Genomic DNA, 144,179 nt, shown 5'->3' with positions numbered 1-144,179 from the left:
TCGCAAAGCTGTGCGTAGAGTTCTGCCACTCAACACGCAATGCCTCCATAATTCGGCAGAAAGTGGGGAACGGAGTGTCTTAGCACTAGGTTCCCTCTACCTACCCTTCTGGGTGCGGGATACAGCGTGAAGCTGCTTTAATTTAATTTGATTTAATTTGATTTTTGAATACACACGTGATAACAAAAACATTATAATAATATCTTTCATAATAACGTTTTAACGGTGTATTTGCGAATGGTACGACATCGACTCTAGTTTAGCTAATGTCAGTGACTTCTAAACTAACGTAAATGTTATTTATGTGAAAAATAACGGATTTTTATGAAATATTAGTTGTCTTTGAAGTGAGTCATTTTCTTTGTGTGTCCTTCATCGAATGTGACAGCTTGGATGAGTCAAGAAATAAATTGCTTAATATTTTTTTTATATTTATTGTTTAGTATTCGGGCATCCCCCTCGTTTTCTATTGAAATTCTAACTATACTTATCCATCCATCAGCCTTTTAAAGTCCACTGCTGGACATAGGCCTCCCCTAATGCTCGCCACTCCGTCCGATCCTGCGCCCTTTGAATCCAGCGGGTTCCCGCTGTCTTCTTGAGGTCGTCGGTCCACCTGGTTGGAGGGCCTGTAATCCTTTTGCCTTTTGTTATACTTATGGTTGTATGATATTTTATATGGAAATTCAATCTAATTAGAAGCAATTTATAAACATTAACACGCGGTTATGGCAAGTTTGTTTTCTACGCGTAACACGCACTTAACGAGTTTCTAATTGCGACTAAAATGGAGGTACGATTTTTCCCATACATGAAACTAATTTTGGTAGCATAATTCCATATTAGTTTATGTTATAAAAACAATGTTTATCACTTTTTTCAAGGTTCTTAAGATATTTTATTATAATTTTTTTTAGTGGCGACAAAAATTAAATGGTTAAGCTTGAACTGTAACCTACTTGGAGCCGTACAGTTACTTTAGTACATCCTTTTGTTTAATTCCATATTAATAAAAAGCAACCAATTTTTTATCACTATAAATAATTTCTTTTAAAAACTTAAAGTATATTAATTTTTCTTTTAGTATTTTATATTGTCATTAATCATCAAAATAAAAGGATACTTCCTTTTATTAACCTGTCTCTAGGTAATAAAATATCATTGAGGTCGCACCGCTCATTGGACACTGTTTTTAAACTGGCTTTTTCACTTTTATGGTCATCCATCAATTATGAATCGCACCTGGTTTTTTTACTTATATAACAATAAAAGCTTAAAATATAAATAAAATAGGTTTGAAGCCATCATGATGAAACTGTAAACGAGACGGTTGTACATAGGTTTAATTTCCAGTTGAGAGAATGAAATATTTTTATAAAAAAAATATTATACTTTCTTTTGTTTTTCGCTAGTAACAAAGAAAGCGTAGCGTTAAGTTCCGCGACTCACCACTCGATGCTTCGAGAAAGACGAGAAATAGAGGTATCTTAGTGGAAACTGAATGTCTCTACAATAGGTCCCCAAATTCTCTCTGCCTAGCTAATTTTAAGTAAAAAAATAAGGAGATTTACTAAAAAAATATGACAAAAGCTGCGAAAAATACGAAGTGATAACCAGTAGCCGTAAGCGGCACATATTTTAATAAAACGTCCTCTATACACATTTTACGGCTTGGACAATATTCTGTTGTACGATATTGAAAAGCTCATGTCGAGGGTTTCTCATATAAGGCTTTGATATCTTAGGGGAAGCCGCTTCACTGAAGCTAGGCTGTTCTTATATTCATAGTAACATATATAAGATATATAAAGTTTAATGAAAAACTATTTTTAATGTATGCCTTTGACATTGACATAAGTGAGAATTCAAATTAAATAATATGCAAGAGTAAACAAATTAAAATAATTAATATCTTGCGTCCCCTACTAGGATATCCTAGTAGGGGACGGGTATAGGGATATTAATTATTAGCACGAGGGGCCTTTACTACTTAAATGTGGAAGTGAAAATCATTGCCAATATTTCGTTATACTCAACATGGAATATTATGCCATTTCTTTCTTTTCACTAGCCGTCATTCCCTCGTTTATATTTAAATTATTTTCATTTCCCACTTAACAAGCATTGCCCCAAAAAAATCTCTCTGCTTATCCCGCTATACGGGATAAAGTGTAACGATAATTTTACATATATATAGAAACATAAATTAGGATAAGGCAAACTATAATAAGCAAGTTATATTTTATAATTATTTACTATATAGAAGAAATCAAACAAAACCTAACGCAATGCAGGAAATCGCCTTGTAAGTGGCAACGGCCTTATACACTGGAGATTACTTCACTTCGCTAGATTATAAATATAAAGTATTAAATATTTTTCTTTTCATCTTAAGTTTAAAAATTATGTAGAATTTTCAATCACAACTGAGGCCAGCCGTGGCACTGAGGCACGAAGTTCACCATGAATCGAACCCATAACGATGCGTTTAAATTAGTTAGCACCACTGGGCCACGGCGGTCTAAAGTAGTAAACATATTAGTGACTGTAAACGCGAGAAGTTATGGGTTCGATTCACAGTCGAGGAAATGAAATATTTAATATTTTAATTTCCTCGTTCTGTAAAGCGTGGCGTTGAGTTTCGCCACTCAACACGCGATATCTCCAGAATTCGGCAGAAAGTGAGGAATGGAGTGAATGGAGGTCTTAACATTAGGTGCCTGCCTGTGTGCGGGATACAGCGTGTTGCAGATTTATTTTTTTACCTAAAAATTCAAATAAGAATACATTTATAAAATTCTCAATAAGAACTATTAACAAAAAATATATTAAAATCGTGTGCAATATTCATTCGTAAGCAACTTCCTTATTGATTTTTTTTATGTTATTTTCAATATACACGCTAGAGTTAGCAAATATATACTATAATTGATTGTAAAAACATGGTTATTTCTCACGAATATTAGCACATTATTTCAGAACTAAAATATCTATTTAATATGTTAAGCTTTGGTTATATTCCGCAAAGGTATAATAAGGTAGGCAAAGGGAACCTAGTGTTAAGATATTCGTTTCCTACACATCATCCAATATTTTATACATTGTGATTGGAGATGCGAAACTCAACGCTGCGTATCTGGTTATAGAGGTCTTTAGGAAGTGAAAATAATTAATTTATCCGAGTGAGAATCTCGTAAATCGAACTCACAACTTTTACCTGTATTATGACTTTTTGTATTATTTAAACATCTAAGTACATCTAGATGACGACGATGACTATATCTATTTTGAATGGCGGAACCCAACGCCGTTAATTCTCGCGTTTGGTGATCCGACTCACAGCCGTCGCGTCGTTATGACGCAAGGGTACATGCTTACGACTTTAAACGCGACTGGTTGCGGGTTTGTATTCTATATATTAAGTATTTAATATTTTAATTTTTCGAGCTAAAGTGTAGCGTTAAGTTACGCTATTCAAGACGCAATGGCCTCAAAATTCGGCGAGAAGTGGGGAACGGAAGTGTCTTAACGGGAACCAATTTTCTTAACACTAGGTGGGGCTATTGAACGGAATACAGGCAAACATTTAGGTTATATTTTTGCCATATATATGTAAAAAAAATTATCTCGCAAGGAAACCATCTACGTATATATAAACTGATAAACTATATGGATTATATGTATATATGTACAATATGAGCTCAGCTCGTTTTATCTGCCGTGATAGCCATAGTTAAAGGATTAATTGGGTAATTACCGTAATTGGTAGTCTTGGCGCAGAGGCTCGAGTATTAGCAAGAAACCGTGTTGTAACCGTAGTAGTGTTGGGATTGAAGTCACTGGTTGTGAATTCAATCCCAACACGAGGAAATGAAATATTTCTTCAAATTTATATTTCCATATCTGCCCTTTGGTATCGAGACGAACGACGTTGAGTTTCGCCACTCAACACGCAAAGCCTTCAGAATTTGGTAGAAAATAAGGAACGCAGTTTCCTAACACTAGGTTCCCCTTGCGTACCCTGATATGTACGAAACCACAACGTCTCGCATTTACAATCACATGCCCATGCCCCTTCGCCACGCCTGGCCTCATAAAATTGAAAGCATTTTTTAAATAATCTATTTAACATCTCAGTAAATAAAATGTGATGGCGAGACATCAAATTTCAATCTACCCAAAGCACCTCTTACTTGAACTATTGCTATTGCCTATCACAATTTAACGTTTAATGTCAAGGATAAACGTGATAGGATGGAGTGACATTTGAGTTCAACCGTCACGAGACAAAAACCTTTGTGATTTGAGAGCCGTGACAATTATGTGAATGCAAATTTGGTAAATAATTCTTCTGTTTCTCTGATTCATGTATTCTGCATGGTACAGGTTTGGTAGAGGGTACCTAGTATTAAAACACTCCGCTCCCTATTTTTCCTCAAATTCTGGGTTGCGTATAGAGTGGCGGATCTCAACGCTGTGTTTTGCCTTGATACCAGAGCGATATAATGAAAATATTAAATATTTAATTTCCTCGAGTGGGGATCGAACCTACAACCAGTCACTGCCCCCGCTCGCTGCGCCATGACTGGCTTCCAGTACAGTATTTCGTTACTATATTTCTTATCTTCAATTTTAATATTCATGTTCACCATTATTGTACTACGAAGGTCATCTCAAACAAAGATAGCAAAAAATCTCCTCTTATTCCTATATCACCTGTCTACTTTACGCCCTAATAAACAAAGATAAGGAGAAAAAAACCACTAACTCAGACAAGTCAAGGACATTTCTTTATCGATCTGACATTCAATCGGCGAAAAAGACTTAATAAATATTTCAAGTACATCCAGTATGATCTAACTTTATGCTAGTTTTCCACAGAATACCTATTTATTTATGTATTTTTATATTTAATTCTAATAGTCATATATTTTAACAGTAATATTTAACTATGTATTTAATATCTCATGTGAAAGTCCCAAGTTCGATTAGCTTATGAGAATTTTTTTTCAAAGATGAAGTATCGTAACATCTCTTAAATATGAGGCTAAACGGCATTGGCACAAGCGTACGAGGAAGAGGAACGGAGGTGTCTCAATAAAAACGGAGTGTTTTAACACCAGGTTGCCGGGTTCCCTCTGCCTAACAATTTCTATATAATAGTCAAATACCACTATCACAAGCTTAAACTATGAATATAAATAGATATATGATGATACATTGAAGCTTCCCCTTTATAGCTTACATCTAAAACATCGAAAATGAAAAAGTAGTACATCTTGTACTTCGAACCTCTTTCGCGTAAAAGATTGGAAATGTCGTCTTTAGTGCAAAAGTAAAGATGAAGCGTTATAGTATAACAATTCTTTTTTACATAAAGTGGGGTAGGCCTATTACTTACGGCCTATTACTTTGGGGCAGTGCCGCTGACATAGATACCATTTTTGTGCTCCAAAAACGGGCTGTCCGAGCAGTCTATAAAATGTGTCCACGGGAGTCACTAAAGAATAAGTTCAAAGACTTTAACATCCTCACACTACACTCCCAATATATTTATGATAACTTAGTATATGTGCATAAAAATATTAATAAATTTAATAAAAACAGTGACCTCCATAAACATAATTTAAGAAATAAAAATAAGCTTGCTGTGCCCTTCTCTAGGCTCCATAAAGTGTCTCACTCATTCGTAGGTCAAAGTATACACTTTTATAACAAACTTCCAAACGACGTGGTTAATTTATCACTGAACAAATTTAAAAAAGTGGTAAAGCACAGGCTCTGCCAAAAAACATATTACTCTGTTAAAGGTTATGTTCGCGATAAAGATGTTTGGAAATGAGTTGCTCTATTTCTAAGTTAAAATTGTAAATTGTAATTTGTAACAAATGTTGGCATTTAAAAGAGTGGCCATGAGTTTCTTTGCCTGTATCTTCTCATGAGCTCAACCATTTGAACGGGCTTTTTTCAAGTCAAAATTGCACATTTTTTTTTTGGTTATTTTATTTTGCATTTTTTTTCTACTTTATGACATGTCCAAGTAAATGTTAAGCATTTTTATGGAATAAAGATATTTGACTTTGACTTTTGACTTTTAGGCAGTGGGAACCTGGGAACCTAGTGCTGAAGCACTCCGTTCCTCATTAAGACTCTTCCGTTCCCCACATCCACCGAATTCTTGCGTGTTCAATGGCGAAACACATTGCCATGCTTTTCCTTGTTACCAGAGCAAACATATAAAAGATATTAGAAATTTCATTCCCCCGAATGGTAATCGAATCCACAACCTTCGTCTTTACAGTAGCACCATATGATAAAGTAAACGTAAAAAGGTCGTAAAAAATATTTTTATACGATCGCTTTATCTTATGTCATAGGACCATTTCTATATAAGTACAGTTAACATGGAAAACATTTTACGCGGAAATATTTCTACCGTATAGGGAAAAGACGCGTCAACATATAACCAAACTTTGATAGATTGAAATGTATGCAAATATTAAAAAAATAATATTCCTTTTAGGGAACCACATGTTTTGAATGTTACGTAGGTATTGCAGAACTTACATACATCTATATCTATATATATCAAATCGAAAGGTCACTCAGTCATCACGAAATCTCGGAAACTACATGTGCTAGGAATCTCAAATTTTGCATAGGAGTTACTTATAGGACGTAAATGCTCGCTAAGACGGGAATTTGCAATATTCGACTTCTAAGGGGTTGTTTTTGGGGTTGAAAGTTATATGAAACTTCGTTACTACAAATGCTAGGAGTCTCAAAACTTGCTCGGACGTCACTTATAGGACTCGTAGAGACAGAAATTAATAATAACGTAGTTCACGCAGGCGAAGCCGCGGGCGGGCCGCGAGTACATTCATATACGAGTATGTTATGTAAATTGTACCTAAGAAGTTTTTAAGTATAACAACTTCGTCTTAGTTTCAGCGTAGAGAATTTGTTTAACAAACACCACTTATCGCATAAATTTGTAGCGAATTAAAATTTTACACAATTTTTTTTTCGCTTCACGCACATATCAGGGTAAGCAGAAAAAATCTGGGAACCTAGTGTTGAGACATTCCATTCCCGTTAAGACACTTTCACATATTCTGCCGAATTCTGGAGGTATTGGGTGTTGAGTGGCGGAACTCAACGCCGCGCTTTGCCTCGTGACCAGAGTTAGAAAATGGCAATATTAAATAATTAATTTCTTCGAGTGGGAATCGAATCCACGATCTGCACATTTAAAGTATTTACATTTATTTTTCAGGTTCAGGATGTCTCCGGCAGCGTCGTTTGGTGAACGATGGGCTCACGATAACCTAACCAGATCCACATCGGACGAAGAAATAGCAATTTTAAACATTTTTCACGCAACCAGCGATGGCAGTGAGATAGATGCAGCTAAAAGGGCAAGAAAGTACTACGTGGCTCGAGGTCCTGGAGGATTGACGGAATTGTGGCACAAGAGACACCCTGATGATGAAGATATTTTATCTAGCTGTCAAGATGTGTATGTATTATACTGTGTTATGTTGTTCTAATAATTATTATAGAAATAGTATTCGAATGCTTAATTAATATGTAAAATTAAATTAAATCGGCAGAGGGAACCTAGTGTTAAGGCACTACGTTCCCAACTTTCTGCCGATTTTGGGAAGCATTACGTGTTGAGTAGCGGTACTCAACGCCGCGTTTTGCCTCGTTACCAGAACGAAATAATTAAATTAAAATATTTAATGTGTGGGAATCGAACCCACAATCTATAACATTTACATTAACCACATTGTCCTTACATTAAACACATTGTCCTCTATCGATTGTTTTATTTAATTACAGATATATAGTACCTCTCAGAGCACGTTCAATGAGTGGGAAGCGGATGACAATGGTGAGACTCCCCGCACCCACTGCTCAGGAGCGGCCGCTCTCTTCAAAGGCCTTGCTGGCTCGCTGGCTCATGATCTTGGATATAAGGTCAGCATGTATTATAATATATTACTCTATAAGAAATAACTTAAATTGAATATGTATTGTATTGTAGACTGTAGTTCACGTTAATTGTTTATGTTTGTTTGTCAAAATGTTAGTTAAGGCAAAGAGAATGGAGTTTGGTAAAAAAAGTATTAATAAAATGTATAATATTTATTTATGTTTAATAATTATTACAAGGACCTTCGTAGTGCAGGGGCGCAAGCCTGTGACTGTAACGCGACGACTGTGAGTTCGATCCCCACTGGGAATGAATTATTATCTATTAATTAATATTTTCATTTCTTCGCTCTGGTATCAAAGTAGGGTACGGAGTGTCTCAATACTAGTTTCTCTCAGCCTACTTGTGATTGTCATTAGTACATCAACATACCAATGTATGTAAGTATCTATTTAGTTGTACCCAGTACGTAGTATCCCGTACAGGGGAGACAGAGGGAACCTGGAAACCTCGTGTTAAGGACGCCCCTTTATCCATTTTGCCACCGAATTCGAGGGGTATTGTGTGTTGAGCAGCGGAACTCAACACCGTGGTTTGCCCCCACACCAGAAGAAAACAGAAATATATAAATTTTCTCGAGTATGAATCGACACGACTCAATTAAGTGATTTTAACATTTAATTGATATTAACATATAAATACAATACACGTATGTATGTACCTATGAAATGTCTAAGAAAACAATGATAGCTAACTGAAATATATAATTACTAAATTGCTTTAACTAGTATTAAAATTTCAAAATTAACGTATAGCGTAAACCACTACACTATTCATGATGTCCTAGTAATTAAAATCCTGTTTACCAACCGCACAGCTAACGTGAACATTGCGCCTACATTGTGTTTTCATTGATTTCTCATTCATTAGAGTGAAGCCATGTATTATGTACATACAAATATAGATAGTATGGCAGTCGTTATGTGAGCTACTAGCAACTTATGATAGCCTGGTATCGTTTGTTATGATTATTACCTGCAACGATTATTAATTAATTAATTGAGTAATTAATTGAGTGAAATATTGATATTTAATAATTAATTGAGTGAAAAGTAATAATTAATTAATTGAGGCCAGTCTTTGTAAAAACAACGGGATAATATCCCGTGGTATAGCGGGATAGCCAGAGGGAACAGAGCCAAACTCTACGTTCTCCGCATACCTCTTCTCTCCGTACATGCCCTTCGGGAGGTCCCCTTGCTTTTCGTAACCTTTTTCCGGTATAATCCGATTCATGTGTTCTCGAAGGTCAATCGGGGTCTTCCCCTGTAATGTATACTATTGACGTTGTGTTTTTTATAGGTAATTGAAATATGTAATTACTAAATTGCTCTAATTAATATTGATATTTATAAATTAACCGGTTAGTTAACATGATTTTCTAATAATTAAAATCGTGTTTATTATAACTATTAACTATTTTTTTCACCTAACTTTTCCCAGTATTATTCATATTTAAAAAAATATTTAAAACTTCTAAAATGTTTTTAAAATGAACTAAATGTCTATAAACCAAATAATTTCTGCTATTCTTCTTCTTCTTCCTGGTATTAATCCCGACTATTACTAGGGTCTGCCTTCCTACTCAATCTACTCCACTTTGCACGGTCTTTTGCGTCCTCGGTGGTTAGGCCAATAATTAATTAATTAATTAATTAGCAATATCTGCTATTATTTGTAAGTAATCGATGGTGAGCGCATCTTAAAGCTTACATTACTTGGTATTTCCATCATAAGACTTTTTTCCAGTATTATTGATCTCCTGTAATGTACTATTAATATTTTGTATTTATTGACGTTATAACCTAATCTTAATAAATAAAAAATAAATCAGCTTCACGCTGTATCCCGCACACAGCAGGGTAATCTTCCCAGGTTCCCTAACCTAGTGTTAAAACACTCCGTTCCCCACTTTCCGCCGAATTTTGGAGGCATTGCGTGTTGAGTGGTGGAACTGAACGCCGGTCTTTGATCATAATTTGATTCTTATTTTTTTTTAATTTCAGACTTCGAGAGGACCCTACACCCGGCGATGAGATTGTTTTTATAGATGTCAGTGACTTACAACCGTCTTATCTCAAAAATCATTTCCGGGGCTCCTATTGGAAGGATTTCGTTTGGTGCATGAAGGTAATTTTTCGAAGTATTTAACGTAGGTACTGATATCCTAGTGTCAAAATATTCCTATCTATGTTTTCCACTCGAAACCAAGAAATAAGTCTAATGGAGGAATTTAACGCCGTTTGTCTATAACTAGCGGCCCGCCCGCGGCTTCGCCTGCGTGAACTACGTTATTATTAATTTCTCATCTCCATGGGTACCTACGTCCTATAAGTGACGTCCATGCAAAATTTGATACTCCTAGCATTTGTAGTAACGAAGTTTCATACAAACTTTCAACCCCAAAAACAACCCCTTACAAGTCGAATATTGCAAATTCCTGTCTTACCGAGCACGTACGTCCTATAAATAGCTCCTGCAAAATTTGAGATTCCTAGCACTTGTAGTTTCTGAGATTTCGTGATGAGTGAGTGACCTTTCAATTTTATATATATATATATAGATTTAAATATAATATAATATTAATCTCTAAAGTGAATCGAACCCATAAATTCGAACTCACAGTGTCCCACAGAGCACGATGGTCTCTAACTTTAATAGCAAAGTTTAAATTTCGTTAACTAAAGTTTCTGTAAGCTGTCGCCATTGCTAAAAGTTTTTCACAGGCGAGTTATATTCAATCTTCATCCAAAATTTGTATCGTAGATAATTATATTTGAAACTTTTAGTTGAAGCAACGTGAGATGAGAGTAATTCGGCGGAAAGGGAACGGAGTGTCTTAGCATTAGGTTCCCTTTGCCTACCAGAGTAAATAGTCTTTCCGCATACGTTGACATATTTAATTTATTTTTAAATAATGCAATTACGTCGTTGTTGCATCTAAAAAAAATAAATTCAATAACGGGCATCGTTAGGATCCTTTAGTATACGCTCTACTAGATATTATAATTTTAAATTTTACTTAAAAATATATTTAATGATAATTTAAGTAAATCTAAAAATATAATAAATAATTATTACAAACTTAGTATTTGAATATGAAAAGTTGTTTATTGTAATAAAATGAAATCCTTTAACTATATTAATTGCGTACATTTATATTTATGGAAATTTTTAATTTCCATTCCTTAAGAAAACAATAAAATATGTTTACTAATTTAACTCTCCATTTTATTTTCAGTCAGCCTACCCTATCAAATTTTCTGAAGTCCACATAATAAATACATATCGTTTAAAGACAATGTCTCTGGTGCTGTTACACCTTGGACTGTATCCATGGCGACGCAAGATCGTTCATTTGCATTCTGATGCTGAAGAAATTAACGCGATGAGCAGTGATTATTTTCCTCCTGAAGGTTTGCCTTACGAATATGGTGGTAAGGCTGGAGCTATGAAGGATCTTAATGGTAAGTATTTTATATAGGTAGTCTTTTAAGTAAACAAGTAAATTGACAATCAGGGTTACAAACGCGACGGTTGAGGGTTCGATTCCCACTCGGAGCAATGATTTATTTTCATTTCCTTGCTTATAGTAAGAAGAGAAACCGCGGCGTTGTGTTTCGCAGAGTTTCACAGCGGAAAAACAGAACAGTTGACTTCTCAGAAAAAAAAATACATGAGTTTTCTTACTTATCAGAATTATATCTACGAAGTTATTATACATTTCCAGATGAATGGACAAAAAAACTTCTGCTGAATTCAAAATGGCTGCAGCTCGAGGAACGGAAGTTCTACGAAACGGAATTAAAACCGGAAGTGAAACGAACACGTCACAAGAGCACAGTACGTCTTACCAGGAACTCCTCATACGACATGCTCACTCGGACCCACTCTTGTCGATCTCTTCATAGGCAGGATGACTTAGATGAAGGACCTCAAGGTGCATATAGAACTTTGAAAGTAACGGACAAATATTTTTATGTATAACCATATATGTAGGTATGATTCTAATTCCTTTAAAATATCTAATAATTAAGATTTTTTTATCTGTGTATTTTTTTTATTTTTGCTTCTTAACGTATTGTTAAAATAATAATGCCATTATATATTATTGTATTTTTTATATGTACTCGTATCTTGCATTATACGAACTAAAAATTTCGTTTACTTATGCATAAGTATGCATTTTATGTGCAAATCATGAATGATTAAAAAATAAAAGTTAATAAATTAAATATAACAAAATGATTATTTGAACCCTGGTGGCGCAGTGGCCCTAGCGTGAGACGGTAAACGCACTGGGTGGGTTCCATTCCCATTCGAGGAAATGAAATATTTAATACTTTTATTTCTCCGCTCTGGTAAAGACACAAAGCGCGGTGTCGAGCTCTGCCATTCAACATACAACGCCTCCAGAATTTGGCAAAAAGTGGCGAACAGAGTGTCTCAACACAAGTTCCCTCTGCGTACCCTGCGATGTGCGGGATACAGCGTGAAGCTAAAAAAAATATAACTCATAAACAATGTATTAAATCAATACTATCTATAAACAGTACCTGATTTTTTTGACAAATTATGTTTGTGACTCATATTGTGTATTTCTTAATTGTTAGTTACCGTTAATTCTAATTAATGATAAACAACACACAGTCGAAATTATTGGTGAAAGAGAGCTGAAGGAAAATATGGATTCCAGAGATTATGGGGTCGAGAATTTGGAATCAGAGCATAGAATATGGGATCCAGAGTTTTCTTTGAAATATTTAATAATTTTATTTTCTCGCTCTGGTAACGCGCGGTTGAGTTCTGCCACTCAATACACAATTCCTTCAGGTTCCCTATGCCTACTCTGCTTTGTGCGTGAAGATACAAAAAAAGATAATTTCCAGAGATTTCTACAGAAATAGTATGTAATATAGGCATCTATTTTGGTTGTATGTAATTTTTGTGCTAAACTAATATTGTATAAAAAACCACTAATTATATAAAACATAACATGATCTCCATACTTTGTTTCTTTTATAAGAAAGTTCCTGTAACATTTTTTTTTACATCTGAATAAATAAATAATACAATTTCTATAAGGAGTTTCATTTCAGTCATTTTTATATTTATTGAATTATTTATTTTATTTTTATTATAAGAAAATAACTTTTTTTTTTATAAGAATATCTACTTATAAAAGAATTTTATAATCAAGTGCTTTTAAGACAAAACTACTTGTTTTTAAGTAAGATATTAAACAATATTGTACCTATTATGGAAAGGTATCTAACTATGACTTAAATCGACATATATGAGGCCGTCACCAGGGTGTGACTGTAACGCGACGGTTGTGGGTTCGATCCCCACTCGAGGAAGTGAAATATTTATTTACGTTTATATTTCCATTTCTTCACTCTGGCGTCGAGGCAAAGTACGGCGTTGAGTTCTGCCAGTCAACACGCAATGCCTTCAGAATTCGGCAGAAAGTGGGGAACGGAATGTCTTAGCTCTAGTTTACCTCTGCCTACCCTGCTGTGTGCGGGATACAGCGTGAAGCTGATTCAAATCTATAAATTAAGGCCGACGTGGCGTGACAATTGCTCAGTGTTACTGTTACTGTGACAATTGTGGGCTTGATTCCCACTAGGGGGAATCTCTGGCTCGGTAACAAGACAAAATACGGCGTTCAGTTGCGCCAGTCAACACACACGTCTCAAAAGCTAAGCTAAAAATTATAAAAAAATATGCATAGCACTAAAATAGAATAGACCCTACAGCCTACCCTAAGCTTCTTCTTTTTACTATTCTATCAATGGATTAAACAAATACTCTGGAGAAAACAAACTCCATAGAGACGTTACGGTATGACGCCATGTTCGCTAACGCCATTAAGCTATATGCATACAAATGATAATAATAATAATAATGTGGAAAATAATAAATCTAATGATTTTGGTAATAATAATAAAAAAATTAAAAATTAAGTTAGGGCATAAGCGTGTTGCCGCAATCGTGATGGTTATGGGTACGATTCCCACTTGAGGGATTGAAATATTTAACATTTTCTATTTCTCCCTGTAGTAATGAGACAAAGCACGGCTTTTAATTCCTCCAGAATTTGGCTGAAAGTGGGGAACGGCAGTGTCTTTGAATCTCTTAACATCAGGTTCCCAGAGTCCATAGGGAACCTGAAGTCCATAGTCTATAGAGCTACACTGCTATTTTCAGGATATAACGTGAAGCTAAAAAAAAAGAAAAAAAATAAGCTATAAAGACTTTCCTTCTTAGTATCTTACCAACAAAAAATCTTCACATAATAAAAATAGAATAGAAAGATGGGCAGCTAATAAGGTCTCAGAAGACCGTACCGAAGACCTACAATCCTACCGGCCAAACGGCTTCCTTACATATTTCAAAAATATATCACGTAATTCATATTCTTCTAAAATGGTATTCAGACGCCAGGTCTTCTATATTTCTTATTTGCATAGAGACAATAGAGCCCACGGGATTTTGATCCAGACAATGCAAGGTTACTTAATAGGCCTAGTAAGAACTCTCAAGACTTTTAAATAATGTGATCTAATTTTTTTTATTATTCTTTTTTCAGTTTCACGCTTTATCCCGCTATTTATTGTTGTAGGTTAGGCGCAGGGAGCGTAGTGTTAAGCACTCCGCTCTCCACTTTCCGCTTAATTCTGTAGGTAATGCATGTTAATTAGCGGAATTCAACGCCGTGCTTTACATCAAGGTCTGAGCGATTAATTGAAAAGATGAAATATTTTTATTTTTATTTTATTATTTAATGGAATATATAATAATAATAATATTTTTTTGTAGGAAAGATGTATTATTATTTCAACACTTAAAACTTTTTTTCACAATTTAATATAAACATTAATTGAATGCGTATCAGGATTTGAATCCTTGACTTTTGGAATCTGTCTAATCGAGGAAGTCTAAATGTAGAAAACGAAGCTAGAATATTATATTATGTGAAATAAATAAAACGAAAAAAGCTTAGTAATTTAGAATGAAATGGAATTTTAAACATACTTCACCTTAAAGGCAGCAAAATAGGTCAGTGTTGTCAATAACTAAATTGTGTTATATTTTTAAATGTTTTTAGAATTTATATTAGAATTAATTTAATTTCATTGTAAGATTAATTATTTAATATAGTATATGTTGAGAGCAGTCATGGCGCAGGTGCTTAAGTATGTGAATGTAAACACGACTGGATGTGGGTTCGATTTCCAATTTGTTTGAGTTTGTTTGTGAGAGTTGGGGAAATCGTTATATATATTTTCATTTCATTAATTTATTTTCATTCTCTGCTCGAGTAGAAAAAGCGCGGCGGTGTTTTACCACTAGGTTCCCAAGTTTCCTCTGCCTACTCGGCAGGATTCAGTTGTGATATAATGCCGTCGTAGAGAGACCGTCATGGCACAGTGGAACAGCACCTGACAATAAAAGTTACTGTAGTGGATTCAAAGAAAAGACAAATTATCTATCTCTGTCATATATCATGAAATATCTGGAAAATTCGGCGTAATCTGGAGAACAGACTGTCTTAACATCAGGTTCCCTCCACTTACCCTATTACATGTAGGGAACCTCTTATACTTACGGTAAGCTATAATAAATTACAACGAAAGCAGAAGACAGTCATCATAATTTAGATTTGTAAAATTAAATTCTCTCCTACAAATGAAAATGCACAAAGCAATCCACCTAAATGGTTTTTATGCTTCGTTTAAGTCACTTTCCGCTCGACTGTGCCCATTGCATTGTGTGACGGTCATTTGTAACAAATTTCCGTTTGATGGCTATTATCAATAATATGTACCGTTGAATCAAGGGGAACGGAAAATTGTATGAATTATAATTTTATTTGACCTAAATATCTATGAAAGATTATTATAAGGATATATTAGGTATGTTATCAAAGCCCACATCTTAATATATTTGAATTGTATGTATTTTATCTGCATAAAGCCCAATGAAGTGAGCCCAATATGAGGGTGGGCAGAGTGTACCTGGGAATCTAGTTAAGACGTTAAGACGTACGTTCCTCATCAAGACATTACCATTTCCGACTATCCGCCGAATTCTTGAGGCATTATATGTTGTTATTTCAGGCATTATATGGAGTAGGAATCGAACCCACATAGCGTTAACAGTCGCCTACTTGTGCACTGCGACGCTACGGGGAATCCTCATTAAATCTCTATCTATCAAATTACTAGATCCAAAATTATAAAAAAAAAATAAAACTATCCAAAGTAAGATTTGACAACAACATAAACTACCGTCATGCATTTTTTATTATTATTTGGAAAGTGAATAAAAAAATGGCATCCAAAACAGTGCAAAATTTTGCAAATGCGGTCCAAGCACGGCTTCTATAGTTACAGGTGAAAGGAGGCATTCCGAGCATTTAGCTTCACACTTCACGACTTGCCCCAACTAAATTGCAGAGAGGTTTCGCAATTATTTTCTAATTTTAAATATTCATTTTCTCTTTTCATCATTATTTTTTGAGTTCATCGTGGCGTAGCGGCACTGGAGTACGACTGTGACGATTATGAGTTCAATTCCCAATCGGGGGATTGAAATATTATTATGTGTAGATACTGTTAGTATTTAAATATATTTGCTTATAGGCGCTGTATTTCGCATATAGCAGAAGATCTAGTGTCAATACACTCCGTTTTCCATTTTCCACTTAAAATGCAGGGTAAACACGATCACGAATTTAATTTTTCAGTAATAAAATAAACACGGACATTTTTTGTCGAGCTTCTCGCTATATATCGCACATATCAGGGTAGGCAGAGAGAATTTAACAAAATTAATAATATTGAGACACTTCCGTTGTCCATTTTCGGCAGAATACTGGAGGCATTGTGTGTTGAATGAGGGAACTTAACGCCGTGCTTTGCCTCATTACCAGAGGAAAGAAATGTAAATATTAAATATTTCATTTTCTCGAATAGAAATCGAACCTACAACCTGTCGCGTTTGAGTGCGCTACGTTTAGCCTAAAAATATATTTATAATATATTTATAAAGGAAATAAATATATATATAATCCAATTATTTAGCCCATATTATAAAATGTAACTTAAGATAATAAGTGAAACGGCGACTTACTACGTAAACCGCGAAGTACTTTCTATTCTTCTATCTGATTTTCTGGCCACAGACCGATCATACCTATTCTGCTGTCGCTATTAACTAAGCTTAACACAATTAATCTAAAAATAATTAAAATATATATAAACATATTTATTCAGCTTTGCTGTATCCCACAGCAGGGTAGATAGAGGGGACCTAGTGCTAAAACACTCTGTCCCTGAATTTTGGGTGTATTGCGTGTTGATGAATTCAACGCCGCGTGAGTGGTGAAACTCAACGCCGCGGTTTACCTTGACATCAGAGCGAAGAAATGAAAATATAAATTTAAATAAATATTTAATTTTGAGGGTAGACGTAGGATAGTAACAGGGAATCTAGTGTTGAAACACTCCGTCTCCACCAACCGACTTAGTTACTTAACACTAGGTTCCCTTTTGCTGGAAAAAGATAAAAGCAGAAAGAGAGTTACAAATAATATACAAATATCATTTTCACAATGAAACAATAAGAAATATCTCCACATGAAAATATTTATACATTTGCTTATGATGAAGTAAATGAAAAAAATATTTTCATCTCACAACATTTATATAATTGAGGAAGTTTAATAAAATTAAAAACGAGAGATATTTGTATGAACTTTCTAAATATTCATTCGTTGAAAAGTGTAGCGTTTTGTATGACATAATATTTAATTTTACGAATGTATTTTCTTGTCAGACTGTTTATTTTTGCTTATATTTACATTTATTATAAACTAGCGGCCCGCCCACGGCTTCACCTGCGTGAACTACGTTATTATTAATTTCTGTCTCCATGAGTCTCTATAAGTGACGTCCATGTGAAATTTGAGACTCCTAGCATTTGTAGTAACGAAGTTTCATACAAACTTTCAACCCCAAAAACAACCCCTTAGAAGTCGAATATTTCAAATTGCCGTCTTAGCGAGCACCTTCGTCCTAAAAATAACTCCAATGGATAATAATATATAATACTTAATGAGATTCAAACAGGAAATCAGCTTCACGCTCTATCCCGCGCACAGCAGCGTAGGCCGAGGGAACCTAGTGTTAAGTCACTCCGTTCCCCACTTACTCCCGAATTCTAGAGACATTGCGTGTTGAGTGACAGAACTCAACGCCGCGATTTGCCTTAACTCAAATAAGATATAAAATCGCAAAAACCTAACTAGAACTAATTTCAATCAAAACAATATTTCATAACAATACAAGGGCCCGGCACAGAAGCGCTCATCCTTGCGATTGCCTCAACCTCTCCATCAACTAAAAACAAGTAGAATATCCAATATAGTTCTTATTACAACGGAATAGAGAACATTTAGTCTTTTAGTTCACATAAATAAACAAAAGGCACAACGAACGCCACTAGTCCATATGAGCACGCAATCCGATTTGCACTAATAACTAATTGGTGGCCACGATTTTTTTATTTTTACGGACATTATTATTTATTATATTATGCTATTTTTATTGCGAAGTTATATTTATATAAGCTATTCTAGATAGCTATGTATACGATAATAATTCCTGGGTCAAAAATTGTATTTATTCAATTGATGTAAATCTATACTAATATAATAAAGCGGAAGAGTTTGTTTGTTTGTTTGTTTGTTTGAACGCTAAGATCTCTGGATCTACTGGATCGATTTACTTTGTTTTTGTTTTGTATGAAAGCTGCATTCTTCAGAAATGCTATAGGCTACATAACATTACATTACACATATATACTAATAAATTAAAATACTTTCTAATTTGACATGCAATTTATTCTGCCATGTTAATAACAACCGTCGTGGCTACGCAACCGCGTTCGTTACCGCGTCATTTTGATATTCATCCTTATGAAAATAAATATAATAGTCACTTTTAGCATTTCATCTAGATTGAAATTATATTTCTATAGAAATTATATTCTTATATTTCAAGCAGGCGTAGCCGCGTCCGGTTCCGCTAGTTATTAATATTTTGACAAAGGTATTTTTTTTTTATGTCAGCTTTTGTTTTTTTCTTTTCTTTTTGTTTTGTTGTTTAGATAAAGAAAAAGAGAAATCGAAATAATAAGCTTATTTCTAGTGAAGAAACTGCTTAGCATTTCACAAGGGCAGGCTTCAAAAGAGAAAAGAGGCCAAATCTCGCGTCAAACTCGCCTACTATATCCGAGATCCTCTTTCTACCTTTTTTTCTTAAGCTTTAATTTTTTTCATCAAAGCTTCAATTTTTTAAACATTACGTGTTGAGATCCGATGCTCTGCTCTGTTTTCCCACTAGAGTGAGAAAAGTAAGATAATAAACCGCTACTGAGAATTGAACCCATAACCGTCTCTTTACATTGTACGAGGATGTTTAATAAAATAACTACTTTGAAGTATACATAGAAGAAGAACAAGAAGTTAGTTATTTAACTTTCTTTTTTGTCATCTTTTTTTTTCATTGGTTGCTCTTTTATGGTCACTTGTTTAAAATTTCAGATAATTAATTTCTACTATTCTAAGAAGTTGGATTTAGCACGATGTACAAACATACATACATTTGTTTATACAAGATGCTATGTTTGATAATAATATTATAATTAAGTATATTTTCATTTTGTCCATATTTGGAAAAAAGTTATCCAATATAAACATATAGTATTTTTCTGTGCAACGATATTAGCAGAATACGCTCTTTCAATAAATTAACATTTCTTTCCATTCATTCCGTTACAATTCCGTTACCAACCTTCTGTCGAATTTTCGAGGCATTGAGTGTTGAGTGACTGAACTCAACGAGAATCTCTGCCTCGTTGCCACAGCGAGGAAGCGAAAATGTTTAATATTTCATTTCCCTAGTGGGGATCGAACGAATGCTGAGGATGTCTGATGCGTTTCCAGTAGCAGTGATTGTAAACGCTACAGGTCGTGGGTTCGATCCCCACCCGAGGGTATGAATTATTATTTCTTAATATTTTCATTCCTTCGCTCTGGTGTCGAAGAAAAGCGCGGCATTGAGTTTCACCTCCAGAATTCGGTGGGAAATGAGTAACGGAGTGTTTTAACACTAGGTTCCCTCTGCCTACCCTGCTGTATACAGGATACAGCAAGAAGCTAATTTTGATAATATTAAATCATTATAATTATAAATCATTATATAGTAGCTAAATTAATTATGTTTATCCGTACGTTGCGTCTTTTTCCGTTGTCTGGAAGAAATCGTATCCAACGATCGCCTTTTGTTTCTGTTTGTTAATTTTATAATCCTGTATCCTTTTTGTTTTGCAATTTAGTGTTTTCTATCCTGTTTTAATAAAAAAACAGCCAAGCTTCAAATTTTGGTTTAATAAACTTTTGAGTTTTTAAAGTTTGGACTTGGACATGGAGTTAAAGCGTGTAGAATTATAGACTTGGCTCTACTTATTTTTTGACTTTTTTTCATCTATCTTTTTATCATAATTTTACATGGAAATATTAAAATGGGTATTATTTTGTTAAGGCATATTACACATAATAAATAATTTGAGTAGCGAAAGTCAAAGGCGAGGTTAGTCTCGTTCCATAAGAGAGGAAATAAAAATATTAAATATTTCATATCTTCGAGTGAGAATCAAACCCCTAACCTGTCATGTTACAGTCTCATGCTTGCCCCTGCGCTATGACTCGGCTTAAAGTTATATTCTTTAATCATTATTATTGTATGCTTAGCATTTTGTTATTATATATGATTTTTAGTTCTAGGTTCTTGTTTTAAGTCTTTCGGTTTTTTAACTTAGATTTTTAATCCATAACTATATTATAAAACGAAAGTAATTCTGTCTGTGTGTCTGTCTGACTGTGTCTGTCTTTTACGCAATCAGGCCCAAACCGCTAATTTAATTGTGATAAAATACTCATATAGAGAAACTTGAGGGTCTCGGGATGAACACAGGATACTTTTTTTTCTCATATTTGTAATATTCTCGATATATACCAATATATTAAAATACTTATTAATTTGACATGCAATTTATTCCCCCATGTTAATAACAACTGTCGTTGCTAAGCAACGATTTGCAAAGTTTGTTGTTAGAAAACGTCACCCAAAATGAGCTTGCTTTACGCATCTTCCTATTGAAGACTGAAAATAATTTCATATATATATTTAATAAATATTCGTATAGTTCAAGCGGACGTAGCCGCGTTCGGGTCCACTAGTATATATATATATATATATATATATATATATATATATATATATATATATATATATATATATATATATATATATATATATTTATTTATTATTAAAGGTTTTTCTTTAATATAGGTGTGATTATTAAATAAATTAAATCGTGTTTTAAAACATTACAGTAGTAGGTGAATTGTAACAGCTTAAAAAAAAACACCGCTCGTGCGCTTACTTGCGACTTGCACATCATGCACACGCAATGCTTACGAAATTTTAAATACCGTTTCCAAACGAAAACGAATAATTTATTAGAGATTTTTTCTTCATTTTAGTTAACTTCACGCTATATCCCGCAAATATCACAGGATATGAATAGAGAGGCTAGTATAAAGATACGAGAAAATATGCTAGAATAGACGTTAATTGTTTTAAATTATATTTTAAATCAAGAACATGGAAATTGTCTTGTTAATTTGTTCAAATGTGCCTGCAACGGTGCAGGAGCGTAAATATGTGACAGTAAATCCGGTTTTAGGTTCGATAACTACTCGGGTGATTAATATTTATTATTTTCATTTCTTCGCTATGCTAACGAAGCATAGAATTCAACGGAATAGAATTCCTCCACCTCTACACGCAATGCCTCGAAAATTCGGTGGAAAATGAAGAACGGAAATATCTTAAGTCTAGGTGCCTAGGTTCCCTCTGCCTACCCTACTATGTCTGTCAAACCTATATTTTTAAGCATTATTACATATTTTTCAAATATTATTGAATATCGCTTAAATATTAAATTGTCGTCCTACAATGAAAACAGTTTATAATCGTCGGTGGTATGATCCGATGACTCACAGTCATTAGGAGTTTCTAACTTAAGTATTATGGACCCGTTTCTGCCAATCTCATAGCACTTGCAAAAATAATACTTATTTATAAGCGCATAAATATGATTTTGCTATGCACGCTTCACTATGAAGATAACTTAGTTTTGATACACGAGAAAATAATCTTTATTTTTTTAGTAATATGGAATATTATAGCGTGACGATCTTAGCAGGGGTTGTAAACGTTAGTGATATGCGATTTGAAAGTTACGCAGTTTTGGTCGGGCTGCGGTTACGGCGGTGTTAAAATTTTCACATTTTAAAAAATCATTTGTTGTTGAGAAATAGTATTTATAATGTCATTTTAGTATTCATAAAAACGAAATTATAGAATGATGGCCACGGGAAATCGTCATCACGATAATGTCGTCTCTGGAAAAAATGTCGTATTTATTTTAAATATATAAGAAAGTTAAGTTTAAGAGACCGTTATTGCACAGCGGCACAAGGGTGTGACTGTAACGCGACGGTTGTTTGGTTCGATCCCCACTCGAAGAAATAAATTATTCTTTATTAATATTTTCATTTCTTCGCTCTGGCACTAAGGCAAAAAACCTGACGTTGAAGTCCGCCACTCAAAACGCAATGCCTTCAGAACTTGGACCTCAGGGACGTCTTAAAACGATAATGTTATTAGATTACGAAAGGAATTTGGATGAAATAATAAATTTTGGTGCAAAAGCGAAAGAAGCCACCAGCGGATCGCTTGCAAACAAAAAGACTGTAAAAAACTGAAATATTTGATACAAAAAAAGTTTTTTTTGGTAAATTATTTAACTAATTCACTAACTAACTATAAAAAACAAAATAGATGCTATCAAATCAGTTATAATAAATACATAGTATAAATAGAACACCTTTCGCCTCGCTTTAGTACCGTTACTAATATTAACTGCAACTCTAACTATAGAGCGATCACGTTTACTTCCAACAACAGTTATCGATTACATTTTACTTGCTTCTGACTTTTTTATTTCCCATTTTTTCCCATTTTTTATTTAGCCTATTTATGGTATATTGAAGCAATGATTATTCTATCAGTTATTAGGAATATTACTATCATTTATTATTTGGCAAAATGTGAGATATGTCCTTAATATATTTCAAACTAGTGGACACGAACGCGGCTACGCCCGCTTGAACTATACGATTATTTATTAAATATATTTATGAAATTGTTTTCAATTTTCAATAGAGAGATGCGTTAAGCAAGCTCATTGTGACGTTTTCTAACAACAAACTTTGCAAATCGTTGCTTAGCAACGACGGTTGTTATTAACATGGCGGAATAAATTGCATGTCAAATTAATAAGTATGTTAATATATTGGTATATATCGAAAATAATACAAATATGAGAAATAAAAGTATCCTATGTTCATCCCGAGACCCTCAAGTACCTCTATATGAGTATTTTATCACAATTAAATTAGCGGTTTGGCCCTCATTGCGTAAAAGACAGTCAGACAGACAGACAGAGTAACTTTCGAATTTATAATATAGTTATGGATTCTTTTGCGAAAAAAAACATTATATAGATATTTTTTTTTAATTTATTACTATCAAATATCCATACAAATATATTTTTACATTGATGAAGGCACTACAAAAAACCACGAAAGTTTGTTTCGAGTACCATAACTCGTCTAAATTATAGATTTGAATATTTTTTTAATAGTTAATTTAAGCTACCCTCAGTAATTTTACTTCGTATTTTAGTGTCCAGGTTATTTATTAAGTATGGAACCATGCCCGGGTAATTAAAAGATAATTTTGTACTATCAAAAAAAATATGATATTAATCGCTATTGTTTATTCTTCTGCAGCGATTTCAAAGGCGACCTAAAGTAATTATTGTTATTACAACAATTATATAAAAAATATGTTATTGTTCTGTCAGTTTTATAGAACATGAAATACTGAGGTCGACGTGTTAATTTAATGACTAAGTCTAAGAGCTGGTGCTCACTGGTGACTTTTAAGTATAAATTCTCTATTTTAAATTCTATCATTTGTTCTAATTAGATTTATTTATAGTTAAAATTGCTTTATTGTTATATATTCAAATGCGCCTTCATTAACTGTGATGATACGATGATAGTGATACATCACTCACGGTAATAAAATTTCCAAGTCCGCCCTAGCTCTAGTACGTTTAGATTACGACAGAAATTCAGACATTAATATATGTAAATACTATATAAGCATGTAAGATTTTTTTGTGGCTAGTGGTAGTGTTTATTTGTAAGTAAATGGAATTTGTGTCTAAGCTTTTCAGACATTAACTGGTGAAAATAAAATATAATAAAATTTCAACCATCCTAGTTTGTTCAATCAGCCTTTTTGTATCCATCGCTGAACGTAGGCTTCCTCCAGATTGCACCACATTTCCCAGTCCTCCACTTTCTGTAGGCAGTCGAAGCCAGAAACCTACTTTAGGTGACGACCTGAATACCTGAAACGGTAGACCGACAGGTCTATCGAGCTGAAAGAGCCCTACGCAACGCTGGCCGATCTGCAGTCTTCACTCAAGAACTTGTCTGTGTATACAAGAAACCATGCTGCTGTACCGTAGTAACTTAATGCCTTATTTTATCCATTTATAATTTTTTTATCATTGCAAAACTTAGAAATAATTTGTAGATCAGGTGACATTGTACTATCAGAATTATCAGTTCAGTTCGATAGTACAGTACCATTATAATACTATCAAATTGATCTGAAGTTTTGTCCCCCATCTTTAGACTCTATTAACCCAATAGTTTGGGCTCGTTAGATTCGTCTAGACATATTATGGTAAAACTCCTTGAGACGAAGTCTTGACGTTGAATGTAAATGAACCCTAAGATGTTTTTTTAAATTAAAACAAATAAAAAGAAAAATATTAATAAAATTATCAAATAAAATATTTTTTGTATCTGTTGTGTTTAAAACTATTGTAACATGCGTAAACCTCTACTGTTATTTACTTTACACAAAATATTAATGAAAAGGTAAAAGTCAACGATCTCAATAACTCCGTGTTCGACGCTTAAAACATAACAAAAACATTAATTATAATCTTCAATAAACATAAACAAATAGACTTGAACATTAATAACCAAGTAAATAAGCTTCTAAAAACATTTTATGCAACTAATATGATTTGCCATCGTGGCGCAGTGGCAATAGCGTGTGACTGAAATTGCTACAGTCGTGGTTTCGATTCCCACTTGGGGAAGGTTCGCTCTAGCAGCGTTAAGATCCGCCACTCAACACGCAAATCCTTGAGAATTCGACAGGAAGTGGGGAACACAGTGTTTTTACGTTATGTTCCCTCTGTCTATTCCTGTATTTGCGGGATAAAGCGTGAAGCTGAAAAAAAAAATATATGAACGATCATGGACTAGTGCATCTAACTGAAAGCATAATTGTCGTGGATGGGAGATCCCCACACAGGGGAAAAATTATTTAAAATTCGAGTGTATAGTGCAGAAAGAAGTGTCTTAACACTAAGCTTCCTCTCCCTATTTTGAAAAAAGAAAAAAAAAACAGTTATTGTTAAAACAAAATGGTATCCATAAATGATTAAAATGCTACAAAGATTGACTTCAAAAACTACCCACCTGTACATAAAGCTAATTAATTTACAGTAATTCACGAGAAAGTTATAAATTTTTGTGTAATTAAAACGAATTCTCATAATGAAACGAATTTTAATGAACGTCCGTCTAATATAATTTATGTTGGCGAATTTGTTAATTATCATAGCAAGTAGAAATTATGTCTGTTTTAAATGTTTGCAAACTTTTTATATGATCCATAAATAATGCTTTGAAAATCACTATTATTATTATTATTATTTATTAGCATCACCCATGTATGTATTGCGCACACAGAAGGGTAGGCAGAGGGAACCTAGTGTTAAAACACTCCGTTCCTCATTTTCCACCGAATTCTGGAGATAACACTGGACACTGGAGCGATTTAACGAAAAAAATAAATATTTTATTTCCTTGAGTGGGAATCGAACTCACAATCTGTCGCGCTTACAATCACACTCTGTGCCCCTGCGCCACTACTAGACTCTACTATTATGATGTATTTTATAGTCAAACCTCGAAGCTCCAGCGCTCGTTTGACTAGTCAGTCAATCTGACTGGGTCTGACTTAAGACCTTAGTTAAAGCCAAAAATCTGCATCAAATCTAAATTTGGGTTTAAATATATTTTGTGAGAAAAAGTGCAGTATTTTTTAGTGTTCACAAAAACCTACCTCAAAGGTAGATTTTCTCATATATGTTCAATGGACAGATATTAATCAGTTTCATTTTTTATATGTATAGATGTGTAAGCTTTAGATTAACAAGCCAATTTTAATAATTAATATGTAATTATTATATTATTTTCACTATCTCATTAATATTTGCTTATAATTATGTTATAGTTTAAAAATATACAAATTTATAATTAACTCTAGCTACTGTGGTTTCAGTTGGCTAAGCATTTAAAACACGAATTCTTTTTTGTAAAACAGTGCTTAACGTGTTATTTTTAATTACTTCTTACCCGACTACGCTGAAGCAAAAAGGAGGGTTATGATTTTGTAGGTTCTAAAATACTTATCATAATGTGAAAATTGTCCTCAATTATCTGCTGGTTATAGAGTGTGTCATATTGAAAGAAGTGGCATCCTTTAGAGGACAAAAACTTTAAACTAAAAAATTTACAATTATAATATTATATTTGGTGTCAAATGAAAGGTTGCAATTAGTAAATTTCAAAATATATATTTTTATTACCTTTCGCTTGCCAGTTTGCATGAATGCACCCGATAATTGGAATAATTTTTATAATCTTGCCTCGTATATATGAGCCAAATATATTTTTTTAATCAAAAATATATTTTAATAAATGAAATCTATTCAATATATGAATAATTGGAGAGGTAGACATGTTATACCTAATTATATTATAAAAAACGTTTCCAAATAATGACATAATCTAATATCCAGGAGGTACCTGGAGATACCTGCCCTAATTCTAACAGGAGGAAGTGAAAGTGGTACACGACCACGACTGTCTCTGAAAATCACAATTAATATGTCTTAAATTATTAAAAATGTATTATTTATATGTTATTTAGTTAATAATTTAAACATTTAATAGTTTGTAAATAAAAATTTCAGCGAGAATATTTTCTTGTTTTATCTATACTTTTTATATCGAGATTTAGTTATTAAAATTATATTTTTAATAACTAATACCTATTTTTTTGTATTTTAAATAGAATAAATTAATAATTTTGTGATTTAAAAATATTATATTATTATTATACTAAAAGATTATTTGTGGTATCCTGACGTAACCCGGGGATTCTTAGCACCCCCCTTCGCACCGTCACCATAGCCTACCGTGGCCAGGAATAGTGTGAATACCGGGAACTGGCCTCGTCTTGTGGTCATCGCTCATCAAGGGGAAGACCGGGATGGTTGGCGCTTGATGAGGGAGAACGTCCAGCAGTGGACGGCGATAGGCTGATGAAAGAAAAGAAAAAAAAAAAAAAGATTATTTGACACACAATTAAAAATCTAGATCCTCATATGTAATAGTGAAATACACAATTTCATATTTACGTCCAAAATCTTAATATATAAGCCCTACCTATCGTATTTAGAGCGCGTAAAGAAATAATATAAACTGGTCGCACGAAGTCTTCAACGCATTCGAGGCGGAGCAGCTGACGTCTTAGCTTTAAAACAGATAGAATAAAAAGATATTTATCTTTTATTATATTTTCTTTGTCTTTAAAAACATCGAAAACGTTGCGTTCAAGTGATAGTGTTACCGTCGTGGAGAGTTTGGCGAGTGATTTGATATTCCATTACAAAGGTGATTACTTTTTTTTTATTTTCCACTTTTACGTGTAGTGTTTTTTTTACGGATAACGGATTACCGGTAAGATATGTGTAATTGTGAGATTTAATATATTTTTTTCGTATTTTCTATACATATTAATAAGATTCGAGTATCTGTGATTTTAATATAGCCGTGTTTTTCAAGTGCGTAGTCATTTACACGATATTAAACACAAATTTATTTACACAATTTTAAATTTTTGTTTGTCAGTCTTTATATGTGTCCGGGTTAATCTTTGGAAAAACTGAATCGATTTTAATAAAACCTTCACTGAGAGATTGAGAGGGTTTTGGAATAACATATAGGCTAATTTTTATACCGAAATTTCTGGTGGATCAGGATTTACGCGAGAAAAGCCGCGTTTGCCACGTATATATAACAGTATAGATAATAATTATAATAAATAATCAACCAATATTCCCTAAATACACTTAAATAATATCATATAAACATCTATACAATCAAGCGGGCGAAGCCGCTAGCTTATCAATAAAAAAAAATTATAGCCTATAAAGGTGAAATTTAATTATTAAATATTTATATCATAAATAGACCGTACTATTTACGTGTAATGGATGCAAATCATATTTTTTTTTATTGACAGTATACGTGACAGAATAGTATGAATCACTCAGGCCGTTGGCCCGTCACGTCAGTGAAACTGCATGAGGCCAGTCGCTCGGCAATTATAATGAATGCACTACAGTTGTTACACTGATTATATTTTATTTTTTATGTTTTTTTTCCTATTGTTATTATTGTAATATTTTTTTTGCAAATGATTAAGTTGTTTTATAGTATAATGATATAATTATTAATATAACGTATTTAATTATATAATTAATATAAACAGTTTTGCTAGTAAATGTGTTATTTTTTTTATTATTTTTAATAAAATATTACGATACATACAAAGCAATATACAAAATATATAAAATAAAAAGATATATACAAAAAAATCTTGATAATTATGTACAAAAAAATTTAAGGAAAAAATAATCAGAGTAGGCTGAGGGAAGCTGGGGGCCTAGTGCTAAGACATACCGTTCCCCAATCGGAAACTTCCGTTCCCCATTTTCTACCGAGTTATTGGGGTCTTTTCGTCTAATAAGCAAATTCTATATTATTGACAATTCTTTAGTTGCTAACTTATTAAACTGGAACTCTATACAATTATCTACCAGAGTAGAGAAATAGCAATAATATTATTTCAATATTTAAGCATTTTTCCGAGTGGAGATATAAAAAATAATATAAATACAGAAATGTTACAATGGACATCAGAACGAAAACTAATGGTGCATATGGGATCAGATCCATTTATAATTTTAATAGCAAACATTAAGAACTAACATAGGACTTAATATTTAAATTTTCAAGTAGATACTCTTATTTCTAGAGAGTCACTAATCTATGCAAATCTTAAAAGAAATGGTAATTTTTCCATTGTATTGCTTTAGCATTCTGCAAAGCCTCTTTTATTCTTTAAGAATATTTCGATGGAGTTAGATGATTTTAATTATTATAATTTATATCGTTGGTTATCACATTATAAATAATAACAGTATTCGATAGAGAGAGAACGTAGAGTCTTAACACTGGGATCCCTCTGCCTATCCTGCTGTGTGCGGGATACAGCGTGAAGCTGATTATTATTTAAAATATAGTTCACTGACTCCAACATAAGATTATCTGATTGCCTCACGATATTACTGCTCTATAATTTTACTATTTTAATGCAGTCTGAATTAGTTACCGTTAAGAAATTATGTTATTTTTATGTTTTGTTATAATTCTCGTTTAAAATAAAATAAAATTAAACTTGTAGTAAGTAAAATACATACTATTTCAGAAATGTCCAAGTGTTCTAACCACTAAGCCATAAGTACAAAGGAACGTATGGCTTAATGGTCAGAACGCTTGAACGGTTTCCAAGAGATGCGGGTTCAAATTCCGCTACGTACAAATGCTTAATCGTTTCTAAAAAAAATATTATTATTTGCTAAATGTGAAATAACTCTTCAAAAACGTTAAAAAATGAGCACATTTTTTTAAATTAAAAGAATGATAATAATAAGACAAATATTGAAAACTTTTTTAATTTTTGAAATTTTTAATGATAGAATTAATAGCACCGCCATCTATACATTATTACGTAAGTCTCTATGTAAGTTTGTAGCCTCACCATCTTGATAGGTTTTAGTTATCATAGTACTAGATGGCGCTAACAACTACACAATAACCTAAATATTGGAAGAGTCAATATTTTGGCTGGGTTCTGGGAGGTTCTGGATTCGATTCCCACTGGAGGGAATGAATTTTTATGTAATATTTGTTTATTTATTTTAATTTTTCTCACTCTAATAATGAGGCAAAACGCGGCGTTAATACCCGCCACTCAACACGCAAAACCTCCAATTAGGCGGAAAGCGAACGGAAAGGTCTTAACACTAGTTTCTTAGATCCCCTTTTATCTACGCAACTGTGTGCGTACAACTAAAAAAATCATGACTTTTCTTTAATACGAAATTTCGATATCACGTTATACGTTTATTAGAGCGACTCTCGTGACAGAAATCATTTACTAAACTAAACAGTGAAAGCTGAAAGTTTCGCGCGTTCCGGTGCTTAACTGCGAATTTCGTTTTTTTTATGAAAGTTAAATTTAGGTTGCCATTTGATAAATTTGAATATGTATTTGGAGAATTAAAGTACGCTAAGCTAAGGTTTTCTTTTTATTCTTATTACCTGATACTAAGTCGATGATATTTTTTATAATAATGAAATTAGTTTATCAGTATATGTTTTAATCCCGTCGTGGTGCAGTGGGAAAGCGTCAGTGTGACGGTTGTGGGTTCTATTCAAACTCAGAGAAATTAGTACATTTTATTTATTTTTATTTTTCCGCTTTGATATCTCGGAAATTGGACGACAAGTGGGGAACAGAGTGTGTTAACACTGAATTGTCTAAACATATAGGTACATTTCTGGAAGTAGAATAAACAGACACGAAATTGTGAATATTTTTTACTTATCTCATACCAGAAAGTACGAAAATTATAGTTGAATAGATATTTTTTTCGTATCGCAAAAAATTGGACTTTTTAGAGTAAAGTTGGCCCACAATTGATTTTTTTCTTCCATTGCGTCACATTTTTGGCCTAAACAATCAAAAAAGACAAAAAAATACTCACGCTTGCATATAAACGTACAATAGGATATGCAAAGGAAACCTATTGTTATGACACACTCGCCGCCCAATTTCCGATATATCCCAATAAATGGCGTAACTCAACGCTGCACTTTATTTAAAAAAAAGCAATTCAATTTATATTTGTATGAGCATTGTTATAATGTTATTGTCTTATTTTATGCGACAGACGTCCATTCATTCAAGGTCTTCACTGGAGTTATGAAACATAGCTGTAAGTGTCATGACACACTGACGAAATTAGAATATTATGGTTTCTTAACGTTATTATAGCTGGCTGAGCTATGTCAGTATTAATTTTTATATTTGAAAACTTTTGGAAGGCAATTTTAAGTAAATAGTACGATTAATAATATATAAATAAAACATATTAATGTTTCACCAGATAAATATTAATTAACCATTCTAAGTTAATGCTTATAAATTTCAAAGGAAATAGCTAACACATGGAGAATCTAATAGAATTGTATTATCCTATTTTTATCAAAGAGACGGAATTAAAGTCAAAACTGAATATATAAAAATAAATAAATTAGGGCCGTCGTGGCGCAGCGGCACAAGGGTGTGACTGTAACGCGACGGTTGTGGGTTCGATCCCCACTCGAGGGACAAAATATTTTTATTTTTTTCTGATATCGAGACAAAGCGCGGCGTTGAGTTCTGCCACTCAACACGCAATGCCTCCAGAATTCGGCAGAATGTGGGAAACGGTGTGTCTCAACACTATGTTTCCTCTGCCTACCCTGCTGTGTGCGGGATACATCGTGAAGCTGATTTTATTTTATTTTATAAAAAATATAAAACTATTATAATATTTCATTAGTAACATTTTACATGGTCCACGTTAACTCGATAGTTTTTGGTTATATTATAGCAAAAAATAAAACAAACAAAAAAATCTGAAATCCTTTTTTTCTTCTTCTTATAATTCTCATAATCGCTTGAACAAATAACTCGTGGGAAAATCTTGAACATATTTTTGACAATCATTATTAGTACATCTTAATGTGATCTTTCATAAAAAATGTAACTAAATGTAAATTTTCATTTTTTTTGTTAATATAATGTAGTGAGGGGAATGAATTATTTTAATAATTGTTTTAATTATCGAAACTCAATGTTTCAGCTTGAAAGACGGAGTGTCTTAACACTTGGATGCCAAGGGATCCATTGAAGCAGAAACCTGCCCCACTAAATGCACGATTCAGTCAAAAATTAAATATTCTATTGAATTCTTATAACCAATTATATTTTTGGTTTTTTTAGAACCAGAACCCAAGATGACACTCGAACAGCCATCAGGAGAGATGTGGAAGAAAATTCGCGAGGAATTAAATGAAAACGCTGATACAAAAGAACAAGACCTCGCTCATATCAAGGAATGGCTGAAGAAAGAGCCCCATCTACCTGATGAATTTGGTAACATTTAATTCTTATAAATTCACATAGACATTATAAAATGTATTAAATTGCTTATACTTTTTAGTTTTCAGTTCGAACTTTCTTTATTGTGAAGTAAAGTCTAATTCAATGAAATTGAATTGAATGATCTGAAAATTAAAGTACACGAGTTTAATTTTTTATTCTGTTCTTTTTTTCAACTTCACTGTATTCATGTAGGATAGGTAGTGGGAGCCTATTCTGAAGGCATTGTGTGATGAGTGGTGGAACTTAACGCCGCGCTTTGGCTCGACACTACCACCGAATATTCTATTTTTTCACAAGCCACAACTCGTCGTGCTTACAGTGACACGCCTTTCATCATTTTCCTAAAAGAAATAAAAATTGTATATTTTTTTTCCAGACGATCAACGCATAATGACCTTTCTCAGAGGGTGCAAGTTTTCCCTTGAGAAGTGCAAGCGCAAGCTGGACATGTACTTCACCATGCGTTCGGCCGTACCAGAGTTCTTCAACGACCGAGATGTCAACCGCCCCGAACTACAGGAGATTATTAAAATTGTGTAAGATTTAACTTTGTAAAAAAAAATAGATTTAGGAGATGAGGCCAGTCGTGGCGCAGTGCAAGCGTATGACTGTAAGTGCGACGGTTGTGGGTTCGATTCCCATTTGGGGGAATGAATTACTAATATTTTCATTTCTTTGCTTTCGTAACAAGGCAAAGCGCGGCGTTAAGTTCCGCCACTCAATTATATGCGACCGCCTATTATATGCGAAATATAGCGTGAAATTGAAGGAAAAACAAATGAAATGACTATGGCAAATTAGTAGAAGTACCTAGCTAATTAAATATTAGAGTTAAACTATTTTCTTGTTCTAAGAAAAAGAGATTGAAGAGAATTGAGAATTAAATTGAGAATAAAATGTTCTAATATTAGTTTTATATCAATCTTTACATTTCTTCTTGTAAATAGAAAATATGTGCTATAGATTTTTTTATTTACACTTTCAGCCAAATGCCACCAATGCCAGGTCTCACCCCTGACGGTCGCCGAGTCATCCTTATGAAAGGTAACAACATTAAAATATCAGCATACTAATCTACTAGACTAGAAGAGAGTTCTAGTAATAAACTACTAGAAGAGAGTTCTAGTAATATAAAATATATAGAAATTTAAAAGAAAAGATAGAATTTCTTAACGTCAAATCTTACTAATATTATATATTTGAAACTTTGTAAAGATAAATTTTTGTTCTACTCTTAAGAAACGGAATTGCTGAACGGATTTAGATGTAACTTTACAATAATATAGCATATATACATTAGTATGAAACAGACTACAAATTACGAAAAGTTTTTGTATAATTTGGCCATAATCTATTTAAAAAAACAAAAAAAAAGGATTTATACTAAAAAAAAATCACTCGTCAATAATAATTAGAAACTACGTTTCATTTCTTATAGGTATTGATAAAGAAGTCCAAACTCCAAATGTTGCCAACGCTTTCAAGCTGGCTCTTATGCTTGGTGACGTTAGGTTGATGGAAGAGAAGGAAGGTGTAGCTGGAGATATTTACATCTTGGATGCTTCCGTTGCTACTCCGAACCATTTTGCCAAGTTCACACCAACTTTGGTCAAGAAGTTCTTAGTTTGTGTCCAGGTAATATAATTTTGCTTGTCCCAGCATAATATTAAGATAATATTTGAAGTAAGCGGGAATATTTTTTTAAGTTTCACACTGTATCCCATAACAATGTAGGAAAGGGTCTATGAGAACCTAGTGTTAAAACACTCCGTTCCTATTAAGGTACTTCCGTACACACTTTTCCCCGAATGCTAAACGTAATGCGTATCGAATGGCGGATATCAACGAGAGAAAATGACGTTCACGTTTATATTATAGCATTTATATTTAATGACTGAAAATTATAATTTTCAAAACTTATTTAATTTCTCCTTCTTTTACTATGAACAGGAGGCGTATCCAGTAAAATTGAAGCAGGTCCATGTCATCAATATATCACCACTGGTTGATAAGATCGTCAACTTTGTGAAGCCGTTCCTGAAGGAGAAGATAAGAGAAAGAGTAAGTGAAGTGATAAATAAAACTCGTAATATAATTTTCTGTTGCTATTTTCAAGTAATTACCAGAGCGAGGAATTGAAAATATTAAATCGAACCTACTACCGTTAAATTTACAGTCACCCTTTTGTACCTCTGCTCCACGAAATATATTAGTATTTCGTGACAACTAATACCTTTATTAGTTTACTATATTTCGTATTTAGTACATAGAAAGAAAAAATATACTGTCAAAACAATCCATTCCGTCCACATTCTAGATATTGCTTGTTGAACGACGGAGAAATGAAAATAATTCTTTCCCCCAGTGAGGCGGGATCGACCTCACGACTTTTCGTGTTTACAGTCAATTGCTGTGCCACTGCGCCAGGATGGCCGAAAACATATAAATGTTGCCCTGAGTCGAATTTCAATCCACAATTTGTATATGTAATATAAGATAGACTACTAAAAATATAACTCCTACCAGCATATAGAAACAGAGAAAGAGATCTTTGAGAATGAGATAAAAAAAAATAATTAATATGTTTTATTATCCTTTCAGATCTTCATTCACAGTGACGTTAAGGACCTATACAAGTACGTTCCACAGGAACTTCTACCTGAAGAATATGGTGGAAAAGCTGGACCTATCAATGATATCCATAGTATGTATTTGAAATTATTATACTCCCATTTTAATACTTGAAATGTTCATAAAAAATAATAAAAACACTGTTATATATATATATATATATATATATTTAAATATTATATTCAAAAAATCTACAATTTTCTCAGAGTTATAGATAGACGAGTCCGTTTAAAATAATCGTATGCACATTTTTTTATAATATTTAAATTATTTAATTTTTAATTTGATATATTTCCTCTTATTTTACAATTCTTATCTAAATATGTTTTTTTAAGTTCTCACATACATATATCAACTTAGCTTAACAATATAAATTATACAATAACTACAATAATATTACGCAATTATTATAAAATGAAAATTATTATAATTTTCAGATGCATGGGTCAAGAAACTAGATGAATATAAGGACTGGTTCACACAGCAAGAGAGCTTAAAGGCTGATGAGTCTTTAAGACCTGGAAAGCCTACCAACTACGATGAACTCTTCGGTATTGACGGTTCATTCCGTCAGTTAGTCATAGATTAGTAAAAAACTTAATTAATATTTAGTATTTTTTTGTTTAAATTAATATGTTTGTATATTATATTATCAATTGCAAGATTTATAGCTACAATTAAAGAAGAAATATTTTTGTATACTGTTTTTTTGTAAAATATTAGAAATCTACATTAAAATTAAAAGTAACTTCTCAGCAACTCCTCACTATCATCTTCATTTCATCCATTTTTGAATGTATTCAACCAAAGCAGTTTGCTTCTATTTGTGTAATGTTAATTGTATTTGTAATCCTTTATTTTTGAAATAAAACAATATAAAATAAATAAACTTGTTATTAATTTAATATCTATAAATATCAAATCTTGAACTAAAAATATGAAAATCGGTACCAAGTGCTAAGTAGTAAGTGACACTTCATTCTTTTCTGTATTTTCGTATTGTAGTATATTATAAACATTATCAGATAAGGTTTAGCTTTGCTATAGCTACAAACGCTATCGGGTTATAATTCAAATGTACATACACCGCTAGTACAAACTTAATTTACATCACTATGAATAGTTCGACGACCTTAATATTATATATGACGTACAAAAATTATGTATTTATACATAACTATATAATAATTATCTTTAGTCTACTAATTAACAATCTTTACGACTTCATTCTACAATATATACTTGTCAGGAAAAATGTAAAAAATATTTAGAAACTACTGCAATAAAATATTCTTTTGAACTAAAACTAAAACTCTACCAGTAGAAGCATGATCTCCTTATAATGTAATGATATTTGAGAATATTATTGATATGTAAGGAAAAGATATTAATGTTACTTGATGAAACTTTCGTATTTGGTTAGGTGGAGAGAAGAGATCGAAAGTAGAGTAAGTTCCAGGAGCTGCTTTGAGCTTCTGAAACTGAAACACCTTCCTCACTCACATACGGTAAATCTGTGGTATACGTGGGTGTAGCATGGTCTGTGCCCAGAATAGTCTTGTGCCCACATCAAGAGTTTTAATGATAAAAAATTACCCTGAAAAATAAAAAAAAAATCTATACTAATAAATCTGTTTAAAACTAAAGTCGAGTCCCCTCCTCCATCCCCCCTCCCTGGAAAATATCTCTACATACGCGGACGCCCACGATGGAATGTAAGGTTTTTTTTATTTAAATTAGTTTAAACGTTAAAGCTATTAAATAATATATATTTTAAGCAAATAAAAAAAAATAACAAATACAGAATATGTATTTATAAATGTATGAAAAATAAAATTTTATTTTAATTCATTTTAATAAAAAAGAAGAAATCGAACTACTTGTTAAGATATGGACATTTTCACTGCGTGGGAAGGTTTTGAATAATATAATTTCAGTATGAGTATAGGGGTGGGTATTATTTATTTTAACTGTACAACGCAATCTAGGCCTAAAAATGGCTGAAAATAAAGCGCAATCTGTCTTGCAGTATATGTCTAGCTTGCTATCCCTTTTTCACATATAGTGTGATGACAAAAAGGGATAGCTAAATCCTGAACTTCCTATACGCTTATGAAACCCTAGTGCCCTGTGTTTTGGCTTAAACGTGACTCCGGAAAGGTTCACAAGCATTTGCAATTATAGTTAACTTTTGATCTGCCTACATTTCCTAATTTTCTTACATAAATTTTAGTTCATTTTAATATTATTTTAGTTTTACGCAGGCCACAGCATAAAGCAGGGTAGGTAGAAGGAACTTGGGAACCTAGTGTTAAAACATTCCGTTTCCAATAAGACACTGCGTTTTGACTGTTGAGTGAGTGGTGGAATTCAGCAGCGCTTACTTCGTTACTAGGACACGAAAATGAAAATATTAAATATTTAAATTCCTTAAGCCGGAATCGAACGCACGATCTATCAAATTTCATAATTGCCTGCGTACAGTCGCACACTAATGCCAGAGTGCCATTACAGACCTCACTTTTTTACAATCATTTTAAGTCTTTGTTTCTTTTATATATGTTCTTTTTCTTTTATAAACTTTTTAAATAAAATAATTCATGTCAAATTATATTATTTTTATTTTTAACTCATTCACAGTACATTTGTAAGAAGCAAAATAATCAGAGCGAAGAAATGGTCCACTACAAAATGGTATTGCAAATCCATTACGTACAACTTTAAGTAGGTGACTGTGCGTACCGTCGATAATGAATCTTATTGTCGTTGTAAAATTAGGTAAATGCTTCTAAAGTTAGTTTTATATAATTTTTATTTATATTTTTAGTTTTATATAAACAAAGAGTGGGGAACAGAAGTTTCTCAATAGGAACTGAGTGTATTAATTCTAACACTCTTCCCACCCTGCTATGCAGGGATATGCGGGATACAGCGTGAAGTTTTGTAGTGAATTCTGAATGGCTATAGCGCTTTATGCGCCCACAGTATCTAGAATTCGACCGAAAAGTAGAGAAAGGAGTGTCTTGACTAAGTCCTCTCTGATAAGCATTGCATTTGAAGCGCATCTTAATAAATTTCATCATCATTTTAACATCTCAATATATGTAAATCATATCAAGTTTTAAAGTGTTATTTCACATTAGGATAGGAAAATACTAATTTAGAAGGATTTTACAATATAATAACGTATACATTTTGAACATAGCGGGATTTGAACCTGCGCTTCTTGGAAACCGTCCAAGAGGTGCGGGTACAAATTTTTATACGTTTTCAAAATAAGCAAACTTTCAACATTATTATTACAAAAATTACTAATTACATTTTGGCATTATATCATATTTTAAAAATCTGTAAATATATAAAAAAACACAAATTATAATAATTTATTACGTAACTAGTGTTCTTGATTTTCTAGAATGCAAATAGGAAAAGGAATTTTAAAAAATACAAGAGTATACGCGTTCAGTTATATTTAATGTTAATAATATAAGCTACTGCAAAAAATATACAAATTATATATTTTAAAATATAAAATATTTTTAAAACAATGAATGCTTTTTTATACAAAGAAAGGACAAGGCTAATATAAAATTATAGTTCCTAGATAACTTAGCCTTTTTAGAGTTACTTATACAAAATGTAAAATGGGGTCCCATTACTAAGACTATGCTGACAGTTCTCTTGACTTTTACAGTATATACTATTTTTTACAGCTTTTCTCTTCATATATTTATTTCCAGTTGTGTGTGATTAATTTAGAAAATACTCTCCGGCATTGTAAGTGTTTCCTCTGATGTTATAGGGCGTCGGTCGTGGCGGTGGTAATTTACCATGAGGTGACCCGGTCGTTTACTCTATTTAAATATAGTATTAAAATGTAGCTTTATATTTCAACTTACACATATTTATAATAAATAATATAATAAATATTTATAAAAAATACAATATCTAATACAAGAGGGAATGAACTATTGTTTATAAATATTTTCGTTTTCTCGTTGCGGCGTTGAGTTACGCCTCTCAACACAAAATATCTTATACGGCGGAAACTGACGAATGTCTTAACACCAGAGTTAAACTGAAAAAATAATAATAATATCTTCCTTAACTTTTGGATATTGTTTAAGTTAAGAAATTATTAAACTTAATCTCAATAATTAACGCTTCCCCTATGTTTATTATTTAATTATATCTTACAAAAAAAGATATTCACAAGCATAACATAAAACAATTAATTACATCAAACCAACAATTAATTTTATTTAGATCATTTTTTTTTAAACACAGAAAAAAAATCTTATGTAAAATTCAAAAAATTAAAAACTATGTAAATAGCAGGATGTGACGTTCCTGATGATATATAAAGGCTGTATTCAGTACCAATGTCGCAACCTTACGAAGGCTCTAATAGTACCGTGACTCCGAGCTCCAAGACCTAAGAGTTCAGTTCGCCTCTTGTCCGTCCGTGCGTATTGTCGTGCACCAAGTATTTAATTGTAAGTAATTTTCTTTAAATTTTCTATTGTTTTTCTTAGTTATAAATATATATTTTTAGTGATTTCTATTGTAAAATGTAGTATTGTATTTTATGTGTAGATATCGTGTTAAACCTTTTTCTTTATAATTTTGTAAATATGTAATTAAATAGAAAAGTACTATTCTAGAAAGAATATCATGAGAATTCTCAAGTGTATTAAATTTTAAGGCAATTTAAAGGATTTCATATCCATTTTGTATGTGCTGTCCATATTCAGCTATTCGAACTATTTTAGTGATTCCTTAGATTCCTAGAGTATTCCTTAGATGCTATAAATGAAAAATTATTATTTTTTAATATTTTCTGTTGAAAAATTAAAAATTTCCAACTATAAAGTTAAATTTCTAATTCCAAAAGGTTCAATTTACAGTATGTACGTATATAGGTTCTTATAATGTAGTTATTATATGTTAATTGTATGGCATTACGTCTATAGCTATGTTTCGTAAACAATAGACGCCATTTTTAGGCTTGAACTAAAAGGATAAAACATTTAAATTCATATCATGAACACTTACAAATTTCAACTCTATGCTCTACAAGTACGTGTACAGACTCAAGCGTTCATAAAATATTCCAATTGCTTTAAGTTACTCATTTTTATATAGAAGATAAATGCAAAATTGTATTTTAAATAAATATTAATTCAGTATTTTATAGTTTTTATGTAGATTTTTTATTAATACTTATTTTATTATGAATTACAACGAATAAATAGTTTAATGTTATTGTTTAAAATATTCATAAAATTTGCGTTTATTATATCTGTGAATGAAAACGGTATCTCAAGATCGATCTTAGACTTGAGAGTGGTTTATAAATACTGGCCTAAGTTGACAGAATAAGTTCACACTTTAATCCTTTACTAATTTAAAAAAATTAAACAAACCCGTCGTCGCTTTGCCAAAAAAGGTATTTCTGTTAAATATTAGAGGAAATGGCATAAAAGGAAGTGGCAAAATGATAAGAATATCCTACTAATTTTCTAAATGTAAATGTTTGTGAGGATGGATGTTAGTTTCACTTTAACGCAAAATCTACTGAATCTATTTAGATGAAACTTTAAAGTTATATAGTTTATATATCAAAATATTTAAAAAAACTTTCAGTAACCTTGCAGAGCCATTGACAAGTAAGGCTCTTGCTCTAGCTAAGTTAACGAATTAATATGAATGATCACACGGGGGTGATATAGTCAATATTATGGCTCAAACTCCTCATGTAAATTGCAGATAAAAAAAAATAACTTAAGCAGGCGAAGCCGCATTTGGATCGTCTACTCATAAAATCTAATCTCATAAAATACTCTTAAATAATCCATGTTACCCCACTTAAGCGTGACGTTGAGATCTACAACTCACCATGCAATGCCTCCAAAATTAGGCGGAAACTGGAAAACGGAAGTGCTTTAATCGAATCGAAGTATCTTGACACTAGGTTCTTAAGTTTCCAGCTACTTAGCTATATGTAGGATTTAAAACTAATATTAGGCAATTGGAAACCAAAAATGTGATGCTCTTGATAAATTTTGTTAAATTTGGTCAAATTCTTGGAAAAATCTTTAGACAATTTCCTAATACAAACGAAGCGACTAAAACAAAATATATATAACATTTTTCTACTAAAACTAAACTATTATATAAAAATCTCATTGAAGTGTGAACTAGGTAAGTAAAAGTACTAAAAAGGTATGATAACTGAACTAAATAGCGGAATGTCGTCCAGTTCTACTGCGTAGATTTGCGAAACGTCGATTGCAATACGCTACCTTCCGCTTAAGAAACTCCTTGCTGGTTTAATCAATAGTGGTCATTTGTTTTTCTTTTATTTCGTTTGTACTGAAAATATTTGGTAACACCAGTTAAGTAGCTTAATGGCTTGCTTAATGTGGTTTAAAAGTGAATTGAATAGGTCAATGTGAATTTTGTAAGTCGTTAATAAATAAATAATAGTTGAAAAGAAAAACTAAAAACACGTTTTAGTGAAAAACTTAACTAAAAAATAAGAAATTAAAAAATAAATTTTATTTTCTTAGTTATTTTTTTTACAAAAGCGTGTTTTTTGTTTTTTTTTTATCACATTTTTTTGTAAAAAACCAGTTTCACGCTGTATCCCGCAAACAGCAGGGTAGGCAGAGAGAACCTAGTTTTAAGACGAACGAGTGGTGATCGAACTCACACACGGCCTCACTACGGCCTCAGCAAGAAATAAAAGCTTGTTTATTATAAGCTAAGTTTATTATAAGGTAACCTAGGAACGTAGTGCACTTACTCCGTTCACCATTAAGACACTTCCGTTCCCCATTTTCCCCCAAATTCCTAAGGTATTGCATGTTGAATGTTAGAACTCAACGCCTCGCTTGGCCTCGTTACCAGAGCGAAGAAATAAAAATATAAAATTTTTCATTTCCCGAGTACGAATTCAACTTACATTCATTGCACTCACAATCACTGCCTTTATTACTATAATTATTAACATAAATTAATTTTTTATTTTAGTAAAACAATATGGCATCAGTGGCAACCCTAGTCCAGCCTACGGGCGAGATGTGGAAGAAGATACGCGTAGAGCTAAACGAGGACTTGAACACAAGAGATAGAGATCTGGCCGCTATAAAGGATTGGCTGAAGAAGCAACCACATTTGCCAAATGAATGGGGTTTGTTATTTCTGCTTACTATTCGATGGTATACATTGGTTGTGGATTCGATCCTCAATCGGGGGAGTGATTATTATTTATATTTTCTTAAGAGAGACTCTCAATAAACAGCGGAGAGTGAATTTTTATATATGATTTTGTAAATTATTTCTGTCTTTTTGGGATGCGTAAAGGTGCAAAAAAGTTTTAATTAATTAAATACCTTGAAGAATTATTAAAGTTAATAAGATTGTAATAACGAAAAGTTTTATTTTTTTTGTTTTATATAATGCATATTCATTTCTTCATTACATTTTAGTTTTATGATGAGGTTTCCGTAGTGTAATTTTGCCTAAAAAATCTAAATACTACTTTATATAATCTACTTGCTCGTATAATATGCATAATACTTGTGGTTTTTAACCGATTTCTGTAAGAAAAGGAGGTTATCAATTCGACTGTTTTTTTTTTTTTTATTAACAAACTGCTGGCAAAATTTTTACCTAAGCGTTATTCTAGCATACAAACAAAAAAGATAAATTATATTTAAATAAATATTTGATCTTAAGCAAAAACCGACAATTCAATGTCAAATCTATTAAACTTCTTGAATTTTAATATTTAAACAATAGTATTACGTATATACTACGGAAATTCCAAAAAATGGAAAAAGAAATACAATTGCAATTACTAGTTTGTAAACAATAATTTGGTTTTTCCAGACGACGGTCGCATAATGACATTCCTTCGAGGCTGCAGTTTTTCCTTGGAGAAATGCAAAAGGAAACTGGACATGTACTTCACTATGAGAGCTGCCTGCCCCGAATTCTTCACCAATAGAGACGTCACTAAGCCTGATCTCTCTGAGGTTATTGCCAAAGCGTAAGTAAATACCTTAGTGTGTGTTCGATTTTTGCAATATGTTGACAGAGACGTCGAAATCATCATAATTTGCTGAGGAAATCTATTATTTCATATAAAAACTGTTTGCAACGGATTGACTAGTGCAATAAATTAAATAAATAGTGATTCAGTAAAAAAATTTTGAAGCCTTGTAACTGTAAAGGCTGATTGTAGGTTCGATTCTCAGTCAAGGAAATGAAATATTTGACGGCTTACCACTTGCGGGATACAAAGTGAAGCTCCGAAATTAAATTTTCTTATTTTTTATTTTAATATGTAACGCATATATGTGAATGATTGTTTTTCTGTTTTTTTTTTCTAATATGTTTTTGACAGTAAAAAAACAATATGCTATTGTATTTAAAATTAATTTCATTGTAGACAAGGCGCTCCACTGCCAGGATTGACGTCAAACGGTCGTAGGGTCACAATATGTCGAGGTAATAACACATATAATTTTAGTAACATATTAAATAATAAATATATCTCAGTATTTTTTTAGTTTACGCTATATCCTGCACATAATGGGGTAGGCAGAGGGAACCTGGGAACCCATTTTCTGCCGTATTCTGGAGGCATTGAGTGTTGAGTGTCAAAAATGGAACACCGCGTTTGCCTTGTTACCATACCGAGAAATATTTCATGTCCTCGAATGGGAATCGAATCCACAACCTTTGGCGTTCACAGTTGCACGCTTGTGGGTTCGCCACGACTCGCCTCATCTCAGTCATTTTACATGAGTAGAAATAAGTTTTCTACTCATGTTTATTTATATTAAAAAAAAATCTTAAAATATGCTTTAAGAACTTATCACACGTTGATCATAGCTTGGAAATTGGTTTTATATGTTTATTAAAATCACAAAAAACACAATCATAAAGAACTTTACTGCCTCTACTTAGACTTACTTATATCTTATGTCATACAAAAAAAATATTTTTGTTATTTCGCAATAGCAATATTTTTTTAAGAGGCCAGCCGTGGCACAGAAGCATTAGGCGTGACTGTAATACGGCTGGTTATGGGTTTAATTCCCACTTGAGGAAATTAAGCATTTATTTTTTATGTATTTTCATTTTGTCGTTCTGGTGTCGAGGCAAAGCGCAGTATCGAAGACGAGAGACGAGATTCCTCCATAATTCGGCCGAAAATGGGTAATGGAGTGGCTTAAAACTAGGTTCCCTCCACCTTAAAACTAGGTTCCCGTCACCCTGCTATGTGCGGGATACAGAGTGAAGCTGATTTAAAAAAGACAAAAAATCTGATTCTACTTACTATAAAAACAGTAGATACACTAGTAAATATCAGTATCGCGTGCTTATTCACCGCGAATCATTACAAGAAAATGACTTAACGAGACTTAAATATATGCTTAATGGAATATAAGGTGTATAATTTTTTTTATTTCCAATGAAACCTAAGTTTTAAGTTAATTAAATCTTTTTAATAATTAGTGATTTTTTTATTACATTAAATATACATATATTTATTTAGTCTTATATTGTGTAGCTAGCATTTAACTAGACCTTAGAGATTACAAGCACGACAATGATGGGTTCGATCCCCAATCGGAGAAATGTTAATATTTTCATTTCTACCTGCTATCTCAGGCGGCGTTGACTTTCACTCGTCTATACGTTGTTTTTTTCTTATTTTTAAACTTACCGCACATAGCAGAGTAGGTACAGGGAACCTGGGAACCTACTGTTAAAACACTAAAATCAGAAGTTATCACTTCAAATATTAATCAATCATTCTTTACATCCCAGGACTCGACAAAGACATAGATGCTGACCGTCTGAACAACATTTTGAAGATAGCATTAATGATTGGGGACGTTCGTCTGAAAGAGGAATTGGAAGGAGTTGGAGGTGATATATACGTTTTAGATGCATCAGTGGTCACACCTGCCCATTTAGCTAAAATATCGCCATCAACTATAAAGAAATTTTTAATATGTGTACAGGTTAGTTATATTAATGAAAATGTTTATATAATATGAAATCTTCTGAAATGTCGAACAGATTTTGATGTGATTTTCAGTAATTTAAAGTAGTAAATTTTTCATATTTATGAACCAATTGGAATACTAAAGTTTACTGTTATAGAAAACATTGAAAAGTCAAAAATTCGATCAATTTTTAACAAAGAAATTAATTTATTTATTTCTAAAATTTGAATCACCTTTTTTAGCTTTTGTACATTTATCACAAATTATAGATATTTCAAGTTTGTTACTATTAAAAAATTATAGATTTATCTAATTTATTCTAATGTATTTCAGGAAGCGTATCCTATTAAGTTAAAAGAAATACACATTGTGAACACGTCGCCAGTGGTCGAGAGCCTCATAAATTTTATCAAGCCATTCCTCAAGGATAAGATAAAGAATAGAGTGAGTATTTTAAAAAAAACTGATTTACCCGTAAAATTTAAATACAAATACAGCTTTAGGCTAAATCCCGTCTATAGAAGAGTAGAAGGGAGGGAAGGGAGGCAAGGGAAAACAGTTAGTTTTCAAGCAATGCTAAACTCGTATTGACCTGACCAGATATACAAATATTTTATACTAGCGGCCCGCTCGCAGTTTCACCCGCGTGAACTATGTTATTATTAATTTCTGTCTCCATGACTACGTCCTAGTGACGTCTATGTACAATTTGAGACTCCTAGCATTTGTAGTAACGAAGTTTCATACAAACTTTCAACCCCAAAAACAAACCCTTAGAAGTCGAATATTGCAAATTCCCGTCTCAGCGAGCACCTACGTCCTATAAGTAACTCCTGTGCAAAATTTGAGATTCCTAGCACATGTAGTTTCTGAGATTTCGTGATGAGTGAGTGACCTTTCGATTTTATATATATAGATTATAACTTAAACGTAATAAATAATTATAAATGATTCAGCTTCAACGTTATTAATTTAATAATAGACATTTATTTATATGTACAATTCTAAATGCTTTGACGTTTGAAATATTATAGAAACTATTTATTATCATAATTGTTGGCTGAAACGTCACAAAGAAATAGACAGGTTAATAATATGAAAGAAGGTAAAAAGTACACTGTGGCAACTGTGGAACCTAAATTAAGACACTTCGTTCCCATTACGGTACCTCCGTTCCCCACTAACCGCCGAATTCTCGAATCATTGTGTGTTGAGTGGCGAAACTCAACGCCGCGCTTTTTCTCGTTACCCAGAGCCAGGAATTGAAAATATTAAATATTTCATTCCTACAAGTGAGAATCGAATCCACAATCGTTGTGTTTAAAATAGCATGCTTCTGCCCCTGCGCCGCGATGGCCTCTTTTTTCTTCCTTATTTTGTACTAACAACTACAAACGATTGGAGTAAAAAAAATGGTTTTTTTTTATCACCTTATACTATTTAAATATTGGTTACCAGGAAATCATAATGGAAGAGGTGGTTTAATTTCTTTGTACAAATATTAAAAAAAGGTACGCTTTATATGAAATTATAAAAAAGCGCTACGACAAAACCTTATTTCATCACTGTATCCCGCACACCGAATCATTTTATACTAGGATTTCATAATAGAGCAGGTGGTTTTAAATTATTTCTGTACAGCCTTGCCAACATGATTGACTTTTAATATTAAATAGATTGGAAGATACTATGAAAAATCTTCCTGAGTCACCGTATCCCGCACATTGAATCGTTGAATACTAGGCTAACATAATAGAATAGGTAGTGTTATTTGTCCATACGTACAGTATTCCTATAGAAAATGTTCTTAGTAGGCATGGGCGTTATCGTTTTTTTTCGATAACGGTTATGTAACCGATATATGGTTTTCATAACGATATCAAAAACGGTTTTCAGATATCGATATTGATAATACAGTTTACAAACGTTAAATCATTTTTAACGATATAAAATGAAGGCAAATTGACATTAAACGCTGGTTGCGTTTTTTAAAAGTATTATGAATATAAAATAAATCACCAAGTATACAGAGAGATGAGAGACTTTACGCGACATTTTTAAGAAAAAAATTATGTCTATATACACTAATATATTTAAGCTATACACTAACACTAATTAACTTTAAACTATATAGAAATTGTTGTTAAAAAAAAGTATATACACACACTGAAATGCACAATTTTTAAGGAAACCTCGTCCGCAATACGTATCGCAAAGGACTAAATACAATACTAAACTATTTCTAAAATATTAAAAATTTGAAAATAAATTTCAAATAAGCATTTGTCACTTAAAAACAAATGTTTAGAATTTAAAAGTCGAATCCACTCAAGTGTGAAAATAATATGAATATTTTAACCAAATTTCAACCTTATTCCCATTATATAGAAGTTCTTTTTTGTAACGTAAAGTAATAATATCTTATAGATGCAAGTTATCGGATATTCGCTTCATTTCTTTTACACTCGTGAGAAACATATAGTTAGAAAGAGAGGTAGTTACTTAGTTCGTGTTATGCGAAGTTTTCGTTTTTACGTTTTCCTTGCGATAGTTGCTGTGTGTGATTTTAAGTTTTAATACGCATCTGATAGTAGACAAGTTTCTATGATAACGGTTTTTTAGAAACAGATATCGATATGGTATGGTTTCGGCATCGTATCGGTTACAAGTTACGTTTTGTTATATCGAACTCATCCCTAGTTCTTAGGGTCAATAAATCTATACTTTTATTATTTAATAAGAGCAGGACAAACCTTTTCTACCATCGTATCCTACACACCGAGACGTTAAGTAGCAGGATAGCATATCTGTACACGTGGTTTGGAGTTATGTTTCTCTTCGTACAGTATTCCTAGCATTGGATTTCTAAAGTTAACAGCGCATATAATATATTGATTAACCTTTTTTTATCACCGTATCCCACACTTAAAAACAAATGATACTAGAGCATCATAACTGTAGAAGAGGTTTATAATATCCATCTACGTACAGACCCCCCAACGTAAAGCTTCATGAGAGAATTCAGCAATATTGATTTAATTTATTCACTTTGGATGACGAAATTTTGGTAATTATTTGATACCGTCATCAGTAGCGGAACTGTTCCGAAAGATTGGAGCAGGAGCGTGGTTGTGCTGTTCTTCAAAAAGGGCGATAGAGCTCTTTTGAAGAACTACAGGCCGATCTCGCTTTTGAGTCACATCTATAAGCTTTTTTCAAGGGTTCTCACTAATCGTATGGCGCGCAGACCAGACGACTTCCAGCCTCCCGAACAAGCCGGTTTCCGAAAAGGTGACAGTACCATGGACCACATACATACACTCATCCAGAGGATGTCCTGACTAATATCTGTCCGATATTTGGTTGTGGGCATACGGGTACGCGACCCCGGATCCTCGAGCCGCCACTCTTACATCCTCATCCAGTCCGTAAGAATGGTGTCCTAACTCCCCCCCTTCCCCTCCCCCTTTCCTTAGCTCCCTCTTTTACCTATCCTACCTCTTCTATTTTCCTCTCCCCTCGGTTTTCCCCACAAAGGGGTTTTGGAGGTCAAACGGCAGTCGCTCCAATTAAAAACCGCCAATCGCCACTTAAATGGACCGACAAAACAATAGACTGGGTACGGCTAGGGCGTCGCCGCAAAACGACGCGCAGGCACATCGCCCTACACCTGCGACAAGTGGGCAAGGGCTACCGTGTCATGTACGGGCACGGCTAAAGACGCTAGTACCCAGAAGGAAACTCCGCTTTGCAACGTGGAATATTGGCTCTCTGACCGGACGATGCAGGGAACTCGCAGATGTACTCATGAGACGTCGGGTCCAGTGTGCCTTCCTCCAGGAAACACGCTGGAAGGGCAATAAGTCCCGTAACATCGGACAGGGTTACCGGCTTATATACACTGGGTCACCTTCGGGTAGAAACGGTGTAGCGGTAGTGCTTTCTGAAGAGCTTCAGAATGGGCTCCTTGAAGTTGACCGTCGCTCCGACCGCTTGATGCGAGTGAGGGTACTGATTGAGGGAGTTATCACAAACTTAATCAGTGCCTATGCTCCCCAGGCGGGATGTAGCGCGGCCGAAAAGGAGACATTCTGGGAGCAGTATGAAGGGGTGCTACTTGCTGTGCCGTGTACCGAAGTGGTCTTAGTTGGGGGGGACTTGAACGTCGCACGTCGGTAGGGCTGCTGAGCCGTATGAACGTGTTCACGGGGGTTTTGGGCACGGTCTTCGCAATGCAGAGGGAGAAAACATTCTGAGAACCTGTATTGCGTCTGATCTGGCCGTCGTGAATACGTGCTTCCAAAAGAATTCTCAGCACCTTATCACGTATAAGTGCGGGTCCCACTCAACTCAAATAGACTACTTATTGACCAGACGGTGTCATATGGGCAGGGTAACTAACTGTAAGGTCATTCCAGGCGAAAGCCTAACGGCCCAACATCGTCTTCTTGTCATGGACTTTAACGTCACTCCGAAGAAGAAAGTAGCCGAGAAACGTAGGCCTCGGATCAAGTGGTGGTTGCTGAATGGACCGATGCAGACCTACTTCCTGGTAGAGATGAAAAGTCATAATCTTTCGACTCACACCGAGACTGCTCAGGATGCTTGGGATCGGACTCAGTCGGCAATCATTGCGGCAGGCAGGCGAGTTCTTGGCGTTTCTAGGGGAGGACGTGTCATCGACAAGGAGATATGGTGGTGGAATGACGAGGTCCTGGAGGTGACTCGTGAAAAGAAGGCTGCCTTTAAGAAGTGGCAGGAATCCAACTCTCCTGAAGACAGACTGGAGTACACAGTAGCTAAACGTGCCAGTAAAAGAGCTGTAGCCAGAGCCCGCAGTGAGAGTTTGTCACCATTGTATGATAAACTTGAAACTGTGGAGTGGCAGAAGCTCATTTACAAACTGGCACGTTCCCGGGATAAAGTGACGCAAAATATCGCAAAATGTCTTTGCGTCAGAGATTCCCAGGGCACGCTGCTCTGTAATCATGACTCTGTGAAGGAGAGGTGGAGAAGCTACTTCCAGGAGTTGCTGAATACTCAGCACCCATGCAGTCTTCATCACGACCCACCGCCTAACCTCGGACTTATTGCCCCAATAACCCTTGACGAAACACGTAATTGCCTTCGACGCATGAAGAACGGAAAAGCGGTGGGACCTGACGACATTCCGATCGAAGCGTGGAAATCGTTGGGCTCTCTTGGTGTGCTCATGCTTACTGACCTTTTTAACCATATCTTGAACACTGGTAAGATGCCGCATCAGTGGCGGCTTAGCTTTATTACCCCTGTTTACAAGGGAAGGGGCAGTGTGCAAGATTGTGGTAGTTATAAGGGCATTAAGCTTATGAGTCATACCATGAAGCTCTTCGAGCGCATGATCGACCTCAGGCTCCGCCGAGAGTGTACTGTCTCTGAGTCTCAATATGGATTTCAGCCAGGATCGGGCACCATGGACGCCATTATCGCCCTCAGAACTTTGATGGAGGCATACAGGGAAAAAAGGAGAGCTCTGCATGTGGCCTTTTTAGATCTGCAGAAGGCCTTTGACTGTCTGCCTCGTCAGTGTATCTGGTGGGCATTGCGATCCAAAGGGATCCCTGAGGCCTATATTGAGATTATCAGGGGCATGTACCACGATTCCGCTTCTATGGTTAGGACTGCTGTTGGCGACACTAGACCCTTCCCGATTACAGTGGGGGTTCACCAGGGCTCGGCTCTTAGTCCGTTCTTATTCAATGTAGTGCTCGATACTGTCTCGGCTCACATCCAGGACCAGCCTCCATGGCTGATGATGTATGCCGACGACATAGCACTCATTGCCGAGAACCGACTGACGCTGGAGCGTAAAGTGAACCTCTGGAAGGGTACGTTTGAGAACGGCGGTCTTAAACTAAATGTGTCGAAGACAGAGTACATGGCCTGCGGGAGCCGGGACTCGAGCACCATCCTTATAGGTCCTGAGCCAGCCGTTAAGTCGGAGAAGTTCAGGTACCTTGGATCTGGTCTGTGGTGGTCTTGGTGTGGTCTGCGACCGCAGAATACCGCCCAAGCTCAAGGGGCTGATATACAAGAGCATCGTCCGACCGGTTCTTTTATACGGCAGCGAATGTTGGCCGGCACTATCTCGGCACACTCAGGAGCTTCACGTCACGGAAATGAAGATGCTGAGGTGGATGTGCGGCGTAACGCGGTCTGACCGCATACGCAACACATTCATTCGAGGTAGTCTTGGGGTCCGTGACGTAGCGGATAAGCTCCAAGAGCGTCGCTTGAGATGGTTTGGCCACGTTAAGCGCCGGCCTAAGAACTATGTCGGACGCAAGTGCCTTGCTATACCAGTTCCTGGGGCGCGACCTCCCGGACGCCCAAGGAAACGCTTTTTGGATGTCGTGATGCAGGACATGAGAGCCAATGGTCTAACCACCGAGGACGCAAAAGATCGTGCAAAGAGGAGTAGGTTAAGTAGGAAGCCAGACCCTGGTAATAGCTGGGATTAATGCCAGGAAGAAGAAGAAGGACCACATACATACACTGCGACAGGTCATACAGAAGACCGAGGAGTACAATCTGCCGCTATGTATTGCGTATGTGGACTATGAGAAAGCCTTCGATTCTATCGAGACCTGGGCGGTGCTAGAGTCTCTCCAACGATGCCAGATTGACTATCGATACATCGAGGTATTGAAGTGTGTATACAAAGCCGCGACCATGTCAGTCCGTGTCGACGATGGAAAAACAGCGCCTATTTCACTGCAGCGCGGAGTGCGACAGGGGGATGTAATATCCCCGAAACTGTTCAATGCTGCATTGGAAGACGTGTTTAAGCTGATTGAGTGGAAGAGGCATGGTATTAACATCAACGGCGAACACTTAACACACCTTCGATTTGCCGATGATATAGTAATCTTGGCAGAGTCGCTGGAGGAACTAAGTACTATGCTAGGGGACCTCCATAGCGCCTCACAACGGGTGGGTTTAAGGATGAACATGGACAAGACAAAAATTATGTCTAATGTCCATGTTACACCCATGCCAGTCGTTTTTGAAGGCGTACCTCTGGAAGTTGTTGACGAGTACATTTACCTGGGACAAGTGATCCGAATGGGTAAGTCCAACTTTCAGAGAGAGGTTACTCGTAGAATCCAACTCGGCTGGGCAGCGTTTTTGAAACTACAAAATATCTTCTCGTCTAGTATCCCTTAGTGCCTGAAGACAAAAACTTTCAACCAGTGTGTGTTGCCAGTGTTAACATATGGCGCTGATACGTGGTCCTTCACTGCAAGCCTTATCCACAGGCTCAAAGTGGCTCAGCGAGCGATGGAGAGGGCTATGGATGACGAAATTTTGGTCATCACCGTATCCCCCAACTCAAAACATTGGATACTAGGAGATTATGACTTACGAAGAAGTTTAATTAGCATCGTCATACAGTTTTCCCAATTGACAAGTTAGTTATATTAAATAACATAGGCGCACTAAGGTTTGTTGGCGACAAACTTTATATCATCTCCGTATCCCTCAATTCGAAACATTGAATACTAGGACATCATATCTGAATAAGTGGTTCAAAATCCATGAACTCGCTCAAATTAACGAATAGTATAGGAGGCACCTGTAAATTTTAAAGTCTTTTATATAATATGAACCTATGCAATATTTATTTTTAATTAATTTTCGTTGTACATTAGAAATATTATTATACTTGCGCTTTAAAAAAAGAATAATTATTTAAGATAAAGATGAGAAGATTTAAAACAATTACAATAAAGACTAAAACAATCTTTCAATTAGAATTACTACAGCAAATCTACTGAAAGAAATATACACAAAAATCATAATAGCAATGTTTTATAATGTTGATTTTAAGGTTTACGTAGAGAGGAGAAAAGGGAAATGATTCTTGTTACAAAATCTCAGAAACTTTTTTACACAAGGTTATTTCAGCCAGACCTTAGACTATACTGTTTTACGTCACTCTCCATAGTACCGCCCCAAGGTGGAGTCTCAGAAGTATTCCTGATCTAGTGCATTCGCCATTAAAATACGTTATAATACTACAGACACAATATGTAGATAAGAGAAAAATAAAAAAAAAATATTTAAGCAGGAAGAAAAGTGAGATTTAGGAATAGAATATAGAGAAAAAGGCTTTTTGTAGGATGCTGAGAGGGAAGATGATCAGAATTTGAACTAACAATAGTAAGTTTCTTACATATTTGCTGACAATATCATAAACAATGGACAGACAGCATCACTTGTTAATAATAAATAATTGTTTTATAGGTAAAGTTTTAATATGTATCTATTATAATAAGGTGTTTTATCCGACTTCAGCAAGGCCCAAACGAAGAGTTATGTATTTAACGCGTATGTATGTGTTGGATTTGTTTTGATAGCGCGAGTGTAAATGGATATATTAAGAAGCTAGCTTAGGCTATTGTTTTGTTTATATTTCACTGGTTTAAAATTACATATAACATTGTCTCATTATATAATATTTAAATAACTTATACAAATATGAATTACCAACATAACTCCGAGGCGGCCGCGGCGCAACGGCTCAAAGGTGTGACTGTAACGCGACGGTTGTGGGTTCGATCCCCACTCGAGGAAGTGAAATATTTATTTACGTTTATATTTGCATTTCTTCTCTCTGGTGTCGACTCAACACGCAATGCCTCCAGAATTCGACAGAAAGTGGGAAACGGAGTGTCTTAACACTAGGTTCCCTCTGTCTACCCTGCAGCGTGAAACTGATAAAAAAATCCGATAATAAAATATGTTTAATTAACATTATTCTCATTAAAACAAGCGTTATTATTTTATTTTTAAAGTTTATGAAACTATCAATTACCAACTACTTAGACCTACTTATCTATCTATCTATCTATCTATTTGTTAATATATTATAAAAGTTTGTTCATACTAATCAAAAACAAAAGCCTATATATATATATGGCTCTTGTACTATGTATATATTGTATTCACTGCTTTATACTCCTAACCAAAACATCATATACCAAGATAGTAGGAACTAGCAAAAGGTTACATTTATCTATCATATAAATAAAAAAGTATGTATTTTTTTGCTTATTTACATACAAAATACCATTTTTTCCTTATTCGAAAGAAATTCATGAATTTATTATTTATTCCTGCATTTTCCAAAACCAAAGAAAACAAAATGTTAAAAACAATACTGTAATTTTCTTTGTTTCTAAGAATATTTATAGAGAGATCAATCTATTTACATTTATTTATATGTGATTTAAAAAAGTCTAGATTACATTTTTTATATCTAAAGCTATAGAGTATGGCGGAACTTAACGCCGGCCACTCTTTGCCTCGTAACCAGAGCGAGGATATGAAAATTGAAAATGAACATTTAATTTCGCCAAGCGGAAATCGAACTCACGGACTATTTGTTACATTTACAATAAATAACACACCTTTGCCTTAGAACATGCCTCCAGTAAATAAAATGGATAAAAAATCGCCGGGTCTCCTTCTCCTCTTTACTCCCGCAAAGAAAACATCACCTACCAGGGCGACATATTCATATGAGAGTTTTAACGGCACATGCGCATTATGGTTTAGTTTCTTTATTTATTTTATGTATGTGATAATAATAATAAGAAAATCGATAGACATAATACCAGGCGAGCATAATTCGTTAGAAAATTCGTTTTAAAATTTTCGTCTACAGTTCTATGTACAATTCTTACCAATATAAAGAAAAGTACTGACTCACTGACGAAACCTCTTTGCATCGCCGTATCCCGCACATCGAAACGTTGGATACCAGGCGATCATAACACAAGAGGCAGTTTAAAGTCTTATTATTATTCACGCTTAAACTTCTACTTAATTAAATATAAGTGTTTTCTTTCAAGAATTTTTTTTTGTCATCGTTACTAAATATTTCAATATCAGTCAACGAACAAATTAAAACAGTCAGTCATGTATTATTTTTTTATTGATGACCAACTTTTATAATCTCCATATCCTCCAAATCAAAACATTGAATACGAGGACAAAGCAAGATATAACAGGATAGGCAGAGGGAAACCCAGGCTCCCAGGAGCCTAATGTCAAGGCACTCCCTTCCCATTAAGACACGACTGTTTCTCATATTCTACTTAATAATGCTCCCACTCCCTTTTAATTATAATTATACAAACACGGGAACGCGGGGAATCCCCAGTCTCGACTATGACTCGTAACGTTCCCAGTAGGGATGTCAGATTAATGAAAAAGAATCGATTAAATAAAATAATAATATTTATTAATCAATGTTAATAAAAATAATAATAATAATAATCTATTGGTTGTTAGCAAGCAGCAAACATTGTATCATCACCGTAACCCCCAACACAAAACATCGAGTACCAGGAGATCATAACATACGAAGTAGTTCAATTTGCATTTCCATACAGCTCTCCCAACCGACAATTTTATTTAAGAATATTTATTTGATGCATACATGCACTATGTTTTATTTATTATATTAGGAATTATTAATTTATTTTATTTCCATTTTATTTTACTATGTTAGTGTTAAGTTGATTCGTTCTCATTAAGACATTTCCGTTCCCCCGTTTACGCCACATTTTAGAATGATTGCGTGTTATGTGGCGGAACTCAACGTCGCGGTCTATTTCGTTACCAGAGCGAGGAAATGAAAATAAAACTATGTAATTTTCTCGAGTGTGGATTCTACCCACGACCTGTCATATTTACAATCGACGATTGGTACTAGTTAGTTAGTGAAATAAGAACAAAAAAATCACGAAAATTTAATTAAATCTCCTTCTCCTCTTTACTCCCGTGATGAAAACATCAGCTACCAGGGCATCATATTCATAAGAGAGATTTATTTAGCACACGCGCATAATACTTAATTTATTTATTTATGCAAAGTATGACAAAGATAGACGCAGGCTGCAATCAATACAAATAGTACCAGGCTAACATGAGTTGTATAGAATCGTAAACATATCGGCCATTTTGATTTTTCATTTAGCTCCACCCCTTGAAATGAAAAATCTCCATCAACGGACTGTGTTGTAATAAGCACATAAATTATGAAATATAATAAACTAGTGGGCCCGGACGCGGCTACGCCCGCGAAAATATAAGCCTAAATAACTAAAATAAGTTAAAAAATAATAATAAGTGGAGATTTATTATTAGAAAAAATATCTGAGTAACCGAAATGAACAAACAAAAGAAGTAAAAGTACCTAAAGTTTGCCGTGTGCGCGTCCTAAACATTTCTCTATATTAAATAATTATTAATTTTTGCGAACAATATTAAATAAAATCCCAAATGATTTAAATTACGATATTTTAAGTGTATAACATCGGTATGGATAACCAAACTGAGATAAATTAATTATAAGAAGCAAATAATTACATAAAAATCTGCCCGTTCGTGTCGATCATACTATACCACTCGTAGGCTAGGTCATTTGGAATAAGTGACATCTTAATTATTTATTAGATAAGGATGAATATCAAATTATAGAAATCATATAATTTTTGTTAATGTATACAAATTTATATCGGCGCGCGCCATGTATGTATTAAGCAAACTCACTTTGGGTGACGTTTTCTTAAAACAACAAACTTTGCAAGCCGTTGCTTAGCAACGCGTAGCGACGATTGTTATTACCATTGCGGAATAAATTCCTTGTCAAATTAATTATTTTAATATATTGGTATATATCGAAAATATTACAAATATGAGAAAAAAAAAGTATCCTATGTTCATCCCGGGTCCCTCAAGTATCTCTATATGAGTAATAATAATAATAATAAAGCCTTTTATTTTCCTATAAACATAAAATTCTACACATTTCACAAAAGTAAACATCTTACAAAAATAAATAAAATTTACAGTAAAATTTACTACATACATATTAAATTGGAAATACAATTTTCACATGTTATTATTATTTATTTATTTATTTATTAGTTTCTTTTTTCTTTTTCTTTATATATATACATGTAATTTTTTTTTTTTTTTTTTTTTTTTTTTTTTTTTTTTTTTTTTTTTTTTAAATTTTATTTATTTTAATTATATATAAGCTTAAATTATAGGAACCTCTTGGTGAGTATAGGCCTCCTCCATTTTTCTCCATGTTTTTCTATCCTGTGCTAGTCTTATCCAGTTTTTCCCTGCAATGGACACTATGTCATCTGCCCATCGTTTTTGTGGCCTGCCCACTTTTCTTTTTCCTTGTGGGCCGATCCATTTAGTGGTTTTGAGAGTCCATCGCTGGTCAGTGGATCTCGCGACATGGCCAGCCCAGCCCCATTTTAGTTTTAGTGTTTTGTACAGTGCATCGGTCACTTTTGTCTTTTTTCTTATTTCATCGCTTTTGACCTTTTGGATTTTTCTTAGGTGTAACATGCTTCTTTCCATTGCTCGCTGGCAGGTTTTTATCTTATTCTTTATTGTGTTTGTTACTGTCCACGTTTGGGAGCCATAGGTCAAGCAGGGGAGAATACAAGTGTCCATTATGATTTTTTTCATATTTAATTCATAGTTGCCTTTTAGTATTTCCTTATGAGCCCAGTACTTGTTCCAGGTGCACGTGATTCTTCTGTTGACCTCGTCTTCGTTATTTGTTTTAAGAAATGACACTTGCTTTCCTAAGTATAAATACTGCTCTACGTACTCCAGTTCGACCCCTTCTAGCGATATTTTACTTTTTGATCCATTAGCCATTATTTTTGTTTTGCTGAGGTTCATACTCAATCCCACTAGTTTGCTCTCTTTGTTTAGTTGTGATATCATATTTTCTAGTTTCCTGGGAGTCTCAGCGAAGATTGCGATGTCGTCAGCAAATCTCAAATGGGTAAGGCGTTCGTTACTGATAGGGATGCCGTCAGATGCCCAGTTCAGTTTAGAAAAAACGTCCTGCAGAACAGCTATGAACAGTTTTGGAGATAATGGGTCGCCCTGCCTTACACCTCGAGCTATTCTGATCTTCTCGCCTCGAGTTTCTAGTTTAACTCTGCTCACGCTATTCAGGTAGATGTTTTTTATAGTTTTTATTATTCTTAGGTCTATATTACAGTTGTGTAAAGCTTCCCAGATAGAGCTATGATAGAGACTGTCAAAGGCTTTTGTATAATCGATGAAACCTATATACAAATTCTTGTTAAATTCTAAGTGTTTCTCCATTATTTGTTCCAGCGTATGGATATGATCTATAGTCGAGAATCCAGGGCGGAATCCTGCTTGTTCTACTGGTTGCTTTCTGTCAATTATTGAGCTAATTTTGCTTAGAATTGTAGATGTAAATAACTTGTACACACTTGATAGTAGGCTAATCGGGCGGTAGTTAGTGATTTCCAGAGGGTCCCCTTTTTTGTATATTAGTATTATGTCTGAATTCAGCCATTGCTCCGGTATCATGCCTGTTTTTAGTACCAAGTTAAATATGCAAGTGAGTGGTCCGGTGAGGAATTTGGCTCCTTCAATTAATACATCACTCTTTAAGCCATCGGGTCCTGGGCTCTTCTCTCGTTTCAACTTTTTAATGTTATCTAAGACATCTTGTTCCGTTATAATAGTCGTTTCTTCGATGTTGGTTTGTAAGCTATTTGAGTGTAACTCTGTGAGCGTGGTTATGTTTTGTGGCTCATGCGAATATAGAGCTCTGTAAAATTTTGTGGCGCAGGATATTAAGTCTTTTCTTGATCTTGTTTCTTTTTGTTCGTTCTTAAAGCCCTTAATCCAGTCTGTATGAGTAATTAGTTGCTTGTAGGCTCTTTTTGCGCTTCTATAGCGTGTTATGCTATTTTCTATTGTCCTCTGCCTGTGCTGCTTGTAATCGTTTCTTATTGACTTGTTGGCTTGTTTGTAAAGGTTTGATAACTTTTTTTCATCTTGCGTGATTTGTTTTTAGTTTTTATAAGTTCAGTGCGCCGTTGGATCAAAGCTTTAGTTGTTTCACTGAAAAAATAGCAAGTATGTTCGTTTTTCTTGTCGGCATTATCTGATTTTAAGCTGTTTCTTAAGTATAGTTCGAATTTATTGTAGGTTTTTTGTATGTCATTTTCGTCGAAGTTGGCCAGGTCTGTAATGTTCGATTCTAATTTGTGTAGGTATACTTTTATTTCTTCTTGTGATTTCAGTGACGACATTGAATTTCGATAGTTTCTTCTACACTTTTTCGGACTTTTTAAGTTTAATGTTGCTCTAACTATTCTATGGTCTGATGGGAAATCTACATTGCTTAGAACCTCTATGTTTGCAATATTCTGAGGGTTATTAGATGTAATAAAATCTAGTTCATTTTTTGTTTTTTCATCTGGCGAAATCCATGTCCATTTCCGATTGTCTTTCTTTTTAAAATGAGTGTTCATGATGGATAGTTTATATTCAAGAGCATATTGTATTAGCCTTTCTCCTCTTTTATTTCTTTTTCCGTATCCGAATTTACCCATGATAAGGCTTTCGTTTCTTTTCGGCATTCCTATTTTGGCATTGAAATCACCTATTACCATAATGTTGTCGTGACTTTTTAGTAAACTGTGAGCTTCTTGTAGCGTATGATAGAATTTTTCTAAGTCTTCGTCATCTGAGTCTGCGGTCGGTGCGTGAACTTGAATAATTGATAGATTTGTATCCCCGAACTTCAGCTGAATGAGTGCGACCCTTTCCGATAGGCCGCAAAAGTTAATGATGTTTTTCTTATATTCTTTTCTGATGAGAAATCCTACCCCATATTGACCCGGTGTTTCCCCTATATAACATAGTACATGTGTATTGTATTCTTCTATTTTGCATCCTGTTCTTCTTATTTCCGCTAGGCCAAGTATGTCTATGTTTACGTTCCGTATAGCATGCATGAGTTCCATGTACTTTTCAGTGTTAGAGAGTGTTCTGACGTTGTATGTTGCAATTTTTAAATTATTATTTTTATTTTTGGGATTTTTCATTTTTTGTTTTGGAGTATTTGGAGGGTTTTGGTCTTTATCTTCCTCGGTGACCAGCCGTCTTGGAAGATGAGTTTTGTTTCTTAAATATATTCCTTTAGGTTTTGTATTCGTATGTGAGGAGGGCATTGGTTGCTATAGGTTGTGTTTATTGTGGCTATCGTTATCTTGTTTGTGTATATTGTTGACATTTTTGTTAACTAGGAAGTTCAGAATTCCTGGTTTTAGAGCTCCTTCCGAGATACTGTTTGATCTGCGTGCTACTGCGTTAGACTGATGGCCTTGTTGTATTTTGTTCTTCTTTAAAGGTTTTGTATTGTTACTGGTATCACTTAATTTTTGAGGTATAGGTTCAGCTGAATTTGAACGTGACCTTTTATTGTTTGGTTTGAGTATAATTAATTTATCGTATTTTATTACTGCTCTATTGCCTTTTTCGCGTTCTTGAATTGCTTGATTGTTTAGTTCCCTCCTTTTTTCTAGTATATGTTTTGGATAGTCGTCATTTATATAAAACGAAGTATTTTTCAAAAGCCTTTTCTGTTTAAAAATATTAATTTTTATGCCGAGAGTTGAGAAAGTTGCAATCAATGGGCGCGGCTTGTCTCCTTTTCTTCCCACTCTTTTTATCGCTTCAAGGTCTCTGTTTTCTAAATTTGTGGAGAGATGATCGCTTATAAATTTAATTAAGTTGTTTTCTAAGTCGACATATGATGTTTCCTTCTCCTCTATACCAAAGAAGACAATATTCCTTTGCCGTGCTTGTCTTTCTATAAATTGAATTCTTCTTTCTTGGTTTTCCACTCTTGCATTCAAGACTTGGTATTTTTCTTCCCAAATCGCGAATTTCTCATCAAGGATTTTGTTTAAATTAAGTGATATTTGCTCCGTTACATTTTCACCGCTTTTTCTTATCTCAATTTCTTGTTGATTTAGTTCTTTTTGTATATTAAGTAGTGCATTCATGATATCTTCCATGGCTCTAATTGATTCAAGTGGTGCCCTCTTGTATCGATATCCGTATTACTTCGACGCTTAATATGGATTAATGGGTTTTTGGTGAACAAAAATTTAAATACGGCCTCTAGTGACGAGTTGCTGTACTTGTATGGTCAACAATTAGTCTAATTAGAGTTAGCTTTTTCTGTTTGATCACAGATGGCGCTGATTGGTCCGACCGTTATTGATATCTTCGTTTTGAATATTTGATATTATGTATATTTTATCTTTTCAGTAAATAATTGTTTTCCACTGGTTATTACACCTTAAGTGTATTATTACTGACCTTCTGTTACCAGTGTTGATGCTATTTAATCCTCAGATTTTTGTAATCCTTTGTTTTTCAAATGTGGTAGAAGCCCAAATATTTTGCAAGTTTTTTCTTACAGTTCATGGATTTCCGATTCACAAACACTAATCCTGGCGTTTCTCACTTTTATTCACAATAACACACAGTCTTTATTACGTTTTATTAGTTAATACTATTTTTAATTTGCAAGATAACATTGGGACGATGTCACTAGTTGCACGGTAGCGCCCTCTCTCTATATGAGTATTTTATCAAAATTAAATTATCGATTTGGCCCTGATTGCGTAAAAGACAGACAGACAGACAGACAGACAGACAGACAGACAGACAGACACAGACAGAGTTACTTTCGAATTTATAATATAGGTATGGATAGTATTAATTTAATCGATGTTATAGTAATATAGCTTCAATAAGACCGCACACAGCAGGGTAGGCAGAGGGAACCTAGTGTTAAAACACTCCGTTCCCCACCAATCAACTTATGTTGGTAAATTCTAAGATTAAATAAGAAATTGTTTACAATACCATTTACCTGTAGCACTACGTAAAACGTGTTTAACTTAAAAAAAACAATATCTGTTAATACACATTTAAGTATAATGATATTATGAAATTTAATTTAATTTTATATAATTTTCTCAACAATAATTGTTCCTCTTTTCAGATCTTCATTCACTCAAATATGAACACGTTACACCAGCACGTACCTAAGGACATGCTGCCACAAGAGTACGGCGGTAATGGATGCTCCCTAGATGAAGTCAATCGTGAGTATAAATAAATTTTTAATTATAACTTACCAAACTGAATTCAACCGAAAAAAAATTACAACCTTGAAAAATGGAAATAATTTAAATGTTCCTCGAGTGGGGATAAAACACTTAACCATCGCCTTTACAGCCAGGCTGCTGTGAGAACCATAACAGCAGCTATATCTGTAGCAGCAACATACCATATATAAAAAAGAAATAAAAAACTTGAAAATAAAAAATTATATTGTCACGCTGCATCCCGCTTATAGCATGATAGGCAAAGGGCCTAGTGTTATGACACTCCGTCGTTCCGTTGCTTTATAGTGTCGACCAACTGCTTAAGTCTACCCAGGTCTTATAGTTCCTCTGTAGGACCAACTAAACAGTTACCTAGAACCGTAACCGTAACGTAGAACCTTATTCTATCTAAAAAAAGTTGTTTTTTTTTTAATTTACAGAAGGATGGATGAAGAAGTTAGCAGGTTATGCAGATTGGTTCAAAGAGCAGGAAAATGTTAAGGCAAACGAATCGCTTAGACCTGGAAAACCAACCAACTATGACGAGCTATTTGGCATTGATGGCTCATTTAGACAGCTATCTATTGATTAATTTAAATATAAATATTATATTATGTACATAAACCTCTCAAATCTAATTCACAAACTAGAAATTACGCATACTTTAAAATCTTAAAAATTATAAAATTTTGTCAATTATTTCTATAATATTTTTTTAAATTACCTACTTAAAACAAGTAAATTAGTTGATAACATTAAAAATGATTCTAGTTTCTAATAAAAATAAATATCATTATTGTGTCATAATATTATGCATATATTTATGAATATTATTATTTCATAAATATATACTTTTATTACATAAGAGAAATAAGTGATCATATAGTATATTTTATTATTGTATACATTTTACATACATTATTAGTTTATAGCAATTAAAATTGTGAAGCGCCTACTAAGTAAATAATAGCAATTTAACTTAACTATATATAAGCATATTTTATTTTTTTTTAAATAAATCTTTTGTTTGTTTTATAATATTTCCATAACAAAAGTTGCTCAAAACTAAACATTTCCATTATATAGATATAATTATTAATATAAAAACGTAATTTTAAGCAATAAAATAATAAACAAATTATATTAGTTTTATTTTGCTTATCGCAGATCTATTTATTTACAACTAGCGGTCCGCTTGCGGCTTCGCCCGCATGAATTACATAATTTTTTATTAACTAATCTAAATTACTTATTCTAATGAATTTAATTTTTAAAAAATATCTTTATAATGAAAACTAAAGTTACTAAAGAAAAACTAAATTAAATGGTGAATTATTTGTATGAAAACAAATATGATAAAATATATAACTCGAGGTTTACCTTTTCAGTAATTAATATTGTATACTATTTTATGGTTAGTTTATGTAAATAACTGTAAACACTAAAGTAATAAGTTTTTTAAAGTTTAGTACTTCCTATATTTTTTAATATGCATATTCTAAGAATACTATATAATTTTTCCACTAACTTTAAATAAGTTGACAATAATAATAATTCTTTATTTCACAGATAGAAAAAGTAAATAAAAAATATAGTTAATTCAAAGATACTCTAAGGTCTTGTCACTAAAAGCAAACCAATTTCTTACAGGCAACCATAAAAAAAATCGAGAAATTTACTTTTAAAAGAGTACAGAAAGGTGCAAAAAGTATTGCTATAGAAATAAATTAATCTATTTTTTTTTCACTAACCTGTACTGTCCCATTGCTGGGCAAAGGCCTCCCTCCTCTTCTTCCACTCTGGCCTATTTCGCGCTATTGAGCACCAGTCAGGCTTGTAATGGTCCATCTCGTCTCGCCATCTCCGTTTCGGTCTGCCAATTCGTAAAATCACAAAAATCGCTGACGTGGGTATGAAAGCCGCTATGCCGCATGCCTGAAGAGTCTTAGGCGAAATCTTCTGCCACCTGGATTCCGAACTCTAAAAGAAGAATTGGCAGACCAAATTAATATATAATAAATAGAAAAGAACACAATAATTTCATACATAAATACATACACACATACAGACTTCAGATAACTTAAGCGTAAACGGAAAAAAAATATCGTCGGTACAATCTTCCGTACCTTGAATCTTCTTAGGATACCGATTTATGTATATGAGCAATTATTTTTTTTATATCAACAATTTATCAATAATTACATTTTTTAATAAATTTCATATAAATGAATACTTTATTTATCTATTTTATTTTCTTTTTATGAAATAATGTCTAGAAAATACTTTATTGCAGCAAGTCCACGCTTTGAATGTACCTATCAATATTTAAAACTACCTTCCATAAAAAATAAATAATACTAACATCAGAACGCAACCAATTCAGCGGCAATAACAGTATTTATTTGGAAATGTGATAATTCTGGATTCATGGGAATTATTGTTTTTAACATTTTTCATTTCCTCTCTGATAGACGAGGCGCAGCGTTAAGTTCCGCTACTCAACTCGTAACTTCAGGGGTCTTAAATGTTAATTTAGCACTAAATCTACATTTCACTCTATTGGAGTCCACTCTGACCCTGAACTCGTTATATTGCACATGGTTAATATCTGGTCAAGGTTAGACATATGTATAGATTACTTAACTAACAGATTAATATTTATATTTATTATTATATTGAAAACTTTTCTTAAAGCCTTGGAAAAATAATTCTAAATTAATGATTTAGGGATGACTCGGAGATTGCATTTGAAAGAGACTTCTATTCACTGGGTAGATCAATTATAAACCTTCACTCTTTAAATCGCTTTATTATGAACACTTTCTACTTAGCACTGACACTTAAACACTTAGCACTTAAACTATCACTTAATAACGTTTGTTTAGAGCTTGCTGGCAGTATTACAACGTCGGGAAGACTGTGCTCATTTCTGTTTTTGGGGTGTTTTTGTAGGTTACAATTTCCCTCCAAAACTAAGCTTACCGGATGTATCTCATATTCATAATTCACAATAAAAATAGTTTCAGTGCTGCCATCATTTATAACATATTTCATATTAAAACTATTTAAATTAATCTTATTAGCAATACTTATTTTTAAATAACAATCTTTATTTTTATTAGTAAAAGTATTTCATTTAATTTATAATCTTATAACAATATCATAGTAACGTCCTATAGTTTTAACAATATAATGTACAATCACTATCAAAAAATATTTAATTGAAGTCAAATTACTAAATCATATTGACAATATTTATTTATAATTATATATTAATAAAAGTACTTCATTTATATTTTTATCTTCAGTCATAATAATATCATAACAACTTCTCTTTATTTAAGTATTTAAATACACAACTTACACATTTCGTTTCATTCTAATTAATCATATTCACATTTTTACTATAAACTCATAATGAATACTACCGCTAACATTTATGAGTGTTAGACAAAATAAGTCTGAAAATTAATGATAAAAAACATTAAATACAAAAAATATATACCTAATAGCAATAAAATATCTTTACTAAGACCAAATATCACAAGAAATAAGAACAAAGATTGCATTGGAATGAAAAATTATTAGTTCTTAAAGGAGATTATGAAGTTCAAAGTAAGTATGGTATTTAAAAAGAAAACTTAAGCATATTTACTTTACGTTTGACCTAGAAAGTCAAAAGTCAAATAAATAAATCAAAATACGAAGTTATATGCTTCATTTTGTGAACCTCAAATAATTTACCACCAGCTCACTAAAGTTAATGCCTCAGACTTGAGAAGAAGGTTTCTTTTTCAATCAACTTCTATACAAATACATATCTTATTATTTGTGATAATAATGCTTTTGAAATAGACTGGTGCGAGCATTTTATTCCCAACTTCTAAAAAAAGCTTGCAAAATCTCTCAGCTTTTAATATACATATACTTATGAAAGTTTTTGTGCGTATGGGATGCAATCTCATTGCGATAGACGATATTTTAACATAATTTGACTGGAAACGTTCACCGTTCGATCCCCAAAAGGGGGGATGCTCGTTAGTTCTAAAAAGAAGTAACGGCTCACATTCGATTTGCCCATTTTATTATATTGTTTTGATTATAAATTTAATATTTAATTTTTATTAGCTCTAGATCATAGAGTGATATATGGCGAAAAGTAGTTCTTTTTTTACCTATAATATTTGAATTGATTCCTATAAAATAACGTAAGTGTCAAACGTTATTAGATTTATATATTTTTTTTATTTTAGTGGGACTAAAACAAAATATATATATATATATTTATTTTTAGAGTACGTTTACATGAAGAGCTTGCTGACGAGGGAATCCATTCATTAATTTGCAAAGAAAACAATTCTTTGCCAATGTTACAAGCATAAATCAGATTGTATGAGTTCTGTGGTCATATTGGCGAAGTGAATAGTGCTCAACTGGCACGCTCGAAGCGCCATAAATAAAGAAACGAACCATATTTTTGACATTTTTTTTAAATTTATTTATTTATATTTAAAAAAGTACATTAAAATTAATTATTCTTCGCGGTCTTAAGCCCGATTTGACTTGTGTGACCACTGCACATTCCTAAGTACATTAAGTTGAAGAAGTTTGTTTTTATTTATTTCTATTAAAGTATTATTTTAGTAAATTTATTAGTATTATTTGTTTTTATTATATATACATTTATTTTTATTAAAGTATTTTTGAAAGCAATTATAATCAAAACTTATTAATATTTTTTAAATGTCAGATATAATTCTGCAGGCGAACACCGTGTGAAAATTATTTTGCAATGATTTGCAATATAATTTAATATTCTTTACAGTATTTTGGACTATTCTTTATAAAAATAATATTTTAATAAATATTTTTATTTAATTCAATCCTTCATTTTGTTCTCCTCACGAATAGGATATAATTCTTAGGATACTAGATTTTTTCATTTGTGAATATAATAACACGAGGTCACCTATACTATTACATACAAATTACGTTTTAAAAAAAAAAGTCGTCGTGCCGCTGGGGCACAACTGCGTGACTGAGTACGCGACGGTTGTAGGTTCGATTCCCACTCGGGGAAATAAAGTAATTAATATTGTCATTTCCTTGATCTGGTAACGAGGCAAAGCGCAACGTTAAGTTCTGCTCTCAACAAGCTTTAAGAATTTCATGGAATTTGGAGAACGGAAGCGTCTTAATAGGAACGAATTATTTTAATACTAAAATCCCAGGTTCCCTAAAAAAAAACTTTATTATAAAACTAGTCAGATTAATCAACCGTATGAAATATGTTTAAACACAGCACATGCGATGCCAGTGGCAGTGTGAACACAGCATCAGGTCAAGTCAGTTGCATTTCTCAACAGAGAGAGGCGATACGAGGTCAGTAATAGTTTGTAACTCCAGCTGAGTGCGTGTACCACTATTTAAAATTATTTAAAACAGTGATTTAATATTGTAAGTATAAATTTTCATAATTTGTTTTTTATATAATGAATAAAATTTTAGTTGTAGTGTATGAAAATTAAACGTGTTCGATGATTATTTAGATTTTATTAAGTAAATGACGGTATTTATAAATATTAAATTTTTTTCGTAAATTTATCAACGAGTATTTTGAAATTACATTGAAGCATTATAAAGAAAATTTTTAATTGTGTCCAGTAATATAGAACAATATTATGTTTAAATTTTATTGGTTTGAAAAGTCAAGTTCAAGTTATTTTTTTTTAGTATATTTTTTGTTATACAAAAAATAGAAGAGGGTAGGAATAAAATATTATTTTTATATTTTTTTGCTTTTAACGGTGTAACAAGTACTTATTAGTGATAGTAAATGTATATTTTTTTACATATATAATTTACTAGCGACCCTATTGCGGCTTCGCCCGCTTTTACTACTGGATTATTCATATAATGTATGTTTGCAAAGCACTTAAGATTATGTGAAAATTAATTAAACCCTAATGCAACCCGCATTTTTGTAGTTTCAAAAAGGTTTTTCCAATTGTTTTACACAGCAAGGATATTTTAGTAGGTAATTAGGTAACCGTAATTTTAAATCTGTGCTACTAATCTTTTCAAGTACTTATTAAAATATACTTAAATTACTATTTTTAGATAGTTAAATGACATTAAATAATACATTCAACTCGAATTATCCAATACGTGCAAACGCATCTAAATCTTCGTTGCTATAAAGGCAGGCGGGTTTTTTTTTCGAGCTTGTGGTTAATGCTGAAGAGGGTATTCTGTCCCTGATGAAAAGCAAGCACTTCGTGGCCTGTGACGAAAATTAAATAGAATGCATCGGCCGGGAATTGAACCCGGGCTGCCCGCGTGGCAGGCGAGCATTCTACCACTAAACCACCGATGCGTGTAAGGCAGGCGGACGCGGCGGACTCGCTTGTATAAGCATAACGTCGCGAGGCGCGTTTCGCAGCAAGGATTTTTTGATATTGTAACAACTTCTAAAGTACTTATTAAAATGAAAAACAGTAAAAGACAGTTTTGATCTACATTAAATGGCCAACGTAACTAATATACTTATTTATATGCTGAGAGTAAGGGATAAGTGAAACTTGACGATACAGCTGAAGTGTGAACGGCGTGATGTGTCAATAATTAAATGCGTTTTTCTCTAAAACTATTCGCAATTTCGAAATAATTTAAAAGAAAATTTTATCTTCGTTTAACGTAGAAATTTAATAAAGTATTTTAAAGGATAAGGATTAATACCATCATGGAAAAATATCCCTCACAATAAAAAATATATTGAAATTACTATTTTTAGACAGAAATATGATCACTACACGTTATTCTTAAAAGATACGAATATGCCATCGCGGACTTTTTTGTAGATCTTATTAAGAGGAACAATACTCCAGTATATTTTTTTCATGTAGTATTTACCATTAAAGCAGCGCATGCGCCAAAGTGTCTCAGCGGATAGGACTTTACACACATTTATCGTATTTATGTTAATTTACATAAGAATGTACAAATAATAAACTATATATAAACCTTCCCTGAAAAATACTCGACCTAATGGTGAAAACCGCATCCAAATCCGTTGGGTGGTTTAGAAGAAGAAGAGTTAGAAAGTTCAGACAGACACAAAAAGCGACTTTGTTTTATAAGATATAGGATAAACATAAACGATTACAGCCATTTCAGTGTATTCTTAAAACATTGTCACCAAGTAATACTTATTTACTATAATTATCATGAGTTTATAATTGTCGTTGTAAAATATTAATAAAGATTACATTTTTATTATTAAAATATTACTCATCTGTGATGATCAGTAGTTTTCTAATGGTGATTAATGTCAATTTCCAGTCTTAGTAATGATTTAAGAAAATAAAAAAAAAACTACAAAATCTTTAATCATATGTTATTAAACTAACAAAAAACTTAACTAAGATTCTGAAATGGATAGTTGTCGGGCAATCGTTAGTAATAAACTATACTATTGTAGTTTGAGCCCACTGTAACCCAGACTATGGGGCTCACATGCAGTAGTTCCGGGCTTAAATAAATAATTAAATTAAATATTGGTGAAGAAATTTTACGATTAACAAAAATGCAATTTCAATTATTTTTTTTTAACTGATTTTGCTATGACAGGCGCAAAATAATCTACAAGTGTTACTTATTAAAATCGTAAAAAAAAAACAAAACAATAAGATTCTATCATTCTATGGAAGAGAATGAGAAATAGAAAAACATCTCGCTATCTAAGTACTATGACCACTGGTTACGTCACAAAACGCGAGATGTGTGAAAATTATAAAAAGAAATTAATGGACGTGCCTATTTACTTTACTATTGTCACGTTTAATAAAGATGTCACGAAGCCACATTACCATATTGTATATTCGTACTATAATATATTTTTTAAGACACTCCTTTCCCATTAAGACACTTCCGTTCCCCATTTTCCGCTAAATTCTGGAGGCACTCCGCGTTAAAGGTCGCGCTTTGCCTCGTTAACAGCGAAGAAATGAAAATATTTCATTTCCTCGAGTGGGAATCAAACCCACAACCTATTGGGGGCACCGCGTAGGTATATGCCTCTGGTCTTATGACGATATCTTTATTACTATAGTCTGGCAAATATGTTATTGATAATGGGAAGCACGCGCGGCAAATTGCGCAGAAAGCGTATTTTGATGTCTGCACATAGACACCCGCTCACGCCGGACCGATACCCCGTAAGGGCTCGCGGGGAATCGTTGCGGGGTGTGACCGGGCTACGGTACAGTCGAGTGCAACGCTATCAGTTCATTACTATGAAATATGAATATAATATCATATGATAGCATCATATATACGGAATGGCGTAGTAGAGCATATTTTTCTAGTAATATTATAAAAATTAGTAAAAAACACCAAAGCAACATGCAAAATGAACATATGGTAAATTGAAAAATTAAATAAAAAAATGAATTAAATTACTATAATGAGGCCACGGCCACATACAAATCTTCTCAATCCAAATTCAATAAAAAAAGTAAAATTTAAAAAGTAAATTTAATATATAAAACAAGCAAACAAATACAAGATTTTGGCGTTAGGCAATATGCAAAATCAACTTATGGGTAAGTAAAAAATTTTTTAAATAATGGAAATAGAGGTCTTAACAAATAAATTATGTTAATAAATTATATCTCCAAATTAAATCAAAATTTTATTACCGTTTTATTTAAAACGTTAATTAATGCATGCAAGAAAGTAAAAAATAAAAATTGACAAATAATAAAGCAAATAATCAAAACGGTAAAAGGCATTTTTGTTTACAATTAATTATATTCTTGTTTGAACAATATAGTGTGAGCTCGATAGTACCTTTAAAGATGTGTGGGTGCGAATTTCCTGTAAGGACGTAGCGCTCACACTGACGCAAATGGCAAACTATGGCAAAGGGATACCGCACTCTCATTTTTTGTACCTCAAAATTTATTGAAATAATTTACCCAATATTATTTTCTTTTATATAATCTTTAAGAAGTTTAAATATTGCCAGATATTTCTTTATTCATATTGCATAGTTTATAAGCTTGTATTATGCACACTGAATGTTTATTGTACATAAGTGTGTATATACACATCTACGTAAATATCATGTGCCATTAGTTATATAAGCAGAAGCTTAGAATTGATTAATTATTTATTGAGTCAAAAATGTTATTATACTTTTCGGGCTAGTCTTGATTTTATTCTCGACAACAATGTATAAAACAGCTGATTATTTTGCAATATTTAGATATCCTCATTAAATTTTCGTTTTGTATAATTTACTTCAACATAAACATGATTAGATATTTTAATTATCGTATAGGTAAATGTGATTTGCTAAGCGTGAGGTAAAACAACATAACAGGTAACACTGATCGAACGTTCTCTGCGCATACATATACTGCGCAATTTACCGCGCGTGCTTCCCATTATCAATAACATATTTGCCAGACTATAAATAGATATAGTACCTACCTTTAAGTAATTGCGAATTAACATTGTTTTGTATAATAATAACAAAAATAATATGGTTTTTAAACATTGATGCATCTAAAATACAAAAAAAAAACAAGATTCTTATTAAAAAATCCTTCCTTATAAAAAAAACTAAAACTAAAAACTTAACTATCTCATAATTTTTTATTTAGCAAATGAAAAAAAATATTTAAATGTTTAATTAAATTTACTACAATAAAAGCAGTGTTCATACATTTTAAACTAAGACATACATTTTAAACTAAGAATCTTATAATTGCATAGTTAATTATGATTATTTCCAAAAACCATATACAAATGAACCCCACATACTTAAACTAATGACACTAGGAAATTATTCCTACAATACTAATAAAATATAATAAAAAAGTTAACTTTTTAAAGTTTTTAAGCTGAACTCATTACATGTTGATTACTATTTCATGCTTCTCAAAATAATTTAGTTTTTTGTAGAACTAACACAAGTTTGATTAAAATGGGTTAAGCCAATATTTTTAAGGATTTCTAAAATATGCTCAGTCGATGTCTATTACACTAGTTAATTGCCATATTAAAAAACTATTCTATGAAAGCAAGTATTCTGTCGACTGACTGACTAATTCATATTTTAAATACATTTAAAAATGTAAAAGCATGTGAAATTGTAAGAGCGACAGGTTGTGGGTTCGATTCTGTCTCCTATTTAATATTTTCAGTTCTTCTATCTGGTGTCGAGGCAAAGCACGGCGTTGAGTTCTGACAGTCAAAAAAATTAAAAAAATATATTAAGCTTTATATTAGACTAGCGACTCGCTTGCGGCTTCGCCCGCTTACCTGGATTATTTTCGTGTTCTAATTATTATTTGCCCCTATAAATAAGTTTTCTTATATATCTTCCACGTACGTTAAAAACTAAAAAAAAATTCAATATATTGCTTGAGGGAGCCATACCAAAAAATGCTTGACCTCATTGGTCTGCAATGCTCTGCAAATTAAAGCACACCTTGCTATTTTATAACAATATCATTGTTAATTAATCTCTTAGTTACTTCTATTGTTTTGAAATTTTATCCTAACAAAAGATTGAAGAAGAGATTTGGAGAAAAAATCTCCAAAATTTTACATAATATCTAGACAATTGATATTTAAATATTCAAAGTAAATTATTATGATTTTAATTACTGATAGTATTGCTACATTATTAATAAAATAATTTATAAAATAGGCCGTCGTCGTGCAGTAGCACAAGCGTGTGACTGTACCTAAGCGGGATGATTGCAGGGTCGATTCCCACTCGGGGGAATGAATTATTATTTATTAATATTTTCATTTCTTCTCTCTCATTTGCCGGAAAGTGTAGATCAAAATGTCTTAACACTGGGTTCCCTCTGTTTACCCTGGATCGAACGTGAAACTGAAAAAAATGTCAAATATTTATAGTACTAATAATTTAAAGCGATTTTATGTAAAAAAAATATGAAAAATATTCCTCGCACAATCTTAGCTTACGCTTTCAACGGTATGTCTCCTTTAGTAAATCTTTCGGGAATTTGGGTTCTTGATTGGTAAATAATATACCAACCATTTGAATTTCTAATGTAAATATTATATATATACGTACTTAATATAATATTATACCAATAATTATTAATAACTTCCGTCTGTCCATATAAAATGAAAGTAAAGAAGATTACTATTAAATCTTCTTTAGAATATTATTATGTAAGAAAAGACATTTTCTTCAATTATCTCGATATAAGTGTTTATGATTCACTTAATAATAGTCTAACCATACAACTGTATACTAATGTGAACATTTAAATGTCATTAAGTAAATTAATATTTATATTATTTGTACACGTGTATTAGAGATTGTTATTGCAAAATCAATTTATATGGTAATTTTCTTTAGATTTCAAATCAAATTAGCTTCACGCTATATCCCGCACATAGCTGGGGAGGCAGAGGGAACCTAGTGTTAAGATTCCGTTCTTCACTTTCTTATTAAGGGGCGGGACTCAACGCCGCGCTTCGCCTCGACACCAGAGCGAAGAAAATAGAAATATGCATGAATAAGTTGGTGGGGGTGGATTTATTTTCTGAACGAATATGAATATGTTTTATTGATTGTTATAGAAAATACTAAATCTTTTAATAATTTTATCGCCATATTTGTTTAGTTCTTTCATAAATGACACAATTTAAATTATAATTATATAAATTAATCGATGATAATATACTCGTATATTTTTTAAGTCCAAGGATATCATTGCTACACTCTTTCTAATATTTGAAAACGGAATGGCTAATGTTTATTAGTTCTACGTGATGTTTCCATTTTATTATTCATATTGTTTTTAATTGTCCATTGAGAAATATGGATTTCATATTGGAAGTTATAAAATAAACAAATATATTTCATTCAGATAAAATGAAGTTGAAATCGGAGCTTCTAGTGCAGCCATCGGGGGAGTTATCGAAGCAAATCAGAATAGAGTTAAAAGAAGATATTGAAACTAGAGATAGAGACCTGGCTACTATCAAGGAATGGCTGAGGAAGCAACCGCATCTCCCTAATGAATGGGGTATGTTGATTTTATTTTACTAATATCTATTTGTTTATAGCTTTACATATATAGCAGGGAAAACAACGGGAACCTGGTGTTAAGACATACCATTCCCTACCGACTTTGCTCCGCATTTTCGGGATATCGCGTGTTGCCGAATTCAACTTTTGGAATTCTGGGAATCGAACTCACAACCGTCGCGCGAGTGTGGTTGACATGCTACCAACCAATTGGTTCCTCCAATTACAAGTACTTACTTAAGGGATATTATACATAGATTTTTCCATTCAATCCACTTCAATAATTTTTTGCTGACAAATACAATATTATTTAAATTAACCACAAAATAAACAAGCTTCAGGAACTTCTTCAAAAATACTGATCTATATATTATTAAAAACCCTCTTTCATCATCTATATTATATGAATATGTATATCTTTTTTACATTTTTTTTTCAGAGGATAAACCGCTAATGACATTTCTGAGAGGCAGTAGCTTTTCTATAGAGAAATGCAAGAGAAAGCTAGACATGTACTTCACAATGAGAGCGGCCTGTCCCGAATTCTTCACCAACAGAGATGCATCGACTCCAGCACTGAGAGAAGTCTTAAAATCTAAACTGTAAGATTACTATTTACTATTTTTAATTTTCAATTTACAAAAAACATATATTTTTTACTCTTCACGTTGTATCCCGCATAAAGCAGGGTAGGGAGAGGGGAGAGTTCTGGAGGCGTTGCGGGTCGAATGGTTACTATAGTCAGGTTATATAGCGGAGAAATATTAATATGAAATATTATATTTCTTTGATCGGGAATCGAACGCACAACTTGTCGCTTTTATAGTTGACCGTTTGTGCCCCTGCACTACAATCGACATGAACTGGCTGTTTTAGACTTAACTATTGTAATAATAATAATAGTCTAACTTCCGTTTCATATACCTAGCATATATACATATAATTAATAACATAATAAAGTTCTTTCGAATGTTACATTTTAATATTACAAAAATATACATATATATATATCCAAATATTTTACTAAATTATACGCAAAATGGCATGGACGTTTCACAACTGGCTCTCCAATCGACTAATGCCAGTCTAGCCGATATTTCCTAACACCTCCGTTAACTCGTTTCCATGATAGATTGTTGTAGCATAATCTGTGAATCATAAAAAAACCGACTTCACGCACTATCCTGCACACAGCAGATTAGGCATGGAACCTAGTGTTAAGACACTCTGTTCTGTTCTCCGCCGAATTTTCAAGACATTACGTGTTGAATAGCGGATCTCAACGCCGCGCTTTACCCTCAACACCAGAGCGAAGAGAATATTAAATATTTAATTTTATCGGGTAGAACTCGAACCCATAAACTGGCCTCAATTTGTGAATCATAGTAAAAGTTGTCCATTACATGTACAATAGTCACTAGAATAACTACTTCAGTTAATTAAAATTTTATTTACTTCCATTTTATCCTTATGCACCCATTGTTCTTTTACAGAGTAACCAATTAAAAGTAATAGAACTTCTTTTTACTATTTATCAACGTTTATGTCATTCAATTCTTGAGAAAAAAAAAATCTAATCAGCTTGATGCTGTATCCCGAACACAGTAGGGTAGACAGAGAGATTTTCGCAAGAGGAAATCGAACCCATAACCAGTCGTGTTTGTGCCCCAAGCCACGACTGGCCCCAATATTTGACCCTATTTAAAAAATAACATAAGATGTCTACTATACACAACTCAAAAGGTTCGCAATGGTGGACCTTTAAGTATTGAAAACGCACAATCTAAAATAAATCTTATGCAATAAAAAACAGAATCGCTTATTAAAAATCACTCGCAGTGAAACAGCCTTGAACGATTCAAGGGCGTGCGTCCGCGCATGGACTGCGTAACCTCACTAAGCAATACAGATTACGCAAATATTTTTTTTACCGACGACAAGTTCGCAATATTTACATTTTTATGACGAACTCGAACTATAGTAATTTTGTATGAAGAATTTCCTGCCAACTTGTGAAAGAATGAAGAATATAATAGAAGGGAGAATTAAGCAATGCTTTAATAGAAGCTTGACTTGAAGCTTCATGTATCATCTAAAATAATAATTGAGGCCGTGAGGTGGTGGCACAAGTGTGTAACTGTATCGCGACGGTTGTGGATTCGATCCTCACTCGAGTGAATGAATTATTATTTTTTAATATTTCCATTTCTTTGATCTGGTGTCGAGGTAAAGTGCTGCGGTAAGTTCCGCCAATCAACACGCAATGCCTCGAGAAATTCGGCTAAAAATGAGGAACGGAGTGTCTTAACTCTAAGTTCCCTGTGCCTACCTGACTGTATGCGGGATATAGCGCGAAGCGGTTTTTTTTTATTGTAATAATATGCCCCAAAGAAATATTTTTTGTGTTTAAAAATACTACGCATTCGTTAGACAATAGTACCTCTTTTGTGATTTCCACAACTTTTCAAGCTTTTCAAGATTTGACTCGTTACTAGAGCGGGATTTGAACCCACTATCAGTCGTGCTTATAATCCCACGCACGTGCCCCTACGCCACCACTGGCCTCAGAAATCCCATAAGATTATAAATACTATAATAACAACACAAACTTTAATAAACAGAAATTACCTTACAAATATATAATTATATACGTTTATTTACGACGTCGGTTTTGTAAATATTCTAGATGGTGATAATGCATGACGAACGTACTTACCTATGTGTATACTATAGTACATTTACTTATATGTTTACCTAATGCTTATAAAGATTCTATCATTAGCCGTACGATAATGGGTTCAAATCCCACCCTGGGATTTTTTTTTTTATTAATTTTCCTAGTTAAATTAGACATATTAAAACAGTTCGTTTTGTTCTAAATAAATAAATTAATAATAATAATAATAACTCTTTATTGTACACCCAGGAAAACACACAAAAAAATACAATAAAATTATATAAATGTACAAAAGGCGGCCTTATTGCTTAATAGCAATTTCTGCCAGGCAACCTTAAGGCAGAGGAAATAGCAAATTAAGATATAGGTAGGGTGCAATATATATATATATATATATATATATATATATATATATATATATATAATTAAAGGTATAAAATAAATAAGAATATATTTACCATACATAACACATACAAAGCATACATAAATACATATAGCCGTATCAATATACATACATATAAATAAATATATATTTAACTACTACATACATACATAGATAAAGATAAGAACTAAATGGTAAGAATAAAAAGTGTAATGGCCGAAAAAAAAAAAAGGAAAAGAACCTAAATCTTAGAGCGACATGAAGTGTAACTTTAAACGACGTTTGAAAGTTAGAAATGTTTTGGCATTTCTGACATCTAAAGGAAGGGCGTTCCACAATCTACACGCATGAAAGTAAATTAAAAATAATAAATTGTGGCTATATGGTAAATTAACCCAAGTATGAAGGTCGAAATCTGAGTTTATAGATGAATTTAATTTTCAAACTGTTTAAATTGCAGGATCTTAAAATAAATGATAACCTCTCTATGATTTTCAATGAAATAAACAATTTTAACAACAATTAATAATAAACTTCATATTTTTATTACAATATATCTATATCTAGGCCACATATTCAAGATAGTGGGGAACGGAGTACCTTAACACTTAGTTCCCTCTGCCTGTGTGCGGGATACAGCGTGAAGCTAATTTGATGATTTTTAAAAAAATTTTTTTACGTTTTTAAAGTATTTTTTTACTATATGTTATTTTCAAATTGATGTCAACAATCAACATTTTTATTTGGACATTTTATTTATTTTCTAGTCAAGGACCACCTCTGGCCGGTGTCACGCCCAACGGCAGAAGAGTCACGATATGCCGAGGTAAGATTTCTCATATCAGTCAGTCAACCTTGAGCTACTTTCATGCGTCAAACTTTCATTATTCAATATAAAACCGCCTCGAGATTTGGGTTTCTTAATTAGCTTTGGGATATAAATAAAAAAATGAATAATATACGTTTTTTTCGTTTGTAATTTTTAAAAATATAAATGTGGTTATGGGAACAACTCCCACGCGAGGAAATTAAATATTTATTTAATTTATTTTCTTCGCTCTGGTGTCATGATAAAGTGCGGCGTTGGATTCCGCAGCTCAACAAGTAATGCCTTCAGAATTCAGCAGAAAATGGGGAACGGAGTGTTTTATGTATTCATATAGGTACTGTAATAATATTGTAAGTCAATCGTTAAAATATCATTTACCCTTGTTAAACATCATGCCAACATCATTAATACTAGCAGAATTAAAATAACCGATATTTAATTGAACAGAAACGTAATATTTAAGTAACTTTCTGAAGCAAATACAATTTTTCCTCAATCTATTGAATAATTGTTAATAGAATTTTTGACGTAACTTTATACTACCTAAATTGATCTTTTTTAATCCTTTTTACCCGATTACGTCGAAGAGCATTATGTTTTTAGCGCGTATATACGAGTATGTATGTCAGTTCCTTTGTAACTGTTAAAGCAGTGAGGTAATAAATACATCATTGAGGATTTGTTTTGATGGCGCGAGTGTTATTGGATAGGTATATATATTAATTTAGATTTTAGTCGGTATTTTTTACTTTACTTATTTACTTATTTACTTATTTAATGCAACATAGTCTCATATGCTAATCTTATAAGAACTAAGGTCTTAATAACTAAAAAACTTCAGATATTACATACATCTATCATAGAAATATTTTTCAAATGCTGAGTGACTAATAGACCGCAAAACTAAAACTACTGAACTTAGAGCACTAAACGAGGATTTCTCGAAGAAACATACGATTTTTCAACTTATGTCCATAAAATAAAATCAAATAAAACAAATAAATGGTGTAAAACAAATACAAACACCATAAGAGTAGGTATCTCAAGTCGATCTCGCTTTAGTTTATTTTATCAATAAGGATGTTTGCTGTCAACTCACGTAAGCCGCAATCGTGGAATAAACAGCGAAGCAAAACACTTGACCACGACGTTAAATAAATCTCATATTTACATAATTGTGAAGGCACTATTAATAATATTAGTTGTATTTGTTATTTTATCATATTAAAATTAAAATAAATCAGCTTCACGCTGTAACCCGCACACAGCAGGGAAGGCAGAGGGAACCTAGTGTTAAGAAACTCCGTTCCCCACTTTCTGCCGAATCCTGGAAGCATTACGTGTTGAGTGGCAGAACTCAACGACACTGCCTCGACACCAGAGCGGAAAATGGAAATATAAACGTAAATAAATATTTCACTTCCTCAAGTGGGGATCGAACCCACAACCGTCGCGTTACAGTCACACCCTTGTGCCGCTGCGCCAAGACGGCTTTTATCTATACTTATAATTATAATAAAATCGTAAATGATTTATGTCTGTACATAGAAGATATATAAGAAAAAAATATATTCGTGGAATTCAGTAATGTAATTGTGTCGTGGCGAGAATTGGGGAAGGCCTATGTACAGCAGTGGACAAAAGATGACTGTTCATGATGATGATGATGATGATGAATGGAATCAAAAACAATGATTTTTAATATTTTTGTCTGTTTATTTGTTGATTTATAGTATATTGGTAAAAATTTACATAAATATGTAAAGTAATGAAGTAATAATCATGAGAAGAACTGTATTGTGTGTGTAACTTATTTTAATTTAATTCTAGGTCTGTACAACGGTCTGGACGGTCAGCAAATAACAGACACTCTTAAATTGGCTCTCATGATCGGAGATGTTAGATTGGTGGAAGAAGTAGAGGGAGTCGCTGGAGACATCTACGTATTGGATGGTGCAGTTCTAGGTGCCAGTCTTTTGGCCAGACTGTCACCTTCCACTATAAAGAAGTTCTTGATCTGTGTGCAGGTAGGTTTTAATTAATGTTAGACTACTATACAGGGTGGAAGAGTCAGCGCTCCTTTTACTGAAACTGCATATAGGGTAAAATATTTCAAACCCAGAACTAAAAAAAATAATCAAGGTACCTCAACGGTTTGGACGTAGGATTTTTTTTTCATTTCACGATTTTTATCCATACCTGTATTTCGTGACGCACACATACATGTGCGACGTTGCCGCTTTGACAGGTAAGTGTGTGCGTGCCTATGTTATACTTTACAAATGGCGTTTTATTTTAAAAAGATAATTTTATTATTTATTTTGTTTTAAAAAAACCTTTTTCATTTTTGAGAATTATTTTTTTTCTGAATTATATTAGGCTTTTATAGAGTAGGTAAAACTGTGGTTTCATTTAAAGTGGCGCTGACAATTCCACCCTGTATATCAACGGATAAACGCAATAGCTCGAGAATTCAGTGGAAAGTGGGGAATGGAATTTATTAACACCAGATTTCTTAGGTTCTCTCTCGTGGTTTCAAATTTATTAAATAAATTTAATATAAAAGTCAAAAATTTATGAGGATTTAAAAATTCTACATTTTTGTAACAATGTTAAAGTCTTAGGTTAGAAAGGAAAGTACTTTTTAGAAATCTCATAAATATTTCCAATTTTAATCACGAAAAGAAAAAAGAGTCTCAAAAAGAATATATATAAATATAATGTTATATTTTATTTTCATTTTCCAGGAAGCTTATCCAGTAAAACTTAAAGAAGTCCACATTATAAACACTTCATCAATAGTAGAGAGATTTATAACTTTTGTGAAACCATTCCTAAAGGAAAAGATAAGAAAAAGGGTAAGAATTTTCAATAGCTTTTATTAATAAGATATATTTTATAAGCACTTTTTAATATTTGTTTTATATATATATTTATAGAAGTTAGTTATTTTTTTAAAATATTTTTATAGATTTACATACACAAAGAAGTGAAGGACCTCTACAAATATGTACCTCAAGAGATGTTGCCAAAAGAGTACGGCGGCGACTGCGGAACCATGGATGAGTTGCAAGGTTAGTTAGGTTATATTAGTTAGGTTATATTTCACACGAAAAAAATAATCATAAATACACATGATTTTATATTTAACTAGCGGACGCGCGCAGCTTCGCTTGCTTATTTAGGGGCGATTTAAAGATTTCTCCATACAAACTTTCAACCCCTTATGTTAAGGGGAGAATTCTAGAAAACCATGAAATACGTGTTCAATTAAATACTTTTAAAAATCTAAATTTCAAATTTTATAATAATCGGTGCCGATTTAAAAAAAATCCATACAAACTTTCAACCCCTATTTTAGCCCTTTAACGTAAAAACTTTTCAAAATCCCTTCTCAGTGGATGTCCAGATTATGAAAGTAAACATCTGTCCAAATTTCACGTTTCTACGCACAGCGGTTACGGCTGTGCGTGCGTCTTACCTCAGTCACTGAGGACAAGTCCCTTTATATATATAGATTTTAATATTTATAAAACGTACGAGAATAATTCTTCCAGTACTAAATGACTAACATAACCTATGGACGAAAGTACCGGTCTTAGAAAATTGAAAATTTCCACATAGGTAGGCTATAGTGTAGTGGGAGCACAAAGAGACGAGAGATTTCTCGTTATTTATAACTGATTGAAATTATTAAAAATTCTTTTCACAGAGAAATGGACCCAAAAACTAATTGAATACAGAGACTGGTTCAAGGCTCAGGACGCTTTGATCGCAAACGAGACCCTCCGACCTGGGAAACCTACTAACTATGACGAGCTTTTCGGTATCGATGGAACTTTTAGGCAGTTAGCCATAGATTGATTTTTAGATATATGATTTAATAAAATTAAATTGCTATATATTTTTTTAATCATGTAATTATAATAATTTTAGATCTTATTAACGTGTCCGTCGAAAAGCGAATTTAGTTATTTTTAATTTTTAATCAATAAATCCACTGCAACATACTTTCTACAATTGTCACATTTCATTAGAAATTAACGTGTAATATATAAAGAAAAATAATAATTTTGTATGTATATTTAAAATTATCATTTAATATATTTTTTAATGTGTTTTCAATTCAAATTCAAAATATTCTTTATTCAAGCAGCTAGCTTATTCGAGCATGGCAGCTATCCTGCATTACAATGCTTTTCTATGATACATACTTATCGCTATAATCAGTATTTATTACTTTATATTTAAAGTTTTAAACTCAAATTATAAATTACTATGTTTTAATATCAAAGAAATATCTGTAAAAAAATAAATTATTATATATAAATATTGAATTAAAAACAATGTAAAGCTATAATATGAATAGTATTAAACATGTATGGAATTAATATATATAGAATGTAATGCAGGATAGCTGCCAGCTAATGTAATAAATTGTACCATTGTCTTTGAAAAGAGCAACTGTTAAGTTTCTTGCCGGCTCTTCTCAGCAGAACTGCCTTCCGAACCGGTGTTAGCTCCACCACATTTGTATTACATTGGCAGCCTTCTTGAATAACGGTGCCCGGAACACATGGATCAACTGCCACAACAGGGACGAGAGTTTTCTCTCTGTGATCGTCAGCGATGTCAACGACAGATATATCACCAACCACAACGAAATTAGCTTCCTTCAATGCATTTAGAGCGACCGAAACATTGTGTATTTTTTAGAGTCGCGATATCGCAGGTGTTCTAAATTGATGCAACAGTCCATACTTCATGAGAATTATTTCCATTACTTTCGATAGTCACACTCCATCTCTGATGTTGACGGCGATGTTGTGCACCGCGTATTTGTATTCGTCCAAGTAAGATTGTTTGTGATTAATGACGAAACCGAGACGTCGGATGTTGCATGTTGCATGATCCATGTGTTCCGGGCACCGTTATTCGAGAAGGCTGCCAATGCAATACAAATGTAGTGGAGCTAACACCGGTTCGGAAGGCAGTTCTGCTGAGAAGAGCCGGCAAGAAACTCAAGAGTTGCTCTTTTCAAAGACAATGGTACAATTTATTACATTAACTGGCAGCTATCCTGCATTACAATGCTTTTCTGTAATTATTATAATTTAGTTACTAGAGAGTATTTTGTAGTGATATAATTTTTGTTGTGTGGAAGTAAAATTTTCGTAATCTACATGTATTTTTATTTTTTCATAATACCAGTACGCGGGTTCGCCAGCTTCTTTTTTATTTAATAATTTTTAAGTGTATTTAGAAAAAAATAGTTAAAGAAAAGTTTAAAAAAATATTTTATAAAATATAATCGCAGTAAGTTATCTGTTGATATTTATTAATGTAAAATGTATGTATATGACAAAAAATCTTAATATACTTATAATAAAAAAAAACTAACAAAATGATGATTAGATAAACTAAAAAAAGTCATATAACCATAACTATATAATTATTTATTTATTTAAGAATCAAAAAATGCCTCAATTCCTTCGCCAAAATAATATCTCAAGAAGGCATCACCAACTTCCAAGCTGAAATCATAAACTTTCTTCTCCTTATTAAATTCATTCATTAAATATACATCATCTTTCGAAAATGAAATGTCAAACACATCAAGATTTTCTTCCAAGCGCCTTTTAGTAAATGATTTTGGAATTGGTACAGTACCGCGATCCATCTGGAAATGTGCAAGGAGTTAACTGAAGCAGTTTCTCTATCCCGCAAACAGTAGGATAAGCAGAGGGAGCTTAGTGTTAAGACACTCCGTTCCCTCCGTTCCCCAACACCGTGCTTTTTCCTCGACACCAGAGCGAAGTAATAAGAATATAAATTTAAATAAATATTTCATCCAATTCGACACTTGTTACCCTGCAACACGACTGGCCTCAACTGAACTGAACTGTTCTTTCATATACACAAGTATAACTAATTTTGTGTATAGACTGTATCACGCATCTAGCAAGGGTAGATAGAACAAACCTAGTTTTAAAACCCCGTTTCCCACACATCACTCAATTTTCAAGGTATAGCGCGATAAATGGCGGAATTAAACGCCGCGTTTGTCTGGTTACCAGACCGTGGAAATAATATTCCTATTCCTTCTAATGGAATTAAACCCATATTACGGCGGAACGGGACGACGTGATAAATTATCAAAATGTTATTTTCCATAAATTTAATTGATACTTTCCATAAAAAAATCTGGAAAAGTAACTTACCAAATAACGTATAAATAATTGATGAACTGTTTTTCCATATTTTTACCCCAATTCAATCAATGTAGTGTCATTGGCAAATGGCGGTGAAATATTTTCTATATACGGTCTTGGTGCCAAAAATCCGTTAGGAGCATACGATTCAACCACTATGCCTTCCTGTTGGCAGTATGCTACCAGGTCTAAGCTTGCATAAGTAGGGTTTACCTAAAAAATAGTTTAAATAGCACGAAAGGTATTGTAAGGTAAGGTAAATGGTATCAATCTTACTAATATGTGTAAATCTTACTAATATACTAGCGACCCGCTCGCGGTTTCGCTCGCTTGACTATATTTTTATTAATTATCTCATCTGAATTAATCTCGTGATCCAATTACATTATCATTTTAAAAACTATGTCCATACATTTATAGATAAAGTTTTAAAAACTAAAATTTCAAAATTAAACATATTTCATTTCCTCGAGTGAACATCGAATACCCAATCTGGCACTTATACAGTCACACGCTTGTGCCCCTGGGCCACGACATGGCTCAAAAAAGAAGAATTGAAATATATTCAATACTAGCGGCCCGCCCGCGGCTTCGCCCGCGTGAACTGTTTTATTAATTTCTGTCTCCTTGACTACGTCCTTGTGACGTCTATGCAAAATTTGAAACTCTTAGCGTTTGTAGTAACGAAGTTTCATACAAACTTTCAACCCCAAAAACAAACCCTTAGAAGTCGAATATTGCAAACTCCCATCTTAGCGAGCACCTACGTCCTATAAATAACTCCTATGCAAAATTTGAGACTCCTAGCACATGTAGTCTCTGAGATTTCGTGATGAGTGAGTGACCTTTCGATTTTATATCATTCTGTCAAGGTAAAAACAAAAGTAGTAAAGAAATAAGAATAAAAACTATACCTCGATTTGGTTAACTGCCGGTCGAACGTTACCGTACTTAAGTATTTTATTAATATGGCTGCTGTTAAAATTTGCAACGCCAATTGACTTAGCTAAACCCATACTTCTGACTTCCTCCATGCTCTTCCAAATGTCAACTATATCGTAATCTTGTAGAGTTAACTGAAAAAAGATGACAAATTATATTAAAAAATAGCTATTTGTATTATTACTACTTGGAAGAATAAAAGATTATTATTATTACCTCGCATGTAGCAGGGTTGGAGGGAACCAGTGATTAAACACTCTGCCCATCAATTTCCACTGAATTCTAGAGGTATTCTTAAGATATGTTGAGTGGCAGAACTCAACGCCGCGTTTTGCCTCAACAAAAGAGACTAAGAGACCATGACGGCCTAAAGAAATTATTATAAAAACAGAAAATTTTGAATATTCCAGTAATCTTACCCAATTAGTAGGAATGTGGATGAGATACAGATCTACATAGTCCAATTGAAGTTTTTTTAAGGAGGTATTCAACGCTGACAGCACCATTGAACCATTGTATCCAAAGTTCAACTGAAAGTAATATATTTATACATTTTTAACATTTGTAAAATCTAATTTAAACTAATCTTAAATAAAAAATATAATAAATATTGTTGAGATTTTTAGAGTTCCTTAATTCAAAAGAAAAAATGATACCCTTATAGGAAGATCTCCATCTGCCAAGATCAAGTCATTTTCACGCTGCATCCCACACAAAGCACGGTAAGCAGAGGGAATCAAGTGTTAGGACACTCCGTTCCCCACTTTCTGTCGAATTCTGGAGGTATTGCGTGTTGAGGGTCTGCCAAGATCATTTCATAAAATCTCATACCTTAGTTGTGATGAATAAGTCCTCTCTTTTCACAATGCCTCGAGATATAACATTTTGTATAGCTCTACCGACATCTTCTTCGTTTAAATATAAGGCAGCGGTGTCCACATTTCTGTAACCAGCTTCTATCGCCCATATTACTGATTGTTCAACTTTATATATTTCTTCTACCTAAAAAATATAATCAATTATGTACCTTTCACTTTGTATGCTTGTAAAATCAGCTTTACTGTATCCCGCACACAACAGGGTAGGTACACGGAACCTAGTGTTAAAACACTCCGGTCTCCACTTTCTGCCAATAACGCGCAACAACAACGTACAACAATTACAAAAGATACTAAAAAATACACAATGTTAAAAAAGGTAGGAAATCTCTCAAACTAAAAAATAGGAAAATGAAAGTTTTTCTCAACAGAAAGCTTTTTTTATTCATCCTTTTATATATAGAAAAAATGTGAGTCTTAAGAAATATAGTAATAAATAACTATAGAACAACTTAGACTTACCTTACCGAATGTACCAAAAGCTATCGCAGGCATTTCGTTTCCATCATTTAGCAGCACCTTAGGTAGATCTTTTGCGTAAGTTCCAATCTGTACAGAAAATTTTTAGCCTTAAAAAGTTTAGAACGCCGCCGTCGTAACACGTCGGCGGCGTTCTAAATTACGTAAACGGCGTGACAAATAGATCGATCAAAATGCATTTAAAAATATTAACTTTATCATCAATAGTGCCAGCGCCGCATAAAGATAGTAGGTTTAATCTTTTGATTTTTGAAGGGGGAGGGGGAGTGGGGGGGGTGTTGCTGTACTCTGTCCCTGAATAAATGCAAGCACTATTTTCCCGAGTGGGATTAGAACTCACAACCGTCGCGTAAAAAAAACATGTAAATATACAATACTTGCCGAAAAAAACACAAAACAACTCAATAGAAGTAACATTTTTGCCACTCGTTAGAGTTAATGGCACTCAAAGATATGGCGGATACGTTTGCAAAATACATATAAATACTAAAAGATATCTTAAAGGCATCGTAAATGTGCTATACTTATAAGAGCTTAATAAGAATGTATAATAATCCCATAATCTTTTAAATAATTTTTCTAGATCATATTAATAAACTTTTCCCGCAACTTCGCTTGTATGTAATTATATTTTTATTTTCAGCTTCACGCTGTATCCCGCTTATAGCGGGTTAGGCAATTACTTACTTACTCATATTTTTTTAAGTTAATCATGAAGATCTGTTCTTTTCTGTTTCTTATTTTATGGCTTTTAGGCGTGCCAGTAGATCACATTTCGCCAAAATGTTTGACAGAGCCTTGATTATAAGCTCGATGTTCATTGGTTCGACGTCCGACATCGTTCAGGAATTAGTATGACAATAATATAATTATCATATTATCATTCCCCGATCCACTTTTAAAGTAGTCGAATAACGTAAACTACCCAGAAGTTCCTTCTGTCTGTCATAGGAAAGATGAGAGGATTAACAAACTAAGCTAATTTATAAATTATTCTCGAGTCTGAGATCAACAATCTCGAGATGCTGTTTTCATTCATACATAAAAAATTTATGAATGAAAACAGCACCCAAGACCGATCTCAGACTTGAGAGCGGTTTATAAATGCGTGCCTAAATTTTATGTGTTGTACAATTTCTCGAATATAAGTTAATTACACTAATTGTATTAATAAAACAAAACTTTTTTACTTTTTTAAAATTATTTTATATAGAAATTCATAAATGTACCCTTATTAGTAGTTATTTTAAATATTAATGCATTGTTTAAGATTCGTTAATTCGTTCGTATAATGATAGCATATCAGCAATTTTTATTTATTGATAGCAACAGGTGAATTGACAACAAAAATTTCCATTACAAATATGAAAACTTATAAGAAAGGTTTTTTAAATAAATAATGTGTATATATAAATGTTTTTTTTTAAAAAAACGTATATATATTTTAACATCCAAGACCACTAAGCCATACATCCTCATCAAGCAAGCGGTACGTCGAAATTCGTACGGTTGGACGGTTTCCAAAAGACGCGGTTAAATCCCGCTATATTCTAGTTATTATATGTTTTCTAAAAGTGTTTTTCTTCCCTAAGTGTGGAATAACACTTTAAATAATTTAAAAAATGTTTACGACATCTTTTTTTAAATTTATTTTCTTTTATTTCCATTTCTTTTTTCAAAGTGGGGAATGGAGTGTCTTAACTTCCTGCCTCTTCCTTCTGCCTACCCTGCTGCGGGATACAGCGTGAAGCCGTTTTTTATAATCTATATAATTATATATAATCTATATAATATAATTTTATAATCTTTTTTTCATGATATCTTTAAATACTCAACACGCAATACCTCCAGAATTTTGTGAAAAGTGGGGGGTAACTTAACATTCGGTTCCCTCTGCCTACTCTGCTGGGTGCGGGATACAGCGTGAAGCTGCATGTATAATATGTTACATTTTAAATAAAACGAATAAATTTAAAATACTTGTAGGTTTATATAATATTATATTACAAACTTTTAATTTTATGGTTCAAAAAAGTCTTCGATGGATTGTCCATAGTAGTATCTAACAAAGGCGTCCACGACATCCGGAACGAGGTCATAAACTTTTCTATTTTTATTAAATTCATTCATTAAATAAATTTCATCTCTAGAAAATGAAAAGTCAAGCACATCGAAGTTTTCTAAAAGGCGCTCTTTGGTGAAAGATTTTGGAATCGGTACAGTACCGCGGTCCATCTGAAAGTAAACAAGGAAAGTTAATAAATTGTTCTCACGAATTATTATTTTTTTCAGCTTTAGTCTTTGTGGTATAACAGATAAACAAAAAAAACCTGTTTTTTTATTAAAAAATTGATAAATCTACAGATATTCGGGCCTTAGCCTTTTCTTCCATATCTTTACCTATATATATAAAATCGAAAGGTCACTCACTCATCACGAAATCTCAGAAACTACATGTGCTAGAAATCTCAAATTTTGCATAGGAGTAATTTATAGAACATAGGTGCTCGCTAAAACGGGAATTTGCAATATTCGACTTTTAAGGGGTTGTTTTTGGGGTTGAAATTTTGTATGAAACTTCGTTACTACAAATGCTAGGAGTCTCAAATTTTGCATGGACGTCACATATAGGACGTAGGTACTCATGGAGACAGAAGTTAATAATAACGTAGTTCACGCAGGCGAAGCCGCGGGCGGGCCGCTAGTTATTAATATTGTTTAAGTTAATTTTAAAAGTTTGCTGAAAGATAGGGGCTCAATGGTGCCTCAACGAATCTTTTCTCTTTTATTACATGTTATCCTGACGTAGGGGAGCCCTATGTCCAGCAGTGGACGTTGAAAGGCTGATGGATGGATGGATAGATCCTGACGTTCTCTTTAAGGTTTTAACTTAAGGTCACGGCCACTGCATTATGCTCAGAAGGCAACGCTGTTTTCTTTTTTCAGGAAAATATACAGAGCATGGAAATTTAAATAATTCAAATCAATTCATTGTCCTGTACTGGAATGGAAATCCTAATTATAGTATATGCTGCTAGCCGCTATACGATTACGTCACCCAATCAAATTTGATAATGATATTTTATTGTGACGATACCCGTTATCTTCTGCTAGAAGTAATCTGCTATATTAAAATTCTGAAAACTTACTAAGTAACGTATAAATATTTGATGCGCTGTTTTTCCATATTTTTTGCCCAAATTCAATAAAATCGGATCGTCGATAGCTGGCGGAGGAGCATCTTCCAAGTGTGGTCGTGGAACCAAAAATCCATTTGGTCCATACGACGTCACGACTATACCCTCTTGTTGGCAGTACGCCACTAAATCTAAGCTCGCATAAGTAGGGTTTACCTGAAAGTTTTATTATCAATTTTATATAAATATCTGGTATTATTATAATAAAATGATTTAATTTTTCAAATTTTCAGCTCAACTTGAGAATAAATATGTATATTAGTAAATCCTTGTTAATATTTATGCCAACTAATTCTACTAACTAAAAGATGGTCCTAACTATAAAATATATAATTATATATCTACCTCAATTTGGTTAACCGCTGGTCGAATATTTCCATTCTTCAGTATCTTATTAATATGACTGCTGTTAAAATTTGCAACGCCAATTGATTTAGCTAAACCCATTTTTCTGACATCTTCCATACCCTTCCATGTGTCTACTATATCAAAATCTTGTTGGGTTAGCTATAAAAATAATGAAATGTAATGATGAAATAGATAAACGAGATATTTCTGTTTAATTACCTGTTTATATTGGTAGGCAACGCAATAAAACAGACGAAAGTTTTTAGACGTGAATAATTATGAAGATTTGAAGTAAAATTTTGGGGAACAGTAATTAGTGATAAAGAAGAGAAAAAGAGAGAGGAGTACCCGCTAGAGAAAACACGCTTTTTCTCTAGCGGGTAGTCCTCTCTCTAGCTTTTTATGATTATGGAGTTTACAAAATATACATTACCCCTAATAATATGAACCCATACTATATAATAGAAATTTAATATAATAATAGAAATATTATATAATAGAATTCTTACCCAATTAGATGGTGTATGGATGAGATACAGATCTACATAGTCCACCTGCAGCTTAGTTAATGAGGCGTTTAAGGCTGTTAAAACCATTGAACTATTGTATCCAAAGTTTAGCTGAAAGTAAATTATTACCCAAATTATTACCCAAATTATTACCAGTAATTAATATTAAAAATATTTGTAATGGATCTTTAAGAAGTTACTAAAAATTAAAAATTAAACAAATGCAAAAGAAAATACTGATTATATTTCAATTTATTTTCTGTTTAAATACATTTCTATAATACTAAATATTAATTAACAATTTTCATATTTTCTCTATTAGTAGATTACCTTAGTTGTAATAAACAAATCTTCTCTTTTTACAATACCTCGAGATAGCACATTGTGTACAGCATTACCAACTTCATCCTCGTTTAAATAAATGGCAGCGGTGTCTATATGCCTGTACCCAGCTTCTACAGCCCATATCACTGATTGTTCAACCTTATATATTTCATCTACCTAAAAGATTTTTTTAAAGATTTACCATGTATTTATAAATGAGTATGCAGAGAAAACCTATTGTTAATATACTCCATTTTGTCTTATGATCATGGTGGGAGTGGGAAAACGAAATTAATTAAATAAGCACCAACTAATATTTAGAGATATCTAAAAATAAGTTATTTTTAAGGTTTTCTATTTTTTTTTTGGTTTCACATTACAAGTCGAGAAAACTTAATGGCTACATCTTCGTCCTCTTTCCCCAACTTTCAATTTCGGCCCGTGTTGAGTGATGGGTATCAACACCAACCACCAACGCTATTTTATTAAAACGGAGTCATATAAATATTATAAATATATTCTATTTCTCTGGGGAAATCTAACCTGTAATCATAGGTTTACAGCAAACTACTTAAAGTTAATATATTAAGTGAAATATTTGATTATTTAAAAATAATAATTTGTATATAACCACAATCTTACCTTACCAAAAGTACCGAATCCAAGAGCTGGCATTTTATTACCATCGTTTAATAACATTTCTGGATAATCATTCGCGTACGCTACAGCCTGTATATAAATACATTTTTTCTATAATAATTTTAGGTAAATTTATCGGTTAATTCACGTAGAAACATAAATAATAGATTATTCCTATAGCCTATCGCCGTCCATTCCAGAACGTAGGCCTCCCTCATCAAGCGCCAACCAACCCGGTCTTGGGCTTCTCACATCCATCTGGTGCCAGCCACCTTCTTTAAATTGTCTGTCCATCGTGCTGCAGGGCGTCCTACACAACGCTTGCCTAAGCGCGGTCTCTACTCTAGCACGTATCGTCCGTGCCAGTGGCCACATGGCCGGCCCAGTTCCACTTCAGCTTCTATTAGATTCTATGCCAGGGAAACTCTGAGCATTGCGCGTATATTATGACAAATGTTGGGCAGTTTTAGTTTGACCTGAATGCCATTGCAGAGCAGACAAAACAGAGATAACCTAATGGTAGTTCAAATATATTTGCCTCACAAGTGCAGGGTAATGAAGTTAATCCATTCCCTTTAATGGGAATCGAATCCACAATCATCAGCTGACCACGCTGTGCCACTGCGCCATAGAGGTTTTATTATTTATGTTCGTGTAAGTTAATAAAGAAATAACAAAAATCTTACCGGAAGTAGCAATACACAACTTAATAAAATTAACATTTTTATTTTTCCTGTTCTACACAGTTCTGTTAAAACGTTGATTTTGTTAAATAAAAGACTAAATAGAATCAATCACTATCGAAAGTATTATATAAATACAAAAAGATATCTTAAAGATAGCGTTAAATATATCTCCTTATATTTTAGTATCATAATTTCAGTAATATTTTTTAAATCTGTATATTCTGGCTCAAATACTTGATTTTTTGCCTGTATTTTCCTTTTAAGTAAATTATATTTGTATCGTGCATACAGCAGGGTAGGCAGAGGGTTAAGACACTCTGTTGCCTATTTTCCCCTGAATTCTGGAGGAATTTCATAAGTCAATCGTATATTGCTTATTTGGTGCAACAATAACGCACTTGTATTTTAGATTTTTTTTAGTTTCCGCTAATAGCAGAGTAGGCAGAGGGAACCTTGGAAACTAGTGTTTAGAGGTATTAGTTCTCCACTTTCCGCCGGAACTTAAGTGGCGGAATTTACGTCGCACTATGCCTCGAATCTTGGAGAAGATTTTTTAAAATCAATCAACAAACGGACACAAATACAAGTTTTACTTATTAATAATAAATTACTGCATAGAAAGTCTCAATGCATTGTTAGTAGTGGTGTGATGATAACGTATCACAAACACACCTTTATGATACCACGTTGCTATGAAAACGTGAAATTAAATATATTTTTTACTGATATAAGAATATTTAATTTTTTAGAAAGAGTGCGTCATATATTTTAACACATTTTTTTTCTGTTTCACGTTCTATCCCGCATATGGCGGGGTAAACAGAGGAAATCTAGTGTTAAGACTTTCACTCACCGCTTTCCGCGGAATTTTCCAGTCATTGTGTGTTGAGTGGCAGAAGAATTTTGCCTTTATACAAGAACGAGGAAATGTAAATATTGATAAATAACAATTAATTTCTTCGAGTGAGAATCGAACCCACCCATGATCTTCACCAACATCAATAGTTATTGTATTTACTAATGCATAAATACAAAAGAAGCAAACATCTTTAATCCCACTTTATAATTTTAAGCTTAGATTGAGAAATAGTTTTTCTTACATAGTTTAAAACTATATGTCGCCGCGATCCTTATTGTGGGTACATAATAATATTGTCGATATACTTATTTAAATTCCTTTTACGAACAATGATTTTATTGTAATGTAGTTACTTTGAATTCTACTATTTTATGCCATTATTATGAGTTTAATTATGTTTTTAAATATTACATTGAACTTAGAAATAAAATAAGAGTGAATAAATACTGTGAATATTAAATAATAAATTAATAGTTTTGTATTTGTCACCTACCGATCACGCCACTTTAGGCGCGTCATCGTTTACCATAGAATGACTCATAGTCAACGTTATATAAAGGGCCGCACGGGCATTGTACGCTGGGTCGAGGCTCTACCACGGCTCGGAGCGCTACTTGTGCTCCACCGCTGGCTAACCTCGTCCATCTTAATTATAAATGTAGTTAAGACTTATTTATAATTATCTACTTGGAGTTGAGGCTCTGGTGTGGTCAGATGCGCTACTCGCGCTCTGCCACATAACCTCGACTATTCGGATAATTAATTATTTAGTTAATCAATTATTATTATAGTTACGAATGTCGTTAAGACCTATTTGTAGCTATACTAGGCTGGAGCAGTGAAAGGCGAGCGTTAGTTACTGTAAAGGGGCCCCTGAAGCCTACAATTGTGGTCACAAGTCCACGGCACTGCTCCGAGCTTCACACATCATTTAAAGAGTAAGTACAATATTGTTATTTATTACACTTACAATTATAGCCCTTCATAATTGGTTTACTTTAAAATCGTTCAGTTAAGCTTTCAGTTGTTATTTGGTTTATTTATTTACTCAACATTTATTTATTTGTTCACTTCACTATTTATGTCAAAATTACCTTGCTAAAAGTATTCGTACATGTGCTATGTGTTCACATACGAGTGGAACCAAAGGCCAGGACATGGTCGGAGGTTCTACTCGTTTATTTTTTATGCCTATTACCCCCCTGCTCCGACATATATAATGATGTTTACTTAAAAGATTTTTTTTATGCCAAGAGTTATTAAAAATACAAGAATACAATTTATTGAAGTTAAATAGTATAAAAATACAATTTTCCTTGAAAAATTTACAAAATAGTTAATTTTATATGGTAAGTAATTGAATTAATTATCAATTCCAAAAGAATTATATAACTGCTCCACAGTTATTCCATAATAGTCCATAATAAATGCTTCAGCCGTTTCTCTATTAAAGCTATAAACACCGATATTTTCATCAAACTCGTTGATTAGCAAAACGTCTTCACGGGATAAGCTAAAGTTAAAAATGTCATAGTTCTCTTTTATATGCATTTTGTTGCTAGATTTCGGTATTGGCGTTGTTTTTCGATCGATCTGAAACAATAATGGAAATCCATGAGGCCAGCTTGGCACAGTGTGACTTTAAATGCGACTGGTTTTGGGTTCTATCCCCATTGGAGGAAGTGAAATATTTATTTAAATTTATATTTTCATTTTTTCGATCTGGTATCGAGGCACAGTGCAGCGTTGAGTTCCGCTACTAAATACGCAATGATTCCAGTATTCGGCGAAAAGTGGGGAACGAATTGTCTTAACACTAGGTTCTCTCTGCCTACCCTGCTGTGTACGTTGTATACGTTAACGTGTAAACGATAAGTTAGCTTAATTCTCTTAAATACTTTTTAGAAAATATCCTAAAATTTGAAAATAGCCGAATTTGAACTGGATTTCCAAGAGATCCAATTCAAATTTAGTAAGATAAATTTTTAATTGTTTTTTAATTGCAGAATAAATACTTCTGTTAAATGAAAATAATTTTAATCTTACCAAATAACGTAGAACGATTTGATTTGGGGTCTTACGATATTTCTTGGCCAAATTTACAAGTAGTGAATTATTAAACTGAGGTTCCAGCGTGAAGTTCTTGAAGGGTCTCGGAACGGCAAATCCATGTGGTCCCATAGAAAGAATCTCGATATTTTCTTGCTGACAATATGCGACCAGAGCCAAATTTGCACGTGATGGATTCACCTGTACAATGATTAAGGACCAAGTGTTAAGACACTCCAATGCCCATTTTCTGCCGAATTTTTGAGGCGAAACTCAACGCCGCGCTTTGCCTTGTTATCTGAACGTGAATATGAAAATATTAATTCATTCCTCCGAGTGGGAATCGAACCCACAACCGTCACCTTTACAAGCACACACACATGCGCGACGAATTTATTAAAATAAACTACAGCGTAGAACTCCGTCATTCAACACGAAATGTTTTGAAAATAGCGTGGAAAGTCTTAGCATTTGGCCACTCTCCCTAGCCTGGACAAGGTAAAGCCAAAAATATATAACAATAACAATAACAATGTTTAATCTAGAAAAAAAATGATAATATTTAAAAATCTTCATAAATTATTCAAATTTATTGAAAATCTATAGTCATTTACCTCAATTTCATTTACTGCTGGGCGCACAGCACTGTGAGCCAGAATAAGGTTAATATGTGAACTATTAAAATTGGTCACGCCTATCGATCTCGCCAATCCCATGTTTTTAACTTTTTCCATTTCCTTCCAAATTGCCAGTATGTCGAAAACTTTATTAGTTAACTAAAAGAAAGATAAATAATCAATTAAAAAATACAATAAATATTTTCAAAGGCCCTCGTGGCGCTGGAATGAATGTGACTGTAACGCAAGGTGTGGGTTCGATCCCAACTCGAGAAAATGAACTATTATTTATTAATATTTCAATTCTTCACTATAGAACCAAGGCAAATACCCGGTGTTGAGTTTCACCACTCAACACGCAATGCCTCAAAAAGTCAACGGAAATTGGAGAACGGAGGTCCGAACACTAAATTTCCTCATCCTACCCTGCACTGTGCGGGATGCAGCGTGAAGCTGATTTCAGTTTTTAAATCATTTCAAAATAATAAATATAGAATATACATAAATATATACTTACTACATTAGCCGGGGATCGTATAAGATAGAGGTCCACGTAATCCAACTGCAAGCGATCTAAAGAAGCCTGTAATTCCGTCAGCACGTCTTCTGGATTTCGAAGTCTGCCAAACTTGAAAAAAAGCAACTTGCATATATTTTGTTTGGTGGACGGATGACATATGACGGAATACGGATGACATACTACGCATGAGGGATACCAGGATGAACTAATATAAAATAAATAAAAAATGGGCTTCGTAACACAGGCACACAAACTGTAAACGCAACGGTTGTAGGTTCCATTCCCACTCGGGTGCATTACCGCGATGGCAATATTCAATATTTTATTAGATATTTAATATTTTTCTGGCTCTGGTTATATATGGCAAAGCGAAGCGTTGGGTTCCGCTACTCAACAGGCAATGCCTCGAGAATACAATGGAAAAAGGCGAACCCACCCGACTCCAGGTTCCCTCTACCCCAAGTACCCTACAAAAAAGAAAAGAAAATAACCAGATTTACCTTGGAGATGATGAATAACTCTTCCCTCGCAACAATACCACGAGCTGTCACATTTTGAATAGCATTACCAACGAATGTCTCTGTTTGGTAAAATGGTGCTGTGTCGATGCTTCTATAACCTACTTCTATGGCGGTTATTATGGAATCTGTTGCTAAATCAAATTCTCTTTTCTAAAAAATAATGGAAATTTCATGTTTCTTACTTATACAACTAGAACTAGTGATGCACAAGTGTGAGTGTAAACGTAACTGATTGTGGGTTCGATCTCCGAGAAAATAAAATATTTATTTAAATTAATATTTTCAATTCTTCGCTCTGAGGTTGAGACCAAGCGCGGCGTTGAGGTTCCGCCATTCAACGCTAGGTTCCTTATGCTTATCCTGCCATGTGCGGGATACAGGATGAAGCTGTTATATTTAATTTTAATTTTTACTTATAAAACTTTTTTTTTTTACTTGATGATTTTTTTAGATGGCTGCTAAGACTTGCAACGTCTCTTCTTGTAGTTGGTATATTAACAAGACAGACGTGGGTTCGTTCATTTCCCCACTCTGGTAAGAAGACAAAGGATAGCGAAGACCTTAGGTGGAAAGTGGGGAAACTATTGCCTTAACGCTAGAGCCCCTTGGTACTCTTTCTATATGCGGGATACAGCGTGAAGTTAAAAAAACTAAACAATTAAATGGAACGTTCAAAAAATTAAAAACTTACTGGAAACATTGTTCCAAATCCTATAAGTGGCATTGTGTTACCATCATTTAAAAACCTTACTGGCAATAAACTTGCTGAAATTTCGGCCTAAAAATGAAATTGTCAGTTTATAAAAAAATTAAAGAGAGTATTTTAAAATAACTAAAAAATAAAAATAATATATTTTATTATCTTTTGCTAGTTCTGTGTTTATATTTTTAGTTTACTAATTTTAACTGGAAGCACATATATTAAAAATAAATATTAAAACTTACACTCAGTACTGCTATAGAACTCAACATAAGTATGAACATTTTGTACGGCCTTGACGATGGGACTTATTTTTAAAAGTAAAAATATACTTAAAATGTAAATTAATTTACATATAAGTTAATATATACTTATTATCGCTCAGAAGTGGTAAAATAATTAACTATTATATTGGTGCTGCAATTTCGTTAGAGCAGTTTTGAGGATAATATTATCCTATTTGATCCAGAGGGTGTCTAGAACAATGTCTGTCCGATATTGGTTTGTGGGCATACGGGTACGCGTCCCCGGATCCTCGAGCCGCCACTCTTATATCCTCATCCAGTCCGTTAGAATGGTGTCCTCCCTCCCCCCCTCCTCCTCCTTTCTCCAGCTCCCTCCTTTACCTATCCTACCCACCTCTATTTTCCTCTCCCTTCGGTTTTTCCCCACAAAGGGGTTTTTGGAGGTCAGACGGCAGTCGCTCCACGAAAACCACAAACAGCCACATTATGGAACGAACCAACAACAGACTGGGTACGGCTAGGGCGTCGCCGCGAAACGACGCGCAGGCACATCGCCCTACACCTGCGACAAGTGGGCAAGGGCTACCGTGTCAAGTACGGGCACGGTTAAAGACGCAAGTACCCAGAAGGAAACTCCGCTTTGCAACGTGGAATATTGGCTCTCTAACCGGACTACAACTCGCAGATGTACTCATGAGACGTCGGGTCCAGTGTGCTTTCCTCCAGGAAACTCGCTGGAAGGGCAATAAGTCCCGTAACATCGGACAGGGTTACCGGCTTATATACACTGGGTCACCTTCGGGTAGAAACGGTGTAGCGGTAGTGCTATCTGAAGAGCTACAGAATGGGCTCCTTGAAGTTGACCGTCGCTCCGACCGCTTGATGCGAGTGAGGGTACTGATTAAGGGCGTTATCACAAACTTAATCAGTGCCTATGCTCCCCAGGCGGGATGTAGCGCGGCCGAAAAGGAGACATTCTGGGAGCAGTATGAAGAGGTGCTACTTGCTGTGCCGTCTACCGAAGTGGTCTTAGTTGGGGGGGACTTGAACGGTCACGTTGGTAAGGCTGCTGAGCCGTATGAACGTGTTCACGGAGGTTTTGGGCACGGTCTTCGCAATGCAGAGGGAGAAAACATTCTGAACCTGTATTGCGTCTGATCTGGCCGTCGTGAATACGTTCTTCCAAAAGAATTCTCAGCACCTTATCACGTATAAGAGCGGGTCCCACTCAACTCAAATAGATTACTTATTGACCAGACGGTGTCATATGGGCAGGGTAACTAACTGTAAGGTCATTCCAGGCGAAAGCCTAACGGCCCAACATCGTCTTCTTGTCTTTAACGTCACTCCGAAGAAGAAAGTAGCCGAGAAACGTAGGCCTCGGATCAAGTGGTGGTTGCTGAATGGACCGATGCAGACCGACTTCCTGGCAGAGGTGAAAAGTCACGATCTTTCGACTAACGCCGAGACTGCTCAGGATGCTTGGGATCGGGCTCAGTCGGCAATCATTGCGGCGGGCAGGCGAGTTCTTGGCCCTTCTAGGGGAGGACGTGTCATCGACAAGGAGACATGGTGGTGGAATGACGAGGTGCAGGAGGTGACTCGTGAACAGAAGGCTGCCTTTAAGAAGTGGCAGGAATTCAACTTTCCTGAAGACAGACTGGAGAACACAGTAGCTAAACGTGCCTGTAAAAGAGCTGTAGCCAGAGCCCGCAGTGAGAGTTTGTCACCATTGTATGATAAACTTGAAACTGTGGAGGGGCAGAAGCTCATTTACAAACTGGCACGTTCCCGGGATAAAGTGACGCAAGATATCGCAAAATGTCTTTGCGTCAAAGATTCCCAGGGCACGCTGCTCTGTAGTCATGCCTCTGTGAAGGAGAGGTGGAGAAGCTACTTCCAGGAGTTGCTGAATACTCAGCACCCATGCAGTCTTCATCACGACCCACCACCTAACCTCGGACTTATTGCCCCAATAACCCTTAACGAAACACGTAATTGCCTTCGACGCATGAAGAACGGAAAAGCGGTGGGACCTGACGACATTCCGATCGAAGCGTGGAAATCGTTGGGCTCTCTTGGTGTGCTCATGCTTACTGACCTTTTTAACCATATCTTGAACACTGGTAAGATGCCGGCTTAGCTTTATTACCCCTATTTACAAAGGAAGGGGCAGTGTTCAAGATTGTGGTAGTTATAGGGGCATTAAGCTTATGAGTCAAACCATGAAGCTCTTCGAGCGCATGATCGACCTCAGGCTCCGCCGAGAGAGTACTATCTCTGAGTCTCAATATGGATTTCAGCCAGGATCGGGCACCATGGACGCCATTTTCGCCCTCAGAACTTTGATGGAGGCATACAGAGAAAAAAGGAGAGCTCTGCATGTGGCCTTTTTAGATCTGCAGAAGGCCTTTGACTGTGTGCCTCGTCAGTGTATCTGGTGGGCTTTGCGATCCAAAGGGATCCCTGAGGCCTATATTGAGATTATCAGAGACATGTACCACGAGTCCGCTTCTATGGTTAGGACTGCTGTTGGTGACACTAGACCCTTCCCGATTACAGTGGGGGTTCACCAGGGCTCGGCTCTTAGTCCGTTCTTATTCAATGTAGTGCTCGATACTGTCTCGGCTCACATCCAGGACCAGCCTCCATGGCTGATGATGTATGCCGACGACATAGCACTTATTGCCGAGAACCGACTGACGCTGGAGCGTAAAGTGAACCTCTGGAAGGGTACGCTTGAGAACGGCGGTCTTAAACTAAATGTGTCGAAGACAGAGTACATGGCCTGCGGGAGCCGGGACTCGAGCACCATCCTTATAGGTCCTGAGCCAGCCGTTAAGTCGGAGAAGTTCAGGTACCTTGGATCCGTTATGCACGAGTCTGGAGGCATCGATCACGATGTCCAAGGGCGGATAAGCGCTGCCTGGGCCAAATGGCGGGAGGTCACTGGTGTGGTCTGCGACCGCAGAATACCGCCCAAGCTCAAGGGGCTGATATACAAGAGCATCATCCGACCGGTTCTTTTATACGGCAGCGAATGTTGGCCGGCACTGTCTCGGCACACTCAGGAGCTTCACGTCACGAAAATGAAGATGCTGAGGTGGATGTGCGGCGTAACGCGGTCTGACCGCATACGCAACACATTCATTCGAGGTAGTCTTGGGGTCCGTGACGTAGCGGATAAGCTCCAAGAGCGTCGTCTGAGATGGTTTGGCCACGTTACGCGCCGGCCTAAGAACTATGTCGGATGCAAATGCCTTGCTATATCAGTTCCTGGAGTGAGACCTCCTGGACGCCCAAGGAAGCGCTGGCTGGATGTCGTGATGCAGGACATGAGAGCCAATGGTCTAACCACCGAGGACGCAAAGGACCGTGCAAAGTGGAGTAGGTTGAGTAGGAGGGCAGACCCTGGCAATAGCCGGGATTAATGCCAGGAGGAAGAAGAAGAAGAAGAGTTTTGAGGATAATATTAGAGATAATAAAGTTGTGAAGACGAAAAAAACTGCACGTTACTTAGGGTAAGCCAAGGGAGCATAGTGTTAAGACACTAAGCTCCTAGCTTATTGCCGAATTTTTCAAGATATTGCGGCGGTTAGTTGGTTGAGCGGCGGCCGCACTTTGCCTTGACACTAAAGGGAAGAATATTAAAATATTTTCCCCCCTAAAATACAGGTTTGTTCCTAACTTAGATGGTAGAGAACCATTTTATACTGTGTAACTTGTACAAGCCTCTCTCATGTAACGCTTTGTTGTTTAAGTAGTGACTTTCTTTTGTGGAAATAAACATTTTTATTTATTATTATTAAATATTTCATTTCTTCGATTGGGAATCGAACCCATAACTTGTGTATTTTAATTCACACGCTTGTACCCCTACGCCACGACTGGCCACGCCGGCCTGGTTACATTTATTGCTGTGTGATCTATGAACTATTATCAGCTTACATCTAGAATTTATTTCATCGATTTAGTTAGGTTGCTCTCTACTAAGTAAGATAAATAATTCATGAACATCAAAATTCATGAAAGGAGCCATCGTGCAGCGAAATAGCGTCTGATTTTAAACACAACGAGCGGAAAGTGGAGAATGGAGTGTCTTGAAATTCTGTTTTCTTTGAAATAAAGTACGTGCTGTATATTCACAATATTCAATTATTCCAATTAATTATAAAACTTCTTTTTTTTTTTTTTTTTAAAGAGATAGTATTAATTAATACATTTCACACTTCATTGACATAATTATATTATAATTTTCGTTTTAAATACTATAATTATAATTACCTTAAAATAAGTTCGAATTAATTTATCATTGTTATCTTCTTAATTAATAAACACTGAACAAAAGTTAAAATATATACATTTTGGACACACAGACAATAAAAATAGCGGATTTTACATAATATAAATAGTATAGGCACAAACTCTAGACACTAGAATTGTAGAAAATATCATTTAAATTACTTGAAAGTGAAGAAAATTGAAGAGTGAGGCCAGTCGTGGCGCAGGAGTACCACCTTTTGACCGTAAACGGATCGGACGGAGTGTTAAGACATTCCGTTCTCATTGAGACACTTCTGTTCTTCACTCTCCGCCGAATTCTATAGGTATTAAGAGTTGAGGGGTGGAAGCGAATTAGAGCGAAGATAATGAAGATGATAAATGTTTCAGAGGCAGTCGTGGCGCAGCGGCACAAGGGTGTGCTGTAACGCGACGGTTGTGGGTTCGATCCCCACTCGAGGAAGTGAAATATTTATTTCAGGTTATATTTTCATTTCTTCGTTCTAGTGTCGAGGCAAAGCGCGGCGTTGAGTACTGCCACCCAACACGCAATGCCTTTAGAATTCGGCAGAGAGTGGGGAATGGAGTGGGGAGTAAAATAAAAATACAATCTCTGAATGAATAAATGAAAAATATCTTGAATTTGATAACGGTTCTTTAATAGTTAATAGATAAGCATTAATAAATTCACTTATTATTTTTTTAATTTTCTTTATTTTGATGAAATTAACAATCTTTTCTACAAGTTGTTGTATATGAAAGTATCGTTTTGAAGTCAGTTTATTTTTTAATTTATTTTTAAAGAATATTCATCTTGTAGGCACTAATAAATATTTATTTATATTTATTTTATTATTAACTAGTGTTTATTCCCAGATTTTCATATAATTGTTTATAAGTTATACCGTAGTAGTACATAACAAAATTATTGCCGGCTTCTAAATCATACTGGAATACATGAACGCCTGTATTGTACTCGTTTATTAAACGGACTTCTTCACGAGTTAAAGAAAAATTAAATAAATCAAAATTATCTTTAATGTGTTCCTTGTTGCCAGACTTAGGTATCGCTATTATGTTGCGGTCGATCTGAAACAATGATATTTAATATGTTTAAACTAATGGACTCGAGCGGATTCGCCCGCTTGAACTGTCCGAATATTTATTAAATATATTTATGAAATTATTTTCAGTTTTCAATAGAGAGATGCGTTAAGCAAGCTCATTTTGGGTGACGTTTTCTAACATCAAACTTTGCAAATCGTTGCTTAGCAACGGTCGCTAAGCGACGGTTGTTATTAACATGGCGGAATAAATTGCATGTCAAATTAATAAATATTATAAAAAAAGTATCCTATGTTCATCCCGAGATTTTATCACAATTAAATTAGCAGTTTGGCCCTTATTGCGTAAAAGACAGACAGACAGAGTTACTTTCGAATTTATAATATAGGTATTGATGTTTAATAAAATTTCCAAATAATCTTCGCCTCGTCGACTGTCATCAATCTCTTCTCATATGCACTCCCACTCGTTTTCGAAGGTCAATCGAGGTCTTCTCCTAACTCCCTTACTGCTTACTTTTCCTTCATAAATATTTTTTGACCATTCTTTCATCACTCATTCGTTCGACATGCCCCAACTATTTAAAAATCTTACCAAATAGCGTAAAACAATTTGATTTGGAGTTTTATCATATTTTTCAGCTAGCTTAACAATTAATGTGCTATTAAAATATGGTTCTAGAGAATTGTTGGTAAAAGGTCTTGGTACAGTGTATCCATGTGGTCCATAAGCAATAACAGCTATACCTTCCTTCTGGCAGTATGCTACTAGATCCAAATTGGCAACTGATGGATTTACCTGTAAAAATAAAAAAAAAAGTTAAAAAAAGTTATATCAACTCATCCCTTCTACCCTTATAGGGACCCTTATAGGAACCCATATAAGGTAAAGGGGATGAGTTAATATATGGAGTAAAAATAAAACATCACAAAAGGCATCCTTCAATAAAAAAAAGCTCTAACTTGCTTAAAATTAATATAACAGTAACATTAACAACGAATACATCTCAATACTTAAATTTAATATTACTATGCAATACGCCCCTTTTTTTTTGGGGGGGGGGGACAGTTAGTTATAGTAAAAACATATCGTACAATATATAAGCTGACATCGACAGCATTGATTGTCATTCAGAGATATAATTATCTTTTCATTTCCTTGCTTTAATAACAAGACAAAGCACGGCGTTAAGTTACGCCAATCAACACACACTGTGTCGGGTATTTGATAGGCATTGGGGAATGCTTAAGGCTGATTTTTTTTAAACAAATGACTTCAACCTAACCTCAATTTCATTAACAGCCGGTGGTAGAGTACCATGTGCTAGAATATAATTTATATGTGAACTATTAAAGTTTGATACGCCTATTGATCTCGTGAGTCCCATTTGCTTGATTTTCTCCATTTCATTCCAAATTGCCAGTATGTCATAATTTTTTCCTGTAAACTAACAAGTTATTAATTAATAAGTAGTAAGGTGAGATCGTCGTGACGCAGGTGCACGAGAGAGTGACTGTAACGTGATGGTTGAGGGTTCGATCTCCACTCGCGGGAATGAATTATTGTTTATTAATATCCACCAACACCACTCACCAGGCAATTGCTCGAAAAATTTGGCAGAAAGTGGGGAATGGAGTGCCTTAACAGTAGGTTCCCTCTAACTGCCTGAAGCTGATAAAATAAGTAGTTAGGTTAAATAAATAAATGACTTGAAACACTTTAAACTATGTTAACGCAAAATATTTTTACCTTATTTAAAGGGGTGTGAATAAGATATAGATCCAAATAATCCAATTGCAATCGCTTTAAAGAAGCTTGTATTTCCGTTGTTACTTCTTCTGGATTCATAAGCCTGTCGAACTGTAAGTATTTGGTTATATTAGTTATTTTTAGGGTTCTTTACCTCAAAAGGTAAAAACGGAACCCTTATAGTATCATTTTGTTGTCCTTTTGTCTGTCTGTCAAGACCATTTATCTCCAGATCGCGTCGAGGTAAGGAGGAGAGTAAGGAGGTTAATATCATATATTTAAGTATATGATCCCTTCTATCAAAATATATCGATTTTGCTGTATTTTCTATGAAATTCGTTGCGTAATCAAAAGCTATATGATATTTACTGTGGACCTACAATACAAATAAAGGTAAAAATCTAAATCAAAAGATCATTACTTTTTTAATCATGACAAACTTATATTTGTAATTTCACACAAAATGAGTAAGTACATATGGCCGCACACGTAAGTTTGTCAACTTTTATTAGGTGTACTTCGCTAGCCTACAATCCTGAAATTGGTACGGACGCCTCGGTGGGCGATTCACGCTTTTAATTGATAATAAACTGACAACAAATAACATTTACAATGCCTACAGAATCCAGCGGATATTGGGGAACGGAAGTGTCTTAATAGGAACGGGGTGCCTTAACATTAGGTTCCCAAGTCAAAAACAACAACAATATACGAAATATAGACAACATTTGAAATATTTACAATGACGCTTACTTTCGACGTGATGAATAGTTCCTCTCTCATCACAATACCGCGTTCAGTTACATTCTTGATAGCCCTTCCAATAAACTCCTCCGTTTTATAGAATGCTGATGTGTCGACACTTCTATAACCAACTTCGAAAGCTGTGATTACTGCTTCAGTAACTAGATCAAATTCTTTCGCCTAAAAGTTATATGAAACTTTTAGATTTTTTTATAATATACATACATACGTTTCACATACTTTTAGGGTTCCGTACTCAAAAGAAAAAAACAGAATCCTTATAGAAAACTTTGTTGTCCGTTTGTTTGTTCGTTTATCTCAAGATTTATTGTAGCTATCAAACTTAAATTAATATCAAATATCCATGTCTACTGGATCCATTGAAGTACAGAAGAAGAAAATATCTGCTTTCAAGTTGATGCAGTGAAGAAGATATCTTTGTATGAAATTGACTAAAGTGGAACACTTGAAGTATAGACATGTTTTTAAAATTTTAAGCTTATTTTCCCCAAATACGGAACAGGTCGAATACGCATTCACAAAAATAAAGTGACTGATTTCTTTTTAATTGTAATAAATCACAATTTATTATACAAAATTAGTATTAAAAATGATCCTGTAAATTTATGACGACAATTTCTGTTAATTAACTTAAATTAATTTATATAATTAAAATTTAACGAACTTACTGGAAAGAACGTGCCCAAGCCGATAAATGGCATTTCATTTCCGTCATTAAGAAGCAAGCTCGGCGAAAACGTTGCTTCTGTTTCAACCTTTAACAAAATTAATTATTTATTTAACGCTATATCCTTCATGCAGCGGGGTAGACTTAGGGAACCTTGTGTTAAGATGCAGAAGTTCCACTACATCGCTTAATTGTGGCGTAACTCAACGCCATGCTATTTCCACGTTACCAGAGTGAGGAAATGAAAATAAGACCTTACCCTGGATGAGAATTGAACTCACAGTCGTAGCGTCTACGATCAGACACTATACTGTGCTTTTCTCATTTACATACTAAAAATAATCACAAATATCCATATAATTTAAATACTAAATAAAACATGTCTAAATTTTTCCTAATTAAAATTTTGAATTGTCATTAAGACCGAGCACCTCAGCAATTTTTTAAGCAATTCAGAAAGACCTTAGTGGATTTGCACTAGTGTCAGCTCAGGACCAGGAGCATTGAGTTATGGCACCTCGGAATGGACGGCAGCGTTGTTCCTTGGACATCCAAAGTCGAGTTCGAGGTAAAGAGAGCACCCAGGAGATGGGCTTTCTCTTTTTCCGTGTGGTCTAAGATGTCATTTCCTGTGCGCAATGGCGAAAACGAAGGCTGGCTAAAGTTGCCAAGTGCCGCCTTTTAGAGCGCCCATAACTGATGAGTTCCAGACGGGTAGTTCTCAAGATTCTCAAGCTTTAGCGAGATATTGAAAATTTTTTATTTAAAAATATAAAATGTACTTACATTAAATACCACAAGCGAACACAAACACAGCATAGGTATCAGCATTTTGAATGCTTTCAATGATCTTACGTAAATTCGACTATAACATTGCATTAATATCTCTTTACTTACATATATGCATGCATGCATATGCATATATGCAATATCAGTCAGGATATATACATTGATAACAAATAAGTTTATTATTACTTAAATATGTTTATTAATTCTTTACAACAATGGATTTTTTTTTCTGTTAGTCATTAATTTATTTTTTGTCGTGTTTACTTGAAGCCCTACTGCATTGCTTTCTTTGACTAGCTGATTCAGCATTTCTTGTAACGGATTGTCATTAATGGCCATTAATACCAGGTCATCGGCAAATCTCACATGATTTAATACTGCTCCATTAATATCTCTTCCCATAAAAGTACATGACAAGGGTGTGACTGACTGTATAATAAAATTTTATTATGACGACAATTTAAAAATACTATATTTTTACAAGTTAATATTAAAATTCATTATATATTTATGTATTAATTTTAATTAATTATTAAAATAATAAAAATTTCAATAACAAAAAATACAGTACAAAATTATATATTTATTGGACTCATAATAGTACACGATAAATCTGACTGACATATGCTGCATAACAATATTTTATTATGACGACAATATAAGCATATCATATATTTGCAACTTAATATCAAAATTATTAAAATTAATTATTAACTATTAAATTTTATACAAATTGTTTAAATTTAAATTAAATTGTTTAGATTTTTAAACAATCAATATTTAATGAATACCCAAAGAATCATATACTTGTTGGACACTCTTCCCATAAAAGTACATGACAAGGGCTTCACTGACTTCAATTGCATCTTTATTTGTATATACCCCGGCATTATGATTGTACTCGTTAATTAAATAGACTTCTTCACGGGATAAACTAAAATCAAATATATCGATGTTTTCTTCCAAATGGTCTTTATTACCAGATTTAGGTATCGGTACTATGGATCGGTCGACCTGAAACAATGTATTTTGAAATAATAATTAAACTCAATAACTATAGTCACTACATAAAAATTACTCTGATATCAAAACTTCTTTTAAAACAGATTTTTATAGATCTTAGACTCCAGAAAAAGAAATAAGAATTTAAAACATAAACACAAATTTAAGAAGTTTAGTAGCAGATACAAAAAGAAAGTAATTTTGATTAAATTCTAGTTTTATCAAAAATAACAGCATTTGGTAAATTTCAAATTTTAATTATTTATTGTGTAGCAACATTTTACAGAAGTATCTACATTATAATCGCCTGGTATATTGACAGCAAAAGATTTCTGAATATTACTAAAGGCAATGGCCTCCACTAGTAAGATTTAAATCTATAACTATATTCTCATTAATAATGGATATCGTAAGATCAGCATTTTATGGTATAGATAAAGAACAACTGGCACATATGGCATGGCAAAAGATATATTTCCTGCAAAAAAGAGAGCTGCTAGGTAGGAAATAGCACACAAAAGAATGCACACAAAAGAATCTTACCAAGTAACGCAAAATAATTTGATGTGAAGTCTTCTGATATTTCTCAGCCAGTTCAACAATTAACGAGCTGTTAGTGAATGGCTCCAGTGAGGTGTTTGTGAAGGGTCGTGCCACAGAAAACGCGTTTGGTCCATAAGCAATGACAACAATCCTCTGTTTTTGGCAGTATGCTACTAAGTCCAAATTTGTAATTGATGGGTTGACCTGTAAAAAAAAAGAAATAAGTAAATCAATCAGTTTCAACTAAAATCTAAAGCAGGGTAGACAGAGGAAACCTAGAGTTAAGACACTCTAGTTCCTCAATTTGCATCGAATGTTCGAGGCATTGCATGTCGAGTTGCGGAATTTAACGCCGGGCGACCCCTGTTCTACAATAATAAACAAATCAAAGTCTAACCTATTTCCATTGAAACAATTATTTTTTTATTTATTTCACACATCTCCTGATAACAGAATAGGTGTCGTTTTTAATTTTTCTCCTTAAACCCTTAAATGTTACATATTAATAGATGGTGGCGGTAGTGCTTTGCCTTTCGTTGCTAGAAAGGAGAAATGGAAATAATTTAAACATAATAATTAACAGTACAAACAGTAATTTAAACATCAAATGAAAACCACAAAACACATTGCCAAGAATTTTAGTCTTGAAAAATTTTAATCTATAAACTTTAATATTACTTCAATTTCATTAACTGCTGGGGGAACTTCACTGTGGGCTAGAATATAATTTATGTGTGTACTATTAAAGTTTGACACTCCTATTGATCTGGCAAATCCCATGTACTTGACTTTCTCCATTTCCTTCCAAATAGCCAAAATGTCAAAAAGTTCCATTGTTAGCTGTAAAGAAATAAATAAAATGGATATAAAAGTATAAATAAATGATTTTTTAAATGTAATATAAATTTTCAAAAAGACTGTCGTGGCGCAGGGGTAGAAGGGTGCGAATGGTAAACGCGACAGATTATGGGTTCGATTCCCACTCGAGGAAATGAAATACTAAATAGTTTCATTTCCTCGCAAGGCAAAGCGCAGTGTTGCATTCCTCCACTCAACAGGAAATAAAAGTGTCTTAATGAGAAAGGAGAGTCTTAACATTAGGTTCCCAGGCTACCCTGATATGGGAGGGATGCAGCGTGAAGCTAAAAAAAAAAAAAACTTACCAAATTATATGGATAATGAATGAGATATAAATCCAAATAATCTAACTGCAGTCGTTTTAAGGAGGCCTGTATTTGCGGGAGCACGTCTTCTGGATTCGAAAGTCTATCAAACTGTAAAAATTTAAACATTAGAACATAATTATACATTCTTAATTACTTGAGAGCGTAGTATGGCAAAGGAACAAATCCTAGATCTGAACATGATGGTTGTAAGCTCAATAGTCACTCGAGTAAATGAGTTATTCTCATTTCTCCACTTAGGACTACCACCCAACACATTATATCTCGTATACGGGTCGAAAGCTGAGGACAGAGTATCTTGGTTTTAGATTCTCTTTGACAAAATATATAAGACATGAAGCTAAAAACATCTTGATAGTGTAGTGATTAGCTAAACTAAGCTAAGGGGACTTAACAGAAGAAATAAATTTACTATATCCTTATAATTACAACCAAGCTGATTTAGAATGGATGCAGTTTCATATGATAAAACTTCTATGACATGAGTATCATTGACATGAAGCTTGGTTGGTGTACAGTCTATTATATTATTTAATTCTTCTTTAAATTAAACTTTAGCGTAGAGGAAGAGATAATGAATTTACAACAACAAATAAATATATACCTTGGAAATAATAAACAATTCTTCTCTATCTACTATACCACGTTCTGTCACATTTTCGATAGCTCTTCCTATGAATTCTTCTGTTTCATAAAATTCAGACGTATCGACGCATCTATAACCAACCTCAAAAGCAGTTATGATTGCTTCGGTGACTTTGTCGAAATCTCTTTCCTAAAAGTTAAATAATTCTTATATATTTTATATGAGATGTTAAATTTCGGAATTTAACGCCGCGTTATGACCGCGTGTTATTAAAGTGGGACTAAAGTATAACGTTAAAATTTTATATAAAATTTACTGGAAAAAGTGTGCCCAGTCCAATACGCGGTATTTCATTTCCATCATTCAGAAGTAGCGTTGGCGTTGGCCAAAATTTTGCTGCTGTTACAATCTGTAAAAGTAAATATAATATTTTTTTAACTAACTGGGAACTATAGGGGGAAAAAATATGGTTAATATTTAGTGAAACGTGAACCAAAAAATATATAAATTCAAAATATTAAAGTATTGAAATTTCTTACATTAAATAAAGTTAATACAAAATATAAACTCAAAAGTAACATTTTTATTTTTTTATCAAATAATTTATAAAATAACGATGAAACAGTTTTCTTTACTTTTTATATACCTATGTATGTGAGAACAATTATTTATTATCTGCAAATATATGTACAAACCAAATTTAAATTTATGTATACAATATTCAAATTTGATTTTCTTTTTGTTCATCTCTATCTAATCTAATTTATGCCTAAAATTCGACAGAAAATGAGAAACGAAGTGTCTTAACACTAAGTTTCCTGCCTACCCTGCTGTGTGCGGGAAACAGCGTGAAGTTCATTTATTTTTTATTTATTTCTCAAGCAAAGTTGTGTAACATTTGTAGTATTTATTATAAACAATTAAGTTGCTTTTAATACTTTACAGCAAGGCTAAATACGATAACACGAAAATTGTATTCAATTTATTATTAATTAAATGCCAATTTTAGTGTTATCGTAAAAAAAATATACAGGTTATTAATAAGGAACGACGTCCGGGGCTACCATATTCAAATTTATTATAGTTAGATTGTCAGTTTTTGTACAAAACCTTGAAATATCAGATAATTCGTATCAGCAGGTAGATAGAAGGAACCGAGAAATGTAGTGCTAACACACTCCGTTAACATTAAGACATTTTCGTTCTCCACTTTTCGCCCAATTCTGCGTAATGAGTGGTGGAACCCAATGCCACGCTTTACCTCGTTACCAGATCAAAGAGGTATCAGATATTTAATTTCTTGGATTGCGAATCGAACCCACATCTTGTCTGGCAATCAATCAATTTATATTTCTGACATATTATTGTCGTTTATATTTATAAAAAAAACTTGTATCATACAGGATAACGCTAAAAAGGTAAAATAAAACAATTATCCCATAAAAAAGTGTGATAAATATTTAATTAACTCAGAATTAATAATTAATTTAATTACAATATAGATTTCAATACTGACTATCGACATTCCCTTCACCGCCGTTAATATAATTGTTGAGTTCTTCTTTGTCTGTGCCATCTAAAGGATATACTTTTGCATTCGTATTTAGTTCATTTATTAAATATATATCTTTTGGTGAAAGTTCGAAGTCATATATTTGTATGTTTTCTTCTATATGCTCCTTACTTATTGATTCAGGGATGGGTATTAGACCACGATCAACCTGCAATACAAATTAATTTAAATATATGTAGCTCTTAATATATTTAACTAGTATAAAAATCCGGATGAAAAGGCTTTTAGTTAAGAATGATATTTTTTAGCACGTTGTATCCCGCATATTTCAGTGTAGACAGAGAGGGAAGCTAGTGTTAACACTCACTTCGCACTACCCAATTTTCGAAGTAATACGCGTGTTATCAGAAAAATTGAAAATAAATACTCTCTGAAATGAGAATTGAACCCACTACCATATCGCCACGACGACCTCTACTTACATATATATCTATATATTGAAAAAATATATTACCAAATAACGAAGCACTATTTGAGCCGCAGTCTTTCCATACTTCGAAGTGAGATCCACCAATCTCTCGTCATCAGGCGTAGGTGATATGACATTGTGCCTGAATGGTCTTGAAACAAGAAGCCCGAATGGTGCGTAAGCCATCACAGCTATATCTTCTGATTGGCAATAGGCAACTAATTCTAATTCTGTGAAAGTTGGGCTAACCTGAAAAAGTACATTTCAATTTTGCTTTTAATAAATCCATTTCTTTTCTCTATTTTATACTTACAAATATAGAAAAAAAATATTAAATTCTATTTTATACTATATTATAATAAATTTTATGGACTAAATTCTGTAAATATTACAGAATATTACGTACATATTCTAGGTATATATTTCGTTAATATTTTTTTTTTTTTTTTTTTATTTTAAAAAACTACATCCACGGGCTCATAGTTGCCCGTGCCTTTTTTTATTTTAAGAAAGTTTTTTTTTTAATGTGGCGTACTTAATTTTGGGACAATTTAAACTGTACTTATATCTAGAGCTTATACTAGAGGGGTTGGATGAGACCCCTACCGACAATTTTTTTTTTTTTTTTTTTTTTTTTTTTTTTTTTTTTTTTTTTTTTTTTAATTTTAAAAATATATATTATAATTATTAGAGAAATTATTAGAATAAAAATTATAATTAGGTGTGGAATTTTAGATTTGGCCTGGCTTATGCAGAACGCCTTCCTTAAGTTTTTGGATCAGTGTCTCTATCACCCTATCGTCTCTTTGTGACATTGCCCCTTTTAGGTTCGCCTCCACCACCTCCGTAAATGAAGCGCCCACCGCTCGGCTGATGAAGTTGCCTATTGCGTCACCGCCATCGTCAGAGTAATAGACACAGGTGTTGGTGTGTCTCGTCACTGCGACGACTGCGTGAGAGACGCTCTCATGTACTCGGATCCGTGCGCGTCCGGTTCGGACGATGACGACGTCTGCGAAGGTCTGCCCCTGAGCCTCATGGATAGTCATGACTCGCGAACCTGCTCCAGCTCCATATCCCTGGTCTTTCAGCTGCCTCTTCTCCTCCTGCGTGTGGACCAGATATAGGGTGCCGTCGTTACAGTGTGGTATTCGCGCGTCGGTATATCCTAGAACCTTTAGGGAGTAGACAATGGGGCTTGCGGAGTAAATGCTGTTATATACTCCGGCGAGGGCATAGGCGACGTCCATTGGGCTCCGATGTGTGCAAGGCAACTCGCATGTGATGTTGGTTGTCAAGCTAGGCCTACAGTACCTTAATTCGAATAGATTTTGTCTGTCGATGTAAGGCAGCTGATTGATATCTCCGATGAGTGTGACCTCGTTCGCTCCTGACAGTCTGGCCGCCATAACAATGGCCCCGAAGTGGTTCATGAGGGCTTCGTCCACCGTTAGCCGGTTTATAGCTATTCCCTCATGAAAACCATTGACTAAGATCGAGGCCATTGTTCGCACTCTCTTTGTCGCTTTCGTGCCAAGGCGGTGCGCCAGCTTCTCTCTTAGATCTTTCGCGGCCTCTACTGTGGTTGTCGCTACTACTTCCGTGTCCTCATCGAAGTGCTTGATAATGTGAGTTGTCTTACCACACCCCGGAACCCCATTTACCCAGGAAAGTTTTGGTAGCTCCCAATTCACGAAGGCTGCGCCCGGCTCAGGATCGCTTGAAATGGCGTTTGCCATTCCGAGTATCCTATCGTCCAGCATCACCCTCGTGCATTCGGCCACTACTACCACTTGGTCGCTCTCTGATGTAAGGAATTTGGGGGGATCGTCTACTCTTTCACTTTCGACCAGGCCTATAAAGCCCTTGGTGCTGCTATAGGCCGCCATGTACTGTCCCGTCATGCTTCCGTGAATGACACGGGAGCTGACGTTGTCATAGGTGGCGGCTTTGGCTTCATCGAGTTCTACTTCCAGGAGTTTGAGGTTCCCTCTCTGGAAAGTCTGAAGGATCTTTTTACAGATATTGGTGTTTACCTCGCGGGTTGCCTTTAATGTGGCTAAGAACTCGATGAACGCATTTATAGCATGTTCCTTTGGGCTTCTGGCTATTTTTAGGTCAGGTAGTGTTATGTTGCCTCTGCTGTGCTCTAGTACGCCTTCGCGGTGTCCTTTTTGTTCCCGTTGATTTCGGGTGTCGAAAAAGGCTTTGACCTCTCTCTCTTGCGTGCTAGTTTGGCGCGCAGCCTTAGAGGCAGAACATTTTGGAGTTTCTTCGACTCCCGGAATGTCGGTGCTGGTTTGGCGCGCAGCATTAGAGGCAGAGCATTTTGGGGTTTCTTTTTCCCTTGGAGCGACGACTCCCAGAATGGCCCTCGCCAAAGTCCTCGAGATGTTATGTTTGGGGGTGGGTGTGTTGGTCTTGCTTGTGGATGGCTCGGGGTACAGCTTCTCTTGCAGCCTCTCGGACCCGCTCTGCTTCGGCGTTTCGGTTGGAGCCTCTGTTGAGGGGGAAGGTAGATGTTTCTTTGCCTTTAGGAAGTCAAGGCATTCCCCCCTGTCTTCGTAGACGACTAGCTGGTGTTTGTGGGCGACCTTGAGGCATTCGTAGTAGTTTGCTATGCTGCCTCTATAAGGTTCTACCCTCATTGCGTCTACGCTTATGGTCTTAGGGGCTCCTTGCGGCGTGCATTCCCGAACTCTTCGGAGGATCGAGTCAAGTTGGGCAAAGGGAGATTTCTCCCCACATTCGAGCAATGCGATCACTTTGTTCTGTGACCGCAGTATTCGGCAGGGGGGTTCAGCCAGCCTTTGCCATGTCAGTGAGTCTATTTTTGCTGACCTCACCGATGTTTTACTCGTGCTTCCTTTGAGTAGGGCTGCTAGTCCTGGTGAAATTTGGACTCTATCCGGCGGTTCCGAGTGACTGAAAGCTATTCCCACCCTTTCTGATCCCTCGGCCATGAACAAGGCTACGCTCCTGACCCTTATTCCGGGTTGTCCGTCCGCTGCCTTCTCATTTAGCATTGCCATCACGTTGGTTGTGGCCAGTGTTGGTGGATTGTGCTGTGGCGGGTTTACTTTTGTGGTTAGTTTTTTCCACTTCTTTGGCAGGCCTCCTGTGGTCTTTTTGAGGGAGGCCAGTAGTTTATTTATTGTTGATTTTGTTGGTATTGTTGGTGTGGGAGAAGCAGGTGTCGAGTGTGTTTGTTGGATTAGTACGGGGATTGGAAGTGGTGCGGAAGTTGGTATCTGGGGAGCTTGTGGAAGCGGTGCAGGTGTTGTTGGTGGTGTGGGTACTGGTGTTTGGGAATTTTGTGTGAGTGGTGCAGGGGTTTGTGATGGTGCAGGTGCTGGTGTTTGGGATGTTTGTGAGGGTGGCGCGGGTATTGGCGCGGATTTCGTTAATATTACATTGCTTAAAAAAAACTATTAGGAGGCACTTGATTTGGATTCGATTCCTATTCGGTTCATATCCTCGCTCTGGTAACGAGGCAAATCCTTCACACTCAGGATCACGCAACGCCTCCAGAATACGGTAGAAAGTTGGTAATGGAGAGTCATGGTGGAATACGAAGTTTTCATTAGGTTCCCATGTTCCCTCCGCCTATCCCGCTATGTAAAACTTACTTCAATTTGGTTAACAGCCGGTCGTACGTCTGAGTAAGTTAGTATTTTATTTATCTGTGCGCTATTAAAATTTGAAACTCCAATTGACTTGGCCAGGCCCAGCTCCCGAGCTTGCACCATTCCCGTCCAAAGATCTAAGACATCGAAATCTTCGCGCATATCGGACTGTAAGTAAAAAAATAATTAAATAATAATTTGACATATGACATTTTAACTCTAAATTAATTTCGTTATTTTATTAATTACTTACTTTAATTTTTAAGTACAGATAAAAAACTACTAAATAATTTGAAATTGGAGTTTAATTTGCTTAAAATTATTTTTTTCTTTTTTTTGCGACGGCTTTGGATTCCATTTCCACACAGAGGAATGAGTTATAATTTATTAATATTTTCATTTCTTCGCACTAAGGCAAAAGACCGGCATTGAAAACCTCCACTCAACATACAATCGGAAAAGGAAAATTCGGCAGAAAGTGGGGATCGGCGAGTCTTAACTATATGTTCCCTCAGCCTGTACGCAAGCAGGTTACAGCGAGAAGTCGATTTGTTTTTTTTCTACGTATAATATATTTTAGTACGGACATAAAAAAATATATTAAAATGTCAGTCACTCGAAACAAAAAGTAAAAAATACCCCCAATCTTACCAGGCTCAATGAAAATTCAATTAGGAATAGGTCAACATAGTCCAGTTGCAATTTAGCTAGATCTCTCTCCAATGCCGGCACAACTCCGTAGGAAGTATTAACATTCGAATCCAACTAAAATCAATAATATATATGAAAAATAAAAGAAGAGAGTCAGTCACTCGGCTAGTCATGCCGCAGGGGTAAGTGTGACTGTAAACACGATTGGTAGTGGGTTCGATCCCAACTCAAGGAAATGAAATATTTATTGAAATTAATATTTTCATTTCTTCGCTCTGGTGTCCAGGCAAAGCGCGGCGTTGAGTACCGCCATTTAACACACAATGTCTCTAGAATTCGGCCGAAATTAGTATTAAATATTATTTTCTTAAAGCGTCTTTAAATCACATTCATTATAATGGTAATATTTAAATAGTAAACAATTTATAAAATTACAAAGGCACAAAAATGCATTAATAAATAAAACAAGTTAATATTTATAATATATTCGTAGAATGTTATTAGAATTGTACGAATATACTATTAAAAAGGTCTCTCACTCGTTTATACTATCCTAGTACACAATGTTTTGAGTTGCAGGATACAGTATCGACAAAAGATTTCCACATTCAAACAATTACGCTGACTAGAGCAATCTATTTATTTACTAACATTTACTGTACGCAGAAAATGCATACAAAACTCGTAGGAAAAATAAACGGAATAAAAACGTTTTATTTACTTCCTATACGTTTATGCTAGCCTGGTATGCAATGTTATGAATATAGTTGTATATAAAATTTACAGATTATATTTTAAAACACTTTGGCCGTCGTGGCGCAGCGGCATAAGGGTGTGACTGTAACGCGACGGTTGTGGGTTCGATCCCCACTCGAGGAAGTGAAATATTTATTTACGTTTATATTTCCATTGCTTCGTTCTTGTGTCGAGGCAAAGCACGGCGTTGAATTCAATTCAATGCCTCCAGAATTCGGCAAAAGTGGGGAACGGAGTGTCATAACACTAGGTTCCCTCTGCCTACCCAGCTGTGTACGAGTTACAGCGTGAATTTAAAAAAAAATTAAATCTCTTTCTCTATCATAATACCCTAGTACACTATCCTATAAGTTGGGGGATACAGTATTGAAAAAAAGTTTGACCATATATACAGGTGTTACTTATTCGTATTAAATAAATTGCACTGATTGGGAGAGTTGTATGTATGTCAACTCGTTTAAAACAACCTCTTGTTTACGTATGAGTTCCTAGTATTCAATGTTTTGGTTTGTAGGGAATAATAATAATAAAAAAAAAACGCATCCATGTTTTGTTGAAATTATTATGATATTTTAAAAAAGCTATGTTTTTTTGGTTATTTTTGTTTTTTTTTTATAAAAATTATCTTTTAATTATGAATTTTACGTTAAAATAAATCTTTATTTTTAGAAAGAAACCTTTTTACTTTAAAACTTAGTATATACTTAGTTAAAATAATATTTTAAAATTATCACTAAATTGTTGCCAGTTTGAGGAAATGGGACAATACCAGCTCTGGATCCCTAATTTTGGACTTAAAATCCCCCCAAAAACGCCTGGCAACACTGCAAATTTAAAAATAAACAAAATTATATTTTCTTACCGTAATAGTTATAAAAAGTTCATTCCTCATCACCATACCACTGCTGGTGACATTGTTAATAGCTTCACCAATCTGTACATCATCATCGACGAAAACTGCCGTATTGAAATGCCTGTAACCGGCTTCCACCGCCCAAATTATCGCTTCCTGGATATCTACCATATCGGATATCTAAAAGATAGATAAATTATACGGAGATAACTTGTTTTTTAAATGTTTATTGTGAAAACAGTGTCTTTTTTCTTTTTGGTTGGCAAGGGGAGTCTGATTTTAACTATGACGTGATGATGCACGTCGAGTGGTGGAACTTAACGCCGCGCGTTGTCGTTTTGCTAGCCTACTCTAATAAAAAAGGAAAATATTTCTTCTTTCTAAGTGGAAATCGTATCCACAATCATGAAGTTGACACAACGGCAGTTGTTAACAGTTAATTCTATGCCAACTACTTCCATATCCAAATTTTTACAGAACTTTATAGTTTAAAATTATACTAATACTATTAAATAAATAATAAATCTTGTACAAATAATATTAATCTATATAATTATATAAAATCGAAAGGTCACTCACTCATCACGAAATCTAAGAAACTACATGTGCTAGGAATCTGAAATTTTTGCATAGGAGTTACTTGTAGGACGTAGGTGCTCGCTAAGACGGGAATTTGCAATATTCGACTTCTAAGGGGTTGTTTTTGGGGTCGAAAGTTTGTATGAAACTTCGTTACTACAAATGCTAGAAGTCTCAAATTTTGCGTAGACGTCACGAGAACGTAGTCATCAACGTAGACAGAAATTAATAATAACAGTTCACGTGGGTGAAACTTCGAGCGGGCCGCTAGTAAATTATAATCTAATTCATTTTAATATCATGGGACCAAGAACAACAGCCAGACCGAGAGAACCTAGTGTTAAATCACTTCTTCATTTACAAAAATGTTAAAAATACAAAAGAAAAAGTATTTAAAAGAGAACATCACAAATAAAGGAAGTAAACATTATTTTAGTAAAAGCACGCTGTATCCGCAAGCAGCAAAACTCAGAATCGACATCGGTCGATAATTTTAAGTAAGGCTTTAGTCGTCACTTTTATATATTAGCACAACCTTGGTTTGCTTCTACACACTTGCTCAAATATTAAAAAAGTAAACTAAGAAATTAGTAAAAAAACCTTATTAGAATTATCCATATCTATATTATAAATTCGAAAGTAACTCTGTCTGTCTGTCTTTTACGCAATCAGGGTCAAACCGCTAATTTAATTCTGATAAAATACTCATATAGAGATACTTGAGGGTCTCGGGATGAACATAGGATACTTTTTTTCTCATATTGGTAATATTATCGATATATACCAATATATTAAAATACTTATTAATTTGACATGCAAATTATTCTGCTATGTCAATAACAACTGTCGCTATGCGACCGTTACTATGTGGCTATTTGCCAAGTTTGTTGTTAGAAAACGTCACCCAAAATGAGCTTGCTTAACGCATCTCTCTATTGAAAACTGAAAATAATTTCATCAATATATTTAATAAATATTCGTATAGTTCAAGCGGGCGTAGCCGCGTTCAGATCCTCTAGTAATAATTATATAATTATTATATGACTAATAATAAAAACTCACCTTAGTAAAAGTACCTAAGGCGATGGCTGGAATATTATTGCCATCATTTAATGTTCTTACATATTGAGACCTTTCATCCTGTATGAGCATACTGGCTTCTAGCTTTAGAGAAAATTAAATTGTTAGACATAAAACACATAATAAATAATAAATTTAAATAAAAAACCGGTTAAGTACGAGTCGGATTCGTAGACCGAGGCTTACGTACCAATTTCAGGGTGGTGGGTCAACGGGAAGTATGATCTATAGTGTGTTTCCCGTTGACATCGAGATAAATGGTCTTGACAGACGGACAACAAAGCGATCCTATGGGTTCCGTTTTTTACCCATTTAGGTACGGAACCCTAAAAAAAATATATAATTAATTTAAAAAAACATTAATTACTTACAGATAAAATAATTGCCATAAAATTTAATATTGAAAATAACATTTTTACTTTAATTAAAATTTCACTTTATTAAAAGAAAAATAAAAGTAGTGCCAAACCACTTTACTAAAAGACGTCTAAATATGAAATACGGTATTTATAAATATGCCTTATCTATATATTTAATTAGATTTTTATATTTCTTTCGTTTATGTAATTGAAAATTGATTAACTTTAAACGGTTATAAATGGTTTTGTTAATTTATGCAGTTATATTTTAACATTATTAATTATCCTGATTCTAACGGTATTGTGTGTTGAGTGGCGTAACTCAACGCCGCCCTTTGCCTGGACACCAGAACGAAGAAATGGCAATTTAAATTAAAACAATTATTTCATTTCTCTGGCCTGGTAAAATAAATTCATCATCATCATCATCATCATCAACAGCCATCTTTTGTCCAATGCTGGAAGTAGGCCTTCCCCAATTCTCGCAAATTATATTATAAAAATAATGAATGAAAGAAAGTAGTGGCAATGTAAAAACTTAAACTTTACTTGGCTACCATTTTGTAGACACCTCTGTAAATCAAAACACGACGTACTAGGATAGCAGACGTAAACAAGAGTCATTCGAAGTGTATTCACTCATCAGCAAACAAATCAATACGTGCGCAGCTAAAATACAGCCTGAAGGAATGTTTTTAAATACAAACAAAAATATCCTTTATTGCAAATATATAGAAGTTATTTTTGTTTAAATTATATGACATACATATGACTTTATGATTTGTGGCCGCACAGTGTAAATATTAACAAGTGTCGGCCATTTTTCAATTATTATACTGATTTGTTTTTTTTATACTGTAAGTTTGTTTATAATTTTTGAATATTTGAGTTCTGCCACTCAACACGGAGTGCGTCCAGATTTCAGCGGAAAGTGGGGAACGGAATATCTTATTACTTATTTATTATTTATTATATTTTTGCAAGACAAAAGACAAAAGATGGCTGTTGATGATGATGATGATGATGATATTTTTTGCTGTTGCCATTTATTTGTCACTGTGTAAGTTTTACTGTAGATTATTTATCTATGAAATTAACTTAAGAAATAATAAAGAGAAGAAATGTGAACAAAACCAAAGAAAATTTTAAGTATAATATAGAGCACATCCCCTTTTACTACTATGAAATAATAAAGTGATATGTAATATTTTTATACAAACAATAATAACTCTTTAGGATATTACTTTAAAATCTATTTTAATATGTTTGGTTACCGCCTAGCATAGAATTGTATATAATATCGATGACTAGGGTAGCAGTGAATACAGTTTGAATATACTCCTGCATATTTATGATGTTCTAGTAATGAATGTTTTGGTTTAAGGCTTGTAGCTAGACAAATGAATGAATGAACTTGAATGGACAGAGCCTTGTTTGTTTGCTTGTTAAAGGAAAATAAGCTTAAAAATAAAAGAAATATAAATGAAATTTAATTTAAATTAAAGATATTTTATTAATTCTTTTTAAATTAAAACCATTCTATATAATTTGCTTACTTATTTTTTTTAGATACAAGATTAATTTAAATATTAAATCAAAAATACTTTATTACACAAAATTAAATTACAATTTGGATCAGTATAGTGCCAAACAAAGTGTCTTGCTATGTCAGCTCCTGGAGAGAGACCTCCCGGGCGCCCAAAGAAGCGCTGGTTGGATGTTGTGATGCAGGACATGAGGACGCAAAAAACTGTGCAAAGTGGAGTAAGTTGAGTAGGAAGGCAGACCCTGACAATAGCCGGGATTAATGCCAGGAGGAAGAAGAGTGCCAAACAAAGGCGGCCTCACTAAAAGTGACCTCTTACAGACAACGTTTATTAAGCTTTAACTTTTTATTTTTTTATTTAATATCATGTTGTATCATCAGATATATATATGTAAATCTATTAAAAAAATATATTTTTTTGAAATATATATATTCAAATTTATAATAATATTCTTTATTCAAATAGGCAATTATTATACGCACTTTTGAATCGTCGAATGAACATATGAACAAAAAGCTACCACCGGTTCGGAAGGCAGTTCTGCTGAGAAGAGCCGGCAAGAAACTCAACAGTTTCTCTTTTCAAAGTCAATGTTACAATCTATTACATTAGCTGGCAGCTATCCTGCATTACATTCAATAGACATTAATTCCATACATGTTTATCCTCTAAATATTCTTGAACAGTGTTTTTTACAGATATTTTAAATTTTGGTAGTGGCAAACTAAGAATACACTGCGGAATTTTATTATGTATGTTTATTTTGACAAAAAATTTATAATATTTTCTTAACAGTATAAAATTTTAGAAATAGTTGTAGCATTACACCCATAAGAATAATTAAATATATCATCTGCAATTGACAAGACGTCATTAGCGTACACTGGCTCGTTTTTATTAAACTCATTTATAACGTAAATATCCTCTTGTGTGAGACTAAAATCAAAAATGTCTATATTCTCTTCAATATGATCAATATCAGTAGACTGTGGTATTGGAATGGTGCCTCGATCGATCTAAAATAGAAATAAATTTAAAAAAATCAGCTTCACGCTCTATCCCGCACATAGCAGGGTAGGCACACAGAACCTAGTGTTAAGACATTTCGTTCCCCACTTTCCGCCTAGTTCTGAAGGCATTGCATGTCGAGTGGCGGAACTCAACGCCGCGCTTTGCCTAGACACCAGAGCGAAGAAATGGAAATATAAATTTAAATAAATATTTCATCTACTTGAGGGAGGATTGAACCCACAACCATTCGGTTTTCAAGTCACACTTGCCCCTGTGCCACGGCTGGCTATCTAAAATAAATAAAATAGTTAAATATAGCAATATATTTTCATATAGAATGTCTAAATTTTATAATATAAAATATATTATTGGAAAAAGAAAATATAACTCTATGTAAACGTGAAAACGAAGATATAAGAAAAGTATTTATATATTTTTCATTGCCAAAAAAAGTATAGGACAGTGTAACTAAAAAAAGGCTTACCAAATATCTGAGAACAACTTGTTTGGTTGATTTTCCATATTTGTCAGCAATATTTACCAATATTGGATCATCAAATGCTGGTGGGGGTGGCGTTAGTTTTCTGAACGGCCTCGGCACCATGAAACCAAATGGTGCATAAGACATGACGGCTATGCCTTGCCTTAAGCAATATGCTGTTAACTCAAGTTCAGTAAACGTCGGATTTACCTAAAAATTTTAATTTTCTTTAAGGTAAAAATGGGAGAAATTAATTAATTAATGGGAGAAATTAATTAATTAATGGGAGAAATTAATAATTAATTAATGGGAGAAATTGATGTTCTTACCTCAATTTGATTAACCGCTGGTCTTATGTTACCGTATGTGAGGATCTTGTTAATATATGTGCTATTGAAGTTCGATACTCCTATAGAGAGAGTAAGTCCCAATTTTTGAGCTTCCTCCATACCTTTCCACAGAGCCAATGTGTCATATGGTATATCCGTTCCCTAAAAGTATAGTTAATTATGTAAGTACCTTACTTATTAAGTGATCATTTAAAAATATATCTTAAGTTGGAAGCGGAGTGTCTTAACACTAGGTTCCCTCTGCCTGGAAACTGAAAGAAAAATATTAAAAATCGAATAACATTTACCAAGCTCACAGGAAAATGAATGAGAAATAAGTCCACATAGTCGAGCTGTAGCCTTAGCAAGGAACTTCGTAACGATGGAACGACTCCGTCAGTATCATTTACCCTCAGATCTAACTGAAATATATATTTTTAATAAACTTTCATGTGTGAAATTAACATATGGAAAATACAATATTATACCTTAACTTACTTATTATATACTTATGATAGAAATAAGAACTAAATTTTAAAATTTATAGACACTGACTAGTAAATATTGCATTTACCATTTACTTTTACTTACTATCTACCTGGTACGGTGGTAAAGAATCCGTCTGCAGGCAATTATGGTTGAGAGTTCTATTCTCATTTGGGAGGGAAGTCAATTAACAAAGGGAAGTATATTCAAAATATTTTCTTTTGCCCTGATAACAGGCCCAACGGTGAAAGCGAAAGCCAGAGGAAAGAGGAAAATAGAGTACTAGGTTCTCTCTGGGATGTTTGCACTTTTACATCAGACTTAAATTAACAAAAACATAAAATAATCAAAAATACAATATTTTACCTTAGTTGTAATAAACAACTCTTCTCTGACCACTAGACCACGGCTTGTGACATTAATTATGGCATTACCGATGTCACCTTCGTCATAATAAATTGGTGCTGTGTCAATATGTCTATATCCAGCTTCGATAGCGGTGACAACCGCTTGCTGTATATCTCCTGAATTTCTTATATCCCTATACTGTATACGAAGAAAGATATAAATAGCAATCAAAAAAGTCCTAGGATTTTGCTTGAACAATACTTTTTTTTGATGGATTTGAACCCGCGCCTTTTGTAAGCAGTTCAACTGCTCTGTCCACTAAGCCATACGTTCTCATCAATCTATATATCTTATACGGAATATATATTCTTGTTACAATTTATGTATGTTATAAGCATAAGCCGTTACAATATTTATTTTACACTTTTTTTAATTTGTATGAAACATTTTTAGTTTTTAGGGTTCCGTACGTCAAAGAAAAAATGAGACCATTATAATATCATTTAGTTGCCTGTCTGCTCTTCTGTCAAGACCATTTAGTTTAAGATTGAGTGGAGATCAAGTTGAAATTAATATTAATTATCCAGGCCCCATTAGCGTATCTAGAAATATTTTCTGGGGGGACCTGGATTTTACCTTTGAAAGCCAACCTTTTGCCTTTGAAAGAAAGAAACATAATTATGATACTAACCGGAGTAAATGTGCCCAAAGCAACGATAGGTATTACGTTCCCGTCGTTTAGAACGCTGTATTCAGGATATCTTCCATAGGAATAACTCTCCGATATTACCGTTTCATAATCTTGCTATAAAAATGTGTAATATGGAGAAGGTAAAGTAAGAAATATAGAAAATATGTATAATATAAAAAATAGTATAAAATAATATAAATAAACTAAAATTTGAAAAAATCACTTACAGCCAGTGCAACAAAAAAATTGATATATAGCAAAAATAATATCATTTTAAAAATTAATTGTAAAAATTACAATTAAAAAAAAATCTTATTAAAAAAAACAATTATTTAATTAATTTCTTTCTTTATCCATCACCCAATATGTAACGAAATTAACTGAATGATAATATTCTATTCAAATTGTTAACCTGTTTTACGATCATTGTAAGTTACACGATTTTAACATAAATATTTATAGTTTCTATTATAATAGATATTAATTAGTCACGAATAAATACAATCAAATAAAACTGATATTAATATTCGTTTTGGACTTTAGGTACTTTGATAAATATATGGAAAATCCAAATATTATTTTTTTTAAATATTTGGACGATGACGAAGTATTCCGTATGAAGGAGAGTAGGCAAAGGTGTTAAGACACTCCGCTCCCAACTTTCCACCAATTCTGAAGGCATTCCGTATTAATTGGTGGAACTCAACGCCGCGCTTTGCCGCGACACTAAAGAGTGGGAATCGAACCCCCAACTTGCCACGTTTATAGTCACACGCTTGTGCCCCTGTGCTGCATCACGACAGCACTAAGAATTAAATAAGAAAATATACTTTTAAAAAAATAAAAAGTTTGGATTTTTTTTTAAAGCTACCCAAACATTACAAAATAAGCTTATTTAATGAATTTACTCTATATTGTATGCGTAAATTTAGTTTGATGAAGTTCGTGATATCTTATCTATAGCCTCAGAGTGTAAAAAGCCTGAAGCTATCGTGGCGCAGCGGTACAAAGAAGACTCTAACGTAACGTAATATTTATTTATATTTCCAATTCTGTGCTCTGGTGTCGAGGCGAAGCGCGGCGTTGAGTTCTGCCACTCAACACGCAATGCCTCCAGAATACAACAGAAAGAAGGAAACGGAGTGTCTTAACACTAGGTTCCTCTACCTACCCTGCTGTGTACGGGATACAGCATGAAGCTGATTTTTTTTTACATTCATATTTAAGGAAATATTTTTATAATCTTCTTTCAGAGCGGTGCATCATCTGCATACTATTTACCTCTAGGCCTACTTTAAAAGTAAGATATAAAATAAAATAAAAAACACTATAATTATTATGCTTTAAAAATCATTTATTTATGTATCACAATATATATTTTTATAGATATCTGTAATATTACATCCGAAAAAGTAAAGAAAAATGTCGTTCACATCTTCTAAATCATCCTTGGGGTACACTTGTATATTTTTATTAAACTCGTTTATTTGGTAAATTTCCTCTCTGGTAAGACGAAAATCAAATAATTGAATATTCTCTATAATATGAGCCTTATTCGTGGAATGTGGGATTGGTAGTGTGCCGCGATCAATCTAGAACAAACAGTATGTAAAGATATTTTTATTAGGTTTTAGACGGAGAGAATCAAAATACTCCGTTATCTCCACTTTCCGCCCCAATTGAATTTTACTGAACAGAGATGCTTGAAGCCTCAAGTACTGATAATGTAACGCATCAGCAGAGTTACATCTTTTTTCATAATGTCAAGTATATAATAACTACAGTAACTTCTTTCTTTTTCTTTAACCTAACGCTAGGATTCAAAAATTACCAAATATCGTAACGCGACTTGCTTCGTTGACTTCCCATATTTCTCAGCAATGCGGACTAATGTTGGATCATCAAAACTTGGTGGGGGAGGTGGAATTTTCCTGAATGGCCTGGGCACCATAAATCCATAAGGTCCATACGACATTACCTCTATGCCTTGCCTTAAGCAGTATGCGGTCAGCTCTAGTTCAGCAAATGTTGGATTAACCTATAAAAAACAATATCCTAAATATGTAATTCAAGTTTTGTTTGTAAAACCTATAATTAAATCCAATTAAATCAGCTTCACAAGGGTAGGCCGTAGGGTAGGAAGTGTGAAGAAGACTCTCCGGTTCCTCCGTTTTCGAGATAGGAGGTTTTTGCCTTGGTGCCAAAGCGAAGATATGAAAATATTAATAAATAATAATTCATTCCCTTGAGTGCGGATCGAACCCTCAACAGTCCCGTTACAGTCTTGTGCCTCTGTTCCAAGACCTCAAATCCAAATTATATACAAGATATACACAAAAATATTGTTAAAGCTTTTTTTAATACTATTAGAATATCTTATAAGACCTCAATTTCATTAACAGCTGGTCGAACATAACCGTAAGTTAAAACTTTATTAATATGTGTGCTATTGAAGTTGGAGACACCGATGGACACAGCTAATCCCATCCTTTGAGTTTGTTCCATACCATTCCATAAGGCTGAGATTTCATATTCCTTATTATTTTCCTAAAAATATTATTATATTATCAAATTTTTACATATAAAATATAGCCAATTTAGATATTCCAGAAAAATATAGTTAATAAAAAATATTAGAAATATCTATTACTAAGTTAACATATATATGTTTTTAATTACACATTTCAGCCCTCATGCAGGGAGGCAGCGAGAAGTAACCTAGTATTAATTGTTCTCCACTTTCAGCTCAATTTTCGAGATATTGCGTGTGGTATGACGGAACTCAACGCCGCTGTTTAGCTGTTTACCAGAGCGAGAAATTGAAAATATGACTATTTCCGATTAAAAAATACTTGTATTCATCAGTTTGCGGTGACATTTCTTGTTCCTGGTGATTCCAAGATGGCGACGATGCGACATTACTAAAATTTTCACTCGCACACATATATGTCAATAAAACAAATATTTACCAATAATAACAATAACAATAGAGTAAGAAGAAGAAGAAGAAGAAGAAGAATAGAGTATAAGATAAAACTGAAATAATTACCATACTCTTAGATAGATGTATAAGAAATAAATCCACATAATTTAACTGGACACTGTCCAGCCAAGTTGTGAGAGATTGAATTACGCCATCCGTAGTATTTACGTTTAGATCTAGCTGAAACGTTAAATAATATATAAACTATATATTTGTATAATATTATATTTTTCCTTTTATATTTTTTGTGTTAAAATAATAATGTTTATTAATACATAAATTAATTTTTCTACTTATAACAAGGTTGACAAAGACATTCCATATTCCTCTTTCCGTCCAATTCAAATACATGATAGCCTCATGTAAATACTCTACAAAGAAGAAAGAAGAAGAAACAGAAGTAAAAGTAAAATATTAAAATTAATATAGAAAAAGGATGACTACTATCATATTTTGCTACTATCGTATTTAGGTCTTCCAGATAGATATGTAGTAGACCAAAAGAAATCTGAAATTACCTTTGCAGTTATAAATAGATCCTCTCTAGTTACAATACCGCGACTGGTGACGTTAAGTATAGCATTACGGATATCCTCATCCACGTGGTACATGGGCGCTGTCTCTATATGTCGGTATCCAGCCTCGATTGCGGTTATTATAGATTCTTCGATGGCACCAGAACTTCTTATGGATTTGTACTGGTGGAATTTAAAAAAAGGTAAATTAGAAGAAATAAAAGTAAAATAGATTAATTGCGTATATTTCGTATTATAATTTGTTCAAAACCCGACGTTTTTAATTCTTTCAAGTAGTCTGTGGTCCCGGGAGACTGAGGTGACATCCATTGACGATTTCTCAATTAGGTACCTCATGTTCTGCCCAAAATTATTGTGGAATGAGCTGACTGTATTAGATCTGATATGGTGGATTTAAGATTTCAAAGTATTTATTAGTGGATCCATGGTTGTATTAAGCTTTCAACCGTATTCTCTATTTCACTGATCTCAAGAAAATAAAAAAACAAAAGAAGCTGATTCTGTAGTTAAAGAGTTTCTTTTAAAAAGGTAAAATTTGAACTACAACGTACGCAATTTTAATGTACATTGTCATTTTTATTATATACATTTTTCCCTTATCGTCACAAACTTCTACAAATTATTGAACATTCCATTTATTCAATTAATTAAATATTATCTAATATATAAAATTAGAAAGTGCGGCGTTAAGCTCCACTATTCAATGTCTACGTCTTCGAAATATAAAATATAAAACATGAAATATAAATATTACTAACTGCTGTAAACGTTCCATAACCGATAATTGGTATGTAATTGCCATCATTAAGCCTTCTGTATTCTGGATATCTTACACTAAAGGAATCATCAGTTTGAGATATTATAGTAATAGAGTTCTGCTGCAAATAAAAAATAATTTAAAATATTATATACGGATGAGGTCAGCAGCGCAGGGTGTGACTGTAACGCGATGGTTGGCGGTTCGATCTCCACTCGAGGAAATAAAATGTTTATTTACATTTATATTTTCATTTCTTTGCTTTGGTGAAAGAAGTCTCCAGAATTCTGCAAGAAGTGGGAAACGGAGTATCTTAACACTAAGTTCCCTCTGTCTATCCTGCTGTGTGCGGGATAGAGCGTGAAGCTGAAAAAGAAGATATACAGATACTACTATTTTAACTTACTGCAAATGATGCTGATACAAAAATTACAAATAATAGCAAAAAATATATAATTTTGAGTACCCAATATTCGCTTTTAATATGCGAATACATGTTGTGTGTTTTAACGACAAACCAATTATAGTAAATGTAACTGGATATTAAAAAGGCGCAAAAATATATTGCGAACATTGTAAAATAAATGATAAAATTTTATTTGATTTTAATGTGAAATTTACATTATGAATTATATTTACTTGTATATTTTACGAATTGTCAAAGTATATATGGCTTAACCCATGAAAAAACAATATTTTATCAAAATAAGTATATTATGTTCCACATTTGTTTTGTTCATTGGCAAACTTTTGGCATTTTAGGAAATGTAAGAAAAGTATCCATCTTGTAGTGTTTTAGAGATGTTTCCCTCACACAGCAGGGTAAGCAGGGGGAACCTAATGTTAAGACACTGACACCACTTTCCGCCGAATTATTGAGTGGCGGAGCCTAACGCCGCGCTTAGCCTCGAAACCAGAGCGAAGAAATAGAAATTAGATAAATATTTCACTTCCTCGAGTGGGGATCGAACCCACAACCGTCGCGTTACAGTCACACCCTTGTGCCGCTGCGCCACGACGACCTCTTTTTTAACGAATTTATTTTCAACGTGAGAAATTACTGAAAACATGTTTGGGTCCTTCCAACTTGGCTCCAAAATTTTATAAATATTTTTATTATGTCTCTAGCAACACGAATATCAAATTAAATTTTATTGCACACTATGTTTTTCTTTTTATATTATTTTTAAATAACACGTTACAATAAATAAATAAATCAATAAATTTGTATTAAAACTTATTTTTAATATTTATAATAGGCAAATTATTAAAAACACAATTAAATAGTTTATCAGAAATTTATTACAAAGTTGTCACGTCTTACTCTTATAATAAAATTATTGTAAAATTTCATATTATAATAGCACAAAAATTAAGGTTCCCAAAATGGATAATTGGGATAATCCTTCCAGGAGTCTATTTCAATCACGCGAATGTTTCTATTGAAGTTGCTTATGGAGTTTACTTCAGATTCAGTCAAGTTGAAGTCGAATAAATCGATGTTTTGAGCTATTCTCTTCTTATTCGTTGATTTGGGTATTGGGGTAAGGCCTCGTTCAATCTGAAATATAATTATCGTAATATAAGTATCGTATAGCAGAAGCAATAAGTGAAAGAGAGAAAGAGGGAGAATAATTTAAAAAATACTATTAATAATTAAGATATAAACTGTCATATATAACTAGTTTGGAAAAACATCTCTGTATTCATATCAGCTTTGCCAGGTGTCCCGTTTTAGGCGGGACGTCTCCAATGGAAATATAAACGTAAATAAATATTTGTGGGAATCGAACTCACAACCGTCGCGTTACAGTCACACCCTTGTGCCACGACTGCCTCCATTATTGTTGTATATATATAAAAAAAATAAAAAATAAGACATTTCAACATACCAAATATCTTAAAACTATTTGACTTGTAGTTTTCTTATACTTGTTCGCCATCTCCAGGAGTAAGGGGTCATCAATGCGAGGCGGAGGAGCATTAGGAGTATTACGTGATACCAAAAACCCAAATGGACTGTACGCCATCACTGCTATGCCTAAGTTTTGACAATGCTTTACTAGAGGTTCTTGAGTCATTGTTGGATTTACCTGGAAAGGATTTTATTGTCAATAAATAATTAGATATGTTAATAAATAACTTTTTTGGGAAACAAGTATAATAAATTAAGCAAACTAAAAAAAAATCAGTTACGAATCTGACTCGCCCACCGATTCCGTTCAGTTCCTGAGTTCAGATTCAGTTCATTTCCGTTCAGACATCTTCCGTTCCAATTTCAAGATAGTAGGTCAACGGGACGTTAAGATATACGTCCCGATAAAAATTGACAAATTTATGTTTACGGACATTATACACTCATTTTGTATGAAATGAACTATAAACATATACATCCTGTAAGGGTTCCATCCAGTTTTACCTTTGGAGGTACGCAACCCTAAAAAAATCTTTTTTTTTTTTTTCAAGAAATTACACGATCTTACCTCGAATTCATTGACAACTGGCCAATGTTTGCAATTGGCGACCAACCTGTCGATTTGCGAGCTATTGAAATTGGACACACCGATTGACTTGGCCAAACCTAATTCCTTAGCTTCCTCCATTCCTTTCCAAGTTTCCAAGTAATCAACATCATCTGGACTTCCATCAGCCTAAAATATTAATGTTTATATAACTTCTGATTTGGGCTTGTAAATATAAAATAAAAATGTCTGAAAGCTATCTAGCTATCTAAGAAACTGGAAGATATTTAATATTTTCATTTCTTCGACCCGTTGTAGACACAAAGCCCTGAGTTCCGCCACTCAACACGCAAAGCCTCCAGAATTCGGCGGAAAATGAAGAACGGAGTGTTTTAACACTAGGTTCCCTCTGCCCACCCTGATGTGTGCTAGATACAGCATGACGCTAATAAAAGTATGAGAGCTACGTACCTTTTCCGCGACAGGAAAATGAATTAGATAAAGATCAACGTATTCCAAACCAAGATTTTTTAGAGACTCTTTCAGAGCGGGCACTACTTGCTCCTTGCGATGTTTGTCGTTCCATAACTGAAATAAATTTAATTTATATATATATACTTTAAAATTTATAACCATATCTTAAAAAATTGTAGCATTCTAATAACTTTATTTTATTATTTTTTATTCATTGTTCTTTTTCTTTATATGATTTAATAATTTTCATTTTTTTTATTTTTATATTTTCAATTTCCTCGCTTTGGTCGCGGCATTTAGTACCGCCTTTCTACACACAGTGCCTCAAAAATTAAGCAGAAATTGGGGAGTATTGTGACACTAGCATCCCTCCAACTACCCTCTTTCATATGACATCGTGGAGTAAAAAAAATAAAGAAGAATTTTTTTTTTCTGTTAACAAATTAACATTTCTAAGAGACCTTTCCACAATCTATATTTAAAATAAAAAGTCATAGTCCTTACCTTAGTGGTGATAAATAATTCTTCCCTAGTCACCAGCTTGTTGGCTATAGCCTCAGCAATAGCTTGCCCGACCTGAGGCTCATCGAAGTATATGGCTGCGGTATCTATGTGCCTGTAACCTGCTTCTATAGCCCAGTAAACTGCATGGCGAACCTCATCTACTGGTGCTGACTGAAATACGAAAAAAACTATTACAAAATATATGAAGCTGAAGAGAATGAAAAGAGAGTGGGAGAACCTGGTCGACCTTCGAAATAAAAGTATTATTATAAATTCATATTCCTTCATCTCACATCCTATAGGATACCGTACCATAGGCTATGAAGGAAGGTACCCACTTGAAAACATGAGGATGCCCCAGACGACATATTTGAAGAATTTGATGGCAATGAACAGTATTTTTCGGTGCTCCTATCTCTCTGGTTTCACGATAGATATAAAAGGAGATGATAACTAACGAACTAGACTTTTTTGTACGACAAAACTAAAAAAAGAGAACCAGCACGCTATTTTAAATTACTTTTTAATATTTTTGCTGATATAATACAAATAAACACCAGCTTCACTAAGATTTATTCCAATTAATTATTTCTAAGGAGTAGGTAACACATATCTTCCATTATTAAGATTTTTTTTCTATTTTTTTAGTACTCTTAACTATGATGTGGTGCATTTAATATCTCATAATATGTCGTTGTCTCGTCAACCGCAAAGTATCTGCTAATGGATGCTAAATATTTATGGAATGACTTTTCTGCGAAATAACAAGATATTTTCCACTATTTACCTAACAAACATTTTAGTTAATAATTCATTAGATATTAAATTATCATGATATTATTTTAACGCGACTGGTTGTGGGTTCGATCCCCATTCGAGGAAATGAAATATTTATTTATAATTATATTGTCATTTCTTCGCTTTGGTGCCAGCGCGGCGTTGAGTTACGTTACTCGCGTTCGCAATGCCTCCAGAACTAACCGGAAAGAGGGAAACGAAGTATCTTAACACTAGGATCCCTCTGCCTACCCTGCTATGTGCGGGATACAGCTTGAACCTGATTTAATTCCCAAATATCTCCTGAACTGATAAGTACTGCCGTCCCCTATTCAGACCACAGTTGAACTGTTGAACGAGTTACACCTGTATATCAACATACGTGTTGTTCTTATATACCCATACAAGATTATATAAGTAAGCAATACGTTAGGAACTTCGATACATTTGTTTGAACTTCAATTATCTCTTAGGCTATGGAGTCAACGCCACGAAAACTTGTTTAACAGCCGTTGGTTATTTACTGGTTAAACAGGCATTATGTCTATAGAGCTATTAAAATTATATACGTGATCTAAAAAAGCCTATACTAGATGATCTTTTATCGTTTTTAGGGTTTAGAAAATAGAATTATTTTCTTGGAGATAATGATATATATACTATGGCAATTAACGAGTGTATGAGGCCGTAAGACCTGCTTATTTAAAATATTTAAAAAAAAATTATCTAAGATTGTTATTAACATTCAAAAAACAAGTACCCACCTCACTGGCAGTGCCTCGACCAGTTCCAAGAGCGACAACTGGCATTTTGTTGCCATCATTGAGCTCGATGCAGGGCGCCTTTACTGCTAACTGAAATATATTACATATAATATTATTATATGGAAATTTTGTTGGAAAATAATACAAAGAAAAATTACCTATTTTATAAGTCAATAAAAAGAAATAAATTAAATTTGGAATATAATCATGAGAGAGACTGGTAATGGTTAACTAATATAATATATATACTTTAATTTGATCATTATTTTTACGTGGAACTTTTTCATCAGCTTCACGCAGTATCCCGCACACAGCAGGATAGGTAGAGGGAAATTCAGTGTTGAGATATTCTATTCCCAACTTTGCACCGAATTTTTCGTGGCATTGCTTGTGGAATGAACTTAACACCAGGCGTTATCCTTGGTGCCAGAGTGAAGAAATGAAATAAAACATTTAAGTAAATTTTAATTATTTATAATATATAATAAATTAATTCGAAGACTTAAATATTAATTAAAATAATAAACCGACGACTGGCAGATCTACATTTGACAACCTTCACGGAGCAACAGTTCATGATCTTCCTTATACAAAAATTGTTCACAATTTATATGTTTTAGTTCCTTTTAGTAATGTCAAATTTAAAAATTTGCATAATATAGAAGTTTAAAAAAAAATGTTGCTACTTTTTAATATCTTGATTTTATTAATAAAATAATGTTTTTTTTTGTCAATATTCGTTGAGGCCAGTTGTGAGGGGCACAAGCGGGAAAACTGTAAACGCATCAGGTTGTAGGTTCGATTCCCACTCGAGGAGATGAAAAATTCCATATTTTCATTTGTTCGGGAACGAAGTGTCTTAACACTACGTTTCCTATACTACTGTGTGAGGAATACAGAGTGAAGCTAAAAAAAAATATTAGACTATGGTCTCTATCTTTTAATTGTATATAGTAGATACATTATTATATAAACTTAACATGTATTTTTATTTAATGTATTGTATATACAGACAAACATTAAATATACGATGTTTTTGTTGAATTAAATAATAGACAAGCGACGTATTCAATTTTAAAATGTCAAGAGCAGCTTTAGAATTAGGTACAATTACTTAATTCTATTTCTATTGGAATTATAATATAATATAAACATTTGCTATTTTTATTGCAAATTTGCACAACGATGTCGAAAAAGTAACATATTTAAAGTAGACCTTCTATTTTTAAGAATATGAATTTTATCATATAATATTATCTAAACTTAATTAAAACATTTTGTTAAAATCACATATTTTTTATATTGTATTTGAATAAGGAATATTTTAAATTTAAATTTGAACAAAAACAAACAAAATATACGATTATAGATTTTACTGTAACATTATTATTACATTTATTATTTATACATATATTTTTCACTACTAAAAGAAAATATTCATAAGTAAGAAAAATCCTAAAATCAAATCTGTACAACCGTCTACAGCTAGCTTCAGGGCGGCCACGACTTGTTGACCGTACTATACCATTATATCTCGTACAACTTTGAATTTATTAAAAATGTTAAAAATAATACGCTTAAAAGCTTTGCACTACATTTAGTATACGCAAGTTAACTATAAAAACTTAAATAACAAGTTTTATAAAACTAGTTCTAATTTGATAAACGTTAAGTAATTTTAAACTAAAAGAACAGAGTTTACTTTTAGTAGGACGAAGAGCTGTCTGTTGAGGCCGTATATTATATGAGTACATAATTCGTATGAACTGCAATCAGTTAACTATAAGAATAAAAAGTTATAAATTTAACTTCTTTCTAAAATTATTTGTAATTTATAAAAAATTTCAAGACATTTGTAAGCATTTTAATTTACATAATTTTATTTGTTATTATAAAAAATAATTAATTAGCAAAAACCAATACCTATTTAAATAAACGTGCAACGTAACTAACGAGAGTATCTTATAATACCATCATTATTTATTACCCAACTAAGAAGTAAAAGTCAACCTTTGATCTTTCACCTGGTATTCTATACAATAGCCTTAAAGCATTTTTTAAGTACATTTGGATATTTAAAAATAAAAAATCAGTTTCACGCTTTATCCCGCACATAGCAGAGTTAGCAAGAACCTAGTGCTAAAACACTCCGTTCCCCACTTTCCACCGAATGCAGGAGGCATTGCGTGTTGAATGGCGGTACTTAACACCGCGTTTTGCCTCTTCACCAGAGCGAAGAAATGACAATATTAATTGAAATAAATATTTCATTTCTTCGAGTGGGGATCAAACCCACAACCAGTCGCACTTACAGTCGCGGATGTTTAAAATTTTTTTTTTACTTTTATAACATAAAAAAATAATAAATCTATGCCAAATACCAGTTTTTTATAATTAAAAACATATACTTAAAATGTACAAAAGCCTATTCAGGATACGTTTGGAATTTCGCAATTGTATGTGAATTACAATTCTTTGAGCGTTCTCAATTGTTCTATTGACCGATTTTGATGAAGATTTATTATGCCTGGTTTTTTGGTTTTTTTATTTATATTATTATTTACTAATGTAAAGACTAATAGGATAAGACTAATAATTGCACTTAACTCTATTAATATAATAAGCAACATATTTTATCTTATAAGCTTATTTCTTTTAATTCCCTAATAAACAAAGAGAACCTAGCCTATTTATAAAAGAAATTAATAATATCATTAATATAAATTAAACTCTGCTAAAATGTTAGCAAGCTGTTATACGTAACGAAACAAATTACACAAAAACTTAAATAAATAGATATATTTTTTGCTTATTATATATATAAAATATCTTTAGAAATAAATTAACATATTAATTTTACACTTCTATAAAACATATAAACATAATCGAAACGTAGTCTATTATATAATACAAGTTTTAGCTTTCATTAAGCTTTCCACATCGACTTTTCTAAAGCACTAATTAGGAAATATCTCAGAAAATCGTACAAACCCAACAAAAATACACGTTTACAAAGAAAATAACTTTAAAAATTAAATATTTTCACCCTAAGCCTACATTAAAATAATGAAATTTAAGGATTATTAATAAAACATCAATTATATATAGATATATACTTACAGCGGCTCCAAACAATAACGTGACAATAAATAAAACACCCATGTTGACCGATCTAACGCCAAGACCGGACTGGCTGGTGCCATCTCAAATGATCATATATATGTATATTTACATATACAATATAATATACAAAAGCGAAACAAGGATTATAGTTTGTTTTTTATAATATAGATTAAAAAAAACAGCCATTTGTTTTAATTTTTTCGTTGACATATGACGTCTATGTACTAGTAGATTTTTTTCCAAGATAAGGGAGCTTAGTGTAAAGACACTCCGCGCTCCACTTTCCGCCGAATTCTAGTGTTTGCGTATTGAGAGACGGAACTTAACGCCGCGTTTTTCCTCACACACCAGAGCGAAGAAATTAAAATATTAAAATTGCATTTCCTCGAGTGGGAATCGAACCTACAACCTGAACTGAACTGAACTGACCTCAAAATGCTGACCACGATGCTCATGGTAGATATTTCATTAGAATATATAATATAGCAAATAAAAATAAAAACATTTTAAAACATTCAAATATCAATTATTTAATATTATGTAATTTTTCGCGAGTACAGATTATTTTTAAATTAATTCAATTTTAAATTATATCTCTTTAGTTGTAGTATTTAAAGTATTTTAATAATACGGAACTGTGAGTTACATTTATAAAAACTTTATTAATTAAAATTAAATCTTAAGAGGCAAGTCGTGGCACAGGGACAGAAGCGAGTGACTGCAAACACGACTATATGTGGGTTCGATTCCCACTCGAGGAAATTAAATATATTCCTAATTCTCATTTCTCCGCTCTGATGTCGAATTTCGTCATACAACACGCAAAGCCTCCAGAATTCAGTGAAAAATGGGGAACGGAGTATCTTATCAATAAATTCCCTCTGTTCACCCTGCTGTGTGCGGGATACGGAGAGAAGCTGGTAAAAAAATAACATTCTATGTAAGTTAATAGTTATATAAAACTATAAATCTTAAAATATTGTAAAATAACGTATTTATGATTATATCATTAGCTGTAACATGTGATATAAAATAAAAATATTAAAATGTAATTTATTTTACTTATTACTATGTATAACAAAATGTATGATTATGTTTTTTTTTTTAATTTACTAATAAATAAATATGACTCTAAACGCAACGTTTGTGGGTTCGATTCCCATTCCGGTGAATATATTGATTTCATTTCCTTTCCTCCAAAATGAGGAGTGCCTTAATTAACAAATAATTATCTGTACCTACTGATATTTACGTTAATTTCTCAAATAAACTATTTGTTTTTTGGCTTTACGTTGTATCCCGCACATAGCAAGATAGACAGAGGGAACATGAGAAGACACTACCGATTCCCACTTTCCGCCGAATTCTGGAGGCATTGTGTGTTGAGTGGCGGAACTCAATGCCGCGCTTTGCCTTGTTACCAGAGCGAAAACAGGAAATTATTAAATATGTCATTCCCCCGAGTGGGTTTTGAACCCACGTCCATCGCGCTTACAATCACACGCTTGTTCCACTGCGCCAATAAAATAAAACAAGCATTTTTACATTAAACGAAACTTTGACTTTGACTTTTGAAAAAAAAATAGGAACCCCCAATGCCCACTATCGCAGGTAAGTGTGTGAAAGTGTAAGCAAATTTCTTATAAAGGAAATTAAAACTTTTGAGCAATTTTAACAAATTTAAAATTTGTTGTTTTGCATATCGTAATGCGGTGACTTACCCGCGCACACTTACCCCGAGAAGTCAAAATTCAAAGTAATTACCACCGAGTCCGAAGTAATAAGCATAAGCATAATTAAATTACACTCACGTCTATATGAATATGTGTTCTATTAATATTAATTGACTTACCAGCCAGTAGATCACGATTTCACAAGTAACACAATTTTTTAAAAGCTCACTTACCCACTGCGCTTACTTACCCCGATATAACCATACATATACCAAAGCTATAATTAACAACGGAAACTTAATAATCTATATATATAAAATCGAAAGGTCACTCACTCATCACGAAATCTCAGAAACTACATGTGCTAGGAATCTGAAATTTTGTATAGGAGTTAGTTATAGGACGTAGGTGCTCGCTAAGACGGGAATTTGCAATATTCGATTTCTAAGGGGTTGTTTTTGGGGTCGAAAGTTTGTATGAAACTTCGTTACTACAAATGCTAGGAGTCTCAAATTTTGCATAGACGTCATTAGGACGTAGTCATGGAGACAGAAATTAATAATAACATAATTCACGCGGGTGAAACCGCGAGCGGGCCGCTAGTAATTTATATAAGTATTTACGGTACATACCTTCATTATTGTGGGATATGATAATGAAGAATTATATATATATACTAGCAACCGCCAGCGGCTTCGCCCGCTTAAACTACACAATTATTAATTCAATATACTGAATTACTTTATGTTCTAATATTTCATGTTTGCAGCGCACTTAGTGATTTCTAATATGCACATTTCAATAACTTTGGTTTAAAAGAATGCAACCTACATTACCTACTATTTAAGATCAGTTATAAGATTTTTTTTGTAAATACATATATTACCGATTTTTTTAGAGCGTATATTGCAAAATATACGCAAAGATATGGTAATTTTTTTTATTGTGGTTAATATAACAAAGATATGGTTAATTTTTTTTTACTTTTTTTTACTTTCACCATATGTTAAAAAGAAATATAAGTATTAATTTGAACTATTCAAATAATTTACAATTGCATAAACAGACTTAAAGACGAAATAACTGGCCTTGACAGGGATTCATTCCTGATAGGGCTCTTATCACTTTTATGTAAATTTTTGTTATAGAGTATTATTAATTTAAACAAAAAAAATGTTATTCTCATATACTCCCAGTATCAACATGTTGGGCTTTAACGTTTCGAGTAACTATCAGTATCAGAGTAACTATCAGTTAGTATCACGATCATACGCAAAGCAAGAGCAAGTTGGTATCAAAGACACTGGGAGTCACCGGCAGAGCGAGACATTACTTTACGACAAAACTCCGATTGGTAATGTAAAGAGCCCAAGATCGGCCTCATATGAAGTACTGTTCTCATCTCGAGGCATGCGCCCCAGTATCATTTGGAACCATATGTTTGCAGACAACTTAGAACCATTTGAATCGGTGAGCATCCAATATTCTGTAAAAGGCTTGACACTTTGGTTTTGCCAGCATCCATCATACCAGTCATTTGTGCATGATTCGCGATCGGAGACAAAAGTAGTTTTAAGCCTCTATTATCGATATATTAATGGACCTAATTCTTAAGTTTTTATATCTTTATAATCAACTTCACGCTGTATCCAGCGCACAGTGGGGTGGGCCGAAGGAATCTATAGCTAAGATACTCCGTTCCCTATTTTCCGCCCATTTCTGGAGGCATTGCGTATTAAGTGATGGAACTCAACGTCACGCTTTGCCTCGACACCAGAGCGAAGAAATGAAAAAAAAAACAGTCGCATTTACTATAACATTTTCGTGCTTCTGCACCACGACTGGCCTCTTTATCTTTCTTTATAGAGTATAGGCAAAGGGAACCGAGCGTTGAGACACTCTTTTCCCCACTTTCCACTAAATTTTTCGAGGCATTACGTGTTGGGTGGCCGAACTTCACGCCTGGCTTTTGAATTGCTGCTAAAGCGAAAAAATATAAATATTAATATACAATAATGCATTACCTCGAGTGGAAATCAAACCCACACCCTTGTGCCCCTGTGCCACGAAGGCCTATATTTTTCATGTGCAGATTTCGCTTTTATATCCTTTAATTATGTGTAGAATATGAAATGCATTATATAGTTAACAGATGTTTTAACTTTTATTCCGAAAAACACACCCTTAGGGTTCTAATTTCGAAAAAAAAACCTGTTTCAAAATCCATGTCAAAATCCCATCTAGGGTAGCACGTAAGCACTTAAATAATTCGTATGTAAAATTTGAGATTTTTGACCAGCACTTGTAATTACAAAATTGCATATACAATATCAACCCCTACATGCTTAGGTATCAAATTTAGCAAAATCTCGTCTTAGTTAACAACTACTTCCTATAAGTAACGCTCATGCAAAATTTGAGACTCCTAGCACTTATAGTTACGAAGTTTCATACAAACTATCAACCCTAAAAACAACCCTTTAAGGGTGGAAAATTGGAAATTCTCGTCTCCGTGTGTACTTGCGTCCTATAAGTAACGTCTATAGAAAATTTAAGACTCCTAGCGCTTATAGTAACGAAGTTTCATGCAAACTACCAACCCTAAAAACAACCCTTTGGGGGTGGAATATTGGAAATTCCCGTCTCCGTGTGTACTTACGTCCTATAAGTAACGTCCATAGAAAATTTGAGACTCCTAGCACTTATAGTAATGAAGTTTCATACAAACTATCAACCCTAAAAACAACCCTTTAGGGGTGGAATATTGGAAATTCGCGTCTCCGTGTGTACTTACGTCCTATAAGTAATGTCCATAGAAAATTTGAGACTCCTAGCACTTATAGTAATGAAGTTTCATACAAACTATCAACCCTAAAAACAACCCTTTAGGGGTGGAATATTGGAAATTCCCGTCTCTGTGTGTACTTGGGTCCTATAAGTGACGTCTATAGAAAATTTGAGACTCCTAGCGCTTATAGTAACGAAGTTTCATGCAAACTACCAACCCTAAAAAAAACCCTTTGGGGGTGGAATATTGGAAATTCCCGTCTCCGTGTGTACTTACGTCTTATAAGTGACGTCTATGCAAAATTTGAGACTCCTAGCATTTGTAGTAAAGAAGTTTCATACAAACTTTCAACCCCAAAAACAACCCCTTAGAAGTCGAATATTACAAATTCCCGTCTTAGCGAGCACCTACGTCTTATAAGTAACTCCTATGAAAAATTTCAGATTCCTAACACTTGTAGTTTCTGAGATTTCGTGATGAGTGAGTGACCTTTCGATTTTATATATATAGATAATAGGAGATGGCGTGGCTTACAAAAATCAATCTTTAACACAAAAATCACTGTTTAAAATCTGAACTTTCTAGATATTACTTTAGTTTAGACCTGAACCAGTGGCAAATCAGCTTCCATCTCTTTATACAAGCAAAATACTATTATTGCACAACCTTTTAACTAATAATGTCCTCGAAATTAGACATTTAATTTCTCTTTATAGAGGCCGTTGTGACGCAGCGGCAGTAGGGTGTGACTGTAACGCGACGGTTGTGAATTCGATCCCCACTCGAGGAAGTGAAATATTTATTTACGTTTATATTTCCATTTCTTCGCTCTGATGTCGAGGCAAAGCACGGTGTTTAGTTCTGCCACTCAACACGCACAATTTGGAAGAAAGTGGGGAACGGAGTGTCTTAACACTAGGTTCCCTCTGCCTACGCCTACTGCCTTACTTTGATAATATTTTGATGAAAATTTAAGAATAAACTGTATTAGTGGTATATTAAACATTAATTTAATATATTAATAGCAAATTACTTAGACAGATGCGGGTTCAAATTCAGCTGAGTTCTACATTTTTATATTATTTTGCTATTTGTAATACCAAATGAGTTTCTATTAATTAATAGCCTGAATTTTAATAGGATTATCTAAGAACATACTTTGTTTTATTAACTTAACTTCACGCTTTATCCCTTAGCGGGGTAGTTAGAGAACGGAGCGCCAAACGCTACGGTCTCTGCGTACCTCTTTCGCCTCGTCCACTGTCATCAACCTCTTCACACATGCCCTCCGGGGGGCCCTTATGCTTTTTTCGTGACTATCCTCCAGTATCTTTGATACTGTGTTTTTGAAGGTCAACCGAGGTCTCCCCCTACCTCTCTTACCTTATTTATTTTTATTTGTTTTATTATAATTAAGAAAAACAAGTTATTTAACCTGAGTTATACAAACATACAAGAACGCCATAATTATTATAAAATTCCAGTATGTGCATAATTAGAGAACTCGACATAGTTTTGCTCATTGTACTTTAAGTATGTATTCTCAATTCTCATATTCTATGATATTGTAAAGGTATTTGTTGTTTATTCACACACTGAGAATACTATAGATATATAATAAATATTTTTTTTAGCTTGTTTGTAGACACCAGGGAACCTTGTGTTTTTTTTTACGGGAGCCAAGGATTCTATTATAAGTCCGGTGGCGGGAGTCTGCTAGACACGTCTCGTATTTCAAGGTGATGGGTCACTTCTTCTCTCCTCCTGGCATCAACATAAAAAAGCATCTTTGATTTCCACCACTCAACATGCAATGCCTCGAAAATTAGCTAGA

At 33.7% G+C, this 144,179-nt stretch overlaps 10 protein-coding genes across 11 annotated transcripts in view; 4 read left to right on the top strand and 6 right to left on the bottom strand.

The window, feature by feature from the left end:
- The window catches only part of LOC146540640 (uncharacterized), a 14,467-nt gene extending 1,390 nt beyond the window's left edge, over window positions 1–13,077 (top strand). The window contains exons 2-6 of the mRNA XM_085201305.1: window positions 7,277–7,519; window positions 7,846–7,983; window positions 10,006–10,129; window positions 11,241–11,466; window positions 11,730–13,077. Coding sequence (XP_085057431.1) covers window positions 7,284–7,519; window positions 7,846–7,983; window positions 10,006–10,129; window positions 11,241–11,466; window positions 11,730–11,986 — 981 coding nt within the window. The 5' untranslated portion in view covers window positions 7,277–7,283 and the 3' untranslated portion in view covers window positions 11,987–13,077. The remainder of the gene's footprint in view (window positions 1–7,276; window positions 7,520–7,845; window positions 7,984–10,005; window positions 10,130–11,240; window positions 11,467–11,729) is intronic.
- A 14,790-nt stretch (window positions 13,078–27,867) lies between these two features.
- Window positions 27,868–36,223, top strand: LOC146540639 (alpha-tocopherol transfer protein-like). Its single transcript, XM_085200230.1, has 8 exons — window positions 27,868–28,037; window positions 32,542–32,694; window positions 33,080–33,239; window positions 33,689–33,747; window positions 34,142–34,338; window positions 34,654–34,764; window positions 35,305–35,407; window positions 35,772–36,223. The coding sequence occupies exons 2-8, from the start codon at window positions 32,556–32,558 to the stop codon at window positions 35,921–35,923; spliced, it is 921 nt and encodes a 306-aa protein (XP_085056356.1). The 5' UTR covers window positions 27,868–28,037; window positions 32,542–32,555; the 3' UTR covers window positions 35,924–36,223.
- Window positions 36,224–39,701: 3,478 nt separating this feature from the next.
- LOC146540637 (alpha-tocopherol transfer protein-like) lies at window positions 39,702–63,537 on the top strand. The gene is made up of 8 exons (XM_085197796.1): window positions 39,702–39,830; window positions 42,370–42,529; window positions 43,231–43,390; window positions 43,793–43,851; window positions 45,181–45,377; window positions 45,696–45,806; window positions 62,293–62,395; window positions 62,839–63,537. The coding sequence occupies exons 2-8, from the start codon at window positions 42,379–42,381 to the stop codon at window positions 62,988–62,990; spliced, it is 933 nt and encodes a 310-aa protein (XP_085053922.1). The 5' UTR covers window positions 39,702–39,830; window positions 42,370–42,378; the 3' UTR covers window positions 62,991–63,537.
- LOC146540638 (uncharacterized) lies at window positions 59,081–61,294 on the bottom strand. Its single transcript, XM_085197809.1, has one exon. It carries the CDS (start codon window positions 61,292–61,294, stop codon window positions 60,452–60,454), a length of 843 nt encoding a protein of 280 aa, XP_085053935.1. The 3' UTR covers window positions 59,081–60,451.
- Window positions 63,538–67,655: 4,118 nt separating the features above from the next.
- Window positions 67,656–83,550, top strand: LOC146540636 (alpha-tocopherol transfer protein-like). Of its 2 annotated transcripts, none has more exons than XM_085200038.1 (8): window positions 67,656–67,780; window positions 74,320–74,478; window positions 74,920–75,082; window positions 78,307–78,365; window positions 80,199–80,395; window positions 81,116–81,226; window positions 81,340–81,442; window positions 82,081–83,550. In XM_085200038.1, exons 1-8 carry the CDS (start codon window positions 67,687–67,689, stop codon window positions 82,230–82,232), a joined length of 1,038 nt encoding a protein of 345 aa, XP_085056164.1. In that variant the 5' UTR covers window positions 67,656–67,686; the 3' UTR covers window positions 82,233–83,550. The 2 variants fall into 2 exon arrangements, with proteins under 2 accessions (XP_085056164.1, XP_085056172.1); XM_085200046.1 differs by having other exon boundaries at window positions 67,721–67,855.
- Window positions 83,551–83,805: 255 nt separating this feature from the next.
- On the bottom strand, window positions 83,806–92,693 carry LOC146540635 (aldo-keto reductase AKR2E4-like). Its single transcript, XM_085205358.1, has 14 exons — window positions 92,584–92,693; window positions 91,901–91,987; window positions 91,265–91,435; window positions 90,935–91,045; window positions 90,423–90,584; window positions 90,030–90,233; window positions 88,913–89,115; window positions 87,262–87,280; window positions 86,863–86,949; window positions 86,354–86,524; window positions 85,942–86,052; window positions 85,495–85,656; window positions 84,590–84,793; window positions 83,806–84,048 (listed from the first exon to the last, which is right to left on the bottom strand). Exons 1-13 carry the CDS (start codon window positions 92,617–92,619, stop codon window positions 84,632–84,634), a joined length of 1,686 nt encoding a protein of 561 aa, XP_085061484.1. The 5' UTR covers window positions 92,620–92,693; the 3' UTR covers window positions 83,806–84,048; window positions 84,590–84,631.
- A 19,473-nt stretch (window positions 92,694–112,166) lies between these two features.
- Window positions 112,167–120,744, bottom strand: LOC146540634 (aldo-keto reductase AKR2E4-like). The gene is made up of 7 exons (XM_085201396.1): window positions 120,624–120,744; window positions 120,235–120,336; window positions 118,603–118,773; window positions 116,985–117,098; window positions 116,337–116,501; window positions 112,753–112,956; window positions 112,167–112,446 (listed from the first exon to the last, which is right to left on the bottom strand). The coding sequence occupies exons 1-7, from the start codon at window positions 120,663–120,665 to the stop codon at window positions 112,231–112,233; spliced, it is 1,014 nt and encodes a 337-aa protein (XP_085057522.1). The 5' UTR covers window positions 120,666–120,744; the 3' UTR covers window positions 112,167–112,230.
- A 2,179-nt stretch (window positions 120,745–122,923) lies between these two features.
- LOC146540633 (aldo-keto reductase AKR2E4-like) lies at window positions 122,924–125,848 on the bottom strand. Its single transcript, XM_085203513.1, has 7 exons — window positions 125,732–125,848; window positions 125,505–125,618; window positions 124,832–125,011; window positions 124,282–124,401; window positions 123,980–124,141; window positions 123,654–123,860; window positions 122,924–123,174 (listed from the first exon to the last, which is right to left on the bottom strand). Exons 1-7 carry the CDS (start codon window positions 125,774–125,776, stop codon window positions 122,947–122,949), a joined length of 1,056 nt encoding a protein of 351 aa, XP_085059639.1. The 5' UTR covers window positions 125,777–125,848; the 3' UTR covers window positions 122,924–122,946.
- Window positions 125,849–126,847: 999 nt separating this feature from the next.
- On the bottom strand, window positions 126,848–130,276 carry LOC146540632 (aldo-keto reductase AKR2E4-like). The gene is made up of 7 exons (XM_085205344.1): window positions 130,187–130,276; window positions 129,782–129,901; window positions 129,006–129,185; window positions 128,554–128,667; window positions 127,890–128,051; window positions 127,336–127,542; window positions 126,848–127,096 (listed from the first exon to the last, which is right to left on the bottom strand). The coding sequence occupies exons 1-7, from the start codon at window positions 130,274–130,276 to the stop codon at window positions 126,863–126,865; spliced, it is 1,107 nt and encodes a 368-aa protein (XP_085061470.1). The 3' UTR covers window positions 126,848–126,862.
- Window positions 130,277–131,064: 788 nt separating this feature from the next.
- LOC146540631 (aldo-keto reductase AKR2E4-like) lies at window positions 131,065–137,964 on the bottom strand. Its single transcript, XM_085201384.1, has 7 exons — window positions 137,882–137,964; window positions 134,762–134,851; window positions 133,221–133,391; window positions 132,714–132,830; window positions 132,264–132,431; window positions 131,673–131,873; window positions 131,065–131,341 (listed from the first exon to the last, which is right to left on the bottom strand). The coding sequence occupies exons 1-7, from the start codon at window positions 137,921–137,923 to the stop codon at window positions 131,153–131,155; spliced, it is 978 nt and encodes a 325-aa protein (XP_085057510.1). The 5' UTR covers window positions 137,924–137,964; the 3' UTR covers window positions 131,065–131,152.
- Window positions 137,965–144,179: the final 6,215 nt, after the last annotated feature.

Source organism: Heliconius melpomene, chromosome 2, assembly GCF_056956725.1.
Source record: "Heliconius melpomene rosina isolate 202511_hmr_F chromosome 2, ASM5695672v1, whole genome shotgun sequence".
NCBI lineage: Eukaryota > Metazoa > Arthropoda > Insecta > Lepidoptera > Nymphalidae > Heliconius > Heliconius melpomene.
The sequence above is the reverse complement of the archived record's forward strand: the minus strand, read 5'-3'. Positions and strand labels throughout refer to the sequence as shown.

Coding starts and splice junctions, on each gene's coding strand:
- LOC146540639 (XM_085200230.1), top strand. CDS start 32,556: ATGACACTCGAACAGCCATCAGGAGAGATGTGGAAGAAAATTCGCGAG. Junction 33,240..33,688: donor CAGGAGATTATTAAAATTGT/GTAAGATTTAAC, acceptor TTACACTTTCAG/CCAAATGCCACCAATGCCAG. Junction 34,339..34,653: donor AGTTCTTAGTTTGTGTCCAG/GTAATATAATTT, acceptor TACTATGAACAG/GAGGCGTATCCAGTAAAATT.
- LOC146540637 (XM_085197796.1), top strand. CDS start 42,379: ATGGCATCAGTGGCAACCCTAGTCCAGCCTACGGGCGAGATGTGGAAG. Junction 45,807..62,292: donor AGGATAAGATAAAGAATAGA/GTGAGTATTTTA, acceptor TCCTCTTTTCAG/ATCTTCATTCACTCAAATAT. Junction 62,396..62,838: donor CTCCCTAGATGAAGTCAATC/GTGAGTATAAAT, acceptor TTTAATTTACAG/AAGGATGGATGAAGAAGTTA.
- LOC146540638 (XM_085197809.1), bottom strand. CDS start 61,294: ATGGAAGATATCATGAATGCACTACTTAATATACAAAAAGAACTAAAT.
- LOC146540636 (XM_085200038.1), top strand. CDS start 67,687: ATGTTTAAACACAGCACATGCGATGCCAGTGGCAGTGTGAACACAGCA. Junction 78,366..80,198: donor AAGAGTCACGATATGCCGAG/GTAAGATTTCTC, acceptor ATTTAATTCTAG/GTCTGTACAACGGTCTGGAC. Junction 81,227..81,339: donor AGGAAAAGATAAGAAAAAGG/GTAAGAATTTTC, acceptor ATATTTTTATAG/ATTTACATACACAAAGAAGT.
- LOC146540635 (XM_085205358.1), bottom strand. CDS start 92,619: ATGTTAATTTTATTAAGTTGTGTATTGCTACTTCCG. Junction 91,988..92,583: donor GTTGTGTATTGCTACTTCCG/GTAAGATTTTTG, acceptor ATTTATATACAG/GCTGTAGCGTACGCGAATGA. Junction 86,525..86,862: donor CTTTTGGTACATTCGGTAAG/GTAAGTCTAAGT, acceptor TATATTTTTTAG/GTAGAAGAAATATATAAAGT.
- LOC146540634 (XM_085201396.1), bottom strand. CDS start 120,665: ATGTTATTTTCAATATTAAATTTTATGGCAATTATTTTATCT. Junction 116,502..116,984: donor TTGAATTTTCATTGAGCCTG/GTAAGATTGGGG, acceptor TTTTACTTACAG/TCCGATATGCGCGAAGATTT. Junction 112,957..116,336: donor CGGCTGTTAACCAAATTGAA/GTAAGTTTTACA, acceptor GTACTTTTTCAG/GTTAGCCCAACTTTCACAGA.
- LOC146540633 (XM_085203513.1), bottom strand. CDS start 125,776: ATGATATTATTTTTGCTATATATCAATTTTTTTGTTGCACTGGCT. Junction 125,619..125,731: donor ATTTTTTTGTTGCACTGGCT/GTAAGTGATTTT, acceptor ACATTTTTATAG/CAAGATTATGAAACGGTAAT. Junction 124,142..124,281: donor TTCCTGTGAGCTTGGTAAAT/GTTATTCGATTT, acceptor CTATACTTTTAG/GGAACGGATATACCATATGA.
- LOC146540632 (XM_085205344.1), bottom strand. CDS start 130,276: ATGTATTCGCATATTAAAAGCGAATATTGGGTACTCAAAATTATATAT. Junction 128,668..129,005: donor ATCTATTTATAACTGCAAAG/GTAATTTCAGAT, acceptor TTAACGTTTCAG/CTAGATCTAAACGTAAATAC. Junction 127,097..127,335: donor AAGTCGCGTTACGATATTTG/GTAATTTTTGAA, acceptor TGTTTGTTCTAG/ATTGATCGCGGCACACTACC.
- LOC146540631 (XM_085201384.1), bottom strand. CDS start 137,923: ATGGGTGTTTTATTTATTGTCACGTTATTGTTTGGAGCCGCT. Junction 132,432..132,713: donor ATTTTCCTGTCGCGGAAAAG/GTACGTAGCTCT, acceptor TTAATATTTTAG/GCTGATGGAAGTCCAGATGA. Junction 131,342..131,672: donor AAATAGTTTTAAGATATTTG/GTATGTTGAAAT, acceptor ATTATATTTCAG/ATTGAACGAGGCCTTACCCC.